The sequence below is a fragment of the Anguilla anguilla genome, chromosome 17, assembly GCF_013347855.1.
Source record: "Anguilla anguilla isolate fAngAng1 chromosome 17, fAngAng1.pri, whole genome shotgun sequence".
Taxonomy (NCBI): domain Eukaryota; kingdom Metazoa; phylum Chordata; class Actinopteri; order Anguilliformes; family Anguillidae; genus Anguilla; species Anguilla anguilla.
The window spans coordinates 16,519,546-16,661,453 of record NC_049217.1 but is presented as its reverse complement, the minus strand read 5'-3'; the positions used below and the strand labels follow the sequence as shown (position 1 = coordinate 16,661,453).

General features: G+C 44.1%; 8 protein-coding genes and 5 non-coding genes across 21 annotated transcripts in view; 6 read left to right on the top strand and 7 right to left on the bottom strand.

Annotated features, from left to right (window-relative positions):
• The first annotated feature begins 2,994 nt into the window (after positions 1–2,994).
• LOC118216278 (noggin-2-like) lies at positions 2,995–5,657 on the top strand. The gene has a single exon (XM_035397365.1). It carries the CDS (start codon positions 4,364–4,366, stop codon positions 4,997–4,999), a length of 636 nt encoding a protein of 211 aa, XP_035253256.1. The 5' UTR covers positions 2,995–4,363; the 3' UTR covers positions 5,000–5,657.
• A 36,085-nt stretch (positions 5,658–41,742) lies between these two features.
• Positions 41,743–51,656, top strand: LOC118217199 (V-type proton ATPase 16 kDa proteolipid subunit-like). Its single transcript, XM_035399029.1, has 3 exons — positions 41,743–41,998; positions 48,886–49,069; positions 50,375–51,656. The coding sequence occupies exons 1-3, from the start codon at positions 41,926–41,928 to the stop codon at positions 50,577–50,579; spliced, it is 462 nt and encodes a 153-aa protein (XP_035254920.1). The 5' UTR covers positions 41,743–41,925; the 3' UTR covers positions 50,580–51,656.
• A 2,414-nt stretch (positions 51,657–54,070) lies between these two features.
• Positions 54,071–54,152, bottom strand: trnas-gcu. Its single transcript has one exon. It is a non-coding gene; the product is annotated as a tRNA-Ser (tRNA).
• Positions 54,153–54,429: 277 nt separating this feature from the next.
• trnas-gcu lies at positions 54,430–54,511 on the bottom strand. The gene has a single exon. It is a non-coding gene; the product is annotated as a tRNA-Ser (tRNA).
• A 671-nt stretch (positions 54,512–55,182) lies between these two features.
• Positions 55,183–55,264, bottom strand: trnas-gcu. Its single transcript has one exon. It is a non-coding gene; the product is annotated as a tRNA-Ser (tRNA).
• Positions 55,265–56,925: 1,661 nt separating this feature from the next.
• On the bottom strand, positions 56,926–57,007 carry trnas-gcu. Its single transcript has one exon. It is a non-coding gene; the product is annotated as a tRNA-Ser (tRNA).
• Positions 57,008–57,460: 453 nt separating this feature from the next.
• mrps34 (mitochondrial ribosomal protein S34) lies at positions 57,461–59,969 on the bottom strand. Of its 4 annotated transcripts, none has more exons than XM_035397121.1 (4): positions 59,827–59,969; positions 58,570–58,943; positions 58,323–58,365; positions 57,461–58,088 (listed from the first exon to the last, which is right to left on the bottom strand). In XM_035397121.1, exons 2-4 carry the CDS (start codon positions 58,885–58,887, stop codon positions 57,790–57,792), a joined length of 660 nt encoding a protein of 219 aa, XP_035253012.1. In that variant the 5' UTR covers positions 58,888–58,943; positions 59,827–59,969; the 3' UTR covers positions 57,461–57,789. The 4 variants fall into 4 exon arrangements, with proteins under 4 accessions (XP_035253012.1, XP_035253015.1, XP_035253014.1 ...); XM_035397124.1 differs by having other exon boundaries at positions 58,570–58,928; positions 59,827–59,957; XM_035397123.1 differs by lacking the exon at positions 59,827–59,969 and adding an exon at positions 59,758–59,782.
• Positions 59,970–60,664: 695 nt separating this feature from the next.
• Positions 60,665–60,746, top strand: trnas-gcu. Its single transcript has one exon. It is a non-coding gene; the product is annotated as a tRNA-Ser (tRNA).
• Positions 60,747–61,788: 1,042 nt separating this feature from the next.
• spsb3a (splA/ryanodine receptor domain and SOCS box containing 3a) lies at positions 61,789–70,682 on the bottom strand. The gene is made up of 7 exons (XM_035399299.1): positions 70,483–70,682; positions 68,819–68,963; positions 66,721–66,901; positions 66,158–66,345; positions 65,757–65,859; positions 65,229–65,354; positions 61,789–64,621 (listed from the first exon to the last, which is right to left on the bottom strand). Exons 2-7 carry the CDS (start codon positions 68,942–68,944, stop codon positions 64,257–64,259), a joined length of 1,089 nt encoding a protein of 362 aa, XP_035255190.1. The 5' UTR covers positions 68,945–68,963; positions 70,483–70,682; the 3' UTR covers positions 61,789–64,256.
• Positions 70,683–75,942: 5,260 nt separating this feature from the next.
• On the top strand, positions 75,943–86,497 carry LOC118216975 (putative RNA-binding protein Luc7-like 1). 2 transcript variants are annotated; one of them, XM_035398669.1, is made up of 11 exons: positions 75,944–76,165; positions 77,224–77,290; positions 78,602–78,696; positions 79,416–79,514; positions 79,894–80,004; positions 80,300–80,443; positions 80,678–80,854; positions 81,351–81,439; positions 81,680–81,709; positions 84,463–84,786; positions 85,359–86,497. In XM_035398669.1, exons 1-10 carry the CDS (start codon positions 76,163–76,165, stop codon positions 84,740–84,742), a joined length of 1,095 nt encoding a protein of 364 aa, XP_035254560.1. In that variant the 5' UTR covers positions 75,944–76,162; the 3' UTR covers positions 84,743–84,786; positions 85,359–86,497. The 2 variants fall into 2 exon arrangements, with proteins under 2 accessions (XP_035254561.1, XP_035254560.1); XM_035398670.1 differs by lacking the exon at positions 77,224–77,290 and having other exon boundaries at positions 75,943–76,165.
• A 2,978-nt stretch (positions 86,498–89,475) lies between these two features.
• On the bottom strand, positions 89,476–112,784 carry eps8l1a (eps8 like 1a). Of its 4 annotated transcripts, XM_035397185.1 has the most exons (16): positions 111,921–112,784; positions 111,413–111,794; positions 100,096–100,231; positions 99,523–99,575; positions 98,600–98,729; positions 97,356–97,444; positions 96,561–96,635; positions 95,955–96,103; positions 94,371–94,521; positions 94,012–94,055; positions 93,415–93,523; positions 92,797–92,931; positions 92,361–92,496; positions 91,703–91,868; positions 90,411–90,543; positions 89,476–90,316 (listed from the first exon to the last, which is right to left on the bottom strand). In XM_035397185.1, exons 2-16 carry the CDS (start codon positions 111,416–111,418, stop codon positions 90,230–90,232), a joined length of 1,599 nt encoding a protein of 532 aa, XP_035253076.1. In that variant the 5' UTR covers positions 111,419–111,794; positions 111,921–112,784; the 3' UTR covers positions 89,476–90,229. The 4 variants fall into 4 exon arrangements, with proteins under 4 accessions (XP_035253076.1, XP_035253075.1, XP_035253077.1 ...); XM_035397184.1 differs by having other exon boundaries at positions 111,413–112,784; XM_035397186.1 differs by lacking the exons at positions 111,413–111,794; positions 111,921–112,784 and adding an exon at positions 105,260–105,439.
• Positions 112,785–115,171: 2,387 nt separating this feature from the next.
• On the top strand, positions 115,172–135,942 carry slc6a16a (solute carrier family 6 member 16a). 2 transcript variants are annotated; one of them, XM_035399343.1, is made up of 12 exons: positions 115,172–115,519; positions 119,852–120,083; positions 121,857–122,014; positions 125,799–125,922; positions 127,385–127,557; positions 128,284–128,394; positions 129,435–129,676; positions 130,013–130,187; positions 131,330–131,531; positions 131,924–132,083; positions 132,725–132,887; positions 133,355–135,942. In XM_035399343.1, the coding sequence occupies exons 2-12, from the start codon at positions 119,852–119,854 to the stop codon at positions 133,688–133,690; spliced, it is 2,076 nt and encodes a 691-aa protein (XP_035255234.1). In that variant the 5' UTR covers positions 115,172–115,519; the 3' UTR covers positions 133,691–135,942. The 2 variants fall into 2 exon arrangements, with proteins under 2 accessions (XP_035255234.1, XP_035255235.1); XM_035399344.1 differs by lacking the exon at positions 115,172–115,519 and having other exon boundaries at positions 119,953–120,083; positions 127,390–127,557.
• A 2,871-nt stretch (positions 135,943–138,813) lies between these two features.
• slc17a7a (solute carrier family 17 member 7a) overlaps positions 138,814–141,908 on the top strand; it is a 35,888-nt gene continuing 32,793 nt past the window's right edge. The window contains exon 1 of the mRNA XM_035399354.1: positions 138,814–139,019. Within this exon, the coding sequence (XP_035255245.1) occupies positions 138,958–139,019 (62 nt within the window). The 5' untranslated portion in view covers positions 138,814–138,957. The remainder of the gene's footprint in view (positions 139,020–141,908) is intronic.

The window sequence follows — 141,908 nt, the reverse complement described above, 5'->3', positions numbered from 1 at the left end:
GTTTGCTGTGAAACCCCCTCGGCTGTTCTGGGATCAGCCAGTGACTCTCTCTTAAACTAACGTGAGAGCATGCACTGTGCATCATGTGTGCAAAACACATCAGTGAAACACCACTTTAGTGTAAATTAAAAGCTGTTCTTTGTGAGCATATCAAAACTCACTTCAGCTCTTAAGTAGCAGAGTTTAAAACGTATTATTATTATTATTATTATATTATTATTATTATTATTATTATTATTAATAATAATAATAATAATAATAATAATAATAATAATAATAATAACAATAAAACAAGTTTTTACTTTTAATCAATTCACTCCTTATTCTGCCTTGCTCTTCCAGTGTCAGTTCGTACATGTCCAGCTCACCCCCGCCCCCCCCCCATGGAGGTTGCCCCGATTAGCTGTTCTTCATGTCAGGCTGGAGGCACGGTGGCTGGGGGTCGGGCTGGGGGTCGAGCTGGACTCTCTCTTTAGGACCCCCACAGTTGGAGGCAGGTTCCCAGTTCCCACAGAGAGAGAGAGAGAGAGAGAGAGAGAGAGAGAGAGGGGGGGAGGGAGAGAGGGACAGAGTGGGAGAAAGAGAGGGAGAGAGACATTGAGTGGGAGAAAGAGAGGGAGAGAGAGACACAGAGAGGAAGAGAGAGTGAGAGACAGATAGAGAGAAAGAAGAAGAGAGAGAGAGGGAGTATTTGTAAATATGAATAAAACAGCCACACTCGAGCCTGTGTGTGTTGCACTGTGGGACACTCCCCACAGAGTGCTATGGTTAGAACAGCAGGCCCCACACGGTAAACGCCCAACACCTCGACCCTGGCCTGTGATTAATGAGACCTGGCCGCACACCCCCGCCACACCGCTGCTGAACTCCAGACCTCCCCTTCAGCAGTAAGGCAGCCCCCACCACAGCCCTGTGTCAGGAGGAGAACACACCTTTCCTCTACAGTTTCGTCTTCTCTTTCTCTCAGCTTAGTGCTTTATGGTCTCTTTTTTCCCCTCCCTTTTCCATTCAAACGCTGTGATTGGTTGACTTGAACTGTCACTCAATCTCCAGCCTTACTCCGGTAGGCAGGAAACTTCTGTGCGCAACGCAGTGCAAATTGAGAGGAGGTTTAACGGTGGAGAGAACCGCGAAAAATCAGCACCTGTTCTCCGGAAGTCAACCGTAACGATAAGGATACGTCCGACAGACACACCGAACCCTGATAGTCTGAAAGGAACCCCCACAATCGCGGGCAATATCTGTGAACCTGCAGTAAAAAAGCAGGGGTGGCCCCTGGGGTAACAACACTCTCTGTAGTCATTTAGGGCCACAACCATCCAGGGGCCACACAAGTCGAGTTTTCTCTTTCCTTTTTTTTGTTGTTTTTTTTTTTGTTTTTTTGGAGCACTTTGGGGCCACAATAACATTCCTAGAGCCAGCTCTGACGCAAAGACAGAAGCAACGCTGGACAGGTCCAGAAAGGGCCGTTCGGTGCCTGTGCCTGGAAATCCCTATTATCGGTCGTCACAAATTTAAAGTGCTCTGAAGGGGTGCAATCTCGCCTGGCTTCCCTCGTGGTCTCTGGTTCCTCCTGACTGATCTAATGAGCGTCAGATATAAGTGCTTACGTGGAGAAGTCATGTGGGCTATGTACATTTGTACCTGTGTTTTCAGAACACCACTTAAATGTTTACCTGCAATATAAATGAACGACCGTCGAATACCTGCAGCCCCCAGTTAACCTGTAGCTGGAAAACAATAAATCAGTCACATTCAATGCTTTTAAATGGTAGACCTAATGCCCATTGCTCACATATAATTGCCTCAAGTTCAAACCAGTAGGCCCAGTTTAAAGATCTCTTTGTATTATTCAGATCATAGGAGGATGGCTAAAAGAAGTTAGCAAAAAGTGCAAATACGTGCTAAGCTACTGAATTTCTACCGTAAACTCCTAGTCGGATCCAGTGGTTGAGCTGCACTGTCCCCGGTATGTAATGCGGCAAAATTCAACTCATAGGTTTCCCTCACGCTGGAATAATGCCCTCTAGTGGAGTTGTAAGACACGCCCGTACAAACAAGTCCTACAACCTGCTGTGGCTATATAACAAGATTCCGTTAACAGGAGTCACCGTGCTCGTCAGGTCCAGGGCTGATGGCAAGCGCGTGCCCAGAGAGCATGCTCGCACACCCGGCTGCAGAACTATATCAACACAGCCGGAATTTGTTCAGTTATTTCCGTCTGTGTCAAGATGCACATGGATGGAACCAATATGTTATTTCTTTTTTTTATAAGAGAACAAAATGTTAACATTTTGTGGAATTAGGCGTTTATACTTGACCACGAGTATAGCTAACCTTACAAAACAAATGGCCCCATCAACACTTCATACGTATGAGGATTATTAAGTTGACCACTTTGGCAGTTGGCAACAGACTGCTGGTGAGAGATGGAAGCGATGACTGGTTCCTAAGAAGAAAAATACATTCATAATTCGTCATAATTTTGGCGTGCGTGAGAGAGTCATGTTGAGCTGTCAAATATTTTTTGCGTTATTAAATACATTTAAATTGATCCAACATGCTACGTCTCATACTATCATTGACATTAAGATTAGTCGACATACAATATGAAAATATAATTCTGTTCCGAGGTCCACCAACCACACCGGTCGCATGGCTTCTCATCTGCGAGAAAATCAAAATTTCGCAAACTGCCAGATGTTAATCGTGTTAAGTCCTCCTTTGTGGTAAGAAATGTATAAAATAAAAAGCTAATCAATGTTTGGTGGAAGTAACATATAGCCTATATGAACGTTAGTCTGCAGTGAGTTCTGGGCTTTGCATGGTGGTCGAAATTATGCCAAGCAGGCTATTGGTCATTGAGGAGTGAGAACACACCTACATGTTTCCCTTCGCGGGCTATTTGGTGACTTTAGGACCCGGTGGAATAAAAGTGAGTGGATGATATTTTTCTCTTTGCGGAGAGGAGGGGGAGAGGGTGCTGTCAATCTTCGAAAAACTGACAGAAGTGGGCAGGACGCGCCGACACTTTGTATCACAGGAGGGGGATATTTAACTTGGGATAACGCTCTGCTTACAACAGACACGCACTCTCCCATACGGTGTGCCCAAGCAGAAACCGGACAAAGCCAAATACACAGACGTCCTAATAACAGGAGCTAGTGTGCGCTATCGGGGATAAAGCTCCCTCGGGGATTGTCACAGATACTCACCGGTTTAGAGATTCCGCCACTGGCTGTGCCGTTTCACTCTGCACTGGTGTTACGGCGCGCGGTCTCTTAAAACAGATAAGGATGGAATCGATGTAAAACAAGGACCGAATGGACAACAAACTTCCCGAATGAAGCCAATAATATATCACCCTCCGCCTAAAATGGAGAGTTTGTGCAGGGGTTCATAAAACCTGTGGATGACAACCTTTCCATCTGAAACTGGTTTCTTCGCTTTTTAACTTCTCCCCTGTCTATACGTGGAATTTACTTTTATTTGGAAAGAAAAAATAGATAACCGTTCTGCTCTGGACAGACTTGTAGGCTACGTTGTGGCTGATATCTGAATTTGCGATCCGAAGTTGGACAGACCATTCATTAAATAATGTTTGACACCGGTAAGAAAGCACTTTCCTTTCTATGACTGCGACAGCACTGAATGATAAACGACACATTAGCCTCCATAAAAAGCAGTTATAGAACATTTCAACTGGGCCTCTAAGGAGTGGAATACTAAAATCGTTTTTTTTTTGTTTGTTTTTTTAGTTGAAAGTTGGATGTTTATGTCGGGTGTGGACCTAGCTACTAAATGCGAACTGTAATCACTCACTGAAAGTGTGCACGAATACAATACGAGTTTCGTCCCCTCTGACTGAGTTTTTCAACTCTTCTATAGAGATTGTTTTTTGATTCTCCTCTCGAACTCTCTTTGGATGTATTTTGTCCTGGGAAAACACGAGCCATAGAACAGTTCACTCCTAGCAACACTCCCAGCGCCAGCCCTGTCATCGAGTCTAGACAATTTGTCGTGGCATCGAGTCCCTCTGTAACCATGGCGACCATCAGAAACTCTCTGTGAATTTTGGAGAAAAAGAAAAAAAAGAGTGAGGGAGAAGGAAAGGGTGAAGGGAGTAGAGGCTTTGCGTTTTGTTCGAAGAGTAATTATTCCGCAATGAAGACAAATCATCTATGTGAGAAGCATGCGATAGTGTGGAAAGAGTAGGGAGAGATTTGGAGGTCTGGTGGAACTCCTTTCATTCAAGTCCGGAGCAGTCTATTAAAAGTCTGGCTTTAACATTTATGAAACCCCAGACTCTTAAATTTGAAGTGCTCCGCCGCGGTGAATAATAACAAAATCTAAGAAGATAAATATGGGGGTTTCACAGGCGTTGCTTGTGTATGTGTTCGTGTCCATACATCTAGGCGCCTCACAACATTTTCTTCGCCTGCGTCCGTCACCCAGCGACCATCTCCCTGTTCCCGATCTTAAGGAGGATCCAGACCCGGACTTTGATCCCCGCGAACCGGACCTGGCCGAGAGGACTCTGAGGAAAAAACTCGGCAGCAACTTTGATCCCAATTTCATGTCAGTTGGCTCCCCTGTGTCGGTGAACCTGTCGGTCCAAGACACGCAGTCGAGACAGCCAGGACCGATGCCCAACGAAATAAAAAAGCTGGACCTTTCCGAAACACCTTACGGGAGACGGGTGAAAGTTGGCAAAAAGGCTCGTCGGAAATTTTTGCAGTGGTTGTGGACGTACACGCACTGTCCGGTGGTATACACCTGGAAGGACCTGGGGTCGAGGTTTTGGCCACGCTATATCAAGGAAGGCAACTGCTTCAATGAACGCTCTTGTTCATTCCCAGAAGGGATGTTTTGCAAACCCGTGAAGTCTATCACCAAGACTTTCCTCCGGTGGTACTGCCAAGGATTTTTAAAACAGAAATATTGTACGTGGATACCGGTCCAATACCCAATCATATCGGAATGCAAGTGCTCTTGTTGAGTTTCTGTGGAAAGGCGATTGGGGATGGACTATAACACGGTTTCTATTGCACTGTGAACTTTCAGAACAGAGATGTGGGCTGTCGTGTTATTTCGGAGGGCACCATACGAATCTATTTTTATATATAGTATTTTAATTGAAATATCAACATTGTACATATTTAAGATAAAAATGCAGCTATTTTTTTTCTATGAACAGGACCATATTATTTCAGCCCCCTCGAAAACGTTTCTTTGGGGGGAACGTAAGCACTTCAAAAGGAAGAGCTTTTATTTTTATGAAAAATTGAAGATGGAATGCAACTTCTCCAAGAAGTTTTACTTTTCATCCGAATATTAATGCTGACTGATCATTTGATGCAAAATGCTGCCTAGGTTTTTGTATAATTGTATTAATATTAATTAAATTGAAAAGTTGAGGATAAAAATATATATATATATGGGCGTGAACTCAGCTTTTGGAATACATATAGTTTAGTAGAACGGTTACAAATTTGTACAATTTATTTATTACCTTAACGATTGTGAGTATAGAACAAGAAAATATAGAAGAGTATACAAGTAATTATGCGAGATGTTTACTTGAATATTTCTAAAATAAAAGAACATATCACTGTAAATAATGGTTATGCGTCTAGCAATAAAATCTATCTATTAAAGGTATGCCTGTCAAACTAGTTGCTTTAAAGACCACTTGATGTGCGCAGCGAAGCTACTTGCGAGCAATAAAGTAGCTAGTGTTGCTCACTGAAGGTAAGTGTTGGGTTAAATGGCTCTACTGCAGCGAGGCATGTTAAAGACAAACGAAGTGAAGTTTGGCGAGTTTGATTTGTCGTGTTGTGTTATATGCATGGCAGCAGGTCTGCCGGGGGATCTATACGAACACCGTGTTCTTAGGGAAGACTAATTCATTGTGGTAGAACCAGCAGGACACAATGCGCGGCATGCCCATATATGCGTAACCACACAGTCAGCGATCTAGCAGTGTTTTCATAACAGTAAATTATGGCTCGGTAAATTTAAGTAGTGTAGCCTGAAAGTCTGGGATTTGTTCCTCCCCACGCGTCGTCAGAACTGCTAAACCGCAAACGGCAATTCCATGTGCTACCGCTGCAGAATGCGAATAAACCATACAGACAGTAAACAGGTGCTTCATAAGTGCATAAACCAACTTGGTTTTAATCGTCCCCACGTTATTAAAGGAGGGGACGATTATATAAATATATGTAAAGAAAAACTGGAAAGGTATCCATTTTAAACGAAAAATTGTGTTCTTTAGTAGAAACGGATGGAATGTGGGATATATATGTGCTATCCTTATTTTGTCCTTAAAATAAGTTCGTCTTTGTTACTGTTTTTTTTTTCTTGTTTGTTTGTTTTTAAATCTATAAAACCCAAAAAACTCATCGCGATAAATTGATATATACAGAGGCCTAAACCCAGACTGTGCATGAGGTTTTTGTCTTTGGCGTCTGCGATTAGCAGTGTCATTTGCTGCGTGGTTTTTATTACATAAATACTGGAAGGTATTTTTTATGGAAAGAGGCGGCAGAGTGCCAGCGGAGAGGGGAGTGCTTTCCCGAGAGTCTGCGTTGCCTGAGGTCTCGGGGTTTTTTGGAAGCTCCGCGCTGACTCCCAGGCGCCGTCGAGCTGCCCCCTCTCGACTGAGCAGAATGGAGCTCTTGGGGAAACAGAGTAACCCTTTCGAGTTCAGCCTGGCGTATAAAACCGCGAGCAGCGTGTGAATATCAACACGCCGTCGGAGCGGCCAGGCACCGAAGAGCAAGTCAGCGGATATGGTTGGAACTTCGGGCGTTTTTTAAAGCGCACTAACCGCACTGTCGCGCGGTATCTCCTGGAACACTGGGACAACTATTGGGATTTTTTTACGAGCCCCGAGGCGTCATGCCTTTAGAAAGTATGTTCCACACGCCTCAGTATACAGTAGTAGTGCATGGAAGGTCCCGCTCTGTGTGATAAAAACGGGCATTTTACGCCACAGTAAGGTCATCTTATACAATTAACTTAATTTGTATTACGACAGAGCTAATTAGAGCTAATTAAATGATTAATTAAAGTAAAAAAATATACTCCCTCCCTTCCGCTGGTGTATCTAATCAGAATTTCATCATTTTCAGGGACGCTTTCAGTAGTTTGTAGAATTATGTAACTTCCATCTGACGAGTAAATCAAGGCGTGTGGATTTTTAAAGCCACTTATTAAAACCGGGAAAAAAACTAGTGCTTTACGTTACCGAGGTTTTCTTCAGCTACGGATGATACAAATAGCCTGTAAGGGAATGACAGCAGGTGATACGACATTAGGCACTATATTGAGCACGGCTAATTCGTATCTCAACCTTCAAAACTCGATGTGTGCCCCCTATGCAATGAATAAAAGTTTTATCCTGGAGACATACTGCCCTTGCTTCGCTTCTCAGGTTACGCAAAGAGGACGATCGATTGATTTAGCAACACCGGGTTAATTATAGGCTGTCACTGGTTCTTTACTGTTCATGAGAACAGTTTATAGCACTCCACTTCCTCGAAACTGTCTGCATTTTATTATCTTAGTCGAGGTCGTATTGTATTAATTGCTCAATTCAACAGGGCATTGTTAGCGCTTTTTACTATTAAAATTACAGCGTAGGCCTACGCAAATTGACCTAACTTTAACCCTATATGCTACGGAGTAATTTGTGACGCTAAAATGAGCGCACATCAAATAAAACTGGCTCTTTTTGATAGTTAACTATGACTGGAAAAGATTTGATTATTTCAAATAATTAGGGTTTATCTGGATCGAAGCTGAAGGTCACAAATTTTTGACGTGGATGTTCATACTTTTTTTTTTTTAATCTTCAGAGAAAAGATTACTGGGTGGTTAAATAATGATTGAAACTTACTGTTGCTGTTTATCCAACCGGTGTCTCACCAGAAATTGGTCTTTGAAATGCAACATGTTACTGTTTCAGTGTTGTTTTTCCCACTTTGTGCAATTGGAAAAAGGCATATGTCTAAATCGCCCTCATATCGCTACCTCAGGGGCTACACAGAACACATATATACCAAAAATGGACTTCTCAAATTTGGATGTATTCTGAAGAAGATGGTCTTTACAAGTTCTCTCTTCCTCCAGCTGTTCTGATTGCTACATCTGTAACCACTGCAGGATCCTATATAACCACTTCAGGATCCTATATAACCACTGCATGATCCTATATAACCACTTCAGGATCCTATATAACCACTGTAGTATCCTATATAACCACTTCAGGATCCTATATAACCACTGTAGTATCCTATATAACCACTTCAGGATCCTATATAACCACTGCAGGATCCTATATAACCACTGTAGTATCCTATATAACCACTTCAGGATCCTATATAACCACTGCAGGATCCTATATAAGCACTGCAGAATCCTATATAACCACTACATGATCCTATATAACCAATACAGGATCCTGTATAACCACTGCAGGATCCTATATAACCACTGCATGATCCTATATAGCCAATGCAGGAGCCTATATAACCACTGCAGGATCCTATATAATGTATTTATTGTATTGTGTGTGATGACTGAATAAAAAAATACTACTACTACTACTATATAACCAATTCAGGATCCTATATAACCACTGTAGGGTCCTATATAACCACTCCAGGATCCTATATAACTACTTTAGGATCCTATATAACCACTCTAGGATCCTATATAACCACTTCAGGATCCTATATAACAATTGCAGAATCGGCAATTTGGAATCGGCAATTGTCGGCAACCACAGCTACTTTCATGTTGCGAATCCCACTACCAACTTTGGGAGAGTGTAGACATCCACAGTTCTCCTCTGGCACACGCGGTGTCGCCAGCTGCTTCTTTCCACACCAGACTACAGCCAAGCTCGCACAGAGTGGAGTCAGAGGAAGACCTTTCTTAACAAGCGCAAATCCGCAATAGCTAATTGTCAGATGTGATGTATCTGATATACTGGTCTCATGCTCATTTGCATGAGAAGGGAACACATGACAAGTCTGGCAACGAAGGTGTTTATTTTCACAGAGAAAACTACATTTTAATTGTCCTTTCAGTCCTTTTAAAATAATTTAATTGATAGCATCCTTAGGTAAGAAAACAACAGTGTTTAGTATTCATTTATTCATATTCTATAGTATTCATCGTAAAAAAAAGAACTGTTGCTTTAAGCCCAAATTTCCAGGCTATGGGGCGGCGAGCAGAAACTGCGGCGATCGAGGACACGGAAAGTTGAGCGGCGGTCGTTCCTCTCAGCGGCTCGCTCGCGGAATGCGTACTGCCGCCGTGCCTTCCAGACGAACGGCGTTCGCTCCAAACACGCCCGCACGAACGCTCGACCTCAAGCGGTCCATCAATTAAACGAGAACGTGACTCCACAGCGACCGGTGGGGTTTCAAAACACGAAAAAGAACCTTCAGGAAGTGAACGCCCACAAGACTCCTGGGGGAGAAAAAAAACTCGACAACAGAGGAGACCTGTAATCGCTCACGTGAACGAACAATGTGATAAGATTGATGTAGCGAATGCTATATTTACCCTTCTGCTAAAATGGTGGTCCGTTCAGCCACTAACATAAACATTTTCCTCTCGGGTCTGTTACCAACATTAGCCTCAGTGGAATGTTTCGGGGGTCCACAGCCCCATTAAGACCATACTGGGGCCCTTACCGGGACTCGAGTGTTTGTGTGGTTGTAGCCTGAGACCCTGATGGTGTAGCCTCTGAAACCCCTCAGTTGAGGTGGGCCAATAGCGGCTAAAGTCAGGGGAATGCGCCGTGATGTCATCCGAGTGCATCACACGCTTTCCCACACGGGCCGCGCCGCGTAAGCCTCTGGAATGCTGCAGGGGCATTGTTCAGCCGAAAAGCCACCCCCCCCCCCCACCCCCCAATTCAAATCGCCCTGGGGGTGCAGCAGGGGCTGCAGGCTTCCCCACATACCACCCCATGCCGCTGGCTAAGTCCAAGCTAGCGTACGAGACCCCTGCTTTCAGGCTGTTGTTATGCTGAAAAACGTTGTTTCGCCCGCTCAGATCGTTGGAGAGGCACTTGGGGTTTCATCGCCATGCAGCAGTAACCCCCCCCCACTCCTCCCCCAGGGTACGGCAGGAATTTCCAGGGTTCTTTAATGTGAGGTCCTCAGAGAAGCATTATGAGCCCAACACACTTTACAAATCAGGCACCCCTACATCAACTGGGAAACCAGACACTGATGCAACAGTTGTTTGTAGTCAGTTTATTTGATTAGGCCCTTAAAGATTTTACCAACACCCAAAGAGTCCTACAATTGTGCCAAACAATACCCAAAACACTTTTTTTGTTAACATGGAATATACAAATAAATGCAATGGTTATACAGTGTTTAATTGCATACATGGCTAAAGAAAACAGTTTAAAAGTTTTTGCGCAAGTTAAAATATGTGAAAGGACAATAAGATTAAAATGGATTCATATTTTTTTACTCTCAATGAGGAAATTAATCTTTCTGTCTTCTTTTCCTGTCGTTTCTGAATCTTGATCATCTAAGCACATCATTTGCATATTTTAGTCTCTCAGATAACAAGGTCATTAAATGGTAGGCATCATTAATCGCAACATGTTACAGTTCATCCTTACATGCTCACACAAGCAAAATACACCAATTGATAATAAAATATACTTTGCTAGATATATTTGCTTAATTCTATGCAAGATAAAAAAAAATGCTTATAAAAATAGTCAAATAAAGAAACATACATTTTCATTGTGCTCTAGGCAAAGGGTATTTCTTTAATGTGATTTATTTTACCTTCATACTAATAATTAGGATAGCATAGGCCACTGTAGCTAAGCATCCTAGGCATACAGTATCATCATCAACAGTTGGACTTTAAACGTGAATGCTTCAGGTACAGAAACGAAACCAATTCAAGCCTAACGCTCACCTGAAAATACAGAACAGTGATTTTGCTCAGTCAGGAGCTCAGCCTACCAATCTAATTAAGGGTTGGCGCTCACCTTAGCGATATGAGTAATACACTAATAAATAAATGGCTACTCATATGGGCCTTCTACACCTTCTTGGTGATCACACACTTTGTATTTCTGAGACTGACTCTGATGTTCTCCACTTCTGCACACTGCCCTGAATAAGAGTGCCTGCTGAGTTATTGTAATTTTGTTGTGAAACAGTGCAGAAGAAAGTGGAAGCCAGAAGAGTGAGGCCAGGACGGGTGTTCTGTGAAGATCTGCTGTTTGTTTTGGTGAGAGGCCTAGCAGCGGAATGGTGAACCGGCTGCAGGCAGATATCACAAGGCACTCAGTAAGAGAACTGCAGTAATCAAGCCAAGAAGAAATCGAGCATAATGACCTCGCAGTATCAACCACAAACAGGAAAAGCCTTTGATCTTTGATACATTTCTCATGTGGCAGTAGGACAGGAATAAAAGTTTTTGTGCACTGCTGAAATGTCTGGTCTCTGTCTGAAATAACAAAGAGTGAAATAGCTTAATGCGGTTAGCCCATCTCACAATTACAGTGGGCTTCTTAATGTTTGGGACGAAGACATATTTTTTTCTCGATCTTGCTCTGTAGTCCACAATTGTAGATTTGTAATCAATAAACATGTCGTCAAATTGCAGATTTTTTCAAGGTATTTTTATACACTTTGGTTTCACCATGTAGAAATGACACCACTTTCTTGTTAAGTTCCTTTTGGCCTCCAAATATTACTCTTGCTGCAGCACTGATAAAAGTGAATCTTGGTCTCATCGGTCTATGGGACCTTTATCCAGAACTTTCTATCAAACTGTAACCTGCCCAGCCTGTTTTTGCAGCTAACTAGTGGTTTGCATATTGCAGTGTAGCTCTGTAGTTCTGTTTGTGAAGTCTTCTGTGGACAGTAGTCACTGACACATCCGCACCTGCCTCCTGAAGAAAATATTAAACTTAATATATTACAGTTAAAGTTGGAGTATTAACATCATGTAAAAGTACTCTCTAACCGATAAAGGGTGTGTTGCAGGAGAGTACAATCAAAGATAAGGTAGCATCGGTACTTCCTCAAGTGTAAATCTTTACAGACTGAAGAGTGTAATACAGTACGTACTTTAATCCAATATCAAGAGAGAATGTTGGAGTCCCCGGGTGCTCTGAGGTGAAGGGTAGGGTGTCCTTTTCTGTAGGATGCTTTTAATGCCAATTGTGGAGTGTGACTGCGAAGCTGGCAATAGCTTTGTAATTTGTAATTTGCGTATATATATTTGGGGTTTACTGCATTTGTACTCTGGGAGCGTTCAAAGTGAATCCCAGCCGAAAGGGTCAAATGGGGGCTCTGGGTGGCTCACGCTGTTAAGGCGCAGGCTCTGAAAGCAAAGCACGAGTCTCAGTTGCGCTGTTATCGGCTATAGCTGGAGGTCCTCATTCGCTCAGCCTAGCTGGGGGAAGAATAGGGGGTAAGCAGGCTAATTCCGTTGGGCTCATCGCTCTCTAGCGGCCACTGCTGGTCAGACCAGGCGTCTGCAGACGCACAAACCACGTACGCGCTGACCTCATCGTCCTCCAAGGACAGGGGCAGTGCATGATTTGTGGTGTGTCTGCAGGGTGGAAAAAAAGCAAGAATAAGAGTCCCGAGTGTCGGAGGACTCACAGGACCACCCTCTCCTCCGGAAGTCGGCAGGAAGGGTTGGGTTTGGTTGAGTTCGGGTTGGGAAAAAATCTGGGATTAAAAAAAAAGAAAGGTTCAATTGACCAGGGTGCCTGGCTCAGTGCTGCTCATCAACCACCGCTTGCCCTAACAATACTTTTTTCATTCTTTTCCAAATTAGTGCCTATAAAATTTTAAATAAAGACATGGAAAACCTGTTAAATCTGCACACAAGAAGAAAAAAAAAGCTTTCAAAGACAAGGTTTCATGTTTTTTTTATAAGCTGTAATGAGTTTGGAACCTTCAAGAGAATTCCAGCAACAACAAAAAAAAATTTGTTTTTGAACATTCTGCCCTCAGCTAGAAGTGGTTATTAAGCATTAGCTCATACCCAGGGTGCTGTTTTGGCTCGCCTCTCCATTGGTAGACTGGAACACACTTGCAAGTTGAAGAGGCTTCGTAGCTAACTCGAGCCAGATCCGACTAATCAGACTGCAAACAATGCCAATGTTTCGGCTCTTTTGGAAACTGGGCGATATTTTTGCGGGTCTGAGATGATGTGTTGTGTTTTTGTGACCTCACACATGTCCATCGCTCACTACAGAAGTCAAGCAGAGGTCCTGCTTTTGTATTCGTTGCTGATATAAATTTGACACATTCTGTACCAGTCAGAGTGACTTTACCATTGTTGTATTTTTGAAACGGGGGGTAGGCAATTAGGAAGGGTTTTTTTCTTGGTGTTTTAACCTAGTGTTTAGCAGTATGACAATTAGCTGCAGATGAGCATGGTGTTCAAGTTTCAGTCATGCATAAATCTCACCCCGCCCCCCAACAAGTCTCAGCTCCAGCCATGCATGGTGTCCCTTACGCATGAAGACCTGGGTCCAGCCATGCATGGTGTCCCTTACGCATGAAGACCTGGGTCCAGCCATGCATGGTGTCTGTAATGCATGAAGAGCTGGGTCTAGCCATGCATGGTGTCTGTAATGCATGAAGAGCTGGGTCCAGCCATGCATGGTGTCTGTAATGCATGAAGAGCTGGATCCAGCTGTGCATGGTGTCTGCAATGCATGAAGATCTGGGTCCAGCCATGCATGGTGTCTGTTATACATGAGCTGGGTCCAGCCATGCATGGTGTCTGTTATGCATGAGCTGGGTCCAGCTGTGCATGGTGTCTGTTATGCATGAGCTGGGTATGCTGGGCTGTTTGCCCGGCAGGACAGGGGGAAACTCCGTCCACTATCCTCTCTTCTGTTCGGAGGGTATTTTTTCGGAGGACACCCGTCTTTGCCGCTTTGTAAATTCGCGGGTCTGCTTCGTCTATCTTTGCCTTCCTCAGTAGATCTACGCGCTCTCGTGCTCTGCTGTCTGTCCTGCTGTCTCTCCCCGTTGAAGTGGAAGGAACGTCGTGCAGTCTTAATGACGGCCGTTCCGTCTCTCGGAGCAAACGCGCCTGGAAACCCCAGCTCGGGGCTGAGGAGATGCGTAACGAGCTGTCACTCAGTTACCCGCGGTTACCCGCAGAGGGGGCCGGCCTTCACTGCGAGTCACCGCTTTTCACGCGTAAGCTGAAAACATTGAACCATCAGTAGCTTCACACAAAGCGCCGCGTTTAAGAGGCGCTTCATAGCAGAAAGATTTGAGGCGACGGGGGACTCGTACACAGCAAAGCAAAAAGAAAAAAGCCGCACGTTGCCTCGCGTCTTTTTCGGCCGAGTGGTTTGGTGCCGGTGAAGGTAATAGGATAAATTGTCTGCGGTGTGGTTTGGGCCACCCCTTGGTCTGATATCCTGATGCCCAACTGTCTGTCACTCTCAGCAGGCGGGGTCTATTAAGAGCCGGGGTGTGTGTGGGGGGTTGCTAAAAAAAGACCTGGGCACAATGGGAGAGATTATTCCTGGAATAACACACCTTAGGGGAAGAGTTGGGATTTATTAGTGTCAACAGCCACAGAGGGGATTGGACACCCTTTGCCCTACTGCAGACAGAGCATGTACAGTGAGCAGACTGAGCATGTGCAGTGTGCAGACAGAGCATGTTCAGTGTGCAGACAGAGCATGTGCAGTGTGCAAACAGAGCCGTGTGCAAACAGAGCCGTGTGCAGTGTGCAGACAGAGCATGTGCAGTGAGCAGACTGAGCATGTGCAGTGTGCAGACAGAGCATGTGCAGTGTGCAAATAGAGCCGTGTGCAGTGTGCAGACAGAGCATGTACAGTGAGCAGACTGAGCATGTGCAGTGTGCAAACAGAGCATGTGCAGACAGAGCATGTGCAGTGTGCAAACGGAATGTGGGTACTGCAGCAGGGAGGAGTGTGGAGTGTGGAGTTGGGAGAGAGCCAGAGGAGTGTGGAGTGATTTTATTGATTGGGAGAGTGTCCGAAGTGAAAAATACATAAAAGAGAAGAGACTTGAAACAGGAGTGGGTACTCAAGTCTAAATGGGCAAGTAGACACATCCTAAAAAAAAAAGTTTTGCGATTCACATTTTAAAGGAAGTATGTAATGCTATCCAGGTTTTCCGGACCATCATGTTCATCCAGCAGTAAACAATACTTTTGAAAGAGATTTTTGATGCTCATAAACATACTGAGCAACACAAATTACGCTACAAAGGACTCTGAAAATTATCAAAACACCACGTTATTTCTAGGAAGAGTGCTGCTTAAAACTCCTGCACAGTTTCATGCCCATTACTGGAAATACGTATTCCTGTCTACCGATTTGCCTTCCTTTAGCACTGTATGACTTTTCCCCACCTTACCTTATTTCCCTTACCCTTTTTTTCTTTTTGTAAAATATAATCAAAATGTTGATGTCATTGTAAAAATTGATGTCTTTCCATGTACTTTGATCTTATTATACAACAAGCGTATGCGCTGCACTTGTAGTGCAAATGGAGAGGGGGGGGTTCTAGGGTATCATACTGTAGGCTAACATCGCCCCCTGGTGGATGTTAATCTCAGTATGCAGGATTTATTCTTTACATGGCGTTCCATTTGTAGAGAGTGAGATGCATCGGAGGTTCTTCGCAGCGTGTGGGGTGTGTAGCATAATGGTTATGGAACTGGGATTTAAACTTTGAGGTTGCAGGTTCGATTCCTACGCGGGGTTGTGTGGCAAAGAATGCCAGCTTTGCTGTTCGCTCCACTAACTGCGTACTAAATAAATAGGGTGCAATAATGTGATACGAGGACCTCCCAAGTGTCAGTGCTCGGGAACAGTGTTGCTGCTTGGGTACAGTGTCAGTGCTCGGGAACAGTGTCAATGCTCTGGAACAGTGTCAGTGCTTGGGAACAGTGTTGCTGCTTGGGAACAGTGTCAGTGCTCTGGAACAGTGTCAATGCTATGGAACAGTGTCAGTGGTCAGGAACAGTGTCTCCAGGGAGATTCCCAGGACTCTTTTCAGGTGACCGTGCGCGGAGGGCACGATTTCGCCATGGCAGCTGCCCAGTTATTAGGGCCCGCTGGATTGTTCTGACAAACGAACTGTGCGGATGACAACATTTCCTAATAAATAAACCGGTGTGGCCCCCCTGCTGCCCCCTGGTGGTGTGTGGGCCGGGCCACACGTACGCAGGCCTGACCGCAGTGAGTAAACCTGTCATTAACCCCGCCCCCCCGGGCTCTGACTAATGGGCCGGCCCTTTGAAACGTTCCTTTAGCTGACGAGCGGCTGCTGCAAACGTGTGTGCGCGAAACGTCCTGCCGCGCTGACTCAGCCTCGCCGGTCAGCCCGCCGGCCCTCGGGGGCCGATTGGATCTTTTCCCGCCAACGCAAACGGCGGGTAGGCGGACAGATGCCGTGCCTCGCCGAACCCCGCGCCTCGCCGAACCCGCCTAGCAGCTGTCGCTTTGACGCGCCGCGGGAAGCGGCGGCGCTCACTAGCGACGGCTAATCACCGCCACGCGCGCTTCACCGTTGAACGCCGCGATTTCTTCCGTTCGTTTTCTCTTTTCTTTTTCTTTCTTAAATTTGAAGAGCGCTGACGCGCTCGTTCCGGCGCGTCAGCGCTGTTCAAATTTAAGAAAAAAAGGAAAGAAAAAACAAACAGAAGAAAGCGCAGCGTTCAACGGTGAAGCGAAGCGGAGTTCAACGGTGTTTTAGTTAGCGAAGCGGGCTGCTGAGACCGGGTGGAGTATTGCAGGATCTGTGCTGCGGTAGCCCAAAGCCGTCACCGTGACGCCCTCGTTTCTCGTTTTCCCGTCAGTCTGCCTGGCTAATCTCGATGCGCTCTTTCGCAGGCGTCCTTGTGCCCTCCTCTCGCACTCAGTGTGAATGATGAATCCCGCATGCACCTGGCTGCACCTGTGCTGCAGTCAGCACAGAGCGTGTGAATGGCCGTGTGGAGGTTACATACGGTTTTATATGTGATACGTGCTCTGTGAAACGACTCAAACGTCGAGTCCAATTGGTGCAGAGCGGCAGGTGTCCGGCTCTGTCGACGAGCTCAACCCACCCCCCCCACCCCCCCAGTTAGATATGAGGCAAAAAAAAAAAAACTTTAAAAAAAGGGTCTTTGAGCCATTGAGCTCATTGCCCAGAGCTCAATTTCTGAAATCAAACCCAACAGCTGCCATACCAGGATAAAACAGAAGCAATATAGGAAAAACACTACTGTAGCTACAAAATCATTTAAAAAGCTTCTGAAGCAACAAACACGTTAACATGATCCAATTTGTCATCTCTCAGCCTTTATGCACATCTACAGAATATGCTGTAGCCTGTATAGTTTTACATACCATTTTAGGCATTTAACTGTTATCAAGAGCCATTTGCACTGCTTATGTTTTCATACAATTAATTTATATCAGTGTATATTTACTAAAAACAAGTTAAGTACATTGCTCAAGGTTACAATGGTACCACACATCTGTGTACACTGGAGTTGCAAACCCAGTTCCCTACCCATCATGCTACACTGCCACCTAATATATTACAGCATTGACAATAATACTACATATGTGATAGAGTTTTAATGCTGTTATAGAAAAGGACACCAAATGAAACTTTATGAATAAGACCTACCCAGAGGAGGTTCAGCACGGTGTGTTTGCTTGTCCGATAGCAGGGTTCATCCCCAGATATGAAATCCATTCGAACACCTGTGGGTGTTTCACTGGCCATTTTTATAAATTAAGAAATCTATCGACATTTTAATCTGTTTGGGTTTGATGCTTCAGATCGGGGCTGCCTGTTTCCTTGCTAGTTTTCACAGAAGTGAGTTTCTTCACGTTGCCGAAAGTTCGGTAAGATTCTAATCGTCTTCCGTTCAGGCCACAGCATTTTTTTTAAAACAGAAATGCCGTCAGCTCTTGTTATGGATTATTAAGGAACAGCTGTGATAATTGCTCACAGCTTGCCCGTTGAGTCATTTTAATTGGGCAAAGTGTCAAATGAGATCAGCAGTAATTGCCGAAATATCTGAAATGTCTCAGTGAAAAACCTGAGATGAATTACCAGACGACATAAAATCCATGAGGTCACACACGAGAGAGAAAGGTGTTCTTCGCGCAGCACCTGTGAAAAATATTAAGAACATTCTGGTTTTATTTTTTCAGCTCCATTTTATGTACGGCCCTGTTATCACTTTGAAACAGTTTTACATTTGCCACTGGGAGCATAATAAAGTAAAATTCATCCACAGTAAGGGAAGATGCACGTAGACACCATACAGTAAACGCAGCATCCAGGGCATTGTGGAACATATATATATATATATATATATATATATATATATATATATACACACAAAAACAGGTGACAACTTACAGGAAAAACCTCAATAAATGAGTGGAGAAACATAATGAATGCAGATGCTTATACACAGATGCATGATACAATTAAGCAATTCACATCCCATCATGCTTTGTGGCATGTATAAAAATGCCGATCAGGCCCAGTTGACCTCGATTTTGGATCAAGATGGCAAGAGGAAAAGATCTAAGTGACTTGAAAGAGGGTTCATTATTGGGGAGCAGGTGGCAGGAGCTTCAGTCATGAAGACTGCTCAACTGACTAGTGTTTCAATAGGAACTGTGACTGAAGTGACATCATTTAGATCTATGGGAAAGACATCAGTAAATAGGGTCAGCAATTGTGGTCAGAAGTGTACATTCGATGACCGTGATGCTCGTGCATTAGTGCGATATGTAAGGAAAAACAGAAGAGCGACTCCTCCACAGGTGACTGAGAATGTCAATGCAGAAATGTGATTAGATTGTGTTCGCAAGAAAACTAACAGTCTGTTGACTGCTAAATAGAGAGGGATAATATAGTAGGGTTGCAGTGCATAAACCCTTCATTACAAAGACAAATGCATATTTGTGAGTTATGTGGTACAAAAACATAAGCACTGGTCTATAGACATGTGATCAGATGAGTCATCCTTCACCATATTCGCCACAAGTGGGCGAGTGTGTGCATGTGTGGCATACACCAATCGAAACGGTACAGGACTGAATGCTTGACCCCTACAGTGAGGGGATCCAGTGGCTCTGTTAAGCTGTGGAGGGCATTTTCCTGGATTAGATTGGGTCTACTTGACCCCTTAGAGGGAAGGGTCACTGCAAATCAATACAAAGTTATTCTGAGTGATCACCTCTATCCTATGAAGAACATTTCTATCCTGATGGGAGTGGTCTCTTCCAGGATGACAATGCCCCATCCACAGGGCATGAGGGGGTCACTGAATGGTTTGATGAGTATGAAACTGATGTGAATCATATGCTATGGCCTTCGCAGTCACCAGACTGACCCAAGAGAACACCTTTTGGAGATTTTGGACCAATGTGTTACGCTCTCCACTACAATCATCAAAACATCAAATGAGGGAATATCTTTTGATGGTGTTCCATCCCTCCAGTAGAGTTCCAGAGACTTGTAGAATTTATGCCAAAGCACATTGAAGCTGTTCTGGAGGCTCGTGGTGGCCCAACACCTTACTAAGACACTTTATGTTGGTTTTTCCTTTAATTTCTCACCCATTTGTATACATGCACATATCAGTTAATGCAATGTCCTCTTTCAATTCAGACCAGTGTGGGCTCTCCTCCTGTACAAAGACATGTTATTTACATGTAAATTGTGTGTCTAAATGCAATAGTATCCAAAAACTGGAAATAATACATATAATGTCATGTGACTGTACTCCTCATTTAAAAGTTTTTGTTTTTCAGTAGTGGAAATAGATGATTTATGGTTACACCAATCAACATATGTTTTGGGGGGGAGTATATGATCAATATTTAAAGTAATATTTAAAAATATTTATCAGTTTAAAGACAAATAATTCTGATCTTGTAATGAACCAAATATAGATGAATCCGTCGATGGCACTCCATTAATTCCATTAATTGCTTTCTCGTGGCTATGATGCACCTTGCCAATTGCAGTGCAACACTGCATGAGAAAGAAAACCATTTCTGTATGATTCTTTGTCAGACTTCTTCGTAGCACCACTCAAGGCAATGAGTCGAGCTGTTTATGTAGCACCTTTACAAGCTCCTGTGCGCCAGACCAGCGCTGCTAGTCCAGAAAAGCCACAAACTCACACAGTTTGTGCATTGATACAAAATGGTGCATCATATCCAAACAACCTCTCCAGTTCATCTCTGTAATGCTAACGCAGTGGACATTATTCATCTTCAGATGTAGCCACTGTAAAGTGCTGAACGGAAGTAGCAATTCTTTTTCTCATGATGTGGATGTTCTTTCTGTAGGTAGTCCATTATAATGCATGTCTATGATTGTAGTCCACCAAAGTCTGTTGTGGTAAGAGGGATAATCAATGGTGCTGGACTGGGATTAGGTGCCAGTGCCTCTCTCCATGGTGCTGAACTGGGTTAAGGTGGGAATGCCCTCTCCATGGTGCTGAACTGGGTTGAAGTGGGAATGATCGTGTCCATGGCTTTGAACTGAATTTATATGTGAATGCTCCTCTCTGTGGCGCTGTTTACATAGGGGTTAGCAGGGGTGGGGGTGGGGGGCCATATTTGGACAGCAGCCCCTTCCTGCAGGACTGAATGACAGTGATGGAGATCCACTTGGGATGGGGTGGGGGGGGGGGGGGGCTGCCAGTGAGTGTATGTGATTGACAGCTCTTACTCCTCCCCTTCACAGTTTCTCTTTCACAGACCGTACAGTTAGCCACAGATTCAGTTCAGTCATCAACCGTTCACTGATGCACATATTATTTAGACTGCTCTGGCCAGTACTAGACTAAGTCAGCACAGTACCCTGCTGTAATGGGCACTTTCAAGGCAAAGTTCCTTGAGGAGCACTGATATCATATCATATTATTTCATAAATATAGATATTATATATATTGCTATATATAGTTATATAGATATATAACAAAGGCTACCATTCACCGACAGCGAGTTGGAAAGCTCAGCTAGTGGGCCATTGACTGGTGTGTGTATGTGACGGTTCATACATTCCTAAAATATTGTCTTAAAAATGGCTGCATAGCAAAAGCTAACAAATTAATCATTCTGACCTGGTCTGACCAGAGTTTTTATTACAGTATGAAAAGTGTTGAATTTGCTGAATGTTTTAAATAAAACTTTGAACAACATGGTGGTTTTTAAAAAAACACACTGGATGAGATTGAAATTTGGATATGGGGTCCTTCAATGAAACTCAATAAGAAGACTCAGCAACTTGGCTAATTTTGTTCCTAACGTGTTTCTGCTAACCCTCTCATAACCCTCTCAGTGGCTTGTGGGCAAACACATTTTTCTTATTTGGAAAGGCCAAGAAAAGCTCTGGAGATTTGTTTTTTTACATTTCCAAGTCCTACTTAATCATTTATCGTTAGATCTTTTCTGATAGAAGCTGGAGATAATATCGTACATATAAAAACATGACGAAATGGGTGAAGGAGAGAGCACTTGGGTTAATGAATACTGAATTCACTGAGGGTGATCAAATTATGTGCTCTGTAAAATATGTTATGTGTTTATTCATGAAAATGTGGGTTTACACAAAAATTAATATTGATTTTGTTCCATTTGGATTTTTTTTGGCCTCAGTGAACTCAAAATACCAGTGAGTTTGTTCTATTGCAGTATCTGGTGCGTCACTGCGTTTTGGTTATGAATAAAATTACTCTGAACAATGTAATAATCAAATGACATTATGGCATCATGGTTATTGGAACACAACAGTGCAGTTGTCATAAAAAAATATATAATTTAGCCATGATTGCTTCTAACCTTCACACAAGAAATAATACTACAGGGATTATTATTAGTAATCTTGTGTCGGTGTAGAAAGATTGTCTTATCGGTGTTTTCGGGATGAAAACTGAGAAGTGATACAAACAAACTGAGACACCGGTGTACCAAAATCTCTTTTAAAGAGCGACTTTAGCGGCAAATATTTTGATCAACGCTACTTTTGCTATTTTTTTAAAAAGGTGAGTAAGAAGTGAGTCTGAGGGTGGAACAGACAACATATCCTTAAAACAACATTTTGTTCTTAAAGGGTCAGTTCCAGCAGCGGCTTTTTGCTCTTTCATTTTATGGCCTTTTTACTGTGGTTTTTCACCTGTTTTTTTTACCGCCCCAGTAACCACTCCAATAAGTTAACTCGGCGGTAGTTTTAGAGGATAAAACTTCACAAAAATCTAGACCAGAATGGAATTTTAAATATTTACTTATTAGCCAATAATTAATAATCTAATAAGTATAGAATGTCTAAATAAAGGTGGGGTTTGAAAAGGTTCTGACTATGGTTCTTGCAGCTGACTTGGATTTCCTGATTCTTTTCATGAGTATGTTGTTGGGTAGTCTGTGTAGTGCTTTGTTCTTGTTGTAACTTTTTCCTGTCAGGGCAAATCATAAAAGCAGGAGAGCATTTGTTAGGCATCAAGTATTTCATTGTCCTTAAATGTTGTTTTAATGTCATTTAAAAAGTTTGTTAGACATGTGAAGATGTGTACTCTTAAAAATGTATGAAATTGATTAAAATTTCATTTTTGTGTAAAATGTGCAATTTATAAACACAAGCGCTGATATGGCTTGTCTGTTCTGCACTGCAAATGGCAGCCTGCTAACTGCTTTCAGGATAGAAGATAAATAATTAAACAACTTGACTGAATAAACTAGGTTGCTATTTGTTTTCTTTGGCACTACTGTTAGAGAATATGATGTTAGAAAAATATGATTTTTACGGCACAGGGTCTTTAAGAAGAGGTCATTCTCACACACTGCAGTAGGTGAGAGCTGTGAACCTTTAGTCCAGTCTCAAGCAGCTCTGACACTACAAATTTGACCTTGGCCTTGACCTTGACCTCATCGGATTTATTCAGGTGGTTTCACAGCATTCGTAGATAAGTGCTTAAAACGCAGTTGGATGTGTACTTCTCCGATGATCTCCAGGAGTGTCCAGTGCAAATCTCTCCAATCAGCACCGGGGAGTGAAGCTCTCTATCCAATCAGATGGAGCTGAGCACGGTGTGCAGGATATGAGGCATGTAGCCTCCGCTAATAAATAAATAAATAAACTCCCTTAATTCTGACAATCCAGGCTTGCTAACTTGCTTAAATGACATTTAAACTGACACACATTCCCCTGAAATAAGAACAGAGCTTGGAATTACAAAGCAAGAGAAAGTAGGACCACAAGCCCCAGTTTACAAACTTAATGAGGGACCACAGGGATATAAAAAAGTGTATTTCCCTTCCCATTATGCTACTCTGCATTGAAACGCACACATAGTGCGACCACTTACTCCTCAGATATACCAACAACAACTTGCAGGCCATTTGTTGTTACTTTTATTTTTTATTCTGTCGAATTTGTAAGCAGAGTACAGCTATGTGTAGTTCGTAGGATGGCAGGTGCAATCCATTCTACTGCCAGCAGAGGGCGATCCTGTATAAAATGGGATATATGACATCGCGCTAGGGAGCGAGTGAAGGTTGTGTGGCTGCGTTTCGACAGATCTGCTCGCACAGCACCTCGCACCTACATACCAAAGGTCAAAATATACTGGCAAAATAAAAACATAAAATAAAAGGATTAGGCTGGTCAAGAACACCTGCTAGATTGTTGGCTGGAATTATACCCCACAAGCACTGGAAATCTGTTCCATAACACGGCAGCCATCGACAACATAGCAGGTGTCAGTTATATCTTAATTTGACCTATTTATAATTAGAAGGAACGTTTTAACGGTTCTCATTTATATGCGTTCCCCTTCAGCAAAATCTGTCAGTTAGGAAAGTGGGTCAGAGATGGAGAGAGCGAGTGTGCGTGTGTCTAAAGGTGTGATGTCACGGCACGGAGACCGGAATGGTTCAATAAGCATAAACCCTCCGTTAAGCACGGGACGGAAGGCTTAACTCCCAAACCCATCTGTTTCCTCCTCTCCCTCTCACTCACAGCGCTCTGGAGGTTGAAGCTCCGCCCTCCTCTCCCCTCCCAGGGCAACGTTAATCCTCCTACGAGGCGGGGGAGGAGGGGGGGTTGGAGGAGGACATCCCATTTACATTCTGCTGCCACACAATTTAATCTGATAAAAAAAACGATAAAATTCTAACTGGAGTTCTGTCTTATACGCAGTGTGTCACAGAATAGAAATAACTATTCGAGCCTGAGGTGTTTAGGGACATTCATTGTACAATGTGATGATTTACTGAGCAGACCTATGAGTTCCCATATTTATATCACTACTCTCCAAATTCCAAAGAAATCCATTAATTTCCCCCTTTTAATTTACTCAGCTTTAGACCTGAACAATCGACAATGGCTGCGAAGAGAACCAATGAATTCCATTGTGCATTCAATTAATAAACAGAATAATAAACAATGACAATCATTTTCCTACAGATTTGATACATTGGTGCAAGCTGAAAGCAAGATCTGTGTTCATTGTAAGCTCTTTTCCTGAAAGTAAGAATTATACTTGCATATCAGTACACTGCTGCCACATACACAGTATAATCGTATAATGGGTAAGGAGCTGGTCTTGTAATCTGCAGGTCACAGGTTCGATTCCCGGGAAGGACACTGCCGTTATACCCTTGAGCAAGGTACTTAACCTGCATTGCTTCAGTATATATCCAGCTGTATAAATGGATGCAGTGTAAATGCTATGTAAAAGTTGAGTCAGTCGCTCTGGATAAGAGTGTCTGCTAAATGCCTGTAATGCAATGTAATACCCCCTGTATGAACTGCAGCAATAGCAGTTACTTTTTGATTTAGCCGCCAGCCTTTTCAGAATGCCATGCACATAGCTGTAGCTTCTGACATTTTTCTCTGTGTGGTGTTTTGGGAAATGCCCTTTGAAAAGTCAAGCATTTGCAAAAATGTTTGCAGGAACTTTTGTAACAGCTTGCAGTGTCCTCAAAAATTATTCAGGCATTGACAAAACAAAAAACAAAGAAAGGTCTATAAAAAAAAAAACAACACAATACCTTCAATAATTTCAACATTTTAAAACCACACTGGGTGCATTTCCAACATACACAACAAGTGTATCACAATATTTGATATATTCCAGCATTCAGGAAAACAAATAATGGTTCTATTTCCCATTTTGAGAATAGGGAAAGGGATAAAGGTGGATAAGCAATGGGAAGGGTTCTGCTGGTAAATTTGCAGTGTTACAACAAGACTCTGTGCCCAGGTGAGTGGGATTCTTCTGTCATAATGAGGATGATGTAAGCAGGTGACAGTCTTCTTTGGTATGGGAAATACCAAATAGGAATTTCCGATTTCCAGAGTTAACTTTTTTTGGTTCTTTGTTGTTTCCTAGATAACACAAGCTTAATTGTTTTACGATAGCATGGTGTAGCCTGACAGCAAACTATAAGCATAAATTTCACCTCAGTATTTTGGCTCATCGTTCAAAGGTAAACCAAGTGAGCAGAGTTGTCAGTTGGACCAATAGCAAGGTGATTGTAATGCTTCCTGTCATACATGGAGTGCTATTATCAACAAAAAAATGCTTACAATTGAACAGACTAAAGATGACCACCAGGGGGCGCCGCTATCAAAGAGCCTCACTCTGTGCCCATCTTTTCCCAAAAACTGTGTTGTTGATTTTGTTCAAGAAGAAAAGTTAACTAAATGGAAAATAAGACAGCTGAATTTACAGCCATCAAAATTATATTCTATGGTTTTTATGGTGTTATTTACTTTAGTGGTTTCCAGGAAAGCTGAGGCAGTTCTTGGCAGTACACAGCAGCTCTGCCTGTGATTGGCCGGACACTCTTACAATGGCTGGGTGAATCAGCCCTGCAACCTGAGCGTCAGCGAGCGAGGTCACCCGATCTCCTCACAGGCCATCCAAGACAGGGCGGCACAGAACGGGGCAGGTTGGTGCCACCCTGACCCCTGGTGTAGATCGCAGGGCGCGGGGGCGGAGTTTTGGGCGTTGGCAGAACGCAGCCTCCTTCCCCCCGTGGCACTGCGGAAGCAGGGGTGCTGTTCTCCCTCGGGAGGGTAAGCCCTGTGGTGAGGTGCTCCTGTAGTGGGCGGCGGTGTAGTATAATGGGCAAGGAACTGGCTTTGTGACCTACAGGTCGCATGTTCGATTCCCGGGTAGGATACTACTGTTGAGCAAAGGTACTTAACCTCCATTGCTTCAGTATTTTCCAGCTGTATAAATGAATGCAATGTAAATGTTGTGTAAGTCACTCTGGATAAGAGTGCCTGTAATGTAGAATTTTAGTTTTTAACTTTTAGGGCATCTTTCTATCCCACTAGGACTATGTGACTGAGCTTGGAAGCTTTTTTTTTTTTTTTTTTTTTTTGGTGGAAGCCTTTTTGAGGCTTGGCAACCCTGCAATATGCTACGTTATACAAGGCTAACACGAGAAAGGCGTCTCCCCAGAATGCCTTTATTATGATGCTGAGCTAAACAATTAATGGCGCATCCATTTTTCATGAACGGAGACAGTCAGGTGTTCCTCGATGAGCGCCGCTCCCGCACACTGTTCGGAGCCCGCTGGATGTGTAAACAGATCGGCCTGGTTTAAATCGCGTAAGTCACGTCAAGACGGCCCCAATGCTTGCCACCGGTCCTAATTTGTTTATGATCAAACAACAACAACATTTATGGACCATCACATGCCTCCTGAGTTCAAGCGAGGATGATCATACGTTCCCTTACTTTAGTATATTATAAATATAAATATTATGAATCTGCTATGTAAGTATAATACTGATAATGCATTCTTATTCATAGGTGATGTTAAATGACTGTTGTTTTCTCTGTACTGTTCTCACTATCCATATATTTACTTACCAAATATCTACGTCCAGTCAGTTAATAAATCGTATAAACTGAGATTTTCTTAATGCACACCTTTCCTTGTTCACACCTTTGCTTATTTCCTTCTTTCCTACCACAACCCTAAAATGCCTGTGTGTGGTCTTGAATGTGCTCGCAGAACGTATTTTCATTTTCGTTTATTTTCTGAAATTACCCTAGCCCATTCAGAAACCTAAATATAAGGTGGCTATTTATTGATCGTCTGTAGCCTATTATATTCAGAAATTCAGAAACGATATTTAGCCTACATAAACTATACTGAGATGTCACTCACGGTGATTCTAGATAAGATAATAATTGTTGTATCAGGCAATCGTTCCACGGGCCTACGTCCGTAATGTCCTTTAAAATATGACTCGTCTTTCAACCAAGGACTTCTACACCCACGCACTTTTGCATAATCGCATTGGCTAGCCTCTGCTGCAGAATAACAGAGACACACAAAACGGACCAATGACTCATCCATCCATGCAGCCCAGCTCCAATACATCGAAGACGCCGCATTGCAAGCGTCCGTTTATTAAAATTCCATTCAAATATGTGGCTTTCGTTCTATGGCGCACGTCAATCGCAGTCCGTTCGTTCGCGTGTGCAACATTTATCTTCGAGGTTGTTAACAAAATGGTTTCCTTTGTCTTACTCTCCGCGGGTGGTGTTAAATGTTGAATGATTTGTCTTAAGTGAATAGCTTACTAAGAACAGTGTCAATAAACGGGCATGAATGTCGGCTAGCTGAGTGCTAGAAACACGTAGGCTACTGGTGTTCTGGATATCTACAATCGTGCGGTGTGGCAGTGTCGCGACGTTCTTTCGCGGTTTCAGTGTACCAGAGAGAGAGGAAATAGATGTCTTTTTTTTGCTGTTATTCATCGATTGCTGTGCGGCCATGTACATTTGACATTATGTGCTTGCCTCGAGAAACAAGTTCTCCCGTGTGAATGCCTGCATTCGTGTTAAATTGTATTCAACAAAGGCGAATTTGCGACTTATACATGCAGCAGAAATAAAATAACGTTACATACAATTATATATATATATATATATATATATATATATATATATATATATATATATATATATAGGTGATTTTGATTGCACAGCTTTTTCATTGAAATGGGGGTCCAAATAAAACTGTTTTACAAGGTAAAGTAGGTCTCTTTGATGTACCATTCATCAAATTTTATGACTCACAGAATGCAAACTGAATAATTCACAATTTCCACAATAACTTTTTGCCTTTGGATTTACAGTCCCTCTGCATATTAAGTGACAGGGTGCTTTTGCCTTTTGTGCTTATTTTAACACTGCCATGTGGCTGCAGTCATAAAACTTACAGCCTTTAAAAATAATAATAATAATAATAATAATAAAATACAGTTACATTTAAATTTGAATGGAGAGGTCCCCTGCTCCAGTCTTGGGGAGCAGCCCGGTCTGCTGGGGTCCCCAATTCTGGTCCTGCAGACCCACAGTGTTTCGTGGCGCTTGCCTACACCTTAAATTCAGCAGCTCCTTCAGTCCTGAGAAAACAGGTGAAGTGAGTTAACGATGTAAGTAGACTCTTTTCTGACGGCTGGCCAAATAAAAAGCAGAAATATCGAAGGTAGGAAGAATTATAGTGGCTGATTTTGGATCAGAAGCTTTTTAGTCATGATCATTTTTGTTCCTTTTTTGCCTAGCAACTTCCCCTATATTGGGGTTTGCTGTGAGAATAGACCGCGTGTCTCAAGTCGGAAAAATTTTATTTTGAGGGGAAAATGGCGTGTACAACCATGGCAGAAAAGGTGACGGGTTCGGAATCTGATTGATGCATCGCATTGACTCATAAAACGCCTTTCAGGCTATTGCTTTCTTCAACACAAAATCTCCATACACAGGTGTCTTATGTATGTGCTTTACCATGAAATGTCATTGAAATACATTTGTAGGCACCATACAATAGTTTCAGTTGTTGACTTTCTCAATATTAACTATTTTAAGTTGTATAAGAAGACATTGTGGAAAGTGATTTACAATAATTTTCGCTTTTTAAAAAACCAAAGAGGATCTGCAGATATACACATAGCGGAATGGAAAGTAGTTTCCTCCAAGGAACCACAGAGGCTTGAGGTCTTACACTTATGTTATAAGTATTCAGTCCAATGAGGACTCGGCAAATTTCCCCGGACCAATCAGAGTTGGCCACATTCTATGGTCAGTCTTGAAAAATTCTTGAGATGTTTGACATCATCCATTTGGGCCACATGATATTTTTGAGGAGGGGACAGTGAAGGACATCAGAGTCCATGCGGGGAGGGGGGGGGGGGGCTGGGCCTATTTTCAAAAGCCCTAGAGCAGGGGTGCACAACTCCGGTCCTGGAGGGCCGATCTGCATGCTGGTTTTTGTTCCAACCGATTACCATTTCTTACAGCTTTATAAACTATGCTGCTTCACTCCTGTGCTTGAGCACAGTGAAATCGCTAGGATGCACTTGCAGACTGTGACTCTAGCTGTTGCTTATACACATGTCAGATCAAGATATGATTGGGCCAATTCAATAAATGTTGGGAAATGTTGGCACAAAATCCTGAAATGGATTGGCCCTTGTTGTGCACCCCTGCCCTAGAGCAGTGGTTCCCAAACTCGATCCCGGAAGCCCCTGTGTATGCTGGTTTTCGTTCCAACCACAATTGCAATCCCAGAATTTTAACAAGATGTTCATTTTTCTTATTTGGCTGCATTTCATGCTTTAGAGGGATTATTTACTCTCTTAAACCACATTATGCCAGAAATAGCTGTGCATGCCATGAAGAATAAAATCCCCATGGTCATATTGTGCTATATTGAGCTATATTGCAAACAATTACAACAAAAACCTACAAATTTCTGCAACCTGCACGCTATTAAATAGGTTAACCTAGTTGTAAAAATTTAAGACTGAGGTGAATCAATAGGCTCCTAATTGGTGAACGTGGACACCTGACCTCTAAGAAGAACCATCTGGAAGACGAAGAGGAGTTCCAAGACAAAGCAAATAATAACGTGCCAAACCTTCACTGTGCTAATCTATTAACCTCAGTCTTTCATTTTATTAAAAAATATACCTGTTTTTTATGTAATTGTCCAGGATCCAGTTTCACAACCACTGACCTAGAGCAGAGCATTTTAACCATTCAACCTCTCTGACCCAGGGAACCCTACCCATACTCAAAAGCATCCAGGGGACCCCCACCATTACTTTAAAAAGGGTCATATTAAAAAAAGGTTTTATGAAGATCATGATCTCACGGACTGGCAGGGGAGGGGTGGTGTGTAGTTTCTGTGTATGTGCCAACTTATTAGATGCCCCCTGCAGTACCGTCAACAACCTGTTGAATACCGAAGCCTGTGAGTCATTATCAGTTTTCGCAATGTTCGTTGTCCTTTTTTCCCCAGATTTGCGCAATGCCACCCCAAAAAATACTGAAGTGAAAAAGGCTTTCAGCAGGTTTCATTAGCCAAGTTAACTGACCATTCAGCCACATGCAGTACAGCTCTCCGGTCTTTTTCAAAAGGAAAAAAAAAGAAGTGATACTGTTCATATCAACGGCTCAGAAACAGGCTAACAAGGAGAAATCACATGATGGGCTGCGCTCTGTGCGTGACTGTGATCTGGTAAAGACATAACCTGACTTCAACATCACTGTACGCATTTGTAGCTTTGCATGTCCACAGTGTCAAATGTGACATGAACGACTCACAATGAGGCCCATGCTTTCAAAGTGACTATAGTGTAATTCCATTGCCGTGTGTGAGCTGTTCGTTCACTTGACTCACACGTTCTCGCTTAACATGACCGTAATGTGCATAGTAATATATACCTGCCATAAAGTTTAGGTGGACTGAAAGTACGAAACAGTTGAAGCACATTTACACATATATTCTGTTACGACCTGGTCTAGGGTCTGACTGTTACAGAATGTAGATTAATGGAAATGAGCGGGGAATGGGTAAGGGAAATGCAAACCGACCAGTAACTACGGTCCCAATCCACCTACGCGAATCTAACTGAAAACTGGACTCTAGGGTGGCTTTGAATGCTGAGCTGAAACCAAAAGTCTGAATAGCGTACCCACAATGGAGAGTTTAAACTCCACCCAGAGTACCTTCAGAAATAATTAAGGAAAAATGACAAAGCAAATTAGCAAACTTGTGTCCCGATGGAAGGACTGGTTGTCCATCTGGAAGCACACTAACTAACCAGAGTCACTATATGGCGAGCAGAGGGCAAAACGAGAGTCGAGGTCAGGAACGAGCGAACGGCCGAACACGAAGTCCAATTAGCATACGAAGCAGAGCGGCTAGGCGGGAATCGGGATCGAACGGTCAGACACGGGAAATCGCTGGGCAGACAAACTAGAAGGGCGAAGGCAAGAGTCGGAACGAGTCGGTGGTCAAACACAAGATCTAATCAGCAAACAAATCAGAAGGGCTGGACCAAATTGGAATTAAACAAAAATAAGGGTCAAATATCAGAAGTCAAACGAAACAATCATTGAACACAACACATCAAGATTTTGAAGAGCCAGTCTCCATTGGTAAGAGGAAAATGGCGGCTTTTTCAAACAAAGTAACCAGAAATCTGGTGACGAACCGGGAAAAAAAGGCACCCCCACAACGCAGACAAATGTAAACGAAAACCTAGGATGGGTCCGGTCTATGGATGGATCGTAACTGTTCAGTTTCAGCGTTTCACAGCACTAGCGTCTGCAGACAACAGGACGTCTCAGTTTTCTCAGGCCACGTGGATTTCTTTATTCCCAGTGTAGGGCAGTTCTGAGAAGTCTGCCTCTTATCAGACCCTCAAAGTAAAACAGACTGTCTACTGTGCTGACAGGGAGCCAGCAATGGTGATGAAGAGACGGCGCTCGGTTGCAAAACACCAAATTGCATCAGCATTATGTGAACCTTAGGTTCTCCATAATGTGATGAAATCAAGTTTTGCATTGTTGGAAAAGCTGATGTCAGGGAGAACAAGTTGGTGTCTTTGGTGGTGGGGCGCTGACTAAAGATCTTCATACCTAAGGGTCAGCACCCAGCCAGATACAACGGTTAACCCTGTGTGACATGCTTACAGAGGTAGTGCAATAGGATCGTTGATCTATACCGTTTTTCCATGATGGGCTTTTATTTGGCGACTGAAATGTGCAGTGGTTCGGGGATACTCGTCAACACTGTCTCTTACGCATATTAGCATTTATGCATATAGCCATTTCACCACTCACATTTTGCACCATTGCATATTGTCATTTTTACTAGATACACCGAACAATAATTTAAAAAATAAATTGTGATAATTTTTTTATAAAGTAGTCTGAACTACATTTTTTCTGCAATTGTAGTTTCACATTTCGCTTTAGGGTAGCTTTGCTTTGGTGACAACTACATTCAGTGTGAAGTGTTTGGTAGCACGTACAACAACACTTTCAGAGGAGTTTCCCCAACACTGCATATAAACAGAGATTTAATCTCAAACACATGTAAATGATAGCTATAAAAATGCTTAACCCTTCTTTCAAAGTCGCTGTTTCCAAAGCAGCGAGCGGAGCGCAGGCAGAACATAGACTAGCGCAGCAGGCCACAACGCTGTAAATTCCATTTTCATTGTTTGCTTATAAACGCTAACGGCTCCTTTCACATCAGATGCAACACTTATGCACCACGAACCCAAATTTGACCTGCAAAACGCGACTAGCGTCTCTGAGAATTTGTAACAGCGTGTTATAAGGGTTAGGTCACCCTGACAGCGGACCAATGGCAACAGCGTCTGTGAAAGAGATGCACGCACTTATCTCAGGCCTGTGAAACTGAGACTGTACAGCACTGAAAACTGTGAAGTTGCGGTTACAGTGGCGAACTTCAAATCAAGCTCTCACTGCTTCGGTTCAAGATTTCCATTCTTATATTCCTGTGTACGTTAATGCAGAAAACCCATTCACACACATATCTGACCCAATCATCACTCATCACAAATCATTACTACTATAAAGCCATACCCGCTAAAATATGGAACTGTATTTGCCTTTGTTCTGTACTGTGCTGTGCATTATTAAAAGAATAAAATAATTCTGACCTGACCTCCCATAGGGATGACTAACGTTCCTGAATCAGTAAACCCCCACCAGTCTACTATATAATGTTATTTCTGTATTTTCTCAAAGTGCAGAGATTCTCTATTAACTATAATAGATGATAATAGTGTTCAAGTCCAGTAAATCATAAAAATAAATAATAAATTAAAGGGAGACAAAGTTAAATGTCCAATCAATCTGAATATCAGTTGCATGTTTGGCTGCTTCAGCATTACTCATTTGCATCGTGGCTATCTTCCCCATTTGGCCCCAAGTTCTCATTTATGTGACAATGAAAATCGCAATGCCTGGGGAACCATTGCAAAACCTTCTGGCTTGGCCAATCCATGCCAGACAATGCTGAGGAGAAGGGGTTTTCTACCCAGCTCCTGGAGGACCACAGGATCGGCTGGAGGATCACAGAGTCTGCTGGAGGACCACAGGATCTGCTGGAGGACCATGGGATCTGCTGGAGGACCACAGGATCTGCTGGAGGACCACAGAGTCTGCTGGAGGACCACAGGATCTGCTGGAGGACCATGGGATCTGCTGGAGGACCACAGAGTCTGCTGGAGGACCACAGGATCTGCTGGAAACCAGAGGACGACAGGATCTGCTGGTTTTAATTGTTCCCCCACACTTAATTAAAGCATGGCAATTAAAGCTGCTGAATACACAATTATCTTTGCTCGCCAGGTTCCCTGGATCTTGATTGGTTACTGCTTTCAAGGTGAAAGGAAATTCCAGCAGATACTGCAGCTCTCCAGGCCCAGGGCTGGGAACCCCAGCATTGGCGTAATATCGTTGCATGCTTCACCCATGGTCAGAAGGAGGATGCCATGCTAATGAGTGTGACAATCACACACCTCCCACCTCCGTGCAGAAAATAACTCTTTCGTGGGATTCGGGAAGGGAGAGCGGGTCACGGATAGAGGACCCTGAACAGGGGCGTTCACGTGACCTTGCTGAGCAACACTGGCAGTGCAAGGCCTCTCATTGGCCACACGAGGACATGCACTGCTCCATATTCCGCTTCCTCTGCATCCCAAGCTGATCTCACTGTGGGCCAATGCGCCGATATCTAATGCAGCAGCACACATGGGGAGCCCGATTTCACTTCCTGCCCAAACTGTCTCTGTCACTGCTTCCTGTTCGTTATTCAGCAGTCATGTGAGTGTGTATGTGTGTGTGTGTGTGTGCGTCTATGCTTGTGTGTGTATGCGTGTGTTTGCATGCACATATAATTACGAATAAAATAAAAGCTCAATAATCTGTTTTTCCTTCAGTGGTGATGTTTTCTCTTCCTTGTCATGGCCAGGTCATTCATTCAGGGTTCTCAGACAACAGATCAGAATCACATTTATATTTATAGTTTCTGTTATTGTGTTGGCTGGGTTAATATACTCCAAAGGGAGAAAATGATAAATAAAACTGTAAGAAAAAAATGGTGTACAATAAAAACATATTCATTTCAGAACTAGACAGTATGTCCACTTCTATTACCTCTGCCAGGCAGGTTTTGCAATGACGTCCGTCCGTTCGTGACAGACATATTTAGAAAAGTAATGGCTGGATAGCGGTTAAATTTGCTGTGCACATTCATGCTCCCAAGAGGAAGAAACCTACTAACTTAAGTGACCCCATGACCTTTCCTCTAGCGCCACCATCGAGCCAAACTTATCTTGAAAAGCAATGACTGATTCTCAAGACATTCAGCATGCACATTCAAACAAGAGGAGACTGTTGTGCCTTAGCAGAGGTCTGCCTTCCCTCTGGTATTATATGACTGCAGTGTGAATTGCACCTAGAGTCTGACTCACATCACACCTTGTTTCTATAATTGCATCTAGCAGCCCTCCTTACGGTTTCTCTCTCTGGCTCACTAAATCCCCCCCCCCCCCCCCCCCCCCCCCACCTCGCCCCCCCCCACAGTCCTGTCCTGTCTCACAGCTTCTTCACACGCCTCTCGGGAACGGCGGAAGCTCCCGCGCATCGCAGCGCGTTCACGCGCACCACTCATCGCCAATCACGTGGATGTCCTCCTAAGACCCGCCAAGTCTTCTGTCCCCAGTAATGGACATGTTGTCAATCTCAAGAATGGTATTCTACAGTACTGGAATTCAGGGTTCGAATTACACTCTGATCTTTGTGGGGGGACGGGTTGGGTCGGTGGGTGGGTTGGGGGGGGCGAGGGGGCGGGGGGGCGGGAGCTCAGGTTTGAGGTTCTGAGCTCCCCCACGGCCCCCCATAATTCAAGCCCCTAGAACCTTACACTACATGAGACACTCAACAAAAATAAAGTCAATGACATTTTTGAAAATATTTTCACTGCAACATGCTTTGTCATCTGAGACTTGTATTATGTAAAAAAAATTCTAACACTTAAACTTTTTGTTCCCTCGGGTGTTAGGAGGATGTATGCTAATGTCTCTTCTCCATTGGGTGAAAACATCACCCTGTACATCATATGTCTCCTGTATTTAATAAGACAACAGAAAAACTTCAGTATGTTTCAACAGCAGAGATAATATGCATAAATATTCAACAAGTATTTTTCTCTAGATATCTATGTAGCTTATTCTGGAGTGCACATCCCAACTAAATTTGATCCCACTGGGCTAATGACAAACAGAACATCTCACCTGATGCAGCTGCTTTCTTTAGACCAAGGTGGACTGAAGGAGAGACAGTTTCTCCACCTGACCCGAGACACACTTGTCATCTGACAGTCGGCTCTCCGGTGACGGATAGAACAGAGCGAGCTCCACAGTCAGCTCATCCATTATGCCAAAGTGGGGGAGTCTCAACTACAACAGGGACAGCTCAAGAGTGAAACGCTTGTTTTTCACGTCACTGCAGTTCACATGTTTGATTGCAAGTTTAAACAGCGATAAAAAACTTGCGATCCCTCATATTAAATCTACCAATGTTCAAGCAGAAGTGGCGAAATGTGCGATGTTGAAAGCAAAAGTGTATCACGTGCCATACCTCTAAAGATTTGAACATGAGAATGGTGGCTACAGTAAAAGTGGATGTACAAAAACATTTTAGTGAACAGACCCCCCCCACCTCCACCTCCCCATGGAGACCTCAGTGAACATGAAAGCGCTTTGTACCAGCATGAAAGTCTTTGGTATTGAGTGTACAGTTCACACAAAAAAATGATTTCCCTCACATGTGGAGGAAAAGTGTTAGGAAAAGTCTAAGAAAATGTACACACAGCCAAAGGACGTTTGTGCTTTCCATGTACGGTGTCCTGCATGTGCCACTGCAAAACAGCGAGGTGTGGGCGGGGCTCTATGTGGTACAAAATGTGTACAAACTGCTTGAAATAGCGCAGTTTGTGTTGTCCTTGGTCATCTCCAGCTGGAAGGCTATTGATTAATAGAACATAAAGCTAAGTCAGTGTTATTTTTTCTATAATAAAGGCTTTTGAATCATTGCATGGTTTACACAACAAGAGGTATATTTCTACATTATTTCTTATACTTTTTAAAATTATTTATAAGGGTTATTGTGTTATATAAGGGTTAAATTGACCCAGTTGAGTAGCCAGGAATGCATGTACCACTGGTGGAGGGTGTAATGAGGCGGAACCTCACGAGTTGATTGTTATAGAGGTTGCAGCAGACAAAAAATGATGCTCTGCTGATCGAAGACTGTAAGATCCTTTTTTTTTCTGACAAACGTACAGTGGGACTATGAGTCAGAACCAGATCATATGGTTGGCCATGAAAAATGATGCCCAAAACTGAACGTTTTAAAAAGTGCACCATATAAATTAGAAGCATTTGACTTTAACATCTTAACAACAATTGTAACGTCTATCGCTTTGGGAAACAAAATCATTACTTTTTCTCAAACATTTTCTTTGTACAACTTCGTTAGTGTGGCAAAATATAATTTTCCCATTTTTAACATATAAGTTAACTCATTACTTGTGTTGTTTATTATACTGTATATATCCTTTTTTGCTAATCTTCAGCAAGGGTACCAGTAAATTTGGAGGGCACTGTATAAACCCATGTTATTTAATGACTGGACACAAAGGGGCATGACCAGGTGGCTGTGTAGTGTAACGGGTAAGGTGTTGGTCTTGTAACCTAAAGTTCACAGGTTCGATTCTTCTAGGACACTGCCGTTGTACCCTTGAGTAAGGTACTTAGCCTAATTGCTTCAGTATGTATCCAGCTGTATAATTTGATACAATGTGAATGCTACGTAAAACTTTTTTTTTTAATTCTCTAAGTTGCTGTAATGTAACATACTTGATTGTGGCAGTTGAGAAAAAACAAGTTCAAAGTCAGTGACAACAATAATGCTGCCCATTGTCCAATCATGTGTCTCAGATTGAGTTACACCTAGCGAAGTATTTCCATAAACAGGCTCGATCACATTTTAGGGCTTGTACAGCGCTGAATGTTGCCATACAAGAAGTGTATGTTATACAGGAAGCACTTGTGTACAAGATATGCAAGCGTGGTGCTCTGGTGGCCTCGAAGAGCTTCTTGACAACTTGTACCACCTGTACCCAAAAATGGTGCCACCTTTTTTTTCAATACTACTGTCACCATTTCCATGTATCATGTACAAGAAAGAATGTACATTTCATTAAAAAAATAAAAAATAAAAAAACATTTTGTGAAACTGACACACTTTTATGTTTGACCCAACTGGGTCTATGTCACAGCTGGGTATGATATTGCATCGGCTACAAACTATAAAAAGGCATCTGTGTCATCCCTCATTAATTAATTTTTAATTAAATAATCGCTCGTCTCTCTGTCACCCAGAGCAGCACTGAACATTTCTGCCGTTAAACTGGGAACCCCGTGATTTCACTACGATTTCAGCAAGCTGCAATTTCCCTATTTACGCAGCAATATGTGTTGTGAAAGCGACATACAGAAACCTGACTTTCACCGAGGCACCAAGAAATCAAAACAAATGAACATATGCAAAATAGGTGGGGTAAAACAATAGGTGAATTTTAAATCCAACATAATGTTAGGAGAGAGCAAAACTGAAAGCAGGAGCAGGGAATTTGAGGAATGTCATCAGAGAGGGCTGGTTGAAGTGAATGTCCTGAAAGACCATCCAATCTCTTTTGCAACCAGACCTAGTTTTCCTCCTGTAACCCAAATTTCATCTGATTTAGTTTAATATAATTTTATATTTACATAGCTTCTCAAATCCAGAAGAGTGTATGCAATGGTCCACCTGCCTGCCTGTCAGTCTGCCTGTCTGCCTTTCTGCCTGCCTGTCTGCCCAGCAGCCAGCGTGCCAGCCTATCGGTGGTGAAAAGCAGGCGTGCGATGCGTTTGGGGGGAGCTGCAGCACAGCGTGATCGTGATCGTCCTCCGCTGACTCACTCGCTCACTCACTCACTCACTCTCTCGCCCTTCTCCCCGGCCCGAGTTTACGGGAGTGATTCCGGGGGGGGGGGGGGTCTCCTCCCCCCAGCACACACGCGCTCGCATAATCACACACGGGCACGTGATCACGCCCACACACAAGCCTCCGCGAAACCCCGAAGCAGCCTTCAGGTCGGCTCCACACCATCCTGTTACACCGATACGAGAACAAGGCGAGATAGAGGCACGTACGCTTTTCTGCTCTGAGAAATGCTAAATAACGACCAAAAGGAGCCGTTATAAACAAAAATATGCGCAATTCTTTCTCGTCACCTTCTGAGTATTTCGGGATTTAGGCCTGGTGTTTGCTCTGTTTGCACTTTTTGCGCTGTTTCTCGAATTGCTACTCTGTAAAGGGATTTGTGGCAGTGCTCTGTAAAAAAATTAAATGGGCTATACAAATAAAGTTGAATTGAATAGGCAACTGAAACATCACACATTTAAATGAGAAATGATTTCTTATTTATATAGTGTTTAATTTGCAAACAGTGGACTACTTAACTAAGACATGCCACATTGCATTACAGAAATGAAAATGTGATTTTCATTCACATGATGGCCAGTTAGCTGTTTCCACCAGAAAATAACACATCTTAATACTAGAAAATTGAAACAATTGAAACCACAGACAGCGGTGGGGCTTGGGAAGTGCCCATGTTTATTCGGGCCTTCCAAAGCACAAGTTTGAGTTTGCAGTAAGATTGAAATGCTGTTGCAAGATGACTTATCAAGGAGAGTCCAAATTACGTCAACTCCTGCATCTATTCAAAAAAAAAATATATATATATATATATTTGGGAAAGTAACTGAGTAACGGATTATACTGTGTTTGAATATTGAATGTTCATAAAGTATGAATGTTCAAGTTATCTTTAATAAAATAATAGATAATTGACATGCTGGAGGCCAGGGTTATGATAAAGTTTATAATAAGGATCTCACTTCTGAATTTCATATGGAAGCAAACTGAAACAAATATAATTAAGGACTGTTCAAATTATATAAAACCAATTTTATATCATTCAGTTATTGATTGCTCTACTGCACTGTAATTCGAATTCTATATGATTTCACTATAAGATAATTAATATGTTGTAGAATTTTTATTCTACATATCGGTCATACTCTTCCACGTATGAATATGAATTCACATTAGAATATTAATTCCATTTAAAGGGCTCTAAAATAGAAATCCAAGTAGACAAATCGTCTTTAATTAAGTTTTGCTTACTTTGTTTTTGGCATAGGAAAACATATGAATGCAAAACAAAACCATAACATATTTTATGAGAGAGTTTAATAACCTTTGACTTGATGAACATGGCCTCAGACAGTATACTGAAGCTTTTTATTAATGTTTAACTTTGTGCTCAAGCATCAAAGTTTATCATATGTGCCATATTCGAACACATGATCAAGCAGACACCATGCAATATTATGTATTCAGTGGATTGGACCCAAGTCACGCTAATCACAGTAATTCTCTGAGCTGCAAAACAATATAATGTAGGGTTTGAGGTTTATTGTTAACTAATACAGATTACACCTTAGAAATGTATTTTGGCCACACATAAATTATACGTTTTGATAAGCAGTAGTATTAATACATTGGGTACCATTTGTTAGCAAGCAATGCTAACAAATTAATTACCTGAATTTCCCTAAGGGAACTTCCCTACGGGATCAATAAAGTTTCTATCTATCTATCTATCTATCTAATATTTTGTTTTCATTTTACTTCGATGAAGCTTTGTAAGATGGCTATAATCAGGCTGAAAAATCACAATGAATCAGCCAAAGACATAGCCAAAACACTGGGTGGGTCAAAATCAACTGTTTGATGCATTGTTAGGAAGCAAGAATGCACTGGTGAGCTCAGCAATAGCAAACAATATTGTGGATCATGGAAGACCACTGCAGTGGATGACTGAAGAATACCTTCAGTTGTGAAGAAAAACCCTTTTCAACTTTCAAACTGTCAAGAACACGTTCCAAGATATGGACTTAGATGTATCAAAGGTTACCATAAAGAGAAGACTACACCAGCATAACATCAGAGGGTGCAACACAAGCTGCAAATCACTGGTGCTAAAAAGTACATTTAAAAAAAACTAGAGTTTTGGAATAAAGTCTTCTGGACAGAAGCGACAAGTATTAACCTGTACCAAAGTGATGGAAAGAGAAGAGCGTGGAGAAAGAAAGGAACTGCTTATGATCCATAATCCCAACCCAAACCAATTTGATTAAGGGCCATAATTCCTACACAGTTCACCCAATACGGAAGTGAATATTCTCAAATCAAAGCTGACAGCCTGAACTTAAATCTCATGTTCATCGTTTACTTTCAAATCCACTGTGCTGGAGTACAGAACCAGAAACAAGAAACATTGTGTCACTGTCCAAATACTTACGGACTGCACTATAACTCTGTGTTTATAGGTAACTATAGGTACTTACAGTCCGTTTGTTATAGGTAACTAGCTTATTATAAGTAACTCAATCAAGATCTGGATCTTTCAAACTGTTGATGCACTCTTGAACAGGTAGTGGACTATGTACATAATGGTTATAGAGGACTAATTGCATTAATAGTGCCCTCCAAGATCATTCACACTCTTCACCATGAGCAAGAAGGCTACACAAAATGAACAAAAAAAGTAATAAAGATGTGTGCCACAATTTATCACACCCAAAAGAATGATTTTGTAGCACTGTCCTCACAAAGGGAGGGTTGTTCACAAATGATATATATATGGCACTTATTTTTAGGAAATAGTTCTAATTTGAAAGTGTATCATTAAAGTAAAATATTTTGGAATGAATGTACATATGCTCTGCGGTAGCAAAGCTCAGTACTTGTAGTGTTTATATGATGACACAGTCTTTATGTTCATCTTTATCAACGGTGTGAATAATTTTGGAGGGCATTGTATAATGGGAACTTAAATATATACGTCTGCGTCCTACTACATTATACCTTGAATCAATGTGAGACAATCTACTTCAGGTTTACCAGTGTCAGGCTGCAGCGGGACATACCAACAGGCCATTACAAGTGGGGGTCATCGTAAAATCACAGAAGGAGAAACTGTATAATAATCCTTCTCAAATTGATTTAATGATAACTCATAGAATATAATATTTTTTTAAACCCGTTTTAAATCATTTTAATGAATAATTACACATATATTATTACTAATAAATAACGTTTGCTGTGAGGTAACCCTACAAAATTGTGATGAACTACCTCCGAATTGCTGGTCAGCTGACATTTTGCACATCGCCATTTTCCACTGCTGCGCCGGTGTACATCATAGGGCAAATTCGTGACTCCTTCCTGCAGTCCGTTCTCCTTCATTCGTTAATATACAGCTAATTATTGTAATCCTTATTTAGTTGAAAAGTAACGATTTAAAGCGAAGCGACTGCAACAGTTGTTATTCTATTTTGTTGTTCCTGTGAGCGAGCAAGAATGTCAACCGAAGTCCCCGAGTACTCCCCATTCTTCGCAGTGATGGGTGCATCTGCGGCGATGGTCTTCAGCGGTAATTAGAAAATATTATTCATGTTTTCTATTTTCTGTGATCAGTTCGGTCTTATAGCAGAGATGTACTTTTTACTAATTGCTTTGCACTTTAGTGGTAGAGGGTGCATTTAGGGACGGTACATTAGGATGATGGTGCAGCTTGCTGGCTGGATGGATGGATGGATGGGGGAAGGGATGGTAAGATTTCATGTTGCTTTGCTGGATGACGTCGCCATTGACGTAATTTCATCTTTTTAAAATTATTTTGTATTTTACATGCAGCTAGCTAGATGACATGGCAAAATTGTCAATCGGCGAGCGGTTCGGCCCTGCCGCTGATCGTGGACGATGCATATTCATGGTTAATTATGCCAGCTAGCTAACTAGCTGTTTGGGCTAACTTGACGCTTTGATCGCTAGCTATTTGTCGCACGGTAGCTCTAGCTGGCACTAGCTACTTGATCTTCATTGACAGCTAGCTTGTCGGTATCAGTGCCAGATGATTCACAAACTAACCATCTACTCTGGCTGCTGTCTGGGTTATTCATTCCACTTAGCAAGACGATAGCTGGCAGCGATTGTGCTGGCTAACTACCTGGCTAACGTCAGCGAGTTTACCGTGTTATTAGGCTATTTGTTGGTTCGCTAACATACAGTGTCGTTAAACTAACGTTAGGTACTGACAACATGTATTGCCGATACTACGAGCTGGAAACCTCGTAAATATAACGATGTAATATGTCACTGGTTGTTAAATTAACTTAGTCTAATTCGTCTAGCTAACTCGCTAGACAGCACAGTCGTGTATTTAAGGACATCGTGACGATAGTACAGACACCCCACATCTTTCTTACAGGGCAGAGAAGCTTGGCCATCTAGAAAGGCTTTCGCAGTTAACGTTAGCTAACCGTCTTTGCATCGTGCCTTTGAAAAATCTTGCGTGATTTCGGGTTAATTTTAGTTCAGATTATCTATTTAAGCGGGTATGAAGCTTTTAGTAAATGTCACTTTCGGTGACAATCAGGGTATGGACGTTGACTGTGCGGACAACTGTAATTAATAAGCTGTAGTTAAATAGTAGCTGTCTAGTATTAAAGTGATGCTATGTATTGACGTTAGGAAACTACAGAAATAATGGCGGTATATTTGTATTTGCTGCTATCATCTAACGTTACGTTTTACAGAATCGCTTGCAATTTCGAATGATCTCCATACTGGGACTTCCTGCTCAATCCGTATTCCGATCATGCATTTGACGCAATCTCCGACGATACCCGTCAACGGGTCCGGTTTGCGGGGGAGGGGAGTCCCCGTAGTGAGTCATATGACTGCGGGGGAATGGGCGATTTTGTAGCAGAGGAAGCCATTTTCGGCATCGCAGTGCAATACAGTTCTAATGTTTGCACAGCAATTTAGTCAGATGTACAGTAGAAGGCTCCGTAGTTTATCGTGCGTGTAGGCCTACTGCTGTGAAGTTTGATGGTATTGATTTTATTTAACCCATGTGTCCACGAACAGCACGTCATCGGAGTACTTACAAAGTGCTGAGTGAGGCTGAATGTATGGTGAGGTTTGCACACCTTTAATTGCTGGGGTGTGTAATGGGAGTGGCTCACTGGTGTCCAACCACAGATCATCTGTCTTCGATGATTGACAGTTTGTGGAATTTCCCACTATGGACTTGTCCTCGAGTGCTTGCCCGTGATTATAGAAGAGTGTGTGCGTATGTGTGTATGTGTCTTCTGACCCTTAGTCACATTGGAATTTCTTTCTTCTTTCTTGAGTGTAACCGATGCGCTCGATTCCTAGAGTTTACGCTCGCCTGAAGTCATGTGCTTTGGAAGCTCAGAAGCTTCCGCATTCCACACCGATCACCCTCAACGGCTTTTACTGACTCCCTTCACCGAAAGCACATTTGAGCCTGCTGGAGATAGCCGTGAACTTTCTTATTTATACGCTTTTAAAATGATACGTGTTTTTCCTCCCTGAAATATTGAATACCTAAGTGAGCTGCTCAGTCAGGTTTTTTTTCCAGTTTGAAAAGCTACCTGTGCTGTTATTTGTGTCAGGTTGAGATATATGAAGTTCACTCTCATATATTTAGTAGCCCATGGCATCTGCATTCATTCAATTCTAGGCGAAATCAAATTTTTTTTTGGTGTGGCAGGTGATGTAATAATTGTAATTGCTTTCAGTAAATATGAAAAGCTAATTTGGAAACCTGATTTAGCATCCAGCTCTTCCACAAGGGTCTGTGTATACACGACTGCTCCGAAACACAAAATTCCCACCACATGCGAGAAATTCCTTTTCAGATTTGAATATTTTATGTTCAAAGTAAGTAATCTCTGCATCACTGTGCGTAACACTGAGGTAGTTTTCCGATGTGTCCTTCTTCCCACTCATTTATTGTCACTCACAAAAAATTGCTATTCAGTGTGGATTTTGTAAAATTTTTGAAGCATCCCGTGTATCTATTGCCTGAAGGCATTTGGGAAGAATGATGAGGTATTTATCCTTGATACTGTTTTAATAAAAAACGTCACAACGCTGAGGTTGTTAGCCTAGGTAGTGGGCTGTGTCCTTTATAGACTAGTCTTGGTCCGTGCTCCGAAAGGTATTGGGTGAATTGCTGCGACTGACATGTCTTACCAGTGCCAAATTTATGCTGATGTTTAAAAAAAAAAATTTTTTTTAAAAACACATTGCATTGTAGACTGTACTGTCCATATTCTATACGGCCTGTGTACTGTTCTGTCCGTGTTGCTCAAACGGGTTTATGCTTTTTTTTTTCTATGAGAGCTTGGTAATTTCTTCTTTGTCAGGGTCCTTCAGTGACCTTTACAGACGACCTCACGGACCATCCTCAGATCATGTGATCAGGGTGTAGAAGCAATGAGCACCTACCATAAAACCGAGCAGGGTGTCATGCCCCATATGACTCTTTTTACAGTGGCTATTCACCAGAGAATAAAGTTGGAGCGCTGTGGTAATAAAGAGGAATACTGGGCAGAGATGAGCTCTGTTGTATGGAGTTTATTATTGAGGTCGGCTGACGTTTGGGCATGGATCCGGCCACCTCGCTTAAACCTGCCAATTAAAGCAATGGTATGCTTTACCTTGAAAGTAGTTTTTTTATTTTTTGGGTTATCTGTAGTGTGTAGTGTGCCGTAGTGAGTTTCTGTTCTTCTCCCCTCACCTCCTGAGTGAAATTGGCACCTTGCTGTGAGCAGCAGCTCGCGTGAAGGTGAGAATATGCAAGCTGATTGGCTGGGTTTTCTCATGTAAGGCCCAGCGTGTGCCGTCACATGGAGGTGTGAGCCGGAGGTGCTTCTGCACATTCACTGCAGAGGGGAGACCGAACTGAAACTGTTTCCCTTAACTTAGGGGTTTTCAGTAGGCCTGAATTTAAGCGTAGGGTTTACAGTTGGCCTGAACTTTAACATTGGGTTTACAGTAGGCCTGAATTTAAGTGTAGGGTTTTCAGTAGGCCTGAATTTAAGTGTAGGGTTTACAGTAGGCCTGAACTTTAACATTGGGTTTACAGTAGGCCTGAATTTAAGTGTAGGGTTTACAGTAGGGCTGAATTTAAGTGTAGGGTTTACAGTAGGCCTGAACTTTAACATTGGGTTTACAGTAGGCCTGAATTTAAGTGTAGGGTTTTCAGTAGGCCTGAATTTAAGCGTAGCGTTTTCAGTGGATCTGAGTTCAAGGAGCTCTAATGCAGAACCGTTTCTGATGATTATTGCTGTAAAGGTAGCGTTTAGTTGATGAATACTTCAGCAATAACTAAATTCTGTCACCATATTAATCTGATCTCTCAGCTGGCTGGGGAAGTAGATCAGTAGATCAGTAGCAATGTACACAGTTTTCCCTTCTCCTTCTGAAAGATCAGGACCTGTTACCAGCTGAGAGCAGGTTGTGCTTTTCAGCCAGGAGAAATGAATTCAGCAGCACTTCTTCCAGTCAGTTCCTCAGTAATGAAATACAGTTCCTGTGGTAATGAAATACGGTACTGACGTTTGTGCTGCTGAAAGAATAATGGGTATAAAAAATGTAATATGAACATCATAAGATGTGCTATAATAGTATAAAAGTTGAGAATGTGCACTAAAATTGGTTTCTGAATGTATTTTGGGCTAAATATACAGCATACATATAAATTTGCCTGCCTGCCTGCCACGTGTTTTCCTGTAGGGCTAGCTACAAACATTTACACCTGAAGTGCGCTCCACACAGTTCATTAGCAGCCAAAATGCTGCCAGTTTAAGTGAAGAAATTGCCAAAAATTAAAGGGAGCTACTGCAACCCTGAAGTTCAGCATCATAACTTTGAGTCCATATTTGCATGTGTGTGTACAAAAAAAGGTTTGAGTCATTCAAATATTCCTTAAATTGATAACTATAAATCCAGCAAATGGATCTCTGTGAAAATCTGCTGATTTCACCTTCAAACAGCGTTTATCGTATAGCATATATTTAGCCAGCAGTTTTTTTTTTTTGCAATGCAAGCTGTTTTATCTTGCTGATTTTGACCTAACTTAATTGCCAGTCTGTTCAGGGTTTAAAAAGCACTGTAAAGCTATTCACTTTCCAGTAGGCCATCATGGTCCTGATAGACAACAGAACTTTGGGCAGTTTCCCAATGGCAGGTTTATTTTAAATATAATCATTTTTATAGAAGAAATACAGCTTTATAAAGGCAAACAATTATACTACCGTACAGTCTATTGTATCAGTCATATGGAGGGTAACAGGTGGTCTTATGCTGACCTACTGACCTTGGAGTGGAAATTGTAATGTGGCCACTTTTAATTGTTCAGGAACATCGCGTCATGGGGTGTGTTCTCTCCAGGGCAATGCTGCCCCACCCTTTATGCTAGCACTCTGTTTGTTAAACCAATCTTCGCTAGCTAGCTAGCAATTTACGGTTCTGTCTGTCGGTTGTGAAGTCAAGGAACGTCATGCATAGAACCGAACCAAACCGCAAATGATTACAGTATTTATCAGGCTTCTGTTCTGGCATGCCACTAGTTTGTAACTACAAAATGAAAACTACATTTCCCAGAGTAGTTGCCCCTCAAAGCTCCATTTAAATGGTTCTGATTTGGCCCACTTTACTTCAGTGCATGCCTGTCTCTGCTGTTTTATTTCTTCTAGATTGACCATTTCATAAAATTAGCTGTGAGCATTGGATGTTAAATGGCTGTCATTTACTGTTATTTTTTACACCTAATCTTTAATTGAGCCTCCTTTTAAATAATATATAACACTGGTTCTTGTAATTAATTCTAGAAAGTACATTAAGCCTGCCTAGAGCACGTGGGTATAAATTATGCATTGGCTTTACCGGAGTACTTACCGTATTGTGTATTCAATATCGTCCCAGTCGTCACGGTATCATGGAACATAGCTGTACATTATTGGTAAGCATTAGCCATTCCTGTAGACTTGTTGCACAAGTACCATGTTTGGATGTGGGTGAACACAGGCATGTATTTGGAAACCTTATCTTTCATTTGCTTTGGTTTCGTTATTGTTATTGAAAGATTGATAAGGTGGAAACTGAAAAGCCTGTGCTCACCAGCAGGTGTCGCTGTTGGTGCAGAGGTTCTTGAAAAGGTGTATCCTTGTTGAAAAAATAAGTTCTAATGAGACTTTGATTCCTAATAGTTAGGTTATTATATAAAACTACAAATCAGAGCAGCCCGTTTGAAAATAAGGATGAACTTAAAGTGGCTTTGCTCATAAATTCTCACAAATCTCAAACAATTTTGCATGAAATGTTGAAAGCGGATCGCTAGTTGTACTGCCACATCAAGACTCTGAATCTACTCGGCAAAACACACATTGTTGAGTTTCAAAGAATATTATTCTCCTTTTTTCCCCCAAAATAAATTTCACAAAAAATGACTGTTCCCCGTTCCCTGTTCCCAAGCATGTGCGTATCCCCAGCGGGTTACTGCCATCTTGAATTGGCCACCATTTCTGAATATGATTACCCATCTCACTCTCAGCTCACTTCCAGCTTCACCGTCCGGTCGGTTCTTGTGAAATGTACACTTTGAATGAGAGGAACTCTTATGCAGCTTGGCTGAATTTGGCACACTGTACACCATTATACAGAATTGGGCACGCGGTGCACTATCATATAGAATTTTCAGTTTTTAGGCTAAACTGACACATGCTAGTATATTCTATGCCAACAGATACCTCTGAATACATTTCCCTCAGGGACTAAGTTGCATTTTTTGCCATTTAGATGCTGTTACTCCTGCATGCATTGACCAGTGTGCACATGTGCACTCATCAGGATAGCGTGTAAGGGGCAAAGGCTACCACCTGGTGGCGGTAGAGAGCTCTATTAACTTTAAAATAAACTAAGTCTGTCTATTCAGAGGTCTCAAGCTTACCGTCGCGGTAGCCAATACAAAGTAGGCTGCATCTGACCCAGGGGTGTCTGCCATCTTAGAATAGCTAATCCAAAATGTTGTCTCGCTCTGCATTATAAGGGGGAAAAAAATAAACTCCTAACTCACTGACATGTGTATGGGCATCTAAGCCACTGGTCTCCAACCATGGTCCTGGAGAGGGTCTGCTGATTTTTGTTCTCACCTTAAAATCAGTTGAGTTAACTGTGTAATCAACTGCTCTAATTGATTCATGAAGTGCTGAGTCACTATGAAAATCAGCAGACCCTGTAGCTCTCCAGCACCAGGGTTGGAGACCACTGCTCTAAGCTAAAAAAAAAAAAAACAGTTCTTGATCGCCATAGCTTGGAAAAAATCTCAAATGTCTGTAGTTTTATTTGACTGAGGGGAGGGGTTGCTGAGGGGTTGGTTGGCTGTAAGTGACACTCTCTCTGTCTCTTTCTCCCTCTCCCTCTCCTCCCCCCCCCTCCCTCCAGCTTTGGGCGCGGCGTACGGGACGGCCAAGAGCGGCACGGGCATCGCCGCCATGTCGGTGATGAGGCCGGAGCTGATCATGAAGTCCATCATCCCCGTGGTCATGGCGGGCATCATCGCCATCTACGGGCTGGTGGTGGCGGTGCTGATCGCCAACAACATCAACGATAAAGTCCCGCTCTACAAGTAAGTGCCCACTGCACGCGCTGTGGTCCTGAAACCCAACAGCTGACCAGGGAATGGGTATCATTAGGATTTTAGCGATGCCGCCGCCCTCATCGATGCTTCTTATCAGTTCTCCGCTTTGCCGATACTCGTCGGCTCTTTCCGATTATTGTGGAAGAAATAAAATGTCGGATGAACGCCTGTAGAATCAGAACTGAATCGGCAGTGTAGCACAGTGGGTCTAGAGCTGGTCTTGTAACCTGAAGGTCACAGGTTCGATTCCTGGGTAGGACACTGCCGTTGCACCCTTGAGCAAGGTACTTAACCTGCACTGCTTCAGTACGTATCCAGCTGTATAAATGGATACAATGTAAAGTGCCATGTAAAAGTTGTGTAAGTTGCTCTGGATAAGAGCGTCTGCTAAATGCCTGTAATGTAATATGTAATGAATCAGGTCAGAATGCATTGGTGCTCTTTTTTCTTTCTTTTTTTTTTTTTTAAACCAAAACAACCAAAAGAAGAGTGCATTGACACCTATGGTTGTTCAATAAATCCTTTCAAATTAACGAAATTTAATGTTATTACACAGAAGACTTTACACGGAAGGATTTTCATTTTCAGGGTCTGCATTTGTGGCACATCGAACTCCTGATAGGGAAACTCCATTATTTTTCTTTATTTTGCTCAATTTCTTTTGTCGCAAGGAAGGAAAACCTTATGTCATTATTGTCAATTTATGTTTTGTAGCAGCCTAAGTCTGCTAAGAAAATAACCATAGCTTTTTCTTCTGAGACATTTTGGTTTCTTTTCTTCGTCAAAAAATATGATAAGATGCGGAACCAGGATTCAATAAGAGGCAGAATCGGAATCAGAATCAGTGAAATCCAAACGATACCCAACCCTACTGTTGATGCATTTTGCTGTGTATGGGTTTGGAGATGTGATTTGAGTAGCTAATTAACCTCAATTTCTCCCTCCCTCACCCTCCCTCTCTCTCTCTTCCACCCCCCCTCTTCCTCCCTCCCACCCTCACCCCCTCCCTCTCTCTCTTCCACCCCCTCCCTCTCTCTCTTTCTCCCACCCCTCCTCTCCCTCCCCTCTCTCTCCTCTCGCCTCTCTCTCTCTCTCCCCCCTCCCTCCCTCTCTCTCTCTTCCACCCCCCCTCTCCACCCTCCCTCCCCCCCTCTCCGCCCTCCCTCTCCCCTCTCTCTCTCTCTCTCACTCTCTACGCCCCCTCCTTCTCCCCCTCTCTCTCTCTCTCCACACCCCCTCCCTCTCCCCCTTTCTCTCTCTCCACGCCCCTTCTCCCCCCCCCCTCTTCCGCAGGAGCTTCCTGCACCTGGGGGCGGGGCTGAGCGTGGGTCTGAGCGGGCTGGCGGCGGGCTTCGCCATCGGGATCGTGGGCGACGCCGGCGTCCGGGGCACGGCACAGCAGCCCCGGCTATTCGTGGGCATGATCCTCATCCTCATCTTCGCCGAGGTCCTGGGGCTCTACGGCCTCATCGTGGCCCTCATCCTGTCCACGAAATAAAGGGGGGGGGGAGGGGGGCGGGGCACCCGCCCGCCTGCCGAAACGGAGGAAACTCAAAAAACAACAAAAACGACGAAAAAAAAAAAGTAAAAACTAAAAAAGTTAAAAACAAACAAAAAAAAAAAGATTAAATAAAATCACGCCGTAATTATGGTCTTATCTCCAAAACGTGTACAGTCGTCTCAGTTTGGTAGTCGACCTCTTGTAAATGAGCAATGTACGTTAGTGAGTCGTCCGTCGTGTGTACGTTTAGATATACAAACAAACAAGGTTTCCAGTCCTTTTTTTCGTGTGTCATCGGTCTCCCTATGTGGAGAATTGACGTTAAGATGCATCTTTTTTTTGTTTGTTTGTTTCTTTTGTTTTGTTTTTTTGTTTTTTGTTTTGTTTTGTTTTCGGTTTAGACAGTTTCCAATTTCCACACTAATGTTGAAGAACTATCTGTAAGAAGACATGGAAATGGTTTTGTTTTGTTTTTTGTTTTTCCACAGATTTTATTTATAAAACTTTGAAATGTTCATGAAACTGTTTAAATGGAGCAAAGTCTTTTGAATTCCTTTTATATATATATATATATATATATATATATATATATATATAATTTAAAAAAATATCTGTGTATATGTAGATTTATTGCACTGTGGGTAATTGTTATAAGTGCTTGGAATTCCTCTGGATGTGATAATTGGTTAAGTGGAGATTGCCTTTAGTGTCCAGGTGTTGGAGTGGGAGTGTGTGTGTGTGTGTGTGTGCGTGCGCGTGTGTGTATTTTAATTATTCCGACGTTCTTGAAACACTTTGTGGCACGTTTTCCCCCGTAGTACATCTGTTTGGTTGCATTACGGGCCTGTGCCCAAACGCTTGGGTTTTACCGGTCCAATTTCCAAATAAATTTCCACAACTTCATCTCTTTTTTTTATTTTATTTTATTTTTAAATTCTGCTTCAATAGGAGTCCGTGCGACATCACCAGAGGGGTTTTTTTTTTATATAAAAGGAAAATCTCACCCTCAAGACGACATGTCCAAGGTTTTAATCTTTTTCTGTCATTGTGCGATTAAAACATGTGTACACACTTCTGATGGCTTCTGTCTCCGTGTGATGGGGCTTTATCCATAGAAATCTTAGATATTTCTTAAGATTTCAGAGTACGCAATCTACATTGCATGTCCTAAAATCTACACACACCCATGTCATAATATGGGGAACAACAGTTTGGACATAAGAAAGTTCCATGTGCCAAAAACAACAGCCAAGCTCAAAAGAACCTTCCTCCAAATGTGATACAAACACATTTATTATGAAGACATACACAAAACAACAAAACACAAAAATACATGCACGTAGTTGCAGGTGTTGGACAGGACACAGGTCTGGCCAAAGCAGGGCCCACAGAAGACTACAAATCCCTTGATCTATTAGAAGTAGTCATCTTTCTCCCAAAGAAAAACAAGATGGTGAATCTTCTGCAGATTTCCTACTCTGGTCCAAAACCTAACCAAAATGTGAAAATGAACACTACCTGTCCATACAACACCACACAAAAAGTTGAAGTCTCATTCTTGTATTGATAAATTCCTCTTTTCTACTTCTGCCTAAACTTATTTTGAAGGCTGTATAAATGACAACCACTAGTTTCTTGATCTCACTCTCTTGGTCATATTATAGTTAAATCATTTTCATTTTAATAATTTTAATGCCTACCTGAGTGTGGCATGGTGGTGCAGTGCTACCCACTGTCGCCTCACAGCAAGAAGGTTGTGGGTTTGAATTTCGGCTTGGGGCCTTTCTGTGTGGAGTTTGTATGTTCCCCCCGTGTCCGCGTGGGTTTCCTCCCACAGTCCAAAGACATGCAGGTAGGCTAATTGGAGACTCTAGATTTCCCATACGTGTGAGTGAATGGTGTGTATGCCCTGTGATAGATTGGCGGCTTGTCCAGGGTGTATTCCTGCCTCTCGCCCAATGCACGCTGGGATAGCCTCCAGCACCCCCTGTGACCCTGCTCAGGATAAGCGGGTATAGATAATGGATGGATGTCTACCTAATCTCTTGCTGTATGTTTTTTTGCTCCTTTTCTGCTTGCTAATTTACTGTAATTCCTGAATGCGTTGGTATCCATTTTTTAAAACAATGCACATCTTCCATGTCCTAAACAGAGATAGTATAATGTCGTATAAAAAAAACATCTCCTCCTCAACCCATTGTAAAATAGCAACCAATTTTTCCTGTATACACTGAATCGTCAGTAATTCCTTTTTAAATTCAATGTTGAAGTCATTTATAATATACACTATTCCAACCTTCCCTTCTGTTGGTTCTTTAGAACCATTCATGAAGACAGTTAGACATCCATAATATTTGGATCTGATGTTACTTCCCTATCAGTTGTTGTTTCTAAATTCCTATTCATTTTGCCTACAAGCAGCTCCAAGTTAACCTTGGTGTGTGTCAATATCCATGGCGAAACTGCAGAAAGCACGGTGTGCTGCTGCTTCTGCATTTTTCTATTGGCGGTTTGAAAACCAGCTTTTGGTACATTACCGCCACCTACTGGGCTGGAGTGCAGTCCTAAGAATATTCCCTCCTTCCCCAAACTATGAAAAAAAACTGTTATGCTATATACCAACGTTTCCCAAGGTGTCAGGTCAGGTGTGCCGTGTGAAAAATCCTTTTAAAAAGATTTTAATGTTCAAATGAATTTAAAAAACTTAAATGAACAAATCCCATTCACAAAAGCCAAAATAAATGTCATTAAAATGCATATCGCTTAATTAAAACCCCAAAAGAACATTTAGGCCTAGTGTTGGCACGTCACATCAACGTCAGTACGTCGCTTGCAGGGTGTTTATTTTTCATGCTTTTCACCCCCATTTTTCAATTTGGAGTGTGCCGCGGAAGGAAAAAGGTTGGGAAACGCTGCTATATACCACAATCAGAGAATCGAATGGCGCTGGTTGTTTCTGAGTACGTTAAACAGCTTTTCTGATACGTGGAATATGCATTTTAGATGCAACAAGTGTTACGGGCCCAACACTATGTTCATGTGCCCAGGAGTCAGTGATCTGTCGATGAATTTGTACGGTAGTGGAACTATCGCACTTTAAGCACAGTTCAGTCTCTGACACCCTGCCATTGTTGCAGTAGCCATGCTTTCTCAGCCCAGAAGCCTCGATGTGAGACCGATGGTCATGGCGTTGATTATGAGGGTCCATTTGTTGCAAACGAAAGCACTGGCACTCTAGCCATTGCACCAGAGAGTACGTTTGTCGTGTGGAAGGTAGCTCGTCCGCAAACCCCGCGTGACCTCTTGCGAGAGGATGGAGATTACGATTTGACCCGCCATCTGTTTTTAACACAAAGACAAAAATACAGCTGCAAGCAAAGGTTAAGGGTCCAGGCACATTGAGTCAGGTTCTAGCATGTAATGAAATTAAAGGGCACATAAGACACAGTATTGAGAGTGACTTTTGAGAGAAGTAGAAGAAACGCGTCCGACGAGGATGGGATTCGAACCCACACGTGCAGAGCACAATGGATTAGCAGTCCATCGCCTTAACCACTCGGCCACCTCGTCACACACAAGCAGTTTTATGGCCCCAAACTTTCAGCAGAAATGCTGATAATATTTCAAAAATCAATGCGATAACATTCAATTTCATTTTCCACCATTGTGTTTGAGAACTAGGTAATATCCGGTTTGAACAATTTTTATTACTCTGGCTTTTTCCCACAGTCCAAAGTCATGCAAGACACCTCAGGAAAGTAAACTGTGTTGAACAAACAATGGTCCCATAACACAAATAGGACACAGAATTGTGAGTAACTTTGTGGAGAAGCAGAAGAAACACGTCCGACGAGGATGGGATTCGAACCCACGCGTGCAGAGCACAATGGATTAGCAGTCCATCGCCTTAACCACTCGGCCACCTCGTCACATGCATGCCATTTTATTTCCACCAACTTTCGCCACAAAATCTTTTAATATTTGAAAAAACCACTGAGATCACGTTCGCCTTCATTTTCTGCCATTGTGTTTGAGATCTGTAGGTAATATCCTGTCTGAACAGCTTTTATTAGTCCGGTTTCCTCAAACAGTAAGAAGACATGCAGGTAGACTCTAAATTTCCCATAGTTATGAGTGTATGAGTAATAGTGTGTGTGCCTTGAAATAGACTGGTGGCCTGTCCATAGTGTGTTCCTGCCTTTTGCCAAATGCATGCTGGGATAGGCTCCAGCACCCCCCATAACTCTGCCCAAGAGAAACGGGTATAGATAATGGATGGAACAACTGTTATTGGTGCGAACTCCAAGACATCAAACAGGGGTAGCTGAAATCTGAGACAGTAGTAGACTTGAAGATGTTCTAATCAATACTGATCAACACATTTGATTGGCTGACACACAGTCATTCACTGTTGGAACCCAATATGAATTTAGAGTCTATCACTAGTCCTCAAGGGGCTTGAACAGCAGGAATTGTTGCCTCGGAAATTCCCTGAGACGTACCACTGGAAATCACACACGATTGCACAAACAACGTTCTGATTACACAAATAGGATGTAGAATTGCAAGTATCGTTGAAGAGAAGTATAAGAAACTTGCCCGACGAGGATGGGATTCGAACCCACACGTGCAGAGCACAATGGATTAGCAGTCCATCGCCTTAACCACTCGGCCACCTCGTCACACACAAGCAGTTTTATGGCCACAAACTTTCACCGCAAATGCTGATAATATTTGAAAAACCAACGAGATAATGTTCACCTTCATTTGCTATCATTGTCTTTGAGAACTGCAGGTAATATCCTGTCTGAACAACTGCTATTACTCCCATTTCTTCCCACAGTCCAAAGACATGCAGGTAGGCTAATTGGAGATTCTAAATTGCCCATAGGTATGAGTGTGTGAGTGAATGGTGTATTCCTGCCTTTACCCAATGCACACTGGGATGGGCTCCAGCACCCCCCACAACCCTGCCCAGGACAAACGGATTAGAGATAATGGATGGATGAATGGGACTGTTATTCTGACTGCTAGAGCTGAGTGCAGCAGTCTGAACATTGCTGGACTCCTGCTGTCCGAACTAATATGAAATTAAAAGGCTTAGTGTAACAGTTCAGACCATTGCCAGAAGTCAAGGTGCTGGAACAGAAGGAATGTTGCTTCGGAAATACCTTCAGAAACACCTCCGGAAATCACACAGTATTGAACACACAATGGTCCCATAAAACCACGCGTGCAAATAAGATACAATATTGGGAGTAACTTTTGAGAGAAGTAGAAGAAACATGTCTAACGAGGATGGGATTGGAACCCACGCGTGCTGAGCACAAGCAATTCTATACCCACAAACTTTCGCTGCAAATGTTGATGATATTTGAAGGACCAATGAGATAATGTTCACCTTCATTTGCCGCCATTGTCCCCCAATGGTCCGATAACATGAAAACGAACCCATTCCAATGTTCCTAAAGAAAATGGTCTATTTATGAGCTCAAATGTAAATAATTACTTTTTTGATGAACACATACGCCTTTCTTCATAAAAAATGGCATTTCACCCATTTTGGTTGGGGTAGCAGAGAATACCTTGATGGCTCTGACTGTCTGCCAGTTTCTAAAACACATTACAGCTTGCTACTAGCCTTCAGAAAAGCAAACACTGCTATCCTGCTAGAAAAAAACACCCAGAATAACAGGTGAACTAAATGTAAGTTATGTTCGAGTAGCAACATAACAAGACTGATAAAAAAAAATCAACCTTGAATAAAGTCAATTTTACACTGACATACAAGAACTGACGACTAGCGATACATCATCCCACAGACACGCACAGGCTTCCGAGTAGGCTACGGCCCAGTACAAATGTAGCCAACACGACTAGTTTACATCAGCTAACTTTGCAAATGTTAACGACAGCTAGGTTAAAGACACCGAATTTTCAAGACAAACTTTTCGCAGTGCTAAAAATGTTCCCGTGCTCAAAAAGCTCAACCTCCACCCCTGACACAATCTTTTTTTTACAATTTTCAGGCCACAAACTTTCCTGTCTTAATCGTGGCTGAAGTGTTTTCTTGAATCAAAAAATAAAATAATTAAATTGGCTGAGCGCTTTCATTGAATCTATGGGTTATTATCAGTAATCACAAGTCAACACGTAAATACAAAAAGTCCAATGCCACCCCAGAGCAGCCAAACCAATTCTTTAATAATCGGTCGGTTGTCTGTGTAAGAGGGAACAATAACAGCAGTTTGCTATCACACACGATTGCACAAACGACGGTCCGATTACACAAATAGGATGTAGAATTGCAAGTAACTTTGTGGAGAAGTAGAAGAAACACGTCCGACGAGGATGGGATTCGAACCCACGCGTGCAGAGCACAATGGATTAGCAGTCCATCGCCTTAACCACTCGGCCACCTCGTCACACACAGGCAATTCTATGGCCACAAACTTTCACCGCAAATGCTGATAATATTTGAAAATATTTGTAAACTAAATATTTATTTCGTAAATATTTAGTGCTAAACTTACATGAACGGCCTTTGACTTTAAGCTAGTATTCTCCATTTCCTTAGCAAGTTCATGACAGTACCTTGCATTCGGCGCATATTTTCATTAGGAGTCCCTCCCCTCCATTATTTTATTATTATTCTGCAAGCGTGCAAAGATCAGTCAAGCAGTTTCTTGTGGACTCCATTTCACTTACAAGCCATCAGATGGTGGCCAAGCTGCGTGGTGAAAAATATGACTGGAACCGACCCGACATGCTAACTACTTATCCAGAACCGCAAGAAATCAGGGGCATAAAGAGGGGGGGGGTGTAAAACCACCTGGAGGGGATAAAACCTCCTACCATTGAACTGGATTACAGAACAGAAATAAATATTTTTCACTTTATTGAAATATTTCAGTGGAACAGAAACCAGGTGTACGACAGAGGTACAGCCAACACACCGTATAGACAATGAAACTGGATATTCTGTTCTTTCGCCTGACACCAGAAAACAGGACAGTCAACTGACATGATCCCACAATCTAACCCAAATGCTGCCGAGTTCGTTTCTTGTCGCTCAGTCATTCGTTCGTCCGTGCACAAGCAGCACAGACACCAAGTTCAGCAACAGAGGCCTGTGTGAGGACTGGTCAACATTCCCCACCGCCTCTCTCTCTCATTCCCACCGCCACTCTCCCCCGACGGCGCTCTCTCAGGAGGCCACTCCCCCCTGCTTCTCCTTCTCTTTGTTGTGGAAATACTCCTTGTTGAGGAGGATGTTCCGGTGCAGGTCGATGGCCGGCTCCCAGGCCTCCTGTGCCAGTCCCTCCCCGCGTCTCCGCGCCAGGATCATGGCGCGGAGCAGCGGCGGGTAGGCCGCGTGGCTGGGCCTGGGGTCCTGGTCCGGGACCGGCGCGAAGCGCCTGAACTCCTCCTCCTCGTGCTTCGGCACCAGGCGCCAGTCGTGATACACGACCTTGTCCACCTCCTTCACCTCGCTCTCCTCCTTTCCTGGAAGGGGGGGCGCGGGGGGGGAAGAGACACGATGAACGAGGTCTATCTAGGAAACAACTAGAACTGAATTACTGTCACTGAAAATACGCTTCTTTTCCAAGAAGGGTGTGGAATCGCTATAATGAGAAGCTGCACTCTAAGTAAAGCAGCATGTACGTCACTATAAACGCAGATGTCTTTAGAAGCCAGAAGAAAACAGTTGATGTAAAAAAAAACTGTAAAAACACTCACCTTTGAAGGTAAGTATTCCCCAAGCTTTTCCATGGTCCATGTTCTACAATGAAAATTCAAGACTTGTGACTTGCCGAACAAAAGTTACTCACTTTGCTAAACAGATGAACAGTGAGATCCACTGACGTTACAACGGCTAGCCCCACGTAACTTGCATTGTGCATAAGTAACCAAAGTAATTCAATTCAACTAACAAGAGCTAGAACTACACATGCCAAGTGATCCGCCATTCTCTGATGAGGCTCACCTCTGCAGTGTAGTCCACTTTGACCTTGGTGATCTTCCAGTAGCAGGGCTCCTGGTGCTCAGACAGCCAGGACTTGCGGGTGAAGAGCCGCCCCACCCCGAAGAGCCTGAGGCCGGCCATCAGGGAGAAGAGCCGGCTCTCGGTCCGCACGCTCTCCCAGGCCATGACGGGCAGCCTCTTCCCGGTGTACGGCCGCGTCATCGTCTCGTAGTCCAGCGCGTATTTCTGCGAGTCGCGGGGCCGTTCCTTCAGTGCACGGTACTCGCGGATCTTCCGTGCCATTTCCGCGATCGGACGCACGACCTTCTTCTTGACCATTGTTCAATCTTCGTACCTTCGTCCTCAGAAGTTTGCCAAGACTAGCGCGTGAGATTCTAAACAAAAAAGAATCAAGAAAAAAATGAGAAAAATATCAAAACCTAGCTTTAATTTGCACAAAGACCATCTCTAAATTAAAAGCTGAAAAGACAGCAACAGTTTATCACAGTCCCAAATGTATACATGAACAAACATGCCACTTTTCCCAAGACTTCAATTCATGCAACACAATCAGAATTTATACATTTAAAAAAGGCATGAAGACATACATACATTTGATGTAAAAGCAAATAGTGGATACCAATATATCCATTACCCCATGTTTACGCAAACATTAAATAAGTGAGGTCCCAGCAACTGAAAGCACCTGTTAACTGAAACTACACCACCTGCGAGAAATAAGCTAGTTCAAAGCCAGCACTACATTCCAAAAGTTTATGGAAACTATGATAGAAGAATTTAAAACACGTTTTAAACACAATTAATTACGAAATTTGCGTGAATAAAAACCAGCATAAACAGCGGTCCCCAGAACGTGTTTGAGAACTTATGGGCCCCATTTAATTATCGGCGAAGAAGACATACAACTTGAGCATCGTTTCCCTCATATATTTGTAAACTCATCATAGATCAAGCTTACGGTGAATCATGTTTATGAGGAATTTAAAATGAACTTAACATAGAATATCATCTAGGTTGTCTGTTCATATCTTAATACCAAATTAATCTACTTTATGTAATTTGACAGCCTGCAAAATGCTGCGTGTCATATAAAATAAAATAAAAACATAATGTAGTCATTTCTCGCACAAGCCAGTTTCCACACTGGCCGGCTAGCAACCTGGGTAGCTAGCCAGATAACAAGCTTACCAATACAGTCGTAGCGAAACAAGCGACGCATTTACAATTACAATTTACAATGTGATGAATTACACTAACCTGTGACCTATACTCTCTGGAATATGTAAACATATGCACATTAAAAGTGCACGTCAGATTTTTTAACTTGACCTCCACGAGCACATAACATGCCCGAGTACAAGTTTCTCCCTTCCGTGTAACAACATCGTATCATTACTTCAGTTCCCCCCGGAACTGTATGGGAGAGGGAACCACGGAGTTCTTTAGTCTGACAGCTGTATGATTTTCTCTCCATTGGGATCCATTATAATTTAGCGAATGACCAATTTAATGTTTTTGGAAAGTGCGGTTATCATAATAGTCTGTTATCACATTTACTCATGTTCATATTCTGGCCATAAATTGTGTAATAAAATTGTAACTTAACATGTTCACTTTGGTTTATCAAGCAATGTCTGCAATGGCCCTGTGCATAATATTACCATAAAATCTTCACCTTTCCACCTGCATATTTATGAAAAGAAATGATAACATTGAATATTTATCCATCCAACATCTATACCCGCTTATCCTGGGCAGGTTCGCAGGGGTGCTGGAGCCTATCCCAACGTGCATTGGGCGAGAGACAGGAATACACCCAGGACAGTCCGCCAATCCATCGCAGGACACACCTCACTCATTCACCACTCACTCACACACTCATACCTATGGCCAATTTAGAGTCTCCAATTAGCCTACCTGCATGTCTTTGGACTGTTGGAGGAAACCAGAGTAATGAGAGTTGTTCAATCTGTATATTAGCTACAGTTCTCGAAGACAATGGTGGCAAATGAAGGTGAATGTTATCTCATATCGGGCCTTCGAAAATTATCAGCATTTGCGGCGAAAGTTCGCGGAAAAATAATAGACAGCATGTGACGAGGTGGCCGAGTGGTTAAGGCGATGGACTGCTAATCCATTGTGCTCTGCACGCGTGGGTTCGAATCCCATCCTCGTCGGGCATGTTTCTTCTACTTCTGCGATTTCCACACAGTATGTCTGTGTCTTTGTACTGTGGGAGGAAGACGAAGCACCTGGAGGAAACCCACATGGACACGGGGAGAACGTGCAAACTCCACACAGAAAGGCCCTGGCCGGACTCAAACCTTCTTGCTGTGAGGTGACAGTGCTAAACTTTGAATAATAATTTTTTAAAAAGAATACATCTTTCGTAATATGAAAACACTTTAAAATGCATTTATTATCATTTTTTTTCGTCTACAAAAGCGTCTACTAAATAAATGTAATGTAATGTAATGAAAAGGTGAATCTCACACAGATGCACATTTTCAATTCAACAAAACACAAAAACGCTGATCTGAGAGACTTCTTTTAATGTCCGGTGCCCTTGACAAAATTGAGGGTTTGGATTCAAACGCACACCATGTTGGGTCACCTTTCTCAATGTGCATGAACTCAAGATAAATTTTTAAAATGACATAAGCACTGATACAAATCATTCACCAATGTTTCAGAAGGAATGGCTCACAGTAGTCAAGATCAGTGTTTGTAATTAACTGTTCAAATGACCTGGATCTGAAAGGACGGTTCACCGGCAAGAAAAAAAATACAGGGAATCTGGAGGTTCTATGGAAAAGAAAATCAATATCACTAAATGATACAGGATATTACCTTCCAGTACCCACAATGTTAACAGAGCCCATACAAATCAGAGGTGTAAAATCCAGGTTCAGAAAGTGAAAGTTCTCCCCAGATTTTGTTCCAATCACCTATTTTTGCTAATTAGCAAATTCTTCAGCTAGGAGGTAGAACCAATTAGAGAAATCAACTCATGAGTTCGTGGGTGAACGAAACACATGGCAGGACTTTGACTTTCTGACCCCTGAACTTTCCACCTCTGCATATGAACTGTCAAGTTTACGAGAGGTTTTGAGTAAATCGGACAATTGTTTTTTTTTTTTTTAGATATCCGTTTCTTTATGCCATTTAGACCTTTAAACACTGTACCAATTTTAATTTTAGAAAAAAACAGATAGTAGCTTTCTTGTTAAAACTTTTAATTACAACAAAGGTATGCAATAATTTCGGAATACACAGGGCTGAGGTGGAGCGTTACATTTCAACGTGAAGGTATGACACAGGTGCAAAAACATGACGTGTTACAGCAAAGGAATTACTGCATTACAAACGACAATATATTAATCCCCTGGAATGCAAAGTGAAATTGCAAAATTGACAGCTGGTAGTGGATTGCTTCAGGATGCGTTGATAAATCATCTGAAAATATCTTAATTTCACCAAGAAAGGTGCATTAATGGTAAAAAGAACAAATACTAAAAAAAATGTGACTCATGGACAGTTTAGAAGCTCAATGGCTCTAAAAGAGCGGTTGATAGATGCGTGTTTGGCTAGACAAGTCCTGTTTTCCTCAGAAAGCCTCAGAAATCTTTTGAAAGGGACAAGCTTAATCACTATTTGTCAACTGGGAGTGTATACTGCATAGGTTACAGATTTCGTTTATTTCATTGCAAAATAAACTTTGATAAAACGAGACGCCGCTTGCCTGAATAGTTTAGCTCGCCTCTATGTTTAACAGAAGGCTTGGCACGGTGAATTTTCAAATTTGTACATTTATTCATTAACAACGAGGTTTCTAAGCTGATTTTTTTTCCTGACACCACAGTTATTCTGAATAATATATTGATTTAAAAATGTTACATTTTTACATGTTGAAAGCAACAGCGGAATAAGGGGAACCACCGATGTATCCTGCAGACGTGCACACTGCTCTATTAAAGGGTTCAAATTAACTCAGGTAATTTTTTAAAATTATTATTTGTCATACTACAGACCAAAGCTCATTTAAAACAGGGCTACAGCCTGCATAAGAAAATGGACACCGAATGCAGTCAAACTTGGGACACAAAATCAAAAACTGTACACCTTTTTCGAAAGAGCAACGTAATACAAACAAGTCGACCGTATGGAAGCTTTTTGAAAAGTACCCTTTCCAGAGAGGAACTTGCTCCAGGGCCTGGTCTTCAGAAGTCAACCGGAAAAAAGGAAGTTCAAGGAAATTTGGCGTAAAAACTGACAAACTCTCTGACTGCAACGAGTATTTCGTTCTTTAAAAAAACAAAAAACAAAAAAAAAAAAAAACAATTACCCAATACCAATACGGAGTGAAAACCAAATGACATCGCTGCTATCAGTATAGCAATTACCACCGCATCCTCAGAAACTGCATCATGGGAATCTGAGTGAAAAACAAAGATTGTGTCATTTACATCGGGTTGTGATGAGTCACTTCCTGTCGCAGATGAGAAGGCAGGAACTCACTCAGTAGGCTACATGAACTCTGGTAGACTGGACATCGTACTTCCCAATACCGACTCCTCTTCATCGTCTAGTCTTGGATAACATATTTCAGTGCTGAACATGCCCCAAAGACATTCGGAGTTCATACGCTTCTCTCGTGTCCCCGTTTTACGTTCAACAGAAACTGCACATCGGCAATTGAATTTAAATTTAATTTTGGATTTAAGCTGGCTTTGAACACCCAGAACCCATCCAGAATGGGACCATTTGAGCTGCATAACGTGCTCGTAATGTGAGAAATCAGCTGAGGTCCAACTGTTATCATAAAACCGACAGGCCTAAACGCATTCAAATATTAAACCACTAAGGGGGCGTCACCAAATTAATAACCTGGATTCCGTGAGCCCACATAGTAGTGCAGTGCTTACTCTTGCTCTTGAATGTCGCGGTTAGGGAGCGTCCTCATTTCTGGAAAACCCCAATGACCTAATAACATAACAAAGGAACTAGAAATGATGATAGACGGTTTAAGTAGTAAAAGATAAATACGTCTGCATAATGTCCCATCATCCTTTCTGTTTTATACCCTCACTTCTTTGACTGTGAACAGGGAATAGACATATTCCCGGCGTCAGAGAGTTTGGCATTAGAACAGTGACAGGTTAAGCAAACACAGGATATCTCCACCAGTGCACTCCAAAGAGCTCTTTCAAAAGTTCAGCATACCCTTGTTGCAAACGTAATTCTACTACTGTTAAACTCATACTGCTCGATTTCTGCGTGTAAAGTTATGGGATGTACAAGTCCCGGAACGGAGGGAGGGGGAGGGGGGTGGTTGGGCTACGCACGATTTCCCAGCAGTAATTTCGGTCCTCAGGTGTGACCCCAGCACCCGTCCGCGAGCCCGTTCCGACACGGGACGTCGGAAGGCAGGCCTAAAGCGGGCAAGCATTTTTTTTGGAACTTCGCCGTGAGAGGGAAGAGCCGGATCCCGCTCAAAAGGGGTGCGGTGGGGACGGGGGGGACTGGGGGGGGGGGAGAAGCACAGAAATATCGATGCTAGAAGTTTTGTTAAAAAGTCAGAAGCCAGCAGGGTTGGTTTCGGGCAGAATACGGTCGTCCGTTCACCGTTCGCGGGCTCTGGAGGGGGTTGGGCGGGGGGGGGGCGGAGGGACGGAAGGGGGCGGCGGCTAGGTCCAGCGGCAGCGCTTCCTCTGCCAGGCCTCGGGGTCGGACGAGCAGCCCTCCGAGTCGCTCCCGGACGACGGTGGGGGCGTGGGCGTGGGCGGGTGGGAGGCGGGCGCCGCCCCGTCGTCCGGGAGGCTCAGCACCCAGCCCAGCTTGTTGTGCAGCAGGAGGCGGAGCCCCGGCGGCAGGGGGAGGAGCCCCAGCGCGTCGGCGCGGTCGGGGAGCAGACGCCGCAGCCGGGCGCAGCACAGGTACTGCAGGGAGGTGGGCGCGAAGCAGGAGCGGATCACCTTCATGCTGCTCTTGGCCGCCGTGGAGCAGGCCATGGGGTACAGCTTCTTGTTGTGCAGCTCGGTGGCGGCGACCCCTGGTGGACAGGAGGGCAAAGGAACGGGAGGCGTGAGACCGGCGGCGCCGCGTGCGCGAGGCGGTTACCGTGACGACGCTCAACAACGGTTCTTTTTTCATTTTATTTTTTTCGCCTTGTCTCCCAATTCAGAACGGCCGACCGTAGACCTGCACTCATAACTGGACCACAAGTCTCACGTGGACAACGATGGGTTAAACTACTGGAATTTAACCACTGAAAGTATTCCAAATGACCTTATAAAACAAAATGAAATAACAAATATTTCAGATATCCTATTTTGTTTGCTTTGAAATAAGTCAAATAGTCTTCAGTAAAAGTATTTCAAAATAAACAAAATAAATAAAAATGCTTTGTACACATCTTGTCATTCTTCACAGAGTATTGTCTCCGTAAAGAATGACAAAACAGCGAATTCCAGAAATGTTAACCGCGTTTTACAGAGTCCGTCTGGCATTGAGAGTGAAACGGTACTGACCCCAGTACTGCAGTTCCTGAGGGTCTAATCCAGCACTAATACTCCTCCTACTCAAGCCTGCCGAAAACCCCAGGAGCGTTACCCACAATCCCCTTCTCCAGGACCGCTGTCGCGCGGCCCGGGTCTCACCTATGCACTTGCGGTTCTTGAAAAAGGTGAGGGTCCCGTGCCACGTGTCCAGGTGCACCCCGATGATGGAGCCTTGGCCGAAACGCGACGAGAAGTTGACCTTGTCCCCTCTGTGATGGAGCAGGCCTGCGCGTTCACACACACACACACAAAGTAACACACAGAAACACACACAATGCTTTACAAACACATAAAATCATGCTAAATTGATCTTAATAGATCTTAATAGAGTCTGTTAAGGCAAGGGAGGGTATTTTCATTCCTGGAGGGCTACTGTGTTTGCAGATTTTACCTTCCACCAATAGTTAGCTAACTGGCTGTACACAGCAACATCGGTACGCTCATAGATCAGACAATAAACATTTTGTACAGGGACAGAACAGTTCTTAGCTATGATTCCTGGTCTCAGCTAAAATAAGGGATCATATAAAGGATTGGGCAAATTAAATAATTTTGAGCCGAAGTTCGCATGAACCCTGCTTGTTACAAACCTGTGTATGACAACCCCCAGCTGTTATAAGGACCCACCTGTGTACGAGAGCCCCCAGCTGTCCTCGTCCTTCCCCAGTAGACTGCAGAAGGTGTGTCTGTACTTGTCCAGGTTCACGTCTGATGTCCCAATGCCCACCATCTGCAAACACAACCGTCAAACTCCCCAAAGTCAGCAAGCGACCTAGGCCTGGGCTATAAACCATATTAGACAACAGAATTAGCTATAGAGCTAAATTTCATCCGTTGTCCCCAGGGTAAGACCCCTCCCCGCTCCGCCCCACTACCCACCATATCTGTGCCGTAGACGGGGGAGGTCATCCCGATCTCCCAGAATTAGCTATCGAGGTAAATTTCATAAGGTAAGCTCCTGCCCGCCCCACCCCACCCCACCCCACCCCACCCCACCCCACCCCACTCCGCCCTGCTCCGGCACCCACCATGTCAGTGCCGTAGACGGGGGAGGTCATCTTGATCTCCCAGAAGTGCTGGCCGTCGGCCAGGGGCTTGGAGCCTCGGACGGCGGCCGTGCCGCAGCTGTACTCCGTGTGGAAGCTGACCTTCCGGTTGTCGCAGCTCAGCAGGGTCGCCGTGGACCTCCCGCCGTCGTCCCACACCCAGTCGAAGTCTGCCGCGAAAGGGGGGGGGGGGAGAGAAATAGTTTCTGTTGCAGAATTCCTCTACCGGTCTTCCTCTGCATTTTGTTCGCAATTCAATTAATTACTGCGATTCAACGAGTGGGTGTGCACTCGAGCGCTAGTTTTGTTCATAAAAACACATCGTTTGGAAATTTAATGGCAGGGCAACTGGTTTATTTTTAGAAATAAAAGTTTTTTATTTGTAGCAGACTACAAAGAAGCTTTTATATCATTGTAATTTGACTTGTGAATGGTGGCCTTGTGGCATGAGCCACATGACCGGCACAGAGCACCTCAGAGATGCCTTCTCTGCCAGCAGGCTCTGACCTCTGACCCCTGACCCCTGACCCCCTCCCTCCGCTCACCTTGGTCGTCCTCCCCGCAGCGGCAGTCCTTGGCGCGGTGGAAGGCCCGGAGGACGCGGGGGTTGTGGGCGGGCTCGGCCTGGGAGTCGCAGCCGCAGTACGACTCCCCTGTGACGGGCACGGCGCTGGGCGCGGCGGGCAGGACCGGGGGGAACTCCGGCTCCGAGTCCGAGTCGCTGTACTGGGGGGCACACACACAGGACGCGGGCCTCAGGCGCGGGGGCGTATCTATGTTCCCAGGGTCCTATGTTCCCAGGGTCCCTATGTTCCCCAGCTCAATATTCTGTTAACACACATTAACCCTCCTATTGTGTTTGGGTCAAATTTGACCCGTTTCAAGTTAAAATATTTCATAAATATCATTTAGTTTTTTATTGGAACAAGGCTTCAAAACAGCTATATAAACACAACAAAAGCAATCATTTTATTAGATTTTTAGAGCTGGGGAACACAGGACCCTGGAAGAGCACATATGTAGAGCTGGGGAAGATAGGACCCTGGGAACATAGGACCCTTTGTCATGTTCCCACTATGTGCCATATAAATGTGGGGAACATAGGACCCTGGGAGAGCACATATGTAGAGCTGGGGAACATAGGACCCTGGGAGAGCACATATGTAGAGCTGGGGAACATAGGACCCTGGGAGAGCACATATGTAGAGCTGGGGAACATAGGACCCTGGGAGAGCACATATGTAGAGCTGGGGAACACAGGACCCTGGGAGAGCACATATGTAGAGCTGGGGAACATAGGACCCTGGGAGAGCACATATGCAGAGCTGGGGAACACAGGACCCTGGGAACACAGGGATGAGCCCTCAGGCGCAGGCACTCCGACACTCGGCTCTCGGTTCCTCTTTTTGAAAAACAAATCTTCGGGGTCAGCATGACAGCAGCAAGTCAGCGAAAACAACCTCTGGCAAGCGTTCCCAGGACACACGGTGTTCTTTTGCTGACTGAGAAGAGTTCAGAACAAAACCACGGGGGCTACGTAAGGCGTCTGGCCAGTTCCTCAAGTCTTCTGTGGTAAAAACTCGCTAGCGGAAACTAGCAGGTTCGAGCTGCCCCACAAAAACCGCGAAGCCCAGACCTTGGACGGACGCTGAAAACCCCCCCCCGGCGTGTTTGTTTAACCCATGTGTTGGGACTACTGCAGCTCCCCGTTTTCTAGCCTCCGCGGCTACGTCACAAGACTCTGAAAGAGCGCCAACACCACCCACTGGGCCACTCTCTGTCCCTGAAACTGGCACAAAATCGGGGGAAAGGTTCACTGCTACCAGAGAAACTTAAGACAGACCTTCTTCAGAAGCCCTTTCAGCTTTGTCTTGTTTCTTTCCTGTAGAAGTCCTCTTTTTACTCGTTTATATTATAATACTTATGTGATTCATGCGTGCACGTGTTGGGAGGGGGGTACACATGAGTACACTATATTGCATGTATGTTTATGTACAGTATATACCCTTTTTACTTCTATTTATTTAGTATTATATTACTTCTGTAAATCACTTTGTGGTGCGGATATGTATGAAAGGTGCTATAATAATAATAATAATTTTAAAAATTATTATTATTGTTGTTGTCCTTGTTGTTGTAGCTGCTGTTGATACAATACATAAGACTCAAGTTCATTTTGGTATGCCTATGTAGCCCCAGGTAACGGCACAGAAATTAACTAGACCACTCCAGCCACATGTAGGGTCTTACAGACACGAGATCCATCCCTCACCACCCCCTTCATTTGCCTGTGCTGTTTCTAAAAACAAATGTTTGGAGCAGGGCCAAACAGCGGCAAACTGCTGACAAACAGCTGCAGGGGGAGACTGTCCATTCCGAGCCTGTCAGTAAACAAAGCACCGCGCAGGGCAAATAGAGTGACGCCAGGGCTGCTGTCCCGAGCTGCAAAACCTGCGTTCAGCCCTATGGGTAAAGAAGTCATTATTGGTTAAATGGCCTGTTCTAATAAGCAAATTCTCTCAGTTTTTAACACAACCTCACCTGTGCCAGGTAAGTGCCCCGCCCCTATATGGTTACCCACAAACCCTCACCTGTGCCAGGTAAGTGTCCCGCCCCTGTACGGTTACCCACACACCCTCTCACCTGCAGGCGATCGTACCGCCAGTCCTCGCTCTCAGAGGCCAGGACCAGCGCCCGGACGTCCGCGTCTCGTCGGATGCCGCTCCAAACGTAGCGCCACGCCCGGCTGTTCCGGCTGCGTCGGGACATGGCGGGCGGCGCCACCGACCTGCAGGGGGCGTACGACAGGAGCGAAAACCAACAACCGTTAAGACCCGTTAGCAGTGGGTACTGAGCACAAGACCCCAAGATCTGGTCCCACAATACATAAAACATATGTGTGATGCTCCACAGTGACTGTGGTGATTGCCATCACCTCATACCTGCATTAACTGCCCATTAACTGACCTCAATTCTTAAAGAAAGAAAATTTGGCAGAACTCTTGTGAACCACTCCCATGGAAATATACCAGAAGTTGTACAGTAACCAAATGTCAAAAAGAGGGGTTTCTGTCACCATCCAGTACACAAACTTTAGGAAGTTAACTGGACTTGACGACCTGTGGTCAAAGTTATAAATAGCCAAAATTTGCAGGACACATCTTGTGCCTATTATTGCGACTGCTATTATTGCGACATCCTTTCCCTAACTTCTCGTAAATATTTAAGTGGAAAAAAGATGACTCATTTGATCGTTTGTGCGATTCTGTTATTTACTCGCCAAGTCATAAAACATCCAATGATTTCAAGAACAACACACATGCGCACCCAAATAAAACAAACCACGGGTGCATCTTTTCATTGGCATTTCCTGTTGCATTTAATTTGGGCAGAATTTATCAAAACCAGTTTATAATTCATACATTTTTTTATTAAATTGCATTTTTGTTAATTTAGCACACATTTTGACGCTTTGATGCCTTAAAGGAAAATCTGATCTTCTTCAAGTATCTAATTATACATATCGTCTACGTTCAGAATGTATTTGCAGCTATAGTTCGTTTATTTATACGTCCAAGTTCAGTCCCGTTTAAAACGTGCGTTTCGGGTCAACGTTTCTCAGTCGCAACACTCATTAGCCTACCTGAATATTCATATACCTGGAATCGTTGTGTCCAATCAGATTACAGCCTGCATGCAACAGCATAGTCCCCTGATGCTATGGCACAAGTTTACCAGTTAACGAGGTTCATCCGTACGCTGCCTGCCGAGCGCTAGTCAGCAGCTTGTTGCAGTAGCAGTTTCACCGAGCTAGCAGACTCTTGGATGTCCAGACAGCTACAAATATGTCACTCAACCTAGCTAACGTTACTTACTTGACCATTCGCTTGTAATATGCATCCTGTTTTAGAGAAGGCGGATTTTCTCTAACCTAGACTGACTGATATCGTACATAAATGTGGATTACTGTATTCATACGATTCACACATTAGGGCATCAGTGCAGCGTCAGCACCGAACTGATGCTGGTAACAGGCAGACTGTCTTCCGACAGCACACAATCGGGCCTAGACTAGCTAACTAGGCAGCTAACTGGTCAGGTTCATATCCAAGTCAATCACAGTAACTCCGTGCAGAAACGCACCACTTCTCAATCAGTGAAAAGAGAATCGGATGAAGTCGAAGCGCCAAACCATGTATCTAGCTAATGATGCATTTCAGCCTTCTTCCGTAAAATTCAGAGTATTGACAAAACGTTTTATTTCAAATACCACCCCCCTCATATAGCTTAGCTAGCTAGCTACTTACCTGAGCAAATAACACCAGCCTGCTCTTTCTCGGAAGCTCGCACAGAGTTGTATTGATCAGACCGCTGTCTTGGCTAAGGTTATTCCAGCAGTTTTCTGTCCGTGATTTATCAACTTGATACGTTACACCACAAATGTATCTCAGCAAGGTGTCAGTCAATCTGACAATGACCTACTTCAACGACAGACGTAAACAATGATTTTCACGTCTCGCCCCAATTTGACTACCTATTGGACAGTGACAGCAGGGGGTGGAGCGCTTGCAAGGATTCTTTTGTTCAATTGGTCAGCAGAAATGCCCTTAAAAATGATAGGCGGGTTGAACTTCCAGCGTGAACGCATTTATTGTCTGATACTTGCCATGAAATTTTGGTCTTTTACCTACAATCTAGTAGTAGCGGCTGTTCAGAGGATGGTGATTAAAATGATATACTCAAAACAAAGCAAAAGAAGCTAATAAATAATGAGCCAATACCTAAAATTTATTTAAATCATATTATAACGTGCTATCAGAATCAGAATCAGAATCAGGTTTTATTGCCAAGTAGGTTTACACATACGAGGAATTTGTTTTGGTCAGGTGGTGCATAACAGTGAACATAAAATAAGATAAATAAAATAAGATAAACATAGTGCAATAAAAACATAACAGACATAACATAACATAAACATAGTGCAAACGGTAAACAGTAAACAATAAACAATAGTGCAAGGGGATAAAGTGTTATAAGTACAGGTGCTGTCTGTTTGGTGTCCGTGGGGGTCAGAATAACAGTACAGTATCAGTGGTATCAGTGGGGGTCCCGGGCCTTGTTGATGAGGCCAGCTGCAGTCGGGAAAAAACTGTTCTTATGTCGTGAGGTTTTGGTCCTGATGGACCGCAGCCTCCTGCCGGAGGGGAGTGTTTGAAAGAGTTTGTGTCCAGGGTGGGAGGGGTCAACCACAATCTTTTCTGCCTGCCTCAGGGCCCTGGAGGTGTGCAGGTCCTGGAGGGATGGCAGATTGCGGCCAATCACCCTCTCAGCAGCGCGAATGATACGCTGCAGTCTGCCCTTGTCCTTGGCAGTGGCAGCAGCGTACCAGATGGTGATGGAGGAGGTGAGGATGGACTCAATGATGGCAGTGTAGAAGTGCACCATCATTGTCATTGGCAGGTTGAACTTCTTCAGCTGCCGCAGGAAGTACATCCTCTGCTGAGCCTTCTTGGTGAGGGAGGTGATGTTCAGCTCCCACTTGAGGTCCTGGGTGATGATGGTGCCCAGGAAGCAGAAGGACTCCACAGTGTCGACTGGGGAGTCACACAGGGTGATGGGGGCGGGCGGGGCTGCGTTCCTTCTGAAATCCACAACCATCTCCACTGTCTTTAGGGCCTTGAGCTCCAGGTTGTTTTGGCTGCACCAGGACACCAGATGTTCAGTCTCTCTCCTGTAGGCGGACTCATCCCCACCAGAGATGAGTCCAATGAGAGTGGTGTCGTCTGCAAACTTCAGGAGCTTGACTGACTGATGACTGGAGGTGCAGCTATTAGTATACAGGGAGAAGAGTAGAGGAGAAAGGACGCAGCCTTGAGGGGAGCCGGTGCTGATGGTCCGGGAGTCGGAGACGTGTTTCCCCAGCTTCACGTGCTGCTTCCTGTCAGACAGGAAGTCGGTGATCCACCTGCAGGTGCAGTCAGGCACGTGCAGCTGGGAGAGCTTGTCCTGTAGTACAGCCGGGATGATGGTATTGAAGGCGGAGCTGAAGTCCACAAACAGGATCCTGACATAGGTTCCTGCAGTGTCCAGGTGCTGGAGGATGAAGTGGAGGGCCATGTTTACAGCATCGTCCACAGACCTGTTGGCTCTGTATGCGAACTGCAGGGGGTCCAGGAGTGGGTCCGTGATGGTTTTGAGGTGGGACAGTACAAGGCGCTCAAAAGACTTCATTACCACAGAGGTCAAGGCGACGGGTCTGTAGTCATTGAGTCCTGTGGTCCTTGTTTTTTTGGGGACGGGGATAATGGTAGAGGTCTTGAAGCAGGCTGGTACGTGGCATGTCTCCAGTGAGGTGTTAAAAATGTCTGTGAACACCGGAGACAGCTGATCGGCACAGCTGCTTTGCGGGGGTTCTGTCTCTTGAATAGCCTATTAACGTCCCTCTCCAGGAGGGAGAGAGTCGTCATTGTGATAGGGGAGGGGGAGGGGGCCTCTGAGGTGGGTGATTGTAGAGAGGCCCGGACCCCTACTGAGATGGGGGAGGAGGAGCTGGTGGTCTGGAGCTGGTGAATGGGGTCACGGGGGATGGTGTCAGGACTGTCCCATTGTCTTTCAAATCGGCAGTAGAACTCGTTCAGGTCGTTGGCCAGGCGCAAGTCATTAGTGGAGTGGGGGGCTTTCGGTTTGTAGTTGGTGATCTATCTGAGGCCCTTCCAGACAGAGGCCGAGTTGTTTTCTGAGAACTGCTGTTGGAGTTTCTCAGAGTACATTCGTTTAGCATCTCTCACCGCCTTGCTAAACCTGTATTTAGACTCTTTAAACTGGTCCTTGTCCCCACTCCTAAATGCTTCCTCCTTTGCCAGTCTATAGGGAAAATATAGTGATTAAAATTGAGCCATTTGTTGAAAGGGAGAACGTTTCCTTTCCCTTATATTTCAGCGATCATCTATAACATAGACAACAGACTTAATGTTTGGCTGGAGCTCAAAGGAAAAACCTGTATCCTCTATTTCATTCACAACTCATTGCGTTATACGTACTTTGCACTAGCAGCCGCGCCACCATGCAACCTGCCCCTGCTGAATTACTATTACTATGAATTATTATATATATTAAAGCTGACTGCAACTCTAATACAACCAACATATTAATTCGTGGAGATGCACAATACCCTGAGTGACCAAAAGCAAGGCAAGCACAGTCAGAACATCACATTAATTCCAGATAAGGAAAGGATTTTCTTCCTACAGACATCCTGATATGAAGTATACAATTCACATTTATTGAGTTCTCTGGGCTGCATGTCAGAGTGACAGGGTCTCTTAATTTGGAAGCAACACATTAATTTACTTATTTATTTTCCTACTTATTTACAAACATTTACTTACTTACTTAATTGCTGTAAAATGTGGTGCATGGCCCATGTCTTTCTATTTGTCAAATGTTGCAGTCCGATCTTCAGAGCCCCTCCCATTTACAGCAATTGCATATTGGGATCAAATCAAATGCAAGAGAAAAATGTGTCTGATAAATACAAAGTTAAAAGGTCAATAGGCCTACAATTATATGGCAATGCATGTATATTGCCATATAATTAAAAACTGAATACATAAATAAAAACTGAATAAATACATTTAAACTCATCTGCAAACATGTTCATTGTTGTACAGTAATGGATAGGAGAGTCATTAACTGACTGAGGGCTGTTTCCAGGGATGCACTCGTCCAGCACATTGCTTGCCATCTGTTCTGTCTGTGCTCTGTGGTCAGACAGGTCTGCCTGGGGCCTTGTTTCCTCTGTCTACCTCAGCAGGTATGCCAAGCCCCCCCCCCCCACTCCCTCACCCCCCCCCCCCCCCCATGGCTGAAATCCTGCTCTATGGCTCCAGCAGACTTCAAGCCCATCAAGCTCTATGATCGGGGGGGGGGGACAAAGCAATAATATGCTTGCAGTGGGGACCGGTTTACTGTAGGAAAGGCCAAAAACTGGCTGGCTGGGAATGTATCACCTGCTGTCCTGCTGGTACCTGCCAGATTCAGTTGCTTAATGAGCCATTTACTCTGTCTATCCCTTCCCTTGAATGATCTCCTTTTTGAAGCAAAATACAACCATAACAAAGGTTACCTTTTTCGAAAACCTGCTTATCCGAATCTCAAGTGCTGTGCGCTTTCAGGCATTGAGTTGACTGATTTACCTTTTGTTGTCCTAGCTAACCCACCAGTGCTGTATGTGGCGGTAACACACCCCATCGACAATAGCATTTCAAATGTAAGCAAAGAAGCAGCTAAAGAAACTGCGTCACTATGGGGCCGTTAAAGCAACCCCTATTTGTGCTGTGGAATCTGGCGAGACACCCCTGAATCGCAGACAAACAAAGCCTTTACTGGTACATTGGAGCAGACGAAAAGGATGTTATTAATGAATAACAAAGGGGTTGTTAATGAATGTTGAGAGTACAATACATTTGAATGTAATGGTATTGAATGGAATATTAAAATAAAAATGAAAGAATATGGACAATTTTTCCCAACCCCTACATTACATTATATTACAGGCATTTAGTTGACATTAAGTATCTTGCTGTTACGGCTGCAAACAGCCACCATACACATAGAGAAGCCGACACCCAGTTTGTACGAGAACTAATATTTATTTACGGACAGGAAACAGGTTACAGCCCACAACTAGGAGCACAGCCCAGCTACGAGGCCTGTGTGCTCCCCTAGCAGGAGTAAAGCGAAGTGACCAATCAGAGAGCATCACCTCATTGCTCCGTGCATAGGTCTCCCACAGGTGAGTGCAGTTCCCTAAAACAGACGGACCAACCATACAGATTTGGGCAACCATTTGAGGCAGAGGGGTGTAACACTTGTTTAAGGGTATAACAGCAGGGTCCTACTCAGGAACCTGTGACCTTTAGGTTACAAGACCATTTCCTAACCGATTATGCTACACTGCCACTTATATCTAACTAACTGTCTGTGTTAACACAATTAATGGCAATTACAATTGAATTGCAGTTACAAAGAAGCGAAGCCAGACGGAGTTGTTTTCTGTTCAGACTCAGAAGCCATATTAAAAAGCGCATCATCTACAAAATCAAGTTGAGATGATTTACTGTTAGAAGCTTATGTTTCTATTAAGAATACATTGATTAGGCATCAATATACATTTTAGTTGGGTCCCAGCACATTTTAGTGTAGATGGGAATGACAGTGCTGATAAAATTTCAAAGAGGGCCCAGCATTCACGAGAAAATTGAATATTACATTGCAAAGTAAATGGGATAATGAAAGTAAAGGATGGAGATACTACAACGAACAGAAATCAATTAATGTGAAGCAGTTTAAAGGGAAGTGCAGAAGAGAAGAGGTAGTGTTATTGAGGTTTTTTGTTGATACAGGGCTCAACCCTACTTTTGATGGGTAAATGTAATTCATATAAGTGTGTGGAATGCAATGTCAAATAAAATGCTGAACATGTATTTTCGCTTTGTACAAAATATAAGACTGAGAGGAAAAGGTTGAATCAAAGCTTGGACAGGGATGGGACTTCAGAGGGATATTAGGGTGGGAGATGGGATTTGGGAGGTCAGTAAGCGACTTTTTTTTGTTTTCTTAGGGGTACTAGGTTACTGAATAGAATTTAATTTAGACATGATTTAGACAAGAACAATTTAAGTGAAATGACGTTGTACCACACACTCTACAGTAGGTGGGAGTATAAACGTTGGTTTGCGATCACACAAAAAAATCAAAGAAGAAGAAGAATTTTCCCATAATCCGTATGGGACGGAGGTGGAGGAGACTTCCGGTGTTAGAGGCGAACGGATAATTAAAACTTAAAATTGGTTATAGTCGAAGAAGTGCAAGTACTTTTGCATGTTGTATACTACATTACCCAAAGTTGCTATAGTTAAGTGTGCGCAATGTCGGCCCAGGCTCAAATGAGAGCACTGCTCGATCAGTTAATGGGGACTGCGAGGGATGGTGAGTAGTTGTATCAGATACAGTACTACTTCTAGCGTTTGGCTAGCTAGGAAGGTTTAGATTTCGCACTAGCTTGCTCGCTATATGAATTGATGTAGTCTCGTTACTGTCTTTGATCAAAGCGGTAAATTAAGATGTGGTTGTAGGCCTGCCTGATCGTCTTAATTCTGGCCTTCTTAAACGAGGGGCAACGTTAGCGTAAGCGTAGCAGTTGGCTAACCTTCGCTAAGTGAGCTTTTGTTTGTGTCCTGAAATTCAGACCAATGCGAGGTGCCTCTCGCATAACGGGCTGCTTAGCTAAATAGTATTTTGCTTTTTTTGTTTACATGTGTCCGGTTGTGCACGTCAGGGTTTAGAACGATATTTTGTCTTTTTTGTAACTATTACGTTAGCGACCTGGCTTTGCGTGAAGTGAAACTTCCGGTTGTCTGGGCGCCAGGGCGCAAGTTATCAAGCCCAAGCGTGGATCTTTGAAACTACAATTGAACTAACCATGAAAACAAAGCAAATTTGTGTCAGCCATGCCTGAGTTTGGTTAATATGTTTAATTAATAAATGTTTAACACCTAATCGTGCAAGTTTTGCTGTAAAAAAATAAATTAAAAAATCTATCCAGGACCATATTTGAAGTAGTTAAATTTGACACGGGAATATAATACAGGAAGGCAGTACATACTACTACTAATACTACTAATGATAATAATACTTTTGCTGTTGAACATTTTAGTTGCTTTATTGTTGCTACAAAAAGCTGTGGAATACAGGTTTCATCTCTGTTTCATGAGCTTGGGAGATTTCTGGGTACTGCAGAGCATCTGTCCATCTAGCCAGCTAGCTAGCTAGATAGCTCGCTAACCTCATATCTTTTCACAGGGAATTGCTATTCATCAACATGATTTAATACTCGTACTTCACATTATTGGCTGGCTAACTTGTCCACTGCATCTAACATTCCTCAGGCTATTCTTTCTGTGTGAGAAACTGTAATTAAGTTGAATTGAAAGTGCTTCCCATACCCATGTTTCATGCAATTGTGGCCCTTTATTTTATTTGTAAAGGTTCAGTGTATCTTTGCCAGCCTACTTCAATCTGCAGGGGAGTTACAGGCCTCGTGTTCATCGAGCCGTGAGTTACAAGTCATTTTTAAAGCTGTTATGGATATCAAAACAATCTGTCTGTTTTTCCGAACCGCCATTTTAATCCCCATTAAAACCCATGCATTTAAAAGGGGGAAAAGGAACTGGGAAACAGCTGGAGTGTTTGCAGCACTGCTGGAGAGTATGGGGATACTTGCAGAACTTCAGCTACGGTGTGTTTCTGATGTGTTTCCGCGGTAACACATTGTCCTAGCGACAGGAGCCCACCTTTGACCTTGACACGCTTTACTCTGACTCCCGTCACTCCCAGACTCCTCACCGCAGGTTTGCAGAGGAAAGCTTTTCCTTAAATAAACTTCTCAGCAAGAGGTTTGAAATTCTTCAGCTGAGGTTTCGAAGACGCAGATGGGTACTGTATACGCGGAAGCTCACAGTGTGTTTCAACTAACCTTATTTGGTTGTTTTTTTTTTGTTTTGTTTTTTTTCTGTGTTTCTAAAACCTCTTCAATGTTACCTTTATTTTAGGGTTCCCACCCACCAGTGAACAATATTTAGCCTCTTCCTTTTGTTTTGTGGGGCCCCTGAAATACCCAGCAGAGCGAGGTTGAACTGAGGTGGAGGCGAGGCGGTGGCAGCTCACCGCCCGCCTTCGTCCGTCATTGGCTGACGTCCAGAGTGCGGAGATGCAGGGCTGTCCGTCAGCACAGGCCCGGCCCCCTGCTCTCCCTCACTCCTCTGCGTGTCGTGTCTGAAACGTCAATCACGTCACGTGGCGTAAACGCATCACAAAGGTCACCTTGGCGACTGTGATTTGCACCAGCCCACACACACACTTTAAAGATGACAGTCCTTTGCTGTAAGCCATGTATGATGATTGGTTGTTCACTGTGATAGGCATGTAGCTCAACGGTAGTATTTAGCTTTGGCGCACTGTCGGGCTACCCACAATTCATTTTTTCATCATATTCAAGTGTTTGAAATGAAGTTTCAATGCTGTGGTTTGTTTTGGGAGGCAGCTGCAACTTGCAGATAAAACTTGCATCTTAAACGTTGGAGTGCTGACGTGTTTAATGCGTCCCCTTAGTTATCAGGCTGGAGTGGAGTCCTCTAGCCTCCATCTCCAGCGGCCGTTTCTGTCATTTGCCCACGTTCGTTTGCGTGCAGGCTGCATCATGTGTGTAAAAAGCGAGAGAGGGAAGGAGAGGGGTAAAGTGCGATAGCGGCGCTCCAGGTTCAGTCGATAGAGGTTCAGTCCCCCACCCCCACCCGGTTTGTTTTGAGTGGTTGTCCCGGGCCGCTGGCTAATCCGGTCGTTTTTTCTCGGCTGCTCTTTTTCCAGGCGACGAGACTCGGCAGCGGGTGAAGTTCTCGGACGAGCGCGTCTGCCGGAGCCACCTGCTCAGCTGCTGCCCCCACGACATCCTGTCCGGAACGGTGAGTCCTCCAGGCCCGGGGCCTCGCTAACGTCCTTTCGTTCCCGCCGCGGGCTTCAGCGTGGAAACTTTAGCGGGAGCAGCTTCAGCGGTACCTCGCGTGTTGGTACCGCACCAAGAAAGCCGCGTAGCCGGGAAATGCAAGAAATCTGGACGATTTGCTCACTCGTTTGCTGTGTCATCTTGGCGTGCGTAAATTCAGAATGAGCCGCGAGGGGAAATTGTTCTGGCCGCTGTCAGGGTGTGAATGTTACTTCTGCCCAATTGATGTTAAAATGCGCAGTGTACTTTTGTGTTTTGAGGACTCTGTGAGTAACGGTGTGTTTTTGGAACTCTGTGAGTAACGGTGTGTTTTGGGAACTCTGTGAGTAACGGTGTGTTTTGGGAACTCTGAGTAACGGTGTGTTTTTGGAACTCTGTGAGTAACGGTGTGTTTTTGGAACTCTGTGAGTAACGGTGTGTTTTTGGAACTCTGTGAGTAACGGTGTGTTTTGGAACTCTGTGAGTAACGGTGTGTTTTGGGAACTCTGTGAGTAACGGTGTGTTTTGGGAACTCTGAGTAACGGTGTGTTTTTGGGAACTCTGTGAGTAACGGTGTGTTTTGGGAACTCTGTGAGTAACGGTGTGTTTTGGGAACTCTGAGTAACGGTGTGTTTTTGGGAACTCTGAGTAACGGTGTGTTTTTGGGAACTCTGTGAGTAACGGTGTGCTTCGCCTCAGCGCATGGACCTCGGGGACTGCCCTAAAACCCACGACCTGGCGCTGCGGGCCGACTACGAGATCGCCTCCCAGGACAGGGACCTGTTCTTCGAGCTGGACGTGAGTCATCGCGCCGGTCCGGTTTCCACGGCGCTGTCGTGCTCCGACGCTGGCCTCGCTGGCCTGTCTGAGCGCGCTCTGTTCTGTGAGAATGAGCCTTACCCACTGCAGCGATTCCCACGCACAGGCTGTACCTGGGCGGGTCACCCAGTTGTGTCACACCCGTCCAGATATGTATGGGGACCTGTTTTCATTTTTAAAAAATATATATATATTTGTTCACAAAACGTGTGTCCTGGAGAATCTGGAATTTGTTCATGCACTCTTCCAGTTGTGGAAAATGAGAAAATTGCTTTATTGTCCTGGAAAACAGTTTGTAGTGTAATGTGTTCTTTCCTCTGATAGGCTCTGATAGGCTGTGTGTCCTTACCTCTGATAGGCTGTGGATCACTTGGAGTCCTTCATTTCGGACTGCGACAGAAGAACAGAGCTGGCCAAGAAGCGCCTGGTTGAAACTCAGGAAGAAATCAGCGCTGAAGTGGCTGAGAAGGTGTGGTAAATAAAGTTCTCAGGCTCCCGTCGTGCACAGAGGAGTTTGTGTGTGTAGTGTATGTATGTATGTATGCATGTCTGCGTGAGAGTGTGTGTGTATGTAGTGTGTGTGTGTGTATACATGCACATGTGTGAATGTGGGTGTGTGTGTGCGTGTAGCATGTAAGTGTACATGCGTGCACGTGGGCCTCCCTCTCTGACCCGCCCCTCCCTCTCTGACCCGCCCCTCCCTCTCTAACCCACCCCTCCCTCTCTGACCCACCCCTCCCTCCCTGACCCGCCCCCTCCCGCAGGCGGAGAAGGTGCACGAGCTGAACGAGGAGATGGGGAAGCTGCTGGCCAAGGCGGAGCAGCTGGGCGCCGAGGGCAACGTGGACGAGGCCCAGAAGGTTCTGCAGGAAGTGGAGAGAGTGCGCGGCAGGAAGAGGGACGCGGAGGTACGAGGCCCCGCCCCCTGCTGCTGAGCCCGGTGGGGGGAGTGGTTAAAACATACTGCAGGCTCACCCTGCCATTACGTTTTTAAACCTGAACTGAATGAACTCTTCATTGATTTCCCATGGGAAGTTCAGCATATTGAATCTTTTGAGCTGTGTATAGTTAATAGCCTGTATAAATTGATGGAACAGCGGTTTTTGTGATGCAGGAGGTGTTCTTGTGTTTCTCATCCTCAGGACGAGTACAGGAACTCCATGCCCGCCTCCAGCTTCCAGCAGCAGAAGCTGCGCGTGTGCGAGGTGTGCTCCGCCTACCTGGGTCTCCATGACAACGACCAGCGGCTGGCCGACCACTTCGGGGGCAAGCTGCACCTGGGCTTCATCCAGATCCGAGAGAAGCTGGAACAGCTGAAGGTACTACAGGGACAGCGTGGGCCTTAATTAACCTGCTGATGGGACTGTAGACCCCCTGCTACAGGGACAGCCTGGGCCTTAATTAACCTGCTGATGGGACTGTAGACCCCCTGCTACAGGGACAGCATGGGCCTTAATTAACCTGCTGATGGGACTGTAGACCCCCTGCTACAGGGACAGCATGGGCCTTAATTAACCTGCTGATGGGACTGTAGACCCCCTGCTACAGGGACAGCGTGGGCTTTTATTAACCTGCTGATGGGACTGTAGGCCCCCTGCTACAGGGACAGCGTGGGCCTTTATTAACCTGCTGATGGGACTGTAGGCCCCCTGCTACAGGGACAGCCTGGGCCTTTATTAACCTGCTGATGAGACCGTAGACTCTCTGCAACAGGGACAGCCTTGGCCTGTGTGAGTGTGTGTGTACGCACGGTCCTATGTGTGTGTGTGTGCGTGCGTGTTTTCAATGAAAAAAATGATTTCTCTGTTTAACCAGAAAACTGTAGCAGACAAGCAGGAAAAACGGAATCAGGAACGTCTGAAGAGGAGAGAAGAGAGGGACAGAGAGGAAAGGATGAAGAAGAGGTGGGTAACCGTAGCCATGAAAGAGACCATGAAAAAATCTCATAAATCTGTTCAAAAACAAACTGATAGATAAAAAAATGACTAGTTATATTTGTATTAGCATTCAGTGTGCAGCCTTCGCTGCACAGGGGGAGTATTGGATTTTGGGGGTTCATGGCTTGTGTGAGCGATGTGTGCAGATCCGGCGTAAGCAGCATTAGAGCCAAATCCTGCATTTTGATCGTTGTGTTTCATTTGCAGGACACGATCACGGAGCAAAGAAGACAAGAGGTGGGTCTGTGTCTGTCTGATTGTGTCTGTGTCTGTGCCTGTGTCTGATTGTGTCTGTGTCTGTGTCTGATTGTGCCTGTGTCTGATTGTGTCTCTGTCTCTGCCTGTGCCTGTTCCTGTGCCTATTTCTGTCTACATATCCATAAGCTTTAGTCCATAGATTAATACTATGTTTCTGTGCTTCTGAGGACTTGCTGGCACGCACTTTCTGTTGCATTACATTCATTCTGCAGGCATCCTTTTCCAGGGCGACTTAGTATGTAAGGAATGTGTGTGCATGAGTTATGAATGACAGTGCCAGACCTGGATAACAGCATCCCATACCAATTGCATGGGAGGCTGGTGCCAGAGTCAAGGGTTAGTGCTGAGGAGTAAAGGGTTATAGCAGTGAAGAGTTATCACAGTGGTAGTGAAGGGTTATAGCGCTGGTAGTGAAGGGTTATAGCAGTGAAGAGTTATCACAGTGGTAGTGAAGGGTTATAGCACTGGTAGTGAAGGGTTATAGCAGTGAAGGGTTATCACAGTGGTAGTGAAGGGTTATAGCGCTGGTAGTGGAGGGTTATAACGGTGAAGAGTTATCACAGTGGTAGTGAAGGGTTATAGCACTGGTAGTGAAGGGTTATAACAGTGAAGAGTTATCACAGTGGTAATGAAGGGTTATAGCACTGGTAGTGAAGGGTTATAACGGTGAAGAGTTATCACAGTGGTAGTGAAGGGTTATAGCACTGGTAGTGAAGGGTTATAACAGTGAAGAGTTATCACAGTGGTAGTGAAGGGTTATAGCACTGGTAGTGAAGGGTTATAACAGTGAAGAGTTATCACAGTGGTAGTGAAGGGTTATAGCACTGGTAGTGAAGGGTTATAACGGTGAAGAGTTATCACAGTGGTAATGAAGGGTTATAGCACTGGTAGTGAAGGGTTATAACAGTGAAGTTATCACAGTGGTAGTGAAGGGTTATAGCACTGGTAGTGAAGGGTTATAACAGTGAAGAGTTATCACAGTGGTAATGAAGGGTTATAGCACTGGTAGTGGAGGGTTATAACGGTGAAGAGTTATCACAGTGGTAGTGAAGGGTTATAGCGCTGGTAGTGAAGGGTTATAGCACTGGTAGTGAAAGGTTATAACAGTGAAGAGTTATCACAGTGGTAGTGAAGGGTTATAGCACTGGTAGTGAAGGGTTATAACAGTGAAGAGTTATCACAGTGGTAGTGAAGGGTTATAGCACTGGTAGTGAAGGGTTATAGCAGTGAAGGGTTATCACAGTGGTAATGAAGGGTTATAGCACTGGTAGTGAAGGGTTATAACGGTGAAGAGTTATCACAGTGGTAGTGAAGGGTTATAGCACTGGTAGTGAAGGGTTATAACAGTGAAGAGTTATCACAGTGGTAGTGAAGGGTTATAGCACTGGTAGTGAAGGGTTATAACAGTGAAGAGTTATCACAGTGGTAGTGAAGGGTTATAGCACTGGTAGTGAAGGGTTATAACAGTGAAGAGTTATCACAGTGGTAGTGAAGGGTTATAGCACTGGTAGTGAAGGGTTATAGCAGTGAAGGGTTATCACAGTGGTAGTGAAGGGTTATAGCGCTGGTAGTGGAGGGTTATAACGGTGAAGAGTTATCACAGTGGTAGTGAAGGGTTATAGCACTGGTAGTGAAGGGTTATAACAGTGAAGAGTTATCACAGTGGTAGTGAAGGGTTATAGCACTGGTAGTGAAGGGTTATAACAGTGAAGAGTTATCACAGTGGTAGTGAAGGGTTATAGCACTGGTAGTGAAGGGTTATAGCAGTGAAGGGTTATCACAGTGGTAGTGAAGGGTTATAGCGCTGGTAGTGGAGGGTTACAGCAGGAGCGGGTGATGCTGGTGCAGGAGGGTTGGAGGGTTACAGCAGGAGCGGGTGGTGCTGGTACAGGCGGGTGGAGGGTTACAGCAGGAGTGGGTGGTGCTGGTACAGGCGGGTGGAGGGTTACAGCAGGAGCGGGTGGTGCTGGTACAGGAGGGTTGGAGGGTTACAGCAGGAGCGGGTGGCACTGGTGCAGGAGGGTTGGAGGGTTACAGCAGGAGCGGGTGGTGCTGGTACAGAAGGGTGGAGGGTTACAGCAGGAGCGGGTGGTGCTGGTACAGGCGGGTGGAGGGTTACAGCAGGAGCGGGTGGTGCTGGTACAGAAGGGCGGAGGGTTACAGCAGGAGCGGGTGGTGCTGGTGCAGGAGGGTTGCAGCAGGAGCGGGTGGTGCTGGTACAGACGGGTGGAGGGTTATAGCAGGAGTGGGTGGTGCTGGTACAGAAGGGTGGAGGGTTACAGCAGGAGCGGGTGGTGCTGGTGCAGGAGGGTTGGAGGGTTACAGCAGGAGCGGGTGGTGCTGGTACAGACGGGTGGAGGGTTACAGCAGGAGCGGGTGGTGCTGGTACAGAAGGGTGGAGGGTTACAGCAGGAGCGGGTGGTGCTGGTGCAGGAGGGTTGGAGGGTTACAGCAGGAGCGGGTGGTGCTGGTGCAGGAGGGTTGGAGGGTTACAGCAGGAGCGGGTGGTCCTGGTACAGAAGGGCGGAGGGTTACAGCAGGAACGGGTGGCGCTGGTACAGACGGGTGGAGGGTTACAGCAGGAGCGGGTGGTGCTGGTACAGGCGGGTGGAGGGTTACACCAGGAGCGGGTGGTGCTGGTACAGAAGGGCGGAGGGTTACAGCAGGAGCGGGTGGTGCTGGTACAGAAGGGCGGAGGCTTTGAGCTGCAGCTGAACCGCTCCGCCCCGCAGGTCCCACTCGCGGGAGGAGAGGAAGCGGCGCTCGCGGTCGGCGTCGCGGGAGAAGCGGCGCTCTCGCTCGCGGTCCAGAGACCGGGAGAGGCGCCACAGACGCCGCAGCCGCTCCCCCAGCAAGGGGCACCGGCACAGCCGCGACCGGGACCGGGACCGAGAACGCGACAGGGACCGGGACAGGGACCACAACCGGGACCACAACCGGGACCGCGACAGGGACAGAGAAAGAGACCGAGCCAGGGACCGCGACAGAGACCGCAACTCCAGACACAAATAGGGCCGGGGGCCGCGCGCTCTACTCACCACACTTCACCAGACCAGGTAAGCCGGCCCAGCCAGTCCTCATCATCAGGGAGGGGTTTGGTCCTGATTTTTTGACTGAATGAATGAATGAATCATTGTATTCATACAGCACTTTTCTGAACACTCAAAGTGCTTTACAGTGATGAGTGGGAACCTCAGCCACCACCAGCGTGTAGCACCCACCTGGGTGATGCGCGGCAGCCATTTTTAAAAAATACTTCTGCGTACAATGCTTTCAACAAGCGTCACCGGATAAGCATGACGCATTTTCAGCTGAAAGGTGTTGCTCAACCAGGGCGTTTCTTGGCACGAAAAGAACGGTCTTTGGTGCTCCACTTCACTGGACCAGTGTTCATTTTTGTGTGCTAATGCTAACTGTTCTTTATTGGTATTGAAGGACTACCAGGACCCCCCCCCCCCCCATACCTGCTCTGGACCCTCCAGCCTCATGGCCTCTGTAGCGGATGTGTATTTTATTTGTCCCTGTTTGTTATTTTGTGTTTATTTTTGCACTCAGAAGAGCAGCGTCATACGTGAAGTTATTTTCTTTGTCGGTTAATTTCTCGTTTGTTTTTCTCTCCTTCCTTCAGGCTAAAGTGAGCGTGGGGTGGGGCCGGCACAGGAGCGGACAATCCTAGCCCCCCTCCCCCCCCCCCCCACTACCCCGCCTCTGCCGTGGGGGGTGGCTTCATTTCCAGTCTTTCGATCGATCGGTTAATGTCATTGAAAAAGGGCTTTTTAAGATCCTCGGTAATTTTGTACTTTTATTAGATTTTAACCCAGAGCGGGTGACCCTTCTCTTCCCGCAGGTAGTTTCATTTGTCACCCGATGTCAAAAAATATCAGCGTTTAAGACTTTGAGGTGCTAGTGCTTCAGTTAAAAATGTCCCCTCTTTCAAAAGGAACAATGTTCCATGGCCTCTTACATAAAGTGAAATCATTAGTTCTTAAAAACTGATGTGATTTTTAAAAGTTCAAGGGAATGCCAGTTCTTCGTAAGGTAATATGCTTGAGATAATGTTCTGTCTAGACTGTCAGTCACCCCTCATTAGATGGTAAAAATGCCCAATTAAATATCATTATAAGCTAGCTGGTTATACTTCAGTAATTACGGTTTTGGTCGGAACAAGGTCAGCGAACACAGACCCCCAGGTTTGAGGCTGGGGACCCCTAGTTTATACACATTACTGAAATGCATCCTATAATGGTACAAAATCTTTTATAAAATAAATTTGTATGTTTCATTTATGTATTTCATGACCCTCGGTTTAATTGTGTGCTGCATCCTGTTCCTCTTTGTTGAGCAAGTGCGGAGCACTTACTGCTACCTTGAAAGTTTATTCCAGCTTATTGTTTTAATTGCATTTGTTTTATTTTTCCCCAAAATAGATTTCATGCCTTTTCTACAATTATAGTTATGAACTACTGGGCCTTTTGTCATCATGTGCAACTGGTTCAGAAGAAATCTCTGAAGTCAAATCTTCTAATTGGACCTAAGTATCCGACTTGAGCATCCATCCTTGTTCTCAGCATGATTGGTTTGAAACTTTGTCCTGAACAAGTTATTGTGGTTAAGAATGTCTGCTACCATGAAACGGTTTATATTGATATTGTACATTTTAACCCCTTTATCCTGTATTTGTATAAGTTTTTTTTTTTTTTGTAAAAATCCTCATTGTTGTTTCCGATGACAAATAAATTGAGAAGTTTGGCCTTGTGGTTCAGACAGGTTTGTGGTTTTGTCTGGTTTTCTGGTTATTTTTAATCTGTAAAAATAAAAAAAAATTGTATTCTGAAACACAGTTAGCGTGCATAAGAACCGGTGTCAGCTTTGGTCCGTTTATATAATACCCTGTTTCCTTGGAGACCGCATCCTGGCTCCGGTTGTCTGGGTAATGGGGTTCAGGCACCTGTGGAATGCAGAAAGCTGCCTCTCGTCTCGTCTGTAATCAGCAGAAGTGAACGCTCATGCCCCTCCTCCCCTCCTCTCCCTCCACTAGCTATCGGTGGCCTGGATTGAATACACACATCCATTCCTGGCCTACGTTGCAGCAAGAGGAACAGCATCCACATACCTGCAGTCTGTTATCAAATCCTGCACTCCTGCCAGATCCTTCAACCCTTAGTCTACTGACTGTCCCCACCCTAAACTGTCTTACTGTCCCCTACCTAAAGGAGCTTACTGTCCCCTCCCTAAAGGGGCTTACTCTCCCCTCCCTAAAGGGGCTTACTGTCCCCTATACACAGACATGGACAAATGTAAAATGTCGGAAGTCTCTTCATATGGTACGGTGAAATTTATTTCAAAAATGAAATATAAATGGAAATTTCGCTCCATGAAGAAATGTTCGCACGGGATGGCAATGCCATTTGGTCACATCACAGTAGCTTGTTTTTGAGTTGATCATGGTTGTAAAACATGAATATTTCAGCGACTTTAAATGCTTGGCACACACTGGTGGATAATGTTTCTGTCTGAGTTCTCCTAAAGAACCAGTGTTTAGTCTGAGCGCTCCTAAGGAACCAGTGTGATACTCATTTGTAAGCTTCGGTTTCCAGGTTTTGTAAATTCTGTCACAACTTTCAAACCATTAGGTCATGTCGACAATACTTGCCATTTTCAGGGATTAATGAGAGCAATGTCTCTTATAGCTCAACAACGCCTTCAGCTCTGTCAGCACAGCATTGTTTGGTGTGATATTCACGTCCCTCTCCACAAATCCGACATAAAAATATACTTTGCATGGTACTCTGTCGCAGAATACCAGCTGCCCCATCTGTTTTTACTTGGTTCAGAGGGAAGTAAATAGCCAGAACCTGTAATCATACTCCTAATATTCTCTGTGTAGTGCATTTTCCAGCGTGCACAATGTTTTTACCTTGCTATGTTTCAATGTTTTGAAACTTTCTTCCCGCTAATGCAATGTGTGTGTTGCAAGTCAAATATTTTGGCTCAGGCAACAAGCTTTTAATGAAGTGTTTATGCGCTTTTAATATATTACATACATTGTCAGACACGAATACAGTCACATTTTTAAAAATCAACCTTAAATCCTCAAAGCATTTCAGTGCCATCCACAACTGAGCAATTATTCACAACATTAAGGTGCAGTGTATCAGCTAGGAAGACTAATATCATCTGTGATGAGTTTTCCTTGAAGTACGTAAAAAAATATGTAAAATATAACAATCTGTCCCATCTGTTGATTTGTATGGGAATACAGATACGCTGTTAGTTTGTTTGAATCAGTTCTTTCATTTTGATTTTGTCTGTGGCAAATATTTCTGTTCAACTAGTGGAAATCCCCTGCTGATTATTACATACCTGTTTAAATATATACATTATTTCGGATTATCCATGGTTTCCAATGGAATATTTACATTAAAGAACACCTCCGTTAAATCTCAAAAGACATCCACCTTCTTTCCTCCCCTGCTGACCAGCGATTCCTACTGGATGTTGATTCCAGACCTTAATTCATGTTTGTTTTGAATGTCGGTCCGTTGTCTTCTGTGCGATTAATTGGGATTCGCGACACATGCATAAACAAGAACAGTCCCTCTTCACTAACATAACCGGCGCCAGGGCTCCCGGTCCCGGTCTCTCTCCCCGGCTCCCCAAGGCACGGTTGCCCAGGAGATCCAAAAGCAGCGAATACGCCATTCCTAAGTGTTGGTTTGGATAGCGTGCTTGTGGGTCTTTATATATCATCAATTATCAGTCCCTTTTCAACAAAACTATTGATTTACAGGTGTTTCCAACAAGGTTAGTATCGCTAACTAAAACTAAGAAAAAACTAGGTGTGAAAAAAACACCAAAAACCGAAATAAAAATAAATATTAGAGCTTTGGAAGAAAACGAACCCAAACAAAAAAATCGCAAACCCACTCTTAAAACTAATTAAACCTTAACTGAAATTGAAATAAATATTGAAAATGAAATAAAATGAAAAATAGTGAAATATTTTAATATTAGGTTAATATTATAGGTTAAATAATATAGGTTAGTTAATGTAGTTTAAAATCAATAGCATACTTATGAATATATTTATATTGATAAATAATTTGGTTGTAATATGAAATCTGTAACATCAATTGACTTAAATTGACTTAAACATAAATACTATAGCATTCTAGAAACCTCTTTGGTGTATATGCCTTGATGCTTGTTTCTAAACAGATGCAGATTTTGATCATACGAAAGAACAATTTCAGATTAGAAGAGAAAAAACAGATATATACAGAAATGTTTGTGGAAACATTCTTACAGTTTAAGATCAAATCGGATCGTAGGAACTTCTTGTGAATGAGACCCATTATATAAACCTGCGTGCAGTGTTCCACGGTTGCTGATGGTTTTCTTCGTGTGTACGTCCTAGCCTCGTTCCCTTCCCTTACTTGCACTCTCCAAATATTGGGCCATGTAATTATTTTTTATGAAAGTCTCAATTAGCCATTCAACATAAATACTGACTTTACTGAGCCTTTTGGGGGTCTATGGGGACCGCTGGTTAACAACGGAAATACGTTGAAATCCCTGCGGGTGATGTGATGGAAACGAACAGGTGGTCCGTCAGATAAGGACTAAACGAACATTGAATGAACCGAGTTCTCCTTTGGGAACAATCCAGCTTAACCGCTGTAGAATTCTGGCGGTTTAAAACCATTGCGTTTCACGGCTGAGATACGCTTTCCCACATCAACATGTTCGTTTTTGAGGTTTTTATTGCTTTAGCATCACGGCATTTGTTCGTGAGCGGTTCAGCAAAAGGTTAAAGCAGTACACAATCAGAGCGAAAGTAACACTTATTTGAATATAATTAAAATGAACGTGTCATAAATGAGCCCATGTTATTAGTAGTATATTATATATAAACCCACAAAAGGGATTTTATAAGGAGGGGTCTGGTACTGCTGAATGGTCGGAGGGCCAGCAGGGGATTGTGGGATCATCGCACAGTGTGCTGCCATGTTGAGAGCATGTTTAGTACAGAGCCTGCAGGAAGCATAGACCAGACGAGAGGCAGACTGAAGATTAACGGTGTCTCTGCGTCACTATAAAGTGTGGCGGTGTTAGCTTCGTCACCAGCGCGTCATTGGTCAGTATAGAGACAGTGCTGTTTAGCGTCTGAGTTAAGTGTTTCAGTTTTATCGTGTCATTATCGCTGTTGCATATCGGACAGTTCTCTCAGTCAGAGAAGTGTGTCAGTGTACGGTCTGTCAGTACAGAATGTCAGTGTCTCTATGCAGTGCAGTGAGTAATTTGTCGAGTGTCCTCGCCGTGTCATTATAGTGATCAGTCTGTCAGTGCCTTCTCTGTGTCAGAGCAGAAGTCTGTGTCTTTCCTGTGTCAGTGCAGTAGTCGTTGTCTTTCCTGTGTCAGTGCAGTAGTCGTTGTCTTTCCTGTCAGAGTAGTAGTCCTTGTCCTCTCCTCAGCTGGTCAGGGTGCAGATGGGATGAGTCACAGCGTGCTGCTCTCCATTTTCAGGTCGACCTTCATCTTCTGCTTCTGCATCACCGACTCCAGCTCGGAGGCCCTACGGACGTCCTGTCACAGACAGAGAAGCCCTTCCATTATCACACAGGGTCATTAATAAACACGACAGCACTGAACGTGGTGAAGCGACCTACGGACTACTTACCTCTAACAGGGACTTCTGAACCATGATCTGACTGTAGACTCTGGCGCCCTCTTCTGGCGAGACGGCGCGCAGCTCTTCTTTATTGAGGGAGAAGAGCTGCGCTCCGGTCAGCACTCCCAGACAGCCTACCGTCCTGAGGAAGAGAGAGACCGAGCGCACTGCTGTAATCAACGGGCCGGCTTTCGTGTTCTCGAGCTCTGCACCGGATGTAATGTCGCCCCCTCCTGATAGCAATGATTTTCGCTCAAAAAGCCAGTTTCCCCATTGGGCTCCATTCATTTTTGACATCAAAATTAAAATATTTCCACTCAAATATTGACGTTAACTCTGTTGTGCATTATATTAAGAAGAAAAATCACATAATTTTTTCAAAGTTAAATATTTTTTTCCTACCACACAGATGAAGATAGTAATTTTTTATTTATTATTTATTTATTATATATTTTACTGGTTCTGATGTGCTCCCCATAGGTTTCTATGGGCGTCGCTGTCTCTACATATTATATACTCTAAGGCTGTAATGTACTGGAATACTGGAATACCAAGAGTCCCCTTTCCTGTCGATACAGTTCAATTCAGATCTATCATAAAACACAATGGTATCCGGCACAAATAATCTTATTGATGGTCCTTTTATATTAAATGATTTCAGACCAAGCCCTTCAGTGTAGCAGGGAAAAAATGCCACACCAAAAAATACACACCCATGTTGAGCAATATTTGCAAAACTTAAATGTGCTATTGAATTCGGCCCTATGTTGAGATTAGAGCCGGTACAGAGTTCAAGAGTTTAGACTATGTACACAGTATTTGCTGGTATTTCTTAGTGATGGTGGAGAGTTGAGGAGCTTAGTCTCTATGTACAATCTTTGCTGGTATTTATTAGTGCTGGTGGAGAGTTGAGGAGCTTAGTCTCTATGTACACAATCTTTGCTGGTATTTATTAGTGCTGGTGTAGAGTTAATGAGGTTAGTCTCTAGGTACAAACTTTGCTGATATTTATTAGTGCTGGTTGAGAGTTGATGAGGTTAGTCTCTATGTACAGTCTTTGCTGGTATTTATTAGTGCTGGTGTAGAGTTGATGAGGTTAGTCTCTATGTACAATCGTTGTTGGTATTTATTAGTGCTGGTGGAGAGTTGAGGAGCTTAGTCTCTATGTACACAGTCTTTGCTGGTATTTATTAGTGCTGGTGAGCAGAGTTATCTGTGCGATTAAGTGCTTTAAACAGGCCATGTAGCGCTGAGTAATAGGGTAAACCCATTATCCGGGACCCTGTTTTGGGGATACTCACGTCTTGCTGAAGCCCTTCCCCCTCAGCCACTCCGCCACCTCGGCGGGTGGGGAGTGGTAGTCGAGGGGGGCGGAGGTGTCGCTGGTCCGGGGGATGACCAGGGTGCGAGAGGAGCCGGCCTTCCCATTGGTCAGTCTCTGCAAGAGCTCATCGTTCACCGCCATCCCTGACGCCAGGAAAACACAGAGTTGGTCTGACACCTGCTTCCATTTACAGCACACTACAGATATGACATAACTGCGTCACTGAATACTCATCCCTCTTTCTTCAACACTGCGACATGTGCAGTGACTCTGACACGATAAAAACGACGAAACTCACTCAAACTGCACCCTCATTGTAAGACACTGAATATCGTTCTTTAAAACAGTAAAACACACTGTTCTTCACGCACAATCCCACACACTGTCCTTCACACATAGCCCCACACACTGTCCTTCACACACAATCACACACACACTGTTCTTCACACACAAAACCTCACACTCTCTTTTCTTCACACACAATCGCACACACTGTTCTTCACACACAAAACCTCACACTCTTTTCTTCACAGACAATCCCACACACTCTGTTTTTGACACACAATCCCACACGCGTCTCTCCCACACACTCCTCTCTGTTCTTCCTCTCTCTCCCCTGCTCTCAGAGTCGTTACCTCTCTCCCCGTCCTCTGCGGTGGGGGTCCCTGGGGTACTGTAGGGGTGCAGCGCCGTGGGGCTGGAGCTCATGTAGGAGGGGCTAGGGGGGTTATAGGCGAAGCCCGTGTTCATCAGGGGAGACAGAGTATTCCTCTGTCAAGGACGGGAGAGAGGAGATGTGAAGCCAAAAGTGATCAGGGTTAGCAGTTCTCACATAAACTCCTGATAGTTTTGAATGGCGCAGGGCTATTTTGTGTGTGTGCTAGCCTAGCGCGCAGGGACTAGCTTGGACAGCATGTTTTCATGTGTGTGCTAGCCTAGCGGGCAGGGCTGTGCGCTAGCTTGGACAGCATGTTTTCATGTGTGTGCTAGCCTAGCGGGCAGGGCTGTGCGCCAGCTTGGACAGCATGTTTTCATGCGTGTGCTAGCCTAGCGGGCAGGGCTGTGCGCTACCTTAGACGGTGTGAGAGCACTGGCCTTGTGTACGTCGTTCACGGCTGAGAGAGGCTCCAGGATGTTGAAGGGCACGAAGCCGATCTGGTCATAGCGGTTACGACACTTCCACCAGCGTTTCGACGACTCAATCACCTGTGAGAGGCCGGGGTTAGGGTGAGGGGTTTAATGGATAAAAACAGGACATTTCAGGACTTCTGAAATGATACATCGCCCTTTCACCATAAATAGTGAGCTGCGGTGGCAAGAAGACTGCAGGGGCTCCACCTGGCCAGGAGAGGCCGCTGTTGCACAGGGACTTGAGTAAACATACGCTCTCTTGGCAACAGTATTGCTATCTATGCCAGATGTAGCAAGTACTGACACAGCCTGGGTTTAATTTAGTCAGTAAATGTGCCCTAACTGGGTGAACCACTGTTCTATCATTAACATGTACAAGGAGCTATGGATCTTGGAGAAATACAGAAATAATTTTGGACATTTCTGGATTAAAGAGATTAAACAGTTTAACGGACAGGATGCTAGAGTTTATATTACGCAGGACAGACTCGGCCACCAAAGAAGAAGAAAGTGCAGAAACAGATGAAAACGGATGGGAGTTAGCGATGGTGCGATCACCTCCAGCGTCTCTCCGTGCAGCACCGAGAGTTCGCTGCTGTTCCGAGCCACAAAGTCGTAGCTGCAGCAGTACAGCCTCTCTCCTTCGGGGGGCAGACCTGGGCTGTCCCTGAGAGAGAACACAAGCCCACCAAAACGGATCAGAACCAACACCGCGACAGTCCTGTACAGTATTCACAATAACACAATAAAATCCCTGCCTTTCTCAGGTTGGTATTGTTCCTATGGAAACAGTCCCGGAGTCTTCAACGAGAGAGAGAGAGGCTTCATCAAGCCCAAAAATGGGAGGACCTATCATACACTCACCAACGTGAACCAATCATTGTGCCTTACTGCGCAGAGCCTATTATGATGTCAGCAACTGACAGTGCGGTGAAATAACAGCTGTGCTGTCATTGCAGTGACCGCATGGTATACCACTAATAAGGACTGAACAGATAACGTCACATCAGAACGCACAGGGTAGTGCTCCACCACGGATCATGTACAGTGTGTGGCTGTGGGAAAAAGCCATCTCAGCCTGTATGGAGACACACTGACAGAGATGAGCAGGGTAGTGCAGGAAGAAAAGGAGTAGAAGTACTACTGAACACTTACATTTCATCAGCATAGTGGCCTGCTGGTTTGTGCTGGGCGGCCGACTGTCCAGGCGAATGGAGAGAGAGGGGGAGAGAGAGAGAGAGAGAGACAAAGAGAACATTTTGGTATTAGCAAAGGAGAGCTGAAACCTGAGCCCAGTCCCATTAATATTTGTTTTGTGATTCTTTCTTCTATTGACTGTGTGCGCATGAAATGTTACCCTTTAGAGCTGGAGCAATACATATGGACTTGACGTAACCAACGTTGTTTGTCTTTTAAAGACAAAAAGCACAGCATCACTCTTTTCTGTTAGGTCTAGTCTGCCTGTGAGGCAATTGCTTGTCTGTTTCAGGCAGGTGCACCAGCAGCTGTTTTACCTCTGCTTCTGTTTGCCGTTGCTTCAGTGCTTCCTGCTTGTGCTGTAACTCTAAGGGATCCTCCCAGAGTTGTCCTTCCGGGTCAAAGGCCTCGGGCTTCCAGCCATCCATGAAGACAGGTGTGTAAGGGGGGACATCACCGAGCTGGGAGCTAAGAGTATGGGAGTGATAATACTGTTTACAGCCACACAGGCTAGCACAGAGAATCTGCACTGAACCAGAAACACGGATGAGGGAGACACAGACTAGCACAGATAATCTACACTGAACCAGACAGAGTGACAGCAAGAGACATAGGCTGGCACAGATAATCTACACTGAACCAGACAGAGTGACAGTAAATGACACAGGCTGGCACAGATAATCTATACTGAACCAGACAGAGTGACAGCAAAAGACACAGGCTACCACAGATAATCTACACTGAACCAGATACACTGACAAGAGAGACATAGACTAGCACAGATACACTACACTGAACCAGATACACTGACAAGAGAAACATAGACTAGCACAGATAATCTACACTGAACCAGATACACTGACAAGAGAGACATAGACTAGCACAGATAATCTACACTGAACCAGATACACTGACAAGAGAGAGACAGGCTAGCACAGATAATCTACACTGAACCAGATACACCGACGAGAGAGACACAGACTAGCACAGATAATCTACACTGAACCAGATACACTGAAGAGAGAGACACAGACTAGCACAGATAATCTACACTGAACCAGATACACTGACAAGAGAGAGACAGGCTAGCACAGATAATCTATACTGAACCAGATACACTGATGAGAGAGACACAGGCTAGCACAGATAAACTACACTGAACCAGATACACTAATGAGAGATACACAGACTAGCACAGATAATCTATACTGAACCAAATACACTGACGAGAGAGACACAGACTAGCACAGATAATCTACACTGAACCAGATACACTAATGAGAGATACACAGACTAGCACAGATAATCTATACTGAACCAGATACACTGACGAGAGAGGCACAGACTAGCGCAGATAATCTACACTGAACCAGATACACTGATGAGAGAGACACAAACTAGCACAGAAAATCTATACTGAACCAGATACACTGACGAGAGAGGCACAGACTAGCGCAGATAATCTACACTGAACCAGATACACTGATGAGAGAGACACAAACTAGCACAGAAAATCACTGACAGTGTTTGCATTTCCACAGCCACGCTAATACAGGGAGGCTAATGTAAGCCAGGCGCTATGACTTTAGCATCGTGAAGGTGTTGCATGGGAGGGATTGCATTTCCATATGAAAGGCCCATTGGTGGGCGAGCAAGTGGGCCTGGAGTCTGAGGCTTTAGCTTAAGGTTTTAGGCACAAGCTTGCTGAAGAGAGAGATGGAGAGACCAGTCTGACTGGAAATGCAGCTTATGAGAGACGCAGGCCAACACAGAGAATCAGCTCTGAACTGGACGTTCTAACAGTGGGAAATAAACTGGGTTATGCATTACACAGAGTGCCCACGTTGGGCAGTCACTGAGAGATGGGGACGCTGTGACATCTCAGCGGCAGGTGTACTAACCGGGGGAGGGTCCAGTTGGGCCCCAGCGAGGTCCACAGCTGCTTCTCCTCGTCCGTCAGGCTGTCCTGCAGCAGCGCCACGGCCCCGCCCGTCAGCGCCGGACTGGCCACGCCCGCCCCCAGAGACGGCCCTCCGGTGGTCTTCACAATCTGTGACCGCAGAGCGTCGCCATGACGATTTCCACCTGACATGTGCGCACCTGACCCCGCCCCCCTGCCCTCACTCTCCGACCCCTGCCCCCCGCCCCCCTGCATTCACTCTCTGCCCCCCTGCCCTCACTCCTATTAAAATCTATTGCTATGACACCCATCTGCATGAGGCTTCCTCATGCAAATCTATGAAGTTGTTTTTTTGTTTGTTCACGATGTCCCATTTGCTTACACAGCCAGAAAATGGACTGGTTAGCCTGCAAGCTTCCAATCCAAGCTGTCAGTGTCATTATTTGAGATACTATAAATGTATGTATATTAAGATCTGGCCTCAATGCACATCCACAAAGTTAATCGATGGACCACACTCTACTACTGCTAATTGCAGACAGCATTCTCTATTGACTTATGGCATGTCTGTCTTGTTATTTTCTCCACCATCTTTGTTTGGGCTCACCAGGTCCAGGGCTGTGAAGACGTGGTGCAGGAGCTCCTCAGAGTTCGGGTTTATGATGGAGGGCTTCAGCCGGTCCTGGAGAACGGTGAGACGGGATCCATAGTCAGCGCCGTGAACCAATACCGCAAGCCATGCGTTCAGAGTTCATTCACTCAACACTACATCATGCTAACATCGGCGTGGAGTTCCAGCCAATCGGGAACATCGCGTCTCGTATTAAAGGGACAGTTCACCAAAAAAAGTATGCATTTATTCATGTTTTGCCTCAACATTTTCTTAGCCACTTGTTTGCTTGTTAATGAATTTATTAATGAAGTTATTCATTTAAGGTTACATCATTATGGATATGTGTAAACAGCACCCGAATAACTCAAACAGTGGTATAATTTTTATTTTTTTATTATTTTTGCCATTTCAGATAGATATAAAAGCAGAACCTCGGCTGTGTCTTCTATATGAAAAGACTTCCATTCATTTCGAAATGATGCCCTGTGGATCTTTTTTTGAAAAAGTAATCAAGTCGGAAGAAAGACACCATAGAGCCGTCACTGTCAGATCACAACACACTCCTCGAGGTTTGACATTGATTTTTAGGGTGAACTGTCCCTTTAAATTAATCAGAAAATGAGCCAACACTTAAAACATGCATTAGTACTACACTACCCATGACTCTTTGAGTGTTTGATTAATAGTGTTTGTCAGTCACCACAGTAGAGCACGGAGCAGCATCTCCACGAATGTGCTAGTAGTAGCACCCGTCATGCTAGCACCACAGGAGCGAGGCCGCAGTCTCACCAGCAGACTGAAGCTGTATTTGAACTTCTGGAAGATTTCGATGAACTCTTCTTCAGGGGGAGGGCGGGCTCTCAGTGTGAGCAGGTCATCTGCGTAGAACACAGAGAAGCAATCAGCGCTCACCTGCTGGCGGCCATGTCACCCCGCTCTCTTCCCTGCTGTCCTCCTGCCTCCTCTATCCCTCTCTTCTTCTGTGGTTTCACTCTCGTGACGTGACCTTGCTTTGACCTGTCTTACTGTCTTATCTTTCGCTCCGCATGCTGGTGAGTCTGGTTCTTCTTGTGCTGAATCAGGATCAGCACAGACACACACACATTGAGCTCAAACTCACACACACACACACACCCTGAGCTCACTCATAATCACAGACACACACACCCTGAGCTCACTCACAATCACAGACACACACAAACTGAGCTCACTCACAATCACAGACACACAAACTGAGCTCGCACACACTCACACATTCTGAGCTTACACTCACACTCACAGACACACACAAACTGAGCTCACTCACAATCACAGACACACAGAGCTCAAACTCACAGACACACATACGCTGAGCTCAAACTCTCTCTCTCTTTAAAAGCTGGTAATACTGTCCGTGAGTTTCTCAAACGCTCAAGCTCTCTCTCTTTCTCTCTCACATACGCACGCACACAGATAGCATGCCAGCTTTTGAATGGTAATTACACCCTAGATCACTTTTTTGTTTGTTGCTATAAACATGTTTGTATGCCTACTTTACATCACATTACAGGCATTTAGCAGACACTCTTATCCAGAGCTACTTACACAGCATTTACATTTATACAGCTGGATGTATACTGAAGCAATTCAGGTTAAGTACCTTGCTCACAACGGCCTACCCTACCATAAAATTCAAACCTGTGACCTTTGGGTTGCAAGACTAGTTCCTTGCCCATTATACTACACTGCCACCCATACTTAATTATAAAAAACTGGTATAAAATGATAGAAATTAGTGCGGTTCTCTCACGTTTCAAAAATGCTTTCCACCCTGGCCCTGCCCCAATGATGTCAGAGTACCTCTCTGGAGGTACTACTACGTCATATAAATGTCAATCAAGATATCCAGCCAGAAAATTGTTGCCGCCCACAAATTTGCCTGTTTAGTATTCAATACAATGGAACGCTGCCGGCACATGATTGGCGAGATTGGATTCGCTCCTCCCTCCCTCCCTCCCTCCCTCCCACAGTGCCTCGCTCCTTTCCTCTCTTACCCTCGTCGTCCTTTTTCCTGCGGCTCTTCTTCTTCTTCTTCCTCTGGTTCAGCATGTTGTGGGCCTCGGCTGATTTCTGCAGCTTTCCGATGAAGAGCTCGATGTCGTCGAAGCAGTGGTTCAGGATCTCCTGCGAGATCGCGGGGAGAAACGGCCAGATTGTGAGGAGAAACGGTCAGATTGTGACGAGAAACCGTCAGATCACGAAGAGAAACGGCCAGATTATGATGAGAAACAGACAGATCATGGAAAGAAACAGTCAGGTCATTGTACCGATCATTAGAGATAGCGGCTCTGCTAGGGCGGGGAGCTAAATAAACCACACAAATGCCTGTCCCATAGACTCTATCTGCTCTACAATGTAAGCATAAATACAATGTGCTTGGGCCTTGACTGGGTAATATGTCCATAATGGAGTTATTCATGAATTTTTAAAATTCCAATAAAATTCAATTAATTTTATGATCTGAGTGAATTGAAATGACCCCAACTTTGGTCCTTAACTTTGACTTTAAAATGATTGCCCTTTTTCAACATAAAGACAATTTTACAATGTAACTTGATGATTTTTAAACTTGTCAAATGTGTTCATACCCTACAAAGCCAACAAAATAAGACCCACACACACACACACACACACACGGGGGCAACTAGCAACTTCAAATCTGAGATTTAAACCCCAAGGTCACGAGGACTAGAACAGCTTTAGGGAAAACTGTTCTACATCTGACACAATTCAGTGGCCTCGAGGTTCAAACATGCGGTTCAAACTCCCACAGTAAGCACGATGGCCTCTTTGGGCTGATAGGTTCACCTGATGATGCCGAGGCCTGGGGCGCGCAGACAGACAGACAGACAGACAGACAGACCTCAGACAGACAGACACAGACACACAGACACAGAGTCAGAGGCTGGTTACCCACCACTTCCCTCTCAGCCTGTAGCAGTGAGTTCTTCTGCGCTCGGGAGCCATTGGCTGCGAGGAAAAAAAGCGTGTGATTACAGTTAATGACACGCTAACCCCGATGAATAGCCTCCTCTGTTCGTACATTGCAGCCACGGCCAACCTGAGCACAAAACAGGTGCACTCAATACAGTAGGTCAATACATTATAAGACCTCCCTTGATAGTAAACACAGGAAGTGACATCACATGAAAGCAATGAATTACACAGCAGCTGAGTGACCCCCACGCCCCCAGGGGAACCAATGAGAGGGACGGACGGGCAGAATCCTGACCAGGCCTCACTGTTGCACTGTGGTCAGTACGATTGACAGGACGCTGCACCTTGTGGTATCAAGGCCAGACCTCTGTCCTCTGGAACTGAGGGTCGCGGGTTCGAATCCCAGGTGAGACCCTGCGGTCCTAGATGTTCTAGAATGTTCTACACGCCTGGCTGTAAGAGGTGTGGGCCCTCAGAGGATGAAGAGATCTGTTATAAACCCTGGTGTGCTCTGCTTCCCTCCCGCCCCCCCCCCCCCCCCCCCCCCCGTCACCTTTAGGGCCCGGGTAAGGCGGGGGGTGTGAATTAAAGGTCTCGGGAACACTCAGGGTCCCTGGGGGGCCCATCACTCTGAAGGCTCCTGGGTTTCGGGTAGCCACAGAAGGGGGGGTCCGTGACTGCGGCTCCATCTAAGAGAGAGCGAAGGGGGGGATAAGAAAGAGAGAGTGAGGGGTTGGGAAAGAGTATTTACAGAGAATGTATTTACATGCTATTAAAAAAAAACTGTTATACCAATTGGGACAAGCACCCAATAGAGACCTTGCATGTAGAGTTTGTATAAACATTCTGTGTGCAACATAACTTTTTTTAGAACATAAAATAATGCATGTAGGGCAGAATTAGGATCATATCCAAAAAAGAGCATTCAAATTCTGGATGCGCCTCCATTTCAGCCCACATTGCCGATGAAGACAATGAAAGCCCAACAGCCCATTCATGAGAAGAGTCCCCTCAGTCAGCTGGTAATGAAGCTGACCAACCCATTAACCCAGCTAACACAAAGCACAGCTTCATACCAGCACTGTTTACCCGCAGATACAAGTAAACCAAGTTATTCAACAGACTAAAATCGTATCTCTAGGATATCGGGATGATGTAACCAAAATGCATAACAAACTAAGTTGCTATCAGACCCTAAAAAGAGAGTACACATTAGAGATTCTCTTCTCTGTCAGAGATGCAAAATAGAGACAGATCCTGACCAAGCGCAGGCTCACACTTGCCATTGAAGGAGACCAACACTGGAATACATGGCTACCAAAAGAAGGGTGTAATGTGGTCACTGTAAGACAGGAGAGGGGAAAACAGCACTTTCACCTACATTGTGGAAGCAGCCCTTAGAAGGTCTCAGTCAGCCAAGCACACTAACTGAATATCTCAACAACTGCTGTGCTAATGTTTAAACGCACTAACTTATAACTTCACGTTTAACTCCAGCAGAGTTTAAACGAGCCCAACGAGCTTCAAATGTACCCTGTGAGAGTGAAATGTACGCAGGGTCAATGAAATACTGAACGTTTCACCGTGTGGTGCACAGTTTTAAAAGACTACTTGAATATTTTAAATGGCTACACAGTGCAAATGTTTGTACATTCTGATACTGATAGCGCAGTCTAAGATACTGCTCTTTAAAACCATTCGGAGCACGTTTGTCAGTCCTGGCTGTTTGGCGAACACTGACACGAGCTTTCTGAGCCAAAAACTCATACCCCCTCGACACACACACCGCCATTCTGAACGCTAAAATCCTGTAACTGCGCGCTACGAGCTGCTTCACGAACCCTCAAATGAGCAGCTGTGCGCAGCGAAACAGAACGTGGATAATCAGTAGTGTGGCATCTCTAGGCCAGCGCTCCTGCTGTATTTCCATTGGTTCACAGAGAAACATGGTCTAAGGAGGACACTTTCATTGTTTACAGACTATGCCGTCCTCCATATTCAGGCTTTGAAGAGTCAGAGTCACCGCTATCCAGGATTCCCGCTGTCTACCACATTCAGTCACAGGGAGTGTTCATTCAACAGTCAAACAGTAGTCCCACTCATATTGACGTTTTATGGGGAAATGATGGAATCCCTTTGACTTTGTGGCATTATATTATATAAAAGGACGCTTAGCAAATGTTTAACTTGATATTACAAGGGCCTTTGTCGTAGTGGTCAAGAGTATGTTGATCTGAACACAGCACTTGATTGTTAATCGCCAGCATCGTATGCTACTTTTTAAATATGTTTTTTAAGATGGGCTGCTAGCAGGTGTTCAGAGAAGGACCCTTCTTGCCTCTAAGGGTCCCCTTCCTGGCTAAATATTAGCCGCTTTACCCTATTAGTCCATAGGGTCTGTCAGCCCTGTTATATATTGTCAGAAGACCGTCAGGGGTAAGAGGAAGTGAAAGGTTTACGTTCACATGGGTGATTGAGCAGACTGCGTTCCTGAGAGGTACGGAATGAGAGCGTGAAGGAGGGGGGGGAGGGTGGCAGGGGAAGACTCGCAGCGTTTGACAGCAGAACAGAAAGAGCCCAGGGAACAGCCCCATCAGCGACACGAGCGCAAGCTGAACTATCCAGCACAATTTCCAAAAACGCACTGAGAATCCAACAAGTCTTCAGCACGTATGACTAGACTACAGAACCAGATACAAGAGCCTGATTTACTAACCTAGCCCTGACCCTAACCCTAGCGTGAGCCAATTTTTTTAGCGCACGCAAAGCTAAATACACAGCCGATGAATGGTGTAAAACAAATAGTATGAGCTTAGTAAATCAGGCTCTAAGCAAGCGATTTAACACGAGCTATGTTGACAGATGTCAAACGCGAGTGTGTCTAAGTTCAGCACAGTCTGACTCCACCTAAGCAGGGCACCATTCCCAGCAGGCAGCATCAACGCTCCCTGTTTCTCGTTTCAGACACCTTTCTCATGCTCAGTCGCTGCTCACGTTTCTGTCGCTAACTCTGTTAGCCTCCCTTGTCTTTCGATATACCGCCGCAAGGCACTACGTACTCTTCATGACCACGAGCTGACTCTGTCCAGAGCTAAACGGCGCTCACCACTTATTTTATCTTCCTCAGTGGTGGAACGAACTCCTCGCGAACCGCTCAGTCACTGCCTATTTTCCAGCCGTGGCCTGAAGACGCGTCTCTTCAGACCGTACCTTGACTAACGCTAACCTTGCTCCTCCGCAGGGTTACCAATCTCTGATGACTGTTTTATATGGCTTGTATCCTTGTATCTCGATCTTCTTGCACTTTCATGTTACACTTGTATCTTAATCTAGCGCTTATGTTGCACTTGTATCTTCATCTTGATGTTGTAGGTCTTTATCTTATCTCTTGTAATCATGCCTCACTTCTTGTTTGACATAACAGAACTTTGCTGACTTTGCCTGTGCTTACTGCATGAACTAGACTTGTTCATGGCTATGGATGACTGATACTTAATGAGATTTGTACCTTATCTGAACTGCGTACTGTAGTAGTTCCAGTGACCTTCGGTGTACACTCATGTACATCACTTTGGATGGAAGTGTCTGCCAAATAAATATAATGTACCTCTCCAAATGGAAGTCGTACAGAAGCGTTCATGTTCAATTCCCTTAGGAGCGCAGGGTTAACCCGCTGCAGGCTGTACACAGTCCATCTTTATGACTGCAGTTTATCTTTCCATCACCTCTCATCCTCACCCTTTCTTTAGCTCAGAGTTATCAGCTCGATCCACCTTGAGTGCCCTCAGCAGACGCTCAGACCCAAAACCCAGAACAACCCCAATAGGCCTACCAGATTGGTAGAGATGCACAACAGCAGGGTCTGGGTCATTTCCATTACTTTACATTACGGGCGTTTACCAGATGTTTGGATTCAGAGAAACTCAACACCGCTCACATTCTTCCTCACACAATCCGACCATTCCATACAATCCACACAATCCATTTATACATTACATTTATTCGGCAGATGAATTCGCCAAAGCGAGGTACAATAAGTGCATACCGAAATGTCATTGGAACAACTACAAAACACTGGTGTGATAAGGTACAACACTCATTATGTAACGGTTATCCATAGCCATGAACACAGTAAGTCCAGTTCACACAGTGAGCATGGACTAGGCCAGAAAGTCCTAAATGTATCTAATTTGTACTATTAGATACACTGTAAATGATTTCTGTGAAATTTACAGTAAATATATTTTTGCTGTAAATCCTCATACAGTAATATGCCTATTTTACTACCAATTTTTCAGAGCCACTAAAAGCTGTTAACGATTGTGTCCTTACTTGCATTTGCAATTGCATTTCATTATCATTTTCAATTCAAATTCAAATGCAAATATCCAGTTTCCTTTTTTCCATTGTCGTATTCATCTGACAATTTGAAAATTCAAATGCAAAGTCCATTTTGCTTCTCATTTACCATATATCACACACAACTCTATCATAAATAAAATGGAAATGGAAATCATCAAATCTATACATCTGAAATAACATTTTCTTCTTTTGACTACATGATTGACGACTAAAAGAAAATGACAGTTCAGTTGGTCTTCTCACTTTCCTTGTTTGAAGGCCAACCTGCTAGTCATGGAAAAAAGGCTGACGCTGTAGTTCTGCTGTTTGTGATTTCACTTCTGCGTTGTTACACATCTACCGTGGCAAAATTCAAATAATAATGCAAATCCTCCTTTAAGTTGAACTGTCAGTCAAAAGGACAGGGGCATCGCAACGCAAGTGTGATTCAAACCCTACCCAGAAGTACCCCTTACAAACCAACGACAGGCGGATTGTTTTTGTTTTCATTGTGTATAACTAAGCAGGGGTTTAGCGGTGGTGCAGTGGATAGCACTGTCACCTCCCAGGTTCGAATCGGAAAGAATCCAAACCCCAGCCACCCCTACCCCGTAACCCTGACCAGCAATAATTGTTGGGTATAATTAGGCCTAAGTGCAAAATATCATTTAAAACAACTGTGTTGCTACCAGCAAGTTTCTGTAAAATGAACACAATAAAAATTTACAGTAAGTTGCTGGCAGCAATTAGCTTGTTATTTGCTTTAATGCATTTCGCAGTAAGCTTGCTGTAAATACAATTACAGTACCCATCTAAGTACAACAAGTATCTAAGCAACGAGCTGTAAATTTTACAGTATTCCTATTATTCACTGAAGGGACTGCGGTTGAGTGCCTCACTGAAGGGGGTGCCAGCAGTGAGGGGACATAAACGTATCACAAGCCCGGTGCCCAAACCATTATACCACACTCGCGCCACCACTATCAAACTACCATCAATTCCAATGCTACACTGTCACCTCTGCCATCGATTCCAGTTTAGTTACTTCTGTTCAGGAAATGAACGGCAATCCGTTTTGTGGTTTGTGTCCGGAGTTTCCTATCAGGATTTTTTTTCAGTTTGGGGAATTACTTTTTTTGAAGTACAGCTCCGGTGTCCCCGGTTTTTGGGGATAAAACTCCTGCGATCTGTAGATCAGGAAGGTCCTCCCTGAAACTGTGTGACATTGACCGACAGCCCTGCCCCGTATAAACCCGCGTACACTCACACACACACTCGCACACTCACATGCACACACTCACGCCATGCACACACACACAGAGCGCAGCACAGTATAAATGGTCGTTATTGAGTAAAAAACATTTAGTTTAGCTTACCTGGTCTCTTTGTTCCTGTGCCTGTACAGGGAGCTGTTCACTGAGGCTAATGTCACACGCTGTGATCCTCTCCTGTTTACAGTGGCCTGTTTCTCTGTCACACCTTCTTGAGTTATGCGGGAACTAGTAAAACAAGTATTTCCTCTCTCTCTCTCTCTCTCTCTCTCTCTCTCTCTCTCATTCACTCTCTGCCCCTCACTCTCTCTCTCTCTTTCTCTCACTCATTGTCCCTCTCTCTCTCTCTTTCCCCCCTCTCTCTCATTCACTCTCTGTCCCTCACTCTCTCTCTCTCGCTCTCTCTGCCATGCCTTTGTCAACACTGAATTATTGCTCAGATGGAAATGTTGATATGATATCATTTGCACCGAATTCCGCTGGTCAGAATTGTGAGATCCAGGGCTCATGTTTGACGCTGTGGGAATGTTTTGAATGGACTCCTACGTAGCAACAGGTGCAAGATTTTTATCACCTCAAGGCTTTTGTCTAGTGCACCTTTCTGCAAAACATAGTAGGTACCAATTATGAGTGACAAATTAGATCAGTGCATTTTTCTCAAGGTTTTCGAGTTTGATATGGACCATATGCAGGTTTGACTTTCCCACAATTTCAAATTTTCTGTTAAGTCTTGCAAAAATTAAAAAAAAAAAATTTTTATAAAAAAGAAAAAGCATTTTTTTTGGCAGTTTCATGACGCACTGCGGCATGAATCATGTGTTTGTTTGATTGTGCAATCCCTGTCAACTTAAAGAGAGCCTTGCAAAAGAAAATGCAATATCTCAACTGATTTTTTTATGAATAATACATTTAAAATGAATAGATTTCAGTCATCTTTTTTAAAAATCTTTTCTCGACTTTATTACGTTTATAGTGGCAGTTTCATGAATGTGCTTGCATCTCCTCAATCTTTACTCATATGCTATTAACTTGTGTACTTGACATGTAATGTTAACAAAAATCCCAACTCATTTCTGGATCCAGTGCATTGCTCTACTTCAGAGACGATGCTGATAACCCACCAAGACCAGTGACCGCCATTTTACCTCTCGTTTACTGCTTTACTCAGTAGGAATGGACCGAAAAGGCTTGAGTTTTATTTATGTGGGATACTTCTGAATTTCAGTTTTTATGTTCCTCGATAAAGGGGGAAACACAGCACAGCAGCACCAGGGAATCACAGAGACTTCTTCACCACATCACGGGGCCACCTGTCTCTCTGACACGACGCCTGTTCGTGTCAAACAGGAAGTTCACGCTCGACACTTCCACCCTCATTTATGAATACGTGCCCTGTACTGAAATGACAAAGTGGCTGTGTGTCCACTTTTCATCATCGTACTCACGGGAAAACGTAACGTCTGAAATATGCACCCCCCCCCCCCACCTGTCTCTCCGTCTTGCTCATGCTCAGATGAATGTGTACTAACCAGCATGACCAGGTTTGTGTGTGGAATGTGACTCCTTATGTCCTTTCTGTGGCCTACATGCTTCCTTGCCCTTCCCTTCTCACTCCCCCCCCCCCCCACACCACCCCACCACACCCCCCCCACCCCCTCAAATTCTTTCTAAAGGAGGTACACACCGGGAGAGAGACCAGTCATCCCTGCACTACATGCACATGACTCAGGTGTTAGTCAATCATACGTGCTTTCCAGGCCTGTTTAAAAAGAGGTGGGTAAACTCTGGGAAACTGGATGACCTGAGACGTCAAAAGAACAATAATGATATAATAATAACAACAACAATAATAATGATCATTTTACATCACATCTTTCATACATGGCAACAAAAAAAAAAAAAACGCTTTTCAGAATATACTAACCGTAACTCAACAGAGCCGTATGATGTGTACTAAACTCACTCTAAGCTCAGGGAGAACACCTGAGTCTTCCATCGGTGTCCCGTAGGAAACAGGAAGGGAGGTTACACTGTGAGTCCTGCCACCACGGCCAAGCCACTGATCCGCGCACACACACACGCGCACACACACACACATAAGCATGCATGCACGTACACACACACACACTCATGCATGCACACACACGCGCACACTCATATATGCACACACACGCACACACACACATGTACACACACACACACACAGAAGCATGCATGCACACACACGCACGCACATACACACACAGACGCACACACACACACGCACACACACGTACACACATAACATGCACATAGACACCTCTGGCAACAGACAGCATAAAAATAGCTTCACCGTCCGTCACCCGCATGTGCTGCATGCAGCTGTGAAAACACCAGTTCCTCCTGAGATACAGAGAGAATGACAGGAGTGCTGAGAGTATGCCACGGTGCAGGAATTAGCACAAGAGTTCAGGGTGTGCCTTTGTGTGACAAAGGCCACAGCAAAAAGAGAGGCCCACTCAGTAACAGCCCAAAGTCCGCACTGTCAGCCACGGATGGAAATCTCTGCCAGAGAGACATTCTACTCATTCTACTGCATCTCTACTTTCTAGTCATTATACTGCATCTCCACTTTCCAGAGATAAACGCTCTCTGACCGCAGCGGCTCTTTTTCATTCGGTTACAACGAATAGCTGCATATGAAGAAGGGATTTGGGTCCGATCCCCCTAGAAACACAGGGGTTTGTGTTCCTATCCCATTTTCAGGGTTCAGTTCCCTTAAAATGAGACAAAACGTTGTTCATCTTCAAAAAAGGGGAAATGTCAATATAAAGCTAAATGTCTAAAAACACCCATCTCAATAATAGAGCAATAATCAGTAAGTTCAAAACAACTGAACCAGCCTGGAAGAGGACACAAGCAAATTTTCCCCCTCACACAGTGAGGAGAAAGGTTCAAGAACCAAGAAATTCTCAAAAGATCAGTTGGAGTTGGAAAGCTGCATAGGTTAGTTGCATCTTTCGGTCATCAAATCTCCAAAACTACAATTAGGCACCACATCAATGCCGACAGGCTATTCGGAAGGTTTGCCAGAGGAAGGCCTCATGTTATCAAAGGTCTGTGGAACTTTGAATGGAACAGGGTTCTATGGACAAATGAGACAAAAAGAGAGCTTTTGGCCACAAACACCACAAGTGGTGTAGTGTAAATAAAGAGATGGTCATGCAGAAAAGATCCTAATCACCACTGTGAAGTATGGTGGTGGATGTGTGACTGTTATGCTACCCAAGGCCCAGGAAACCTTGTTAGGATACATCGTCGGTTGTTGTTGGGTCTTCCAGCAGGACAATAGTCTCAACACTCAGGGCAACGACCCAACTTAAGATGATATGATGATATATTTGACCCCCGAAGCTTCGAAGCGAGCGTTGAGAACGCGAGGTCATTTTCCTGAAACGTTGATGAGTGACTGCCAGATGACAACGTAATTGATGGCGTTCGAAGCCTTGTTTCACCTCCACTATGCGATTGGTTTGGGAATGGCTTTGATTCCGACGGGAAGATTTGGTTGAAGGATGTTGGTAAATGCTACACAATGTCTGGGTTTGTAGTGGAGCAAGCCAGCAAGAGAATCAAAGCTTTCCCCCATATGGGAACACTTTGTTTCGATCCCAATAAGACAGGGATCAGCAACTCACGGTCCTCGAGGGCCGAGAACTGCTGGTTTTCCACCCTCCCTTTGCCTGGGAGTCAGGTGTGAAGACAGTCTGGCCAATCAGTAGCACTAATTACCCAGGAAAAAAGAAAACCAGGGCTGGATTTGGATTCGAGGGCCAGAGTTGATGATCTCTGCAATGAGGCATCTCCATGGTAATTATCTGCCAGGTTTTATTAGTGACACAAATGATAACACATCATGTGGGATATATTTGGATTATATCAGAGCTCAGTTTTAGGGGGAAGCCATCCCCCTTCTTGAAAAAAAACTAAAAGTATCTCATTTGTTAAACTGCCATCCTCCCCCTTCTACCCATTTGAATTAATGACTATCTTTCATCATCTCCAGACAGCTGATCCAACCAAACCCCACCACCCCTCCTAGTACAATGTTTGGGAGGTACATTGCTATCCTTTCCCTAACGTTTTATTTCTAAGGTCTCCTACGCCAGAACAACTTCTGTTCCTGAATAAAAATCATTAAGTAGTTCACTGCCCAACATCACCTCTGTCTGGCCACACAAGCATTTTTACTGTTAAAATCCCATTCACTACATGGTTTAATGCTCTGCCACTGTTCAGTTGAAGCACACAATGTTCTTCACACCTTCATTTGAGTTTTACTGTAGAACAAGTTACACAAGCAGACCACAAACTGAATCATTTTACAATTATGCATTACTTAAGTGCAAAACAATAAGAGGCCAGGATATGATTCCGTATTACTGATCTGAAATTTAATGCAAATACAATTCAACAAAACCACGTATGAGTCAGGCTTCGAACCTACGCGCCACACAACACAATGTCCATAAGCAGACACTGCAGACGAAAGAACAAGGCAACCTTTTAAACCACTTTTTATAAGTGACTGCAGAACAGGAATGAGGAATTATGGATATTTCTACATCAAAATGAAGCCCTTTATTTCAGGATGGTTGTGTGTTTATACATGAGGTATGAACACTGAGAGTAATTTACTTATTTGTTACATCAGAGGTTTAATCCACAGGTCATTACAGGCCAAAATATTACATATATTGCAGCGTAGTCGTCATCCATAATACACTTGCCTGTTCTAAATGCTTATGACCCACGGGTGTCCCTTGTGAACACCTGAAGCCTCGAGAAGCAAACCGAGTTAACATAATTGGCTGGAAAGCTTCAACAAAGCCATATGCCCCCATCACTAAAAGTGAAACAAGTTGGCTACTTTTTCCTGAGAAAAGATAAAACAAAACAACAAACAGAATGATACCTGCGGTAAGTCCACAGGTGCCCCAGAATAAGCAACAAGACCATAACCAAGCAAGCAAAAAAAAAATGTAAGAAAAAATCAAATTAAAACAGGGAACATAAATACACAGAGGAACGGGTGAACAGAATGAACTGATAAGCACCCACGTGCAGACTGAACAGAAACCAATAACACAATCAAGATAACTAATCACGGGAATACAAAATTGGGCACTGGTGAACTCTAGTGGCTCTTAGTGGAACTGCGACAGACAATTACATTACATTACATGCATTTAGCAGACACTCCTATCCAGAGCGACTTACATGACTTTTACATAGTATTTACAGACCATCCATTTATACAGCTGGATATATACTGAAGCAGTGCAGGTTAAGTACCTAGCTCAAGGGTACAATGGCAGTGTCCTACCCAGGAATAAAACCTGTGACCATTTGGTTACAATACCTGCTCCTTACCCTTTACACTACACTGCCACCCTACCCAATCCACCAATGATCCAAAACATTCCCCCAAAACCATAAAAGTGGTTAACTGGCCACAGAATCAAGCTTTAGCAATGACTGTTCCAGTCCCCTGACCTAAATACAATTGAAAACCTGTGAGATAAGCTGGAGAGACTAGTCCATAAGACTGTGACAGGTCTGTAGCAATTCTGCATGGTCTCTGACCTCATACTTTCTCATGTCATTAAGCAACGTCGGAGAAGACTCAGCACCGATATCTTACCAAACGGAGTTTTGTTTTTACAAAGTACCAAATGCATTAGTGCCAAAACGTGTGACGCACATCTTAACAGAAGAAAAATTACGATATCACAACAAGATTATAAATTTTGAAGTTGCTTGATACACTGGTTGGGGGCAGGCAGGGTGTGTCATTAACCAACAACAGTGTCCGTAATGTTTTCATTCTAGAAAGGCTGCGTTTTTTAAACTATATTTACTACCGCTACGCTGATGGCTAGTGGCTTCAGAATTATCTCAGACGTAACGTAATTTCATAAAGATTACAAAACCATATATAGCAAAACAATTTCCTGTAAATAAAGGACACAACTGACAATTGTATTTCTAAAATAGCAGTTTTGTTATATAGGCTCAGGTAAAATGTATCAAGGCATATTAGAGAAACACTGAGAAAAGCGCTAAATTGTACACGACTGCGGAGGGGTGGTGTGGTTAGGGCGCCATCTGCAGGCAGAGATGGAGTGGTTTAGCTGACCTGCAACCGCAGCTGTAGACAATCGTAGTAATTTGTAACTCTTTATCTGTTCTGCCTGCAGTAAGCACCACTTGCCTCACCTCCATAAGGGGACAGACCGCAACGCCAGCACTCCTCCCCAGGCGCCTGAGGCGGCCCCTGGGCGTCCGGCACCGCAACCTCTGAATCCGGGCACTGTGGGCGAACGTGGAAGCGGTTGTGGGGAGACAGGGTATTAGGGAGAGGAGCAGAGGACGATTCCCCCACTACCACCGAAGGCCCCACTGGTGGTCTTCTCCTTGGCGCTGGAACTGGATAAGAAGACCGGGGTTCCCTTGGTGCGGGGCCAGGTGCTGGCAAGCGAGGTTGGAGGGCACTGAGGTGATCCTCCACCAGCACAATGGCAGTCGGCAGTGGCTGTCGGCAGGCTTAGCATGAACTTCCCGAGCGTCACCTGCTAAACAACCCCCGCCGCCGACTGCACTGCGAGCCACAAAACACAAAATGGAGAAGTAGTTAAAGATATACAAAGTACAATGTTTTAAACAAATCATTTCCTGAGTCATTCAGCACATTCCCTCCTCCCTTCTCTTGGGAGTGCGCTTTTACCTAGCATATGCACCGTCGTTCTCCTCTTGTCAATTGCACTGAGAACGCGCAGCTTCGGTGGTGTGCTGGGACCCCACGCACAAAATCGGTTATATTTCACACAGTTGTCGTGTAGCTATTCATTTCAGTTTGTCCAAAGACTCCGTTTCAGTGAAAACCTTAAAATATGTCAGTGGCGTTCTCAGCGGAGTTCTAAGCCTATCGTTTGAATAATTACAGTGCTCACACTTACTCATCCCCATTCGAAAGGCTTGTGTTATTATATGTGCGAAGTTAGTATCGATAGCGCTTCATTGGGAAATTCGTATCAAAGCACTGGTCATTCAATTGTTGAATAGCGTGCTGGATTAGACAGGGACTCGTTCGCACCTGGGTAAAAGCACCTGTTGTCTATTGTCTGTCGGGGGTTCTGTGAAGAAAATGGCACAGACTTCCTGTATTTCTGTACCGAGTCTTTTTTTCTTCGAATTTTAAAAACACAGTAATTTCAAGTCCAAATATTTAGGGGTCATGGAAGGAGGAGGATATATCATTTACGACATTAGAGTAATTTAAAATTTAAAGACCCCAAAGCCCCATGGCGTCGCTCTGGCCTATCTCGTGTTAAGGGAAACGGTCACTCGCTGTCTGCAGGTGTGTGTGTCTAATTGAGAAACTTGGTGCTGACTTCTGAGCAAATGGCATCAAAGAGGTGGGAATAAAAGAAAAGATCTGAATCCAAATAATATTGGCCACAATCGGGAGGAGAAAACATTGGGATAAAACTGTTCCCAAATATGGTATTTGCATTTAGCACCACCCCTAGTACTCAGAAAATATTTAGCCTGGCACTATAAAGTTTTTACTTCGAACAGCTCTGGCTTCTCAGTAGTCATTACCAATTTCAATTGCGCACATATCTTAATTCGAGTCGGATACAATTTAAACCAAAGAACATCAGACCGATGTTTCATTCGTATGACCTAGCCGGTATAATTGCAACAGTGAATGAAAACGCCCTACAATGAGTGTATAGAGGTTTTTTTCTGCACATACTAATGTTAATCAAGGAAACACATTTCCAATGCGAAAGGTGAGACCAGCCACATCCCCAGATTATGAAGCACGGTGTCATGGTCCTGTGTCCCTGTCTGCGTTTTCCCTGTTGGGCCGCCAGATGGCGGCACTTCTGTTTTGTGTCCTGCTCCCCCTGTGTTAATTGTATGATTGTTTTCAATTATCCAATTATTGTTTGCTGGGTGTCTCGTTTTCCCTTCCCTCTCTGTGGCCTGATTGTTCATGGTGCCCTCCTGTATCTCGTCAGCGTGTGTTCTATTTAAGTTTCCCTCTCCCTTGACTCAGGTGCTGGATCCTTGTGGTTCTGCCTGATTGTTTGTTCGTAAGCCATGTGTTCCTGCCTATGCCCTGGTTTTCTGGTGTTTTGGGATTTTTGCATTTTCTTGTTCCTGCGTTTGTAGTTTCCCTTGGTTGTTTGAAGGTCGCCCTGTGAGGCTTTGTGTTCCCTTTTGTTCCCCCCTATCAAGTAAAGTCTTTTTGTTCTTTCAATTGGAGCTGTATTTTTTCTCCCCTCTGCGTTTGGGTCCCAACCCCCCACGCAATCGCGACACACGGGGCTTTATTTATGAAAAAAGACTGTGTAACATTGACGCGCAAGCAGCTCTGTAACTTACAGTGAAGTGAGTTGAGCTAACATCCAAACCGACGAGGAAAGCGTCTTTGTTTTTCTGAACACCCAAGAAAGCTTTTTCAAAGCTAACAGCCCACTATACAGACCAGTCTGGGGCGTGCTTATATTATAAATGAAGGTGGCCAGGTGGCTGTATCTTTTCCATTACTGAGCATCCAGAAGATGATGCTAAGTCAACGCAGCAACCAAATTAACGAAACTTATTTAAAATGAAACACTAAACTAACTTAAGACAGGCACGCTGATGAGTGCAATCCATTTCTTTAACACATTAAGCACCATTTAAAATGCCTAAATAAGTATCCCGAAAAGGACACTACGTGAAGATGGTTTTCAACACCATCTAGCGTCCCTAATCTTCAAATCTGAAGCCCTCTCCATGAACCCCCTGGGTACCAACCCTCTCGTTTTCTCATTCGGTAAACATATAACACTAAAAAAAGCACATTGTATAAAAAAATTCAGAGGCGGCATAATTGTGACAGCTGTTACATTTACGCAGGCGGGGACATAAAAGTTTGTGTACAATCCTGGAAACGGCTACTGTAGCCGCAGTGTTTGTTTTTACATGTTCAAAAGTTAAGATGACACCCATCGCTTTACGCACTGATTTACTGGAGGAAGATTATATTTACGTTGATAGCGGTGACGCATGTGCCTACTCTCAGGTGACGGTGAATTTCTGTGTGCTGTTCCAGGACTACCGCGCGGTGTACTGATTTATTCCGCCGTTCGATTCCACCCCTTACGTTTGTTTATCCAAAGTATACGCAAACATCGCAAGTGTTGACAGTTGAACTGACGAATGGAAAATACTTAATCTATGGATGTTCGTCTAAACTACAGGAAACATTTTTGAGAATAACAAAAATACGGCGAATTACGCTTGTATGAATATGTGCCTCGAGTGAATAAACATATATGCTACATAAAATAATCAATAAAAAATAGTAGTAATAATAATCCAAAGCAAAAAGAAGAGTAAAATTTAAAAACTCTGAACATAGCCGTATTATGATAGTTTAAAGTAAAGGTCAAATAAATTAGCGTTTTCTAAAGAGGTTCATGTCAAAACGAGCACTCTTGCTGTAATTCTTAAAGGTGCTTCAAGCAGCTTCGACAATAATCCACATGGTAACATTTTCCATACGTCAGTGCAACTTTCCTCCCTGGCAAAGTTTACGCAAGCTTTGAATTCCTCCGGAGTGAAATAAACTTATTTCGGAATCGAACAGCTGAATGAACCAATAGGGGGCGCATTGGTGTTGGAACAGTCCACAGAAATAATAACACTGCCACATGGACATAAGAAATACGCCAACCTAAAAATAATTTTCCTTCACTTACATCATAGCATTAAATGAAGTAATGGGTGCTTAACTAAAAAAAAAATTAAAAATAGCGCTGCATCTAAAACGAGGCCACAGTCGCGCTGTTCTTTCGCTTTTGCAGTTCCAAAAAAGGCGTTGAGAAGAGCGCATGCATTAAATTTAGTGGTTCCCCACTGCATCACTCTTAGGTTGGTTCAAATACGCAAATGCACAGACGCACAGACTCCTGAGTACTTTCCATGGGCCAGTTATTTGTAAAATGATTAGGCTAGTAAAATTCACTTCATGCGGAAAATGGCGTGTTTCGCCGTTAACTTTATTCTTTCGGACCGGGGCAAGACGCTTAATAGCCAATGAAACGCGAGGGGGCGGTGCGCCTTGGAATTTACGTGTTGTATTACAACGTGGCTACACCAGTTTCCTTTAAGTCGAAACCCCGAATTCAGTGCAGTGTGACTTTTAAGATACTTACCAGAAAACATACGCCGCGGAAATTTGATTAAGTGCATGTACCAATCGAGGCAGAGAGAGAAACAGAGACATCGGGGACTACCTCTCCAAGGAGAGTGAACAAGGTCAAGGTATGTGTTTGTATGTATAGGCTACACGTGTTTTATTCATAGATTTAACTATTGAACTCTTTTCTTTTTGAAACTATTTCCAAGCTTATTTGTTTCGAATAATGCACTTGTTTGTTTCTGTTTCTTGTTTTTTGTTGCTGTTTCAAAATGTAATCGAAAAGATTCATGCGTTTTGTAGAGCTGATAGCTGGCAGTTATGTTTATACTACACCGTCTTTATTTTTATTCCGTGTACCTTTGGTTGTATTTTGATGGCTAAAAGGGGTGTACCTTCACGTGCACATCTATGTAGTTTCAAAAGTCATGTCCCCTTACTCTGATATAATTTACGCGGTGTAATTTACACAGATTTTTCTCTTTCATTCCATGCAGTCTGCTTCCTACGGTAAAAAATAAACATAAATATTATAATTGATTGTTCCAGTCACTTATGGTAGAAAACTGATGATTGATTTCCATTAATAATCTGAAGCAGCAAAGTCGTTGTTTCTTTGGAAAGTTTTTATGTGATTAAACCAAGGTAAACTTCCTGTGACCACGAAACAATGGTGGTTTAAGTCAACACTTAATGAATGAATAGTACTGGCACAAATCTGGAAACTCTGTGCTGAAAGAGGTTTAGTAGGGCCTACTCTTAAAAGTTTTACCGGTGCCCTTTCTTCTTCTGTTCTTTCTCAGGGTCATTTTTGTCTGTAAAAATGTCTCTGAAGCAGTTATCTTCTTGGCCACAAATGGTAATGACCTTATGTGACCATCAGTGATTTAAAAAATAAAGTGTACAAAAAAACGAGAGAGGCTTTCTTTGCATAAATGTTATAATTTTATGTAGAAAAATACTAGACCAAGACATACATTTTCAAGCTGATTATAAGATTTCCAACAGTAAGATACATTAGACTGCTCAATTATATAGGTATGAACTAATATATAAAGGAAGCTGTAATGATTATTACTTTTTTGTTGTTTTAACACAAATGCTAATTGTTTATTCATTTTTGTTTTATGTTGATATCACATTTATTACATATGACAGTGTATCCTAATTGGAATCTGCCAGCACTGTTCTGACAGCAGAGAGGGGGGTCAGAGAGAGAGGCTATAAATAGAGCTTTTTTTTGGAGGGGGGGGTGCATTCAGAGGGAGAGAGGGAAGTGTACTTTTCCATAGTCACAGGATCTACACTGAGGTAAGAGACACCTTCAAAAATTTTCCATCTCCTGATCCATAGAGCTCCCTCTCGCCCAGCCTGGGCCTAACCCACTTTAAGTCCTGTTCACCTTTTTTCCTTGTACATACTAACAGGGCGTAGAGTAAACTTGGGAGGCTAGATAAGTCACTCTTACTGACTTACACAGTGTGGCGGCTTCTATGGTATGATGCTGCCTGTTGAATTCATGCATGTCCTACCGATGCTTTTGTCTTTGATCCCTTCCTGTGTCATAGGGTTTGGATATACATTATACTGGTGTACTTCTCTAAAGAACCAGAGCAGCAGGATGGAGTTTCGATGTTTGGGTCCAGTCCTTGGACTGTTCTGAACCGAACTACGGGACAAATCGCTTAAACAGCCTGTTTAGATAGCTTTGCCTTTGTGTGAACAACACGATGGATAAACCGTGGATGCTCCATAAAACAGTGGGTTTGAATAGATAGCGAATGTGGCGTTTCTGCATCTCATCCGGTGTGGTGAACTGTTTCCTTTTCTGTTTGATTGATCAAGCCATATAATAGTTCTTAATAGCTAAATGCTAGTGTAGTGTTACATTAGTAGCATTACTGAAGTAGCTATCGTGGTTAGCTTGTACTGTGTTCAGGTGGATCGTCTAATGCTTTGACGCATAGGACATAGCAGTACCAGTTCATCTCGACTTGTTGCTGCGTGACTTAAATACAGCTTTTCCTGCTGTGTTCATGTCACGCCTGACCTCATCTTACTTAGCTGGCTGCCTGTTACAGCTGCTTAAGTTTAAATATTTGGTTGTACCGTACAGGGTAGCAAACAGAACAACTCCCCCATATCTCCAGTGGGTGATATGGAGTCATGTAGAGCCATTGGCTGTCTTCCAAGACTTCTGGCTTGGAAGATAGCCTTGAAGGTCATCGAATCTGAATCCTAGCACTGGTATTTTATGACAGTAATTCAAGTTATGGTTTTTTAAAATAAGTTTTATGGCCGATTATGGATGCTTTTCTGTCTGTATTCAAGATGTGCACGATGGTTTCAGGTTAGCAGAGTTGTGCTTTAGCGATGTAGCGTGTGCACTTGCTGGTGTGGGACTGTTGTTAGCTTGACCTGCCGCAGTAGTGTGTATGAGTCTGGGGAAAGCGCTTATATTTACTTCCATTGTGAGATTGTTCGGAGTCTGCCTGTATGAAAGAACACACATTAACATAAGAGGGGGGGGGGGAGGGGGCTGCTTTAGCTCTGGGGCAGGTTAGGTGGGCATTTTGAGAAAGCCAGTTTAGGGATTTTTGTAAGGGAACAGGGGAACCTCCTGTTCTTCCAAAAGAAGTGTCCTGGGCTCTTTGATGACCACAGTGAGTCAGTGCCTCAGTTTAACATCTCCTCGAGAGCAAAGTATCCCTGCTCACAGCACAAGCAGGGTGTGCAGTGGTGGCTCCTTTACAGGCAGGGTTGCCCAATCCTGTTCCTGGAAAACCTACAGGACGGTAGATCTCCAGGAACCTGATTGGGCAGTCCTGCTTTAAAGGGATAGCTCACGTCCTTGAGTTTTTGACACTACTTCAGTTTTAGTGCATATTTTCAAAAGGCCCTTGTACGTCTACGATGAGGGATATTTGAGATACTGGCAGAAAGTCCCGTTGTCCTGCGGGCTTTTAAAATGAAATGAAAATGAATGTAATGTTTTAAGTAGGCCGTTTCAGGGCATTTTGGGAATTGCGGTCTAAAGCAAGAAAATATCCTTCAGCTTACTCCAAAGCCACTTGTACAGCAATGTTACACCTCCAGTCTGTTAGTGTGTACATTACTGTATTATTATAGACAACATTCAACCTTAGAATGCATTCAGTTTGTATTCACTCTCTGTTAAAATTGCATAAAGGTGAACAAAGTATTATGATTGTTGTACTGATACATGCATACTGTGTTGACTGTATGACATTATGGAAGGCCTAATGGTCTTGGTCATGTCCATATGTGGGAATTTAACTTAAAATTAAATGAAGAGAATATATTGACTGTTTTGAGCAGCTCTGAGTTGTTATGGTGCAGTGGAAGCACACTTGGCGTTAGTTCACTTGTGACTGCTGGGAACGCTGTGTCAACACGCCAGGCTTATCACGACTGAACAACAGGTGCAGAACCTGAGCTGAAGATGTTTGTTTTTTTTTTTAATTGTATTGAAATGATAAAGGGTTGACCTTTTGCCTCTTTTCGAAGGTTGCAGTTCAGGCCCCTGTGCCTCTGCAGAACAGTAGTTCTGACTGATATTTTAATTTCATAAACTAAATTAAGAAAGAACCCACACATTTGAGGTCACAAGTTAAGTTCTCTTTAATAGTCTGCCTGAAACCAGCGGCTCCGATTGACTCTTCGTATCTATCTTCTGTACATTTGATGATGCTTTCGGTAGCTACTGAATTCTTCCGATCCGTTTCCGTATACTTGCTTTTAACCCGAAGGGTAGAATTAAGAGTGCTGTCTGTTTCCATTCACAATAAAGAAATATTTTAATCTATTATTATTACATGTGCTTAACCACATTTTAACGTATTTAATTCATTAACTAAGCAGTGTTTGGAAACCCTTGAATCTCTCACCACCCTGTGAGTGTTTTTCCTCCCACTGGGGAGTTTTCCTTACTGAAAATGCTCACTTTTTGGGCCTAGTCCCCAGGCCTCAACCCCATCCAACACCTTTGGGATCAATTGGAAAGCCCAACTGCAAACCGGGCCTGATCGCCCAATCAGTGCCCGACCTCACTAATGCGCTTCTGAGTTTTAATATTTAGGCTGATATTTTTTTTATAAACAAGTCATTGGACTGTCACTTCTTTAGTTTGTTTTGTCGTCTGCTCGTACCAATGCTGAAATCGAAATTGATGCGTGAGGCGCGCTCATTACGTTGGAAATGTAAGCCCAACTGATACTACAAAATGGCCGCCCAGTCAATGCATTCCAGAACTGCCCCTGCTGCTATACTGCCGTGCGGCTGGATGTGCATACTCTCAGTGTGTTTGACCTAAACCGACACTCTCTGGGGGATACTATACTGAGGGGCGCATTCTCTGCTGTAACCTTAAGGGCTGGTTACAATGGAGAATGTTACATTTACACCATCTGGTTGCACCATCCTCCTCCTACCCCCAGATGGAGAAGCTTCCGTTGCCCGGAGACGACGAGGGGTCTGGGATGACGGGGGGCCAGTCCCAGTCCCAGCTCCTGGACGGGGTGGAGGATTTGAGCCAGGGCGGGGTGTCGGTGGACCCCTCCCGCCCGGCCTGGGACAGCAAGCTGCAGTACGTGCTGGCCCAGGTGGGGTTCAGCGTGGGCCTCGGAAACATCTGGAGGTTCCCTTACCTCTGTCACCAAAATGGAGGAGGTTAGTACTGCCCTGTGCTCTTCTGTAGGTGTAAAGACTGTCCATTCCCTGTTTCTGTGTGTAAAGACTGTCCATTCTGTTTCTGTTTGTGTAAAGACTGTCCATTCTCTGTAACTGTCCATAAAGACTGTCCATTCTCTGTTTATCTATGTGTAATGACTGTCCATTCTCTGTTTCTCTGTGTGTAAAGACGGTCCTTTTCCCTGTTTCTGTGTTTGAAATGACTGTCCATTCTGTTTCTGTGTGTTAAGACTGTCCTTTCTCTGTTTCTGTGTGTAAAGACTGTCCATTCTGTTTCTGTGCGTAAAGACTGTCCATTCTGTTTCTGTGCGTAAAGACTGTCCATTCTCAGTTTCTCTGTGCGTAAAGATGGTCCCTGTTTCTGTGTTTGAAATGACTGTTCTTTTGCGTCTATTTGAGTCTCGTGGCTGAGAAAGCTGTCAGGCTTTTTTTTTTAATGCTGGGCCCTGGTCAGTAACTCGGAATCTGTTAGAATAAACAAAAAACACGCGGTTCGTACGGCACCCCGCGGAGCGAAAACTCCCCGAAGTCGAGGCGGGGTGGCTTCTTCAGGTAAAGCGATCTTTTTCCATCCGTGTAAAGGTGGTGTTATGCAGCAGTAAGGTCACCTCCCGAGGGAAACTTCCGAGTATGAGCGGGGTGAAGAGGGTCTCAGTTCAGACGGCTCGCTCCACCCACCCTCGCTCCCTCCCACTCTCTGAACACAAGTGCGCACTTCTGTTTTATCGCTCTGCGCGTCACATCCTCCCAAGTGAAGTATATGAGGGTGGACCCAAAACTGGGTTTGGGGGCACGGCTGTTTTTCTCGATGAACCCGCGCACAAATTAAGCTCCGGGGACGTTTCTGAGAAGCGGTCGCATCGTATTTGGAAAGGGACGTTGCTGTCGAGTTTTCCTAATGTCAGTTTTCGGCACGTTGAGAACCGCAAAAATATGGGTTCCTTGAGGTCCGTTGTATCAGGCTGGCATGCAGTGGAAATCTATAAAACTCATCAAATCACTGCAAAACTGAATGGATATAGTATTACTGTAGGTAAATAGGCACATACTTTAATTTAATCTTTGGGCGAACTGCCCCTTTAATGTTTGTGATGCAGATTATAAGTGCTTACTGTCGTCCTAGTGTTCTGTGTTGGAAATTGTGCTGAGTCTGAATAACAGTCTATCATTGACACACAGTAGCCACGTCCATCAGCGTAATCAGGCAAACTACTCGTATCACGGTAATTCGCTCAGACAAACAAAGCGACGTTCATTATACAAGGATTAACAGTGCTCTGATTTAGCAGGCGTTTCCATGGCAACCAAAATTATCAGCGTTCAGTATGGCACGAGTGTCTGAAAATTAGAAGCTTAGAAACAGGCTACTTCCTGTCACCCAGTAAGGGTCAATATCGTCCCGTTTCGAATGTCTGTCCATAGCATCTGATTAATATCTCAGTCCACCTCGCTTAATTTCTTAAGTTAAAACTGGCAATGATTGTGGTCGACTGTGATATTAATCAGTTTCTATGGACAAAGACATCTGTCCTTGGTACTGGATGATATTTACTTTAATGAGTTGTCTGTGTGTAGCAGATGGTATCCATAATTATTTGCAAACTGGTAACCAAGCAGTCGTTATAGCTAAACAACCTTATTATAAGTAGACAGCCAAGAAATGTACATGTTTTGCTATTGCCTCTCACTCTAATATTTGAAAAAGCAAAGTGGGATGAGGTTGTGATGCTAGTTTTTCCCCCTCTGTCTCAGGTGCGTTTCTCCTGCTGTACGTGGTGCTCCTGGTGGTCGTGGGGGTTCCGCTGTTCTTCCTGGAGCTGGCCGCGGGACAGGGCATCCGGCAGGGCAGCATCGGGGTGTGGAAACACATCTCCCCCAAACTGGCTGGGATCGGATACTCCAGCTGTGTGGTGAGGGGAGCTCCTGGAACGTCCCGCTCTGTCCCTCCCCCTCTCTGTCCCTCTGTCTCTCCCCCTCTCTCTTCCCCTATGTCTCTATGTCTCTAGAGTATGTATCCTAATACATTTGTTAGGCCTACGTAGCTACAGTAAAGGTTAATAGAGGAGGGAGAAGATGGATAGGCTTCTCGTCCTGTTGGCACTTGTATCTAACAGAATAATATCCTATTCTCTGTCTGATTAGCTCTGTCTTGCATTATATTATCTGACTCGATAACGTTGCCTGTCATTAATTTGGTACGCATATTTAAAATTAGCCTACGATCATTAGCTTTGTTATCAGAGCAGGCTGCGGCCTAATGCAATCATGGCACCAGGACAGGTTATCTAGAGGTTGATCGGCTATGTGGATAAAAACTGGCGAATATCTTTAAGGCAACAAGTTGCATGTAGCTTGGCGTTTTTTGTGGTCGTTGGTACAGCTATTAAGTTTGGGTATATGAGGTAGTCGTGCAGAGTGAGGGACAGACGACTGGTTGTTCACTTAAAAACATAACTGCCCAGCGCTACGCTAACGCCAAGCTGGTAATTCATGTGACGTTAGCTCCAGAGTCTCAGGTTATTTATAGCTCATATTATGTAGTATTTTTATTGAAATAAAGGCAAGAAAGAAGCCCTTACTCTTTTTGCCCAAACTCCGGAGACCCAGCCATATTTTGTGACGGTTATTTTTTGTGGAGGAAGTGAGATACTGTCTAATTAGCGTTGTTAGATCTTGTATCCGAGCAGCGAGGAACAATTTTATTAGAATCGGTCACCCCACTATAATGAAAAATGACTCAAACAGTCTGTGTTGCCAGTTCAGGCTTTGGGCTCCAGTTGTTTGCCTGGCAAAGAATCCTCTGACTCCTCTGACTCCTCTGAATCCTCTGACTCCTCTGACTCCTCTGACTCCTCTGACTCCTCTGACTCCTCTGAATCCTCTGACTCCTCCGAATCCTCTGACTCCTCCGATCCATGCACGTCTGGCTCAAACCCGAATGGCTGTACTGCAGTATCAGGGTCAGTTATGTCTTCTTCAGGCTCCTCTGAGTCATCTGAGTCACTGATACTCTCCTTTGACTCAGAATCAAATATGTCAATGCCGTCCATTTCTGTCGTATTTTCACCCTAAAGGTACAACGGCAGAGCTGTTTGCGTTCCGCCTGTGACATCACACATTAAAGAGGTCATTTGTCATGACTGCGGGTGTTTCTGCCAGCGGTGAGAAATTAGTCAAATTTTAAGCCAAAATGGCCGCAATCTACATTTAATTTAATGAGCAATAAAAAGAATAATAAGGTCTAATAACTCTGGGGGATGTTGTTATGTAGTGCATACCTTTTTAAGGCGAAGGCACAAGCTAATCGCTGTCTCTGGAACTATCCGTAACATTTGTTCTGGTATCAGAGTGAGGTCAGGCTGCCATTGGCAGAGGCCTCTGGATAGCAACAAACATGCCGCTGTTTCAGTTTGTTTGTTGTACTGAATCATCCTGATTGGCCAAAAAAAAAATTGTTTTTGCATGTGTAATTGCTTGATTTCAACTGAATGTCATAGACCGGCATTCAGACATAAAAAATCAAAAACGGAAACCGTGATCCTTGTTGCATTCGGCTGGGCCTGGCTGGGGGCCCTGACTCCGGAAATAGCTGTGTGGTCGTGTCTCTTCAGTGGTTAGACGCTCCAGGAAGAGAGACTCCGTGGCACCTCAGATTTGTGTACATAGATACGGCACTCTGTGTAGCTTTTTGTTTGACAGAAGACATTCCAGTTCATGTCTGTGGGGGGAGGGGGAGGGGGCAGCAGGCAGCATTCCTAAGGTCAAACAGAGCAGGCCACTGAATATCGCCTTGACTGTGAGCAAGTTCGCCATATCAAATTATATTATCTCTCTCAAAGGTGATAATTGGAGAAAAAAAAATCCGCCTTCTACAAAATTCCCTTTTGTAAAAAAACTTTCTTTTCCTAAACTGATTGTCACTATGGTGTGACATTGTCCTCTTGTTTGAAAACCATACTTCCAGTAATGCTAAACAGCTTTACATGACTGTAGGTCGCGTTTAGCAAGTGGCTATCAATCTTCGCAACTATTCTGTGGAAGGTTAGCATGCCAGCAATAATCCATACGCATACATTTACACTGACAGACACACATTCACATACGCGTACAGACAGACAGACATGCACACACACACACACATACACACATACAGACATGCACACACACACACACACTCACGCAAAAGAGGGAAGGGGAGGCAGTGTGTATTTCATAATATATATCATATATAAATAATGTCAGAGAGAGTATATCATCACTCATACCTCATGCTACTGTCAGCACCCGTCCAGAGCTTTATTCACTGACTTAGATTTATGCCTAAAATATGAAAGTACAGTAGATTCAAGGATTTCATTACATACAGGCATTCTAGTTTAGACCTCTGGAACCTCAGATCAGATACATCAGATTTATTACAGTAACAAAACAAATTGCAGGAATCCATTCATATTATTATTGTGCGTACATTAAATAGAAACCGTGGTGGAGACTGTCACGGCTTTGAGTGTCCCGGGGGTGTGTTTTGGTAGTGCCTCACGCTCCCACATGTACCTCACCACTCTGGAATTTCAGTATTCCGTGTCAATGTCAGCTCCTCCCCTTCCCCCGCGTCGGTCCAATCGGAGGAGCCGGCCTCGACCCGCCCCCCCCCTGCCCTCCCACCTTCACCTTCCACCCGAAACCCGACACTGCCCCTCGGAGTTAAATCACGGCATTGGGCCAGCGAGCGCATCGCCTCTCCCCCCCCTCTTCCTGCCCTGACTGCGTGTGCTCGTGCGTTTCATAAACCACCACAACTGAGTCTTTATGCTTTGCAGAGCTGGAACACATTTTTCATGTACGCGTTGCTATTCAGCCGACCAGAGATAAGCCTGCGCTGTTAAACAGGAGTTTTTACCCATCGCCAAACTGAAACACTTTAAAAAGGGCAGACAAAATAATACTACACTGGGTGAATTCAGTTTGTCCCAGAAATGTTTCGCTCCCTAACCACTAGGAGCAGTGTCTGAGAACTTGCTTTTTAGATATGCACCTGAACTTTCTTGTGCATGTCTAGTGAATGTGTGGAACAGTGTAAATGCTTGTGTTTGTCCGTTGTGTGTTTATGTGACTGTCTGAATGATCTGCTTGAATGTGCAGAGGAAATCCCCCTCAAGGGCAATGGCACATCTGTCTAAAATCAGCTACCAGTGACACGTCTGAAATAAATGTCATGCTGTACTTCCTGAATATTACCTTGTTCACATAAGCATGTTGATTGGCAGTGCAGAATACTACTCTGTTCACATGAGCATGTTGATTGGCAGTGCAGAATACTACTCTGTTCACATAAGCATATTAATTGGCTATACTGAATACTACTCTGTTCAGTTAAGCATGTTGATTGGCTGTGCAGAATACTGCTCTGTTTGTGTAAGTGTTTCGATTGGCTGTGCAGAATGCTGCTCTGTTCACATGAGCATGTTGATTGGCAGTGCAGAATACTACTCTGTTCACATAAGCGTGTTGATTGGCTGCGCAGAATACTGCTCTGTTCACATGAGCATGTTGATTGGCTGTGCAGAATACTACTCTGTTCACATAAGCATGTTGATTGGCTGCGCAGAATACTGCCCTGTTCACATGAGCGTGCTGATTGGCTGTGCTGACCCCACCTCCTCTCTGCCCCCCCCCCCCCCCCGCCCCCCCCAGGTGTGCTTCTTCGTGGCTCTTTACTACAATGTCATCATTGCTTGGAGCTTGTTCTACCTGGGCAACTCCTTCCAGTACCCCCTGCCCTGGGTGCAGTGTCCGGAGACGAGCCCAAACAGAACCGGTACGTACCGACCCCGTCACCGGACCACGTGACATCACCCCCAAAGACCCGCCAGTTCGGTTCTGTCCTCTGTAGGGGACATGAGTCTCTGGTCTTAATCTCAAAGACCATATATTCTCCTGTACTGAGACCAGCTCTACTGGGGGCATTCAATAATAATTAAATGAATAATGTTTTTGGAAAATATTTTAAATGCAGCATGTGTTAGTCATCCAGGAATGCTGGTATTACATCAAAGATTTTAAATATTTATTATAATATAATATATTTATTTATAATGCACATTTTTTCTGTCTGGTCTCTGGAGGATAAACTGGCATAATGAACCGTCTGCTCTGAAGCAGGGCAAAGGAGATCAGTGGCTGAAACTCTCAGCCAATCAGCATGCGGTAGGCGTGTCCTCGTCACTCAACGGATGTTTGAGTGGCGAGGAATTCCGCCCTCTGCATTTCTGGTGACCTTTGCATACTTATCTCAGTTAAGCATCCGGGTGGCAACCGTATATTAATCCCAGGATACATGGCCAATATTAATGTAGCAAATGCTTAAGGATGACTGAATCTGAGACTGAATGGGCATTTACATTGAGTAGTTCTAAAAGATCCTTTACATTTAATTGGGGTCTCATCTATGGAATTGAAATGTGTGCCTGCGTAGGTGCAATGTGTGTGTGTGTACATTGCATGACATTTATTTGGCATTGCATTACATTTATTAAATTACATTTATCCAAAGCGATTTATCCACATGAATGAGTGGTTCGTAGAGGAACAGGGAGTTCGTTCCACCACTGGGGAGCTAGGGTGGAGAAACTCCGTGGTTGGGACGAGCGAGAACCACTCACCCGGACAGCAGGGGGTGCGAGTGCAGTATGTGTGCACTTTCTCCAGCGTACGTGCTCGTGCACTCTTGCACATTGTTGTCTCGGATCAGAGTTTTAAAACGCTCCGTTTCCCCCCCGCGCGTTCCTCTCTCTCTCTCAATTCAATTTAAGTTGCTTTATTGGCATGAAATACAGACATACTTATTGCCAAAGCATACATATATAATATGTAAAATAATAATAATATTAAAATAATAATGGTAAATGTAACAATATATACAAATAACAGCATTGACAGCAACAGAAGTAAATCAATAAATATGTACAATGTTTATATGGGGTGGGTGGTCACTCACTGTCCCTCAGGTTATGGCAGGCTAAAATGAACTGTGCCGCAATTGGGGCTGTTGATCCTTCTCCTAAAAGAATTGCACATTTTTCTTCTTTTGATTTGTAATTAAAACTATTTATAATTTGGGATCATTTTTGGAAATATTTTTTTCTAATTTGTAAATATTTTGTGCAAGTAAGGAGGAAGTGCATCTCTGTTTCCACCTCTCCTGTCTCTCTCTCTCTCTCTCTCTCTCTCTCTCTCTCTCTCTCCCCCTCTCTCTCTCTCTCTCTCTCTCTCTCTCTCAGTAAAGGAGTGCCTCAGCAGCTCTCCCACCTCCTACTTCTGGTTCCGCAAGGCCCTGGACATCACTGACTCCATCGAGGAGACAGGCTTCAATCCCATCATGACCGGCTGCCTGCTGGCCGCCTGGGTCATCGTCTGCCTCGCCATGATCAAGGGGATCAAGTCCTCCGCCAGGGTACCGTACCCCGAAAACGAGCCGACCGCGCCTTAGATTTACCCCCCCCCCCCCCCCCCGTTTTTACCCCAAAACAGGAAAAATGAGGTGACGTTAGAAAACTATTAGGTAGCACTTTACTTGAGCTATATGCCGTAAAGCCTATATGAGCCTGCCGTAATCATGACGTAAGACCTGTCAGGACGTGTCGCGATAGCCTATTACAGCTTATGACGAGTGTCGTAGTTCCTGTCATAATGCCTGAAACTCATTTCGCAAAGTTTTCAAAATAACTGTCACAATTTGATATCGGTATATATTATGTCAGTGTAATCGCATGTATTGCAAGCTGTCATAGGCTGTTATGACCAGTCATAACCAGTGTTATGCCACACTTAAGATGGTGTGCTTTATGACGTGGTTCAAGTTTAGTATTGACAGTTGGTGGGCCATATTTACCAAGGAATTGTGGGTCTTGTATAGACACTAACCAGACAAATAGCATTTTACCGCAAAAATATGGGAGGAAAGAATGGAAATGAATGCATTTGACCAGCTACAGCTGATTTAACATGGCTGGTGGTCATTGCAGCAAAAGTAACTGCGTCTGTTTTTTTTTTTTTTAACGTTTACGAGTGTTAACTGACTCTCACTCTCTGTCTCTCTTTCTGTCTCTCTCTCTCACATGCTCTCTCTCTGTCTCTCTCACACACTCTGTCATTATGTCTCTCTCTCTCTCTCTCTCAGGTGATGTATTTCTCCTCTGTCTTCCCCTACGTCGTGCTCCTGTGCTTCCTCATCAGAGGTCTGCTATTGGACGGTGCGTCTGAAGGCCTCATCTACATGTTCTACCCCAAGGTGAGCGCCGCAGCTGGCTCCGCCCTCCCCCCAAGCGACCGCAGGGGCGGGGCTAAGACACAAACAGCACAGCTCATTGGCTGAGTTATGTGCATTCCGTCTGCTCCAGTCTACTGCCAGTATCAGCTGATTTGTGGAAAAGGGAAGAGGAGGATTTGTCCCTTAAATTACTCCAACGAAGGTTTAAAATGGAAAATAATCAGCACAGCAAGGCACTTAGATGTGACTTTATGAGCAAAAGGGAACGTGTCTGTATGCTCCAGATGCAGAGTAAAATGTCCAGTGTTAAATCAACTCTCACGGAGTACATGTGGTCCTGCTCTGATCCCTATTGGACTCATATGTACTCTGTTAGAGTTGAATCAACCTGGGTCATTTTATTGTGTGTAATCTAGTGTTGACAGGATTATCCATCTAATGTGCATTTGCCACTGCCAGATTTTTTTCTGGGGTTTATGTTTAGTGAAAACACACAAACCCACACACATCATGGTGCAATTTGGATTTCAAATACATACTGATGTAAATACTGGTATCTGCCACTATGGTTTGTGCCCTCTGGTGTCTGAATGACCCTGTGTGTCTGTCCTTTTGTCCTCTCTGTGTGTCTGTCTGTCCTCTTTGTGTGTCTATCCCTCTGTCCTCACTGTGTGTCTGTCCTTCTGTCCTCTCTGTGTGTCTCTGTCCTCTCTGTGTCTGTCCTTCTGTCCTCATTGTGTGTCTGTCCTCCTGTCCTTTCTGTGTGTCTGTCTATCCTCACGGTGTCTGTCCTTCTGTCCTCACTCTGTGTCTGTCCTTCTGTCCTCTCCGTGTGTCTGTCCTTCTGTCCTCCCTGTGTGTTTGTCCTTCTGTCCTCACTCTGTGTCTGTCCTTCTGTCCTCCCTGTGTGTTTGTCCTTCTGTGTGTCTGTCCTTCTGTCCTCACTCTGTGTCTGTCCTTCTGTCCTCCCTGTGTGTCTGTCCTTCTGTCCTTTCTGTCTGTCTGTCCTCACTGTGTCTGTCTTCCTGTCCTCCCTGTGTGTCTGTCCTCCTGTCCTCCAGCTGAAGATCTGGGGGCAGGTGCAGGTGTGGCGGCAGGCAGCCACCCAGGTGTTCTTCGCCCTGGGGCTGGGCTTCGGCTCGGTCATCGCCTACTCCTCCTACAACCCTCGCCATAACAACTGTCACCGTGACGCCCTGATGGTCTCCAGCATCAACTTCCTCACCTCCATCCTGGCCTCCCTGGTGGTGTTCGCCGTGCTGGGCTTCAGAGCCAAGAGCATCGCCATGGACTGCGTGGTCCGGTGCGTGTGTGCGTGTGTGTGTGAGTGTGTGTGGGGGGGGGGGGGGGTGTGTGTGTGAGTGTGTGTGTGTGTGTGAGAGAGAGAGAGTGTGTGTGTGTGCGCGTGGGCACACGTGCGTGCGAGTGTGTATGTGTGCATGCGTGTGGGGGTGTGTGCGTGTGTGTGTTTGTGTGGGTGTGTGTGTATAGGTGTGTGAGTGTATAGGTGTGTGTGTGAGTGTGTGCGTGCGTGCGTGTGCGCGTGTGTGTTTATACTCTCTCTGTGTGAACCTGAAGCTGTCTCTCGCTCTCTCTGCAGTGTGCTGATGGATGCGATGTTCTCTTCTTTCTCCCTCAGTAATGTGGAACTCCTGACAGAGATGTCTTCCACAGGCTCCGCCCACCAGCAGTGGTTGCCGTGGTCTGATCCCAGGTCAGTGTCCCTGGGGGATTACAGAGAGTGGTTCAGCCACCACGGCAGTCAGTTTGGGAGCAACATCACTGACTGTGACCCGGAAGAGGAAATGAGCAAGGTGGGGATTGATGACGTGTCCTAAAATTAACTGAAAACCTTTTAACTAGAATTATAAAACTAAAATAAACCGAAAAACCTCCTGACTAGGACCGTAAAACTAAATTAAAAACCCTTTAACTAGAAATCGCAAAACTAAGATGAACTAAAAACCTTTTAATTAGAAATCATAAAACGAACCCTTTAACTTGACTAATAGCCAGGGCCCGATTCAGTCAGTTCTGTTCAGTTCAGTTCAGTTCAGTTCAATTCAATTCAATTCAATTCAGTTCTGTTCAGTTCAGTTCAATTCAGATCAATTCAGTTCAATTCGATTCAGTTCAATTCAGTTCAATTTCAATTCGGTGTATTTCATTGACTTGCCATTTGTATTGCCAAAGAGTGGCATGAAGAACATGATCATATAAAAATCAGGTAAAGAGACACAACCCAATAAAAAACGATTTTTTGGAGAGTGAAGAACTTTCTAATACACATGTCAATAACAGTGTTCTTTACAAAAAGGTGTTATTTATGAAGGATGTGTGTACGTATTCGTAACTGTGTTTGTGTGTGTAGATGTGTATGCGGGTGTATATATTGGTGTGTGTGTGAGCGTGTTTGTGTGTGTCTACATATGTGTGCTTATTTATGTGTGTATGTGTGTGCATACATGTGTTCTGCGTTTCTTCTCTGCTCTCATCTCTCTCTGTAGTCTGGAGGGAGGAGATTTAATATTTTACACACTAAGCTGATGCTGATACAAATGGTTATATGTTTCTTCTGTGAAGGTTTGCATTCTACTGCATTGTTATTTTCTGTTTGTTTTTCTTGTGTGTGTGTGTGTCTTGGTATTTGTTGTTCTTTTCGATTGGGTAGTTTCTATATTTTGCTGTGCTGAATGGCAGTATACATTGTACAATAAAGGTTTGTTAAAACTCAAAACTCTCTCTATCTCTCTCCCTCCCTCCCTCCCCCCCTCCCTACCTCCCTCTCTCTCTCTCACTTTCCCTCTCCCTATCCCTCCACCACCTCTCTCCCTCCCCTCCCCCCCCCCCCCCTCCCTCTCCCTCCCCCACCTCTCTCCCTCCCCCCCCCCTCCCTCTCTCTCCCTCTCTCCTCCCACCCCCCTCCCCCCCTCCCCCTCTCTCTCTCTCTCTGCAGGGTGTGGAGGGGACGGGCCTGGCCTTCATCGCCTTCACGGAGGCCCTGGCGCTGTTCCCCGGGAGCCCCTTCTGGTCGGCGCTGTTCTTCCTCATGCTGCTCAACCTGGGCCTCAGCACCATGTTCGGCACCATGCAGGGCATCCTCACCCCCCTCATGGACAGCTTCAAAGTGCTGGGGCGCCACAAGACCCTGCTCACCGGTAACCCTGGGCGCCGGCGCTCCCGTTTGCGATACCGTGCGCTTGCGCACGTACGCTACAGAACATCGGTTACTAATCACTTAATATCAGAATGCTTTAGTGGTAAATTACATTATACTATATATTAGATTACCTACAGACCACATAGTATCTAATCAGATCACTAATTTAGTTAGGAAATGTTATGTTATGTTATATGGTATGTTTGCAGAAATGAATGTTTCTTCAACTTTTCGATACGAAAATGTCTTTAATTTGTTTTTGAACTTTGCTCCTTTCGCGTGGATAGTCTTATCTTCTTTGTGTGTTTGTGGGTGAGAAGTGACCACAGCTGTATGTGTGCGTGTGTGTGTGCATGTGTGTGTGTGTGTGTGTCTGTGTGTCGGTTTCAGTGTTCAGCTGTGCTCTGGGCTTCCTGATTGGTCTGCTGTTCACCCAGCGCTGTGGGAACTACTTTGTGACGATGTTCGACGACTACTCCGCCACCCTGCCCCTCATCATCGTGGTCGTATTTGAGACTTTCAGCGTGTCCTGGCTCTACGGGGCTGACCGGTGAGCACCGCAGGGGTGGAACCTGCATAGAACCCCCTAAAACTCCTGAATCTGATTGCACACATTTCACTTGCTGAAGACAAGACTGAAGGCAAAACACCCCAGAAACAAGCAGGAGCTGAAGATGGCTGCAGTACAGGCCTGGCAGAGCATCACCAGGGAAGATACCCAGTGTCCAGTGATGTCAGTCGGTCACAGACTTCAGACAGTCATTGAATGCAAAGGATTTGTGACCATGAATTGAATATGACAACTTTATTTCAGATTATGCTCATTTGGCCCATTCATTTTGCTCCTTCTAAATGGGGGACTGTGTAAGAGGGAGGGGGGTAATGCCTCCAGACCACCTGATGTGGATGTAAATACCCTCAAATCAAAGTTGACAGTCTGCACTTCAGCCTCACATTCATTGTTTCATTTCAAATCCAACATGCTTGAATGCAGAGCCAAAACAAAAATAGTGTCGTCCTCTCCTGTGTGTAACTGCATAAACACACTCTTTGCTGTATGTGTAGGTGTGTGGATGTATACATACAGATTAGTCATGTTCTATAAATATATAATATGACTCAAGGGATATAGTTGTGGCAGCAGCTGTAGGGGTGCATGCAGTTAAAATCCTTCTTCCTCTTCCTTTACAGCTTTCTGGATGACATCGAGGTCATGCTGCACTGGCGCCCCCCAGTGGTGTATAAGTATATGTGGAAGTACGTGTGCCTGCTGTCCATGATTGGACTCCTGGGGGCCAGCTTGCTCCGGATGCTTTTCAAACGTCCCACTTACACCGCCTGGAATCACAGCACGGTAAGACCGCAGTGACTCCATATCCCAGCATTCTTCACAATGACTCCATATCCCAGCATTCCTCCACAGTCTTGCACAGGTCCAGGTCTAGTACTTAAACTGAAATAAATGCTAAAATAAATGTAAAAGTACCAAAAAAAAAAAAAAGAGAAAAAAAGCGTTTCCCAATGCATTCAGACTCAGAGAAAGAAGATATATTCATGCTTATTATATTAATGGTATACTTATGTTAATAATTAATATATTCAGTATATTTGATATGTATTTTTTCACCATCATTGTAAACACATACAAGTTTTTAAAAAAATCATTTTTATCACCCTTTAGCCCTGTATTTAATATTACACAGAATGAATGTATTTGTATTAGCACCAGTGTTGTGGGTGCACTTACATGTGAAAAGTGATTAATTCTGAGTGACAGAATGCTGACGTTGGCCTGCCTATATGTCGCCCCCTGCTGGCCAGGCGAAGGAGACGACGCTGGAGTACCCCGGCTGGGCCCTGGCCCTGCTGGCCATGCTGATCCTCATCGCCTCGCTGCCCATCCCCCTGGGCTACGCCCACTCCCTCCTGCAGGCCCGGCTGGGCCGCGCCGGGGGGGGCGGGTCCGACGAGCAGGAGGCGGAGCCGGAGCGCCGCCCCAAGCCCGGCTCGACCGCGGGCGACGGGGACGAGGACGGGGACGACGACCGCCCCGCCGCCTCCTTCCTGCCCATCGCCGTCGACCGTTACCGGCTCCTCCCCCAGCAGGAGGAGGCCGAAGATGAGGAAGAGGAGGAGGAGGAGGACACGGGGGTCTGAGAGAGGGCAGGGCCACGGAGGGACGAAGGGGCGAAGGGAACAAAAAAAACCAACAAACGGCCAGAACCGGCCAACGCCCGCAGGCCCCCCCAGAGGGAAGTGCGCGGCAGTGGACCGCGAACGAAAAGGCGGACGAAACAGACAGTTAGCGCCCTCGTTCTCGAGCGCCTGTTTCCAGAGCAGCGAGCGCGTTTCTGCGCGCGGTGGGACCGTGGCCCCTCCCCCATCCCTGTCATTAGCGTTCTTAGCAAGCAGTCTCCCTCCCTCCCTCCCTCCCTCCCTGCCTCCCTCCCTCACTCACTCACTCACTCACTCTAACAACCCTCATCCTCATTATCGGAAAAGGTTAAGTGCGAAACGTAATGGCGGCCGTTTCCCGCCGAGCCGTGGGCAGCCTTGGGTTTACCGTCGCGGCGGGGTTCGGAGAGAGAGCAGAGCGGGCGGCCGCTCGCGCCGCCGTGGGGGCGCGTTTCTGAATCCGTCGCCGCGTTTGTTTGCTTGCTTTGACCGATCGTACAGCTTGAACAGACTGGAAGAGCCTGACCGACCAGCAGTCCCACCCACCCTGGGTGACATTATAGCCAATCGCGTGCTGCCTTGTGTGACGTTACAGCCAATCGCGCTGCCTTGTGCGACCCTACAGCCAATCACGTGCTGCCTTGTGCGACCCTACAGCCAATCACGCTTAGCCTTGTGCAACCCTACAGCCAATTAACCCGGAGAGCCATTACCCATAGCCCCAGCTCTCTTATTACAGATTTGATCCTGCCCGCCCCCAATGGCTAAAGCCTGCCCTTTCACACAGGGAATTTTACATATCAAATAACCCGCGTTGGGTGATGTCATAATGGATGCGGCAATCAATTTGTGTCTGATGCTGTGATGACCTTACCTAATAACCTCGGACCTGCTGTCGGACCCAGGTTCCCTGCAGTGTGTGAGATTGTGTGTGTGCTCCAGCACAGTGTATCCTGTACAGAAAAGCTGATATTCAGTGATTAATCCTGTCACGTTGTTATATTGCTGTATCGTAAGTTATATTGTATATTGTACCCAAAGCCAACCCTCTTTAAATGGTCGATCAAAGTGAAGGTCAGGCTGTATTTAAATTATGTTTGTTGTGTAAGCCACACAGTAGCATGGCCAGCGTTCATTCAACTCTAACAGTGTTAATTCAACTCGGACAGATAACACAACAAATGTTATCCGTTGGAGTTGAATTAACACTGGACATTTTACTGTGCGGGAGGAGGACACAGGAAGTAGTCATTTCTGTTTCCTGTTTCCTGTTTACTTACTGTTAGATCGTGGGCTTGTGGGAAGGAGATGGACTTGAGGTCTGAAGCCTTATTCTCAGCGACTGAGGTGATGTTTCGTATTTACGCTACCTACAAAAGGAACAGAATGGCTTGTTAGAATCGCAACATATCCCTACAGAGCTGTCCTTTACACTTCTGCAGCAAGCTCAGATTCCACCGTGTGGTGAAGTACGAGCTTAGAGTTGGGGCATGTGAGCCATCAGTGCTTCTCAAGCGCTAGCCCAGTTAGCATAAGCGGGAGGTCCAATTTATCCCACAAGGCCCTTCTGTTTTCCTGCCAATGCAAAAGCCAAAGAGAAAAAAACCCTCATCGTGTCTGGAAGAGTGCCATTTCATTTTACTGTATTTATTTATCTTTGAAAGAAAAATAAAGAAAATAAAAGCGTTTTTGGTCTACTTTTAAGCGAATTAGACTGCTGGTCTAGAACCACATCTCTGGATCATGCATATTTACAGTATTGATAATTATGTACGCGCATATTTAAAAAAAAAAAAAAAAAAAGTCTAATCAGTGCATGTAGCCAGCCGGGTGCTATTAAAAGATGATATGGAGACATTAGAGAAAAGCGCATCTGTCATGACTGTGGACAGAGCTAAACCAGTGTCTGCCCAAGATTGCCTGGTAAATATGTACACAGACACTGAGCCAAAAGAAGCAGTCTTATGCCCGTGCATATATAATTATTTTTATACATATTATTCTTGATTTGGCTCCGTACTCCGCAGTTCGATGTGTAATCGAACAATTCCCATGTGGTTAAATTCTCTGCCTGAAATGGGGGCGATGTGTAAAAAGTTCTGTAATGGTGGCGAAAGCAAAGTGTTTGAAAACATTCTTCATTACAAGCTGGGAATCTGAGAATTGTGATTAAATATAAGAATCAAGCAAATATGTCTAAAAATGTCACAAAATAAATATGTCTGTCTCAAACAGCTCACTGTGTGTGTGTGTGTTTATATGTTTGTATGTGTGTATGTTTGTATGTATGTACAGTCTGTATGTATGTATGTACAGTATGTATGTTTGTATGTATGTATGTACAGCATGTATGTATATATGAAATATATGTACAGTATGTATGTATGTTTGTATGTATGTACAGTCTGTATGTATGCATGTACAGTATGTATGCATGCATATGTATTATATGTACAGTATGTATGTATGTATTATATGTACAGTATGTATGTATGTATTATATGTACAGTATATGTATATATGTATTATATGTACAGCATGTATGTATGTTTGTAGGTATGTGCAGTATGTATATATGTATGTATGCATGTGCAGTATGTATGTATATGTATGTATGCATGTGCAGTATGTATGTATACATGTATGTATTATATGTACAGTATCTATGTATATATGTATGTTTGTATGTATTTGTGTGTATAGCCAGAGACCACCCATTCATTTCTTTATTTTCAGCCAGTGAAAGTTATTTTTTCAGCGTCAGAAAATGATTCAGCAAACATATATTTAACACAAAAATACACAAAAACCTGCACAACTGTGTACAATGTCCAATCTTCCATTCTGTATGGTAGACTAGCTCTACGTTTTTTTTTTTTTGTTGTTGTTGTTTTTGAAGAAATCTGCAGGGATATTTTTCTTGGCTTCTTGTAAACACCTCCAGGTTCAGTTTTAGAACTTGGTTGCATTTTCTGCTGCTCTCGATCCAAGTAATCCCACACACGTTCAGCGATGTTGAAGTCACGACTCTGGAGCGGCCATTGTTTCGAGAACGCCAGCAGCTTTTTCTTCTTTGCAGCGTGCTTGGGGTCATCATCTCTCTGTAGAATCAATTTTCTTCCAGTCAAGCATTATCCAAAGAATACTGCGTGCTATATAAAGGTTTGTTTGTATTCATCAGCATTCGTGATTCCTTCAATCAAGACCAAATCACCAACTCCAGATGTTTTTGTACAACCCCGAAACTTGCGCTGGTCCTCCGCCGTGCTTGACTGACGTGTTGTACGCACGGTTCTGAGAGTCTTTCGTTGCTGCTGCCTGCCCTTACTTCCTGAAAATCAAAAATTTAGGCCACCATCAGTCCGTAAAACCTAACTCCTAACATCTCAGCTGTCCATAACTTTCCTTTCTCTTATTTCCTTTTCTCAGTAGTGGCTTTTTTTTTTTTTTTTTTTTTTACAGCTATACGTCCTTTCAGACCCATAGCATTGAGTTGTCTTCACACAGTGTAAAGGTTGACAGGAACATCCATAGATTTATTCAGATCTGAAGCAAGAGCGGAGCTCTTTTTTCCTATCTGTCAAAGATAAAATCTTTAAGTAGTGTCTTTGTGATGGTAACAGTTTCAGTGGTCTTCTGCCTTCGTGAAGCATGTATAACACGTTCGTTACGATAGAATAACATTTTTATAAATTATAAGCATTTGAGCCGTACCTTCGGTCAGATGATGATGATTCAGGAGCATTCGCATTATTCCGGAACAATCACATGATACAGGAGCTTTCACGTGATTCTAGAACATTCACATGATTCAGGAGAATTCATATGATTCTGGAGAAATCATGATTCAGCACAATAACTGGGCACTGGGGCCATTGAAAATGGTGCTGCTGTTGAGCAGGGATGGGGCGTCCTGGGGTGGTGGGGCCCGCTGTGATATTTTTTCACGGCGGCCAAAATCGTGCCGACCCTGGCTGTTCCCCATCACTGTACCCTGCTCATTTCAAAGCACATTTCTCCGTGAAGAAGCCCAGCCGAACATGATTTCTGGCGAGGAACAGTGTGTGTGTCACGGAACGGCTGCTGTACGTCACCTGACATAAACCCACATCGCCCCCTGAGGACCGAGTCTGTGCCATCCAGAGTAACAACTGTACACGTGTGCTGAACTCTGTCAGTGATCTCTGGGGGAAAGGATTTCCTGGGGGAAATTACCAGAGGACATGGCGATAGCAGACCTCCCGTGATCTGGCACTTATTGTTACGTAGTTTTTATGCCTAATAAAGGGATTCATTTAAAATTGAATTTTCATTTGCGATTACAGTCATTTGTTGAGTAAACAAAGGTTTTGGGTGCATATACGTACAATTTACCTAAGTGCGCGCATGTGTGTATTCATGCGCTTCTCAATCAAATCAAACATTTTTTTAAAATTGGTATCTCCGAAAAGCACACTACAAGATTCAGTCGGAGTTTTTCTAATCGGTTATCTTGTTCAGGCGCCTCAGAGATCCACACATAAAATTCAGGGACACTAACTGGCCACAAGGTGGCAGTGGGTATAGGGCAGATGAGCGCGCGTGTGTCACCCGAGAAGAGTCATTTTCTCAAGTTTGTAAGTTTGCGACAGACAGTCGCTGAAGCAGTCTAAGCACGATCGAGTACTCCGTTTTCAGTGCTATACCGTACACTAGTGTTTTCCATCGTATGGAAGCATCTCCTCCCTCCTCTCGCGTCGATCGTAAACGAATAACGGTGATAGGCTATTCCAGTTTGATCAAATGGTATAGACATAGTGGGTGCATAGATCAGCGGAAAGGGTGTAAGTTTGGAATTTACACATTCAATGTAAAGTTTCTGCTGGGGTGCAGAGTTTGATTAATTGATTAATTTGATTAAACGCACCTCACACAAAGTCTCAAGGAGACGAGTTAGCTTTGTGACTCGGATTCAGCACCATGGACAGTTCGGTACACAGCTGTGAAAGACAGATGTTCGGCGGTTCATTGTTTATAAAATATGGAAATAAATAAAAGGTAAACTCCATTATGAGAGAGAGGGGGGGGGGGGGGGGGGAGAGAGAGAGGGAGAGAGTTTTTAGGTTGTAAAAGGGAAGTGAGATTTAACCATGTATGAATGAGAGGTAGGAGTGGGAGGGATAAAAAGCAGAGGAAAAGAGAGAGCGGCAGCGCGCTCACGCGGGAGTGCGCGCGGGACAGCACATCGGCCGGATCTGGGAGCCGCGAGGATGGAGGTCCGACCAGATAGGATTAAAGCGGTCGCGGGCAAGACTCTCGGGAAAATACACAGGTACCCCAAAACCTTTTTTTGTGCACTACAATCAGTTTCAAAGATGCTACGCCGAACACTGATTCCAAGTGCTTGATACGTATTGTGCCCCCACCCGCAGCATAATGTAGATCCATAGTTCATGCGGAACTTTAAATTAATGCAAAGTAGATGTACACCCAATGTCTTGTGGTTTACACTTCGATTCAATCATAAATGAATTCGATTTTGAATAGCAATAGATTGAAATAAATCATGCATCGTTACTCGCGCTGTCAAGTGAGAACTGGACCATCCGGTGATGTGAACAAGGAAAGCTGCCGGTTTCCAGTACCAGTAGGAGCAATTAAGGTTTATTTAGTGGCTATACTTTTTATCCTAAAGCTTTGATCATTTGGTGTAAATGACTGAAAATATGGATTTATACAGGAGTATCCCTTTGAAAAATTTTGAAACACATTTGAATTTATGTAGACTATGCATTTTATTATATTTTCTTTATAAGTCGAATAAAAAGTTCCTGCTTCATTGTAGGCTCGCTGCTTTTGGCGACAGACTGGCTGGACTTTGATTTGAAAGATTTCAAGGTAGTTTGTCAATTGTCAAAAGGGGGCGAAACGACCAGATTACTTTCCGTTTTGATAAATGTCGTTTTCGTGTCTGCTTTCAGTTTTTCTGATTCCTTGCTCCTTTTTTGATTTAGTATTTCTTCTAGTATTTAAGTAAAGACATGGTTCCACTGTTCACTTTTATGCGGCTTTTTGATGCAGCGGGCTACTGCAGGTCACTTGCTAGCGGGCCGCATGGCGTATCGTTGACGTTGGTTCTTTTTGAAATATTCTGTGACGTGTGCTTGTGTATTGGGCGCCAAATGTATTTACAGTTCATAGAAAACTCGTCTAAAAGCTCGAAAGAAGCTCTTCGCTTTCATCAATGTTCCAAGAGTCATAGTGACTCTTTTCGTAAAATTGTTCGCGCCGTGAGTTCTCACAGCGTGTTTTCTTTCATTAATCCCTAATAGAAAACTAAATCATTCAATGAATGAATGGATAAAGAACTTTCAAAATATTTTAAAAATAAAGTAAAAATTTTTTATTGTTGTAATACCAGTTTTAAAAAGAAATAATCCCTCTGTAATAAATGAAACCCTCAGAATAATTCCGGCATAGCTGTCATACATATTGAAATGTATAAACTCTTAATTTAACGGCACTTTTTGTGAACTGCGTACATAAAAAGGTTCCAATACTTTCGAACAAAACGTGGATAGAATAGGCTATTTTTGTACCATATTCCTAAAAAGCAAAATCAACAGTCATTCGTTTCATGGCGGTGAATTTCTGAATTTTCACCTTTTCTCCAAATTTTGTACGAACGTGCACGGTTATAGCGATATTTGTAGGCTATATTCTATATTCTCCAAAAATAGGAAATAGTTTTATCGCCAAGCATCGCAACATAACCGAAGGATTATGTGGAGTAGTTTTATGGATTAGTTTGATGTATATTATGAATGCTGATTACGTAATGCATCAACGACGGCTGGAACGTTAGTGCCGGAAGGTCGTTCATAAGTTATTTAATTGGCACGCCCATTCCATCATTTATAATGAAAACACCGTTTTAAAATCGATGCCAATCCATTGTTGAAGTATTTGAATTAAGTAATTGAGAAGTCTTTAAATTGTATTCTCTAAGCTTTACATATTCAGAATGTTTTCTACATCAGTAATTTTTCCTCACTGGAATGTCAGCTAAATATTAACACATGATGTAATGTGCTAGGAGATAAGTTCACCTAACTGAACAATGTGAATGTAATTTCTCTCCAACAATTGCAACTGTTAATGGTTTATTAAAAGTACAAGTATATCGCAAGTACTGCAGTGTATAGAATGTATATATTTCAAACAATAATTTATTTCATATAATTCAATTTTTCATACTTTTGCACAACACGGCGTTGTTTGATCGACAGTTTAACATCATCTGCTGGTGCCATGTTCAATAGCCGTACAGCAATATCAGAAACTACTCATAAACAATTTAGATGGTAATGACAGCAACTACAGTGAAAATGACGGAAGAGAAAACAATTAAGTCACGTATTTCCAGAGAGTTGACCATTAGGCTACAATTCGATTATCCATCCGGTCTTACTACCATTAACTTTTCGTTTCGTAAAGTAGGCCTGCTCAGGACGTCAAAAATAGTCAAGTTCATCATTTTAAAAACGTACTTCATACAGAAAAATAAATAATTTGAATGCGTGCATCTTACGAAAAGAATAATTATAGTTAATAGGCCTACAACAAACTATAAAACTCTTAAATCGCAATTCATAAATCTATATTTGAATACCTTGGTGTGCGTTTAAAAAAAAAAAAAATACAATTTTAATGTGTTAAACTAATTGGCTGTGTAACTTTCTCCGCACGGGCACCTTGGTCAAATAATTAAAAGTGCCCTGGAAGATAAAGGGATAGGCCGGGATAGGCCGTGTGCAAAGACTGCGTGGGTGGTCTTGCAGTAGTACACCGAGCACTCTTTCGGGATTTGATGTTTCAACGAATAAATCCTGTCCCGATATAGCCTGCGCTTCTGTCCAGCTGTCGGTCCACGCAAATCCCCAAACTATAACCCTCCCTCCCTCCCTCCCTCTCTCTCTCTCTCTCTCTCTCTCTCTCTCTCTCTCTCTCTCTCCCCTTGTCACTTCCTGTTGTCATCTCCCCATCATAAGCATCTCTTCCCCTTTCTCTCCGGATTAAAAGCGAGCACGTGCCAACTTCTTTTTTCCCGCAGCGCACGTGCAGCGATGACTTTTCATGTGAACTCAAATGAGTTTTTTCTGAATTGTATTTTTCGCTGTTTTCCTTTCAAAACAGTTAAGCTGTTAAAGTCATAACGTCA

What these genes read in the sequence shown, in the direction of transcription:
- LOC118216278 (XM_035397365.1), top strand. Translation starts at nt 4,364, where the DNA reads ATGGGGGTTTCACAGGCGTTGCTTGTGTATGTGTTCGTGTCCATACAT.
- LOC118217199 (XM_035399029.1), top strand. Translation starts at nt 41,926, where the DNA reads ATGTCAACCGAAGTCCCCGAGTACTCCCCATTCTTCGCAGTGATGGGT. An exon ending in TGCGGCGATGGTCTTCAGCG is followed by an intron (nt 41,999 to 48,885) that starts GTAATTAGAAAA and finishes CCCTCCCTCCAG; the next exon opens with CTTTGGGCGCGGCGTACGGG. An exon ending in GATAAAGTCCCGCTCTACAA is followed by an intron (nt 49,070 to 50,374) that starts GTAAGTGCCCAC and finishes CCTCTTCCGCAG; the next exon opens with GAGCTTCCTGCACCTGGGGG.
- mrps34 (XM_035397121.1), bottom strand. Translation starts at nt 58,887, where the DNA reads ATGGTCAAGAAGAAGGTCGTGCGTCCGATCGCGGAAATGGCACGGAAG. An exon ending in AAGTGGACTACACTGCAGAG is followed by an intron (nt 58,366 to 58,569) that starts GTGAGCCTCATC and finishes TTTTCATTGTAG; the next exon opens with AACATGGACCATGGAAAAGC. An exon ending in GGGAATACTTACCTTCAAAG is followed by an intron (nt 58,089 to 58,322) that starts GTGAGTGTTTTT and finishes CCCCCCTTCCAG; the next exon opens with GAAAGGAGGAGAGCGAGGTG.
- spsb3a (XM_035399299.1), bottom strand. Translation starts at nt 68,944, where the DNA reads ATGTCCCGACGCAGCCGGAACAGCCGGGCGTGGCGCTACGTTTGGAGC. An exon ending in CCGTCTACGGCACTGACATG is followed by an intron (nt 65,860 to 66,157) that starts GTGGGTGCCGGA and finishes TTGTGTTTGCAG; the next exon opens with ATGGTGGGCATTGGGACATC. An exon ending in CTGGGGGCTCTCGTACACAG is followed by an intron (nt 65,355 to 65,756) that starts GTGGGTCCTTAT and finishes GTGAACGCGCAG; the next exon opens with GCCTGCTCCATCACAGAGGG.
- LOC118216975 (XM_035398669.1), top strand. An exon ending in ACCTGTTCTTCGAGCTGGAC is followed by an intron (nt 79,515 to 79,893) that starts GTGAGTCATCGC and finishes TACCTCTGATAG; the next exon opens with GCTGTGGATCACTTGGAGTC. An exon ending in GCAGGAAGAGGGACGCGGAG is followed by an intron (nt 80,444 to 80,677) that starts GTACGAGGCCCC and finishes TCTCATCCTCAG; the next exon opens with GACGAGTACAGGAACTCCAT.
- eps8l1a (XM_035397184.1), bottom strand. An exon ending in TCTTCACAGCCCTGGACCTG is followed by an intron (nt 96,104 to 96,560) that starts GTGAGCCCAAAC and finishes CTGCGGTCACAG; the next exon opens with ATTGTGAAGACCACCGGAGG. An exon ending in GGCCACTATGCTGATGAAAT is followed by an intron (nt 93,524 to 94,011) that starts GTAAGTGTTCAG and finishes GTTCTCTCTCAG; the next exon opens with GGACAGCCCAGGTCTGCCCC.
- slc6a16a (XM_035399343.1), top strand. Translation starts at nt 119,852, where the DNA reads ATGGAGAAGCTTCCGTTGCCCGGAGACGACGAGGGGTCTGGGATGACG. An exon ending in GGATCAAGTCCTCCGCCAGG is followed by an intron (nt 127,558 to 128,283) that starts GTACCGTACCCC and finishes TCTCTCTCTCAG; the next exon opens with GTGATGTATTTCTCCTCTGT. An exon ending in CGGAAGAGGAAATGAGCAAG is followed by an intron (nt 130,188 to 131,329) that starts GTGGGGATTGAT and finishes CTCTCTCTGCAG; the next exon opens with GGTGTGGAGGGGACGGGCCT.